Here is a 135,085-nt window from a genome sequence, read left to right as displayed (position 1 = left end):
AAGTATAAAATATTATAATTATTATTGTTATATATTAATATTTTATTAATATAATATTTTTAGGAACTAAATTTTGGGTTCCCTATTTCCTTTGTTGAAACTTTTGCAGATTTTTGTAATATAAAGGGCCATTTTTTGTAATTATAATATTCTATCATGAGCATTTTGATTTTAAAAGAAAAAAAATTTATAAATCAAAACAATTTTCCGATGCATGCTAAAAGTGCTTCTCCGAATAAGCTTCATTTTGGAGCTTCTTCCAAGAAGTTGTTTAGCTTTCTAGCAAAGCTAAAACAACTTTCCGATTTTTTTACCAAACATCTCTATTCCATCCAAAAGTACTTTTGGAGAGTCGGAAAGTGCTTTCTGACCCACCAAAAGCTCCATCAAATGGAGCCTAAAGGATTAGAATTACCACATAGTATATCACAAGGATATAACCATAACTGATGGCCATCAGACAAATCAATGTGAAATTCCTCCTATTTTGAACTTGATCTAATATAAAAAGGGAAAGGAGCTATATAAGGATTAATCTAATTATTCTGAGATTATGCACATGCACTTTCGGAAGATCATGTAATTATCTCGTGGCACCTGCATATAATACTATTTGAAAGTTGTACTAAGAGAACCAAACAATTTTGTCAAATAAAAAGATTAAGCAACATAGGTAGCACATAAAAAGGAGAACAAAAGTGGTTGTGTCACTATCATGAAGTACAGAAAATAAGGATGTCAATGACTGACAAAAGAACAGAGTATCACAAATTCAATGAGAGCAAAAATAAAAATGTAAAAACAAATTAAATTAATTAGTCTATGACAAATGGGAGAAAAGTTGTCTAATGGTGAGGCAGCTAACTTAGTAACAAGAGACCTAAAAGAATTGCAGGAAAAAATAGCATAATAAGATCCACAAATAAACTGCTAGTTCATGTAAAAGATACCAACAATTTATTATGGTCAGGATTTTGTTGTGTCACTTTAGTTATGAATATGATAAGAATATACTTTTGAACACAACTGCAATTAATGTAAGCTATGACATTTACCCTTTAAGGTCAGTAGCATCACGTTAAGATTGAACTTAGGTGAAAAGAAGAACAATCATATTAGTGGAGATCAACTGATTCATGTTTATTGAACATTGAATTAAAACTGCCCATGACCATAGCCAAAAAAATTTGTTGGTTTAAAAATTAACTATTTATTAAAGCCAGATACAATGACAAGCACTGCAATCATTCAGCAGACTATTTTATCCACAGTTTAGACCAACAGGTAACAGTGACCTAGAAACAGCATCTACCATGAATTGCTTGATCATATCATTCAAAGTTGATAGCAAGAACTAACAAAAGCACGGCAATTGCTATAGTCTATACATGAAAACACTAAAGTTAAATGGCTCTCTTAGTCACAGTGAAAAAAACCAATCTACAGAACCATATCAGAAATCAATACCAACTTTCAATAGATGTTGGAGCATTCCACAAAAGTGGGGTGTGCCACAACAAATTAAAGCATGTGAATAGCCAATCGCATCACCGATGCTAACAAACCCAAAAGAGTTTGATCAAAATGTGATGACTACCGTTCGCATGTCATCAAATGGAGCAGGCAACCAACAGCAACAGCAGCCAGCACAAATTTATGTACAACAACCTAGCATGCTTAGAAATATAGAAGCAATAAAAATTAAAATAATCCAAACTCTTTATATGAAGAACCAGATAACTAGTCTTAGAATCCAACGAAATAAGCCTCTGAAGAAATCTTATATAGCATCCTTTTAAGTTCAATGCTTTAGGATTTTACATGGAATAAGCATGTCAGAAATCGATTCACACGCCAGAATATTAACAATTGAAGAGAGAGAAACAAAGGGGGGGAGAGAGCACATCGAAACGACATAGAACATAACCTCCAGCACCAAATTAGACGAATTTTCAACAACAGCCAAGAATAAGAAATCCAAATTAAACAAACAGTCATCAAACTATTATCTCTCCATCATTCAAGTCCAGCGAGAACTTAAAACAAAGCCGACAAAAGGAAATATCCGCACCAAGTTCAAAACTTTTGAAGATATACTGAAGAAAAGAGAAAGAAAGAGAGAGACTTTTACCAAGATCTCCCCACCTCCCACACTTCCCACCTAAATCTACCATAAAAACTCCCCAAAATTTAGAGCCTCCGGCCTCCGTAGCCGCCGGGACGGCCGGAGTAGACAGGCATGGCGGGGGCTTCGGCCTGCTTCTCGACGCCGGGGAGGTCGGCCATGCCGAGGGAGGCGAGCATCTCTATGGTCTCCTTGTCGACCTCGATATGGTCGACCTTGATGGCAGACTCGTCGGGGACGAAGTCCATACGGCGCTCGCGCTCCTCCTCCTGGAGCTTGAGGGAGATACCGCGCACGGGGCCGCGCTGGATCCGGCGCATCAGGTGGGTCGAGAACCCAGCGATCTTGTTCCGAAGCCGCTTCGAGGGAATGATCGCCACCTCCTCAAGGATCTTCTTGTTGGTGTGGAAGTCCAGGGTCATCCGAGAGTAATACCTCTCGATCACCTGGCGAGAGGATTTCTTCACAGTCTTGGTCCTAACGCGACCCATCTCCGATCTCTCCGACAACAGCGGCGGTAGCGGCTTCCCTCTTCCTCGGTGGCTAGGGTTAGGGTTTGGGCTCACAGGCTCGCTCGCTCGCCCTCCCACACCAGCGCTAGGGCTTGGATGGGGCGGAGAGAAAAGCTTATAAAGGGGAGAGCGTGAAGGGCTCACCCCGTACCAAAAAAAAAAAAAACAAAAGGTCTCACTGAGGACGTTAGGCTTTCGAACGGCTTCAAACTGCGCTGGGAGTATCTAACGGCCGGTGGGGGGTTTGGTGATGGGTGCAACCCAAGTGCCCAACGCGGACACAAAGACGGGTATTTTCTACGAGCCAGTTCCGTCTTGAACTAAATTCACATTAGAAAAAGTCGGATGGAGTTGGGTTGAACAAAATGCTGAACATGGCATGGCAAATTTTATATATATATATATATATATATATATATATGAAATTACTATTTGCTAGTGGTGGTAATTTATTATTGGAGCTATCAACCCAACTGTGCACCCTACGCTTTAAGTAGGTTTCAGCTTGAAATAAATAGATTCAAGTCACAAATGACCAATCTACCTAGACTCAATCTTTGACCTATTTCATAATTAGATTGGATCATGACTTAACTCATTTAACCTAATTAACCTAAATTGTTTGGCTTGTTTAACTCGTTTAAACTCATTTGATCCATTAAACACCCACTTAATGCATTTAATTTATTTAACCTAATTTGACTTGTTTAATAAAAAGGTGGAGTTTCAATTTAGATTTTGATATGTTCAATAAATAGGTTAGGTTCAGATCGATAATTTATTGACCTAATGGTATCCGACTTGATTCGTATCCATCCCAACCTGACATTGCCACCCCTACTATATGCACATATATTTCAGAAACAATCCTATTCTTATAAATAAGCCTCTTTGTTATTATTTTGTTAGATATGCGTTACACAGGTTTGTTCGTTGTTATTATTTTGTTAAACATGCATTACACATGCCTGTTCATAGTACAACTATGTATCAATTTGAGTATATATAGATGAGGTTTATTAGACTCGCTTAATATTGATTTTAAAGGGGTAAACCCAATTTAAATTGACTCAATTACATTTGAATCTCTTTTGAGCTTATTTCAAATTGACATCAAGCTCGACTTACTCTTTTTTTATTATGTAACACAACAATTACATCCCTATGGATGGCATTCTACTGGCTGAGCCATCCCATCTCTATACAAAGTACAACAAAAGGAAAGTTTGCCGTTGATCCTGATTTATATCCTATGTTGCACAATATTTCATTTCTTTATAGTTTTGTTGTAATAAATAAATTCCTATAGCACGAATAGCGACTTGCCTATCGTTTACACATAGTTACTTAGGTCAATTAGCGACCTTGACAATAACTTAGGGTGTCGGAAGTAAATATATTCTCCCAAATTGTTGGACCGCATGATAAATTATTGTCACCATAGCAATATCACAAAGAAAAACTTATATTGAGCTTTCGATTATGAGTATAGTTCCTTAATATATTTTTCTTTTCCGTTTTTAATCAATTTGAGTTTTTGTTCCTCTTGGCTCATTGGAAAAAGATTTTTTCCCTTTAAGAGAGAGGTATAATTGATGCATTTTATTTCTATTTTAGGATTGGGACATAATGTAGATGGAATTTGTATTGAGCGAAATAAAAATTCCATCATTTTATAGGAAAAATGATACATTTGACGACTTTACCACAAGACAATGATTTTAAGCCGTGATTACTTACTAGAAAATTATCTGCTCGGTTGTATTTTCAACTAGCCAAGATCTTCTATATACTTGTTGTGCAAACTCTATTGAGTTTTCTATTAATTAGTGTACTTAATCTCAAGCATTCTTGCACAGCCAATTTGCAACTCTGCATGATACGCTAACAATAGTCACAAGTTTGGTGTTTGGGGATGAATTTGTCTAGGGGAAGAAATCAACAAGTCATAAAATAACTTGTAAAGTTAATTCAAAATGACTTATCTCTTCACGCATATTTCATTCCCATTTGATTCGAGAGGAAGAGAGAGGAGAAGCCCTCGCCATCTTCTTGGAGCTCCACTCCATCCTTGCCGTCCAGAGTTACATCTCCAACTTCGCGAGTTAATATAGATTTTTAGGATAATAATATGATAAAGCATAAAAGAAGTTTGCTTGGGGTTTCGAGTTATGTGGATAATTTTCTTTTACAAATTAATTTATTTTCTTCAAAATTCTTAGTGTAAAAATACATTTGCCCCTGCACGATAGTGGTGGTATTTGCATATGAACCTCTAGAAAAGTACACAATAGGTACATAGTTACATGCTCTAAAAGACAATTCTTGGTTCACTGGCACCAAATATATGGATTCTTTGTTGCTTATTGACTCACGACAATGTTTATATATTTTTTAGTTTCCAATCTTTGGTCAACTTCCCTTGCAATCTGATCTGATGTAGTGAGAAAGGTTGAGGGGAGGGTTTTGATAGTTGGAATTATACTTCGAAGATTAACACGGAAATAAAAGCAAATTGGATTGAAGAACTCTTTGTCTCGTAAAAAATATTTTATTAATATATCAAAATATTGCTTGTATAATATATTAGATACATATATGTAAGATATTAAATTCGATCGAGAATCATACTCGAAATAGAACTTAACCGTAATAAAATATGCTAGAATTAGTCCAATACAAAGTTAGAAACATGGCTAAACTTCAATATTGTCCATAAAAGAAAATTTATAGAAAACTTGGTGAAAAGCTCTGAATAAATCAAACCTGCAAGTCCGCTAGCTCTTCTCAAGCTTGGCATAGTCCAACTAGTCAAAGTACTTGCTAGCTGCACCTTATGCTTTATCACAATCTACTTGATTATACCATACTATAACCATTTAGTTCTATGTTTGATGGGTGTAAAATCTGGCTGTTTTTTATAGCATGATGCAATATTATTGTCCATGATGTAATGACATGTAAACTATAGTTATATGAGTGGTTAAATAAATGAGATTCAGCTTCACCTACAGGGTACAACAGTTTTTTTGATGGTTCTGCATATAATAATTAACTGGTTATATTTCCAACCTCTTTCTCAACATAGTTCTAGCAGTTCTGTCAACAGTTACAAGCCCTACATAAAAATAAGTCACCATTTTTAATCCTGTAATTGCAGGCTTTCTCTGGCTGGCGTGAGAAGAATGAAATTATATGGCTAGAAGTTATCCTTGAGTTTCATATGCTTGTCTAATTAATTTTCTTCTTCAGAATCACGTTCATGCACTCAGGCACTGTTACTACAAGAAGGCCTATATAGTTAGCGCCAACATTCTGAAAAAATTGGAGCAGGAGTTTGGTGTCTTCCTTGTTGTATCCAAAGAGCTTCAGTACTGCCAATGAACACTGGTTCCCTGATTTTTTTAAAGCTTTTCTACCCTGTAGCTGCAGATAGCAAATCCTGTTCTGACTTATTTTTGCAAATTGTAGACGAATGCTATTATTGAAATTTCAAACTGGCTATAGATATGTTATGAAGGCTTTGGGAAGGGGAACTTTGCCTTCCCTTTCGGCATCTATATCCCATTCCCTAAAGATGGCCGAAAAGTATTCACAGGCGAATGTACTGGATGGGACCAAATTAGTTCCTAAGCAAATGGATGCTCAAGAGATTGTTTTAACTTTATGCATGATGCAGCTACTTTTATCAACTGCTTTACCCTTATCCGCCACATCTATATAATATATATGAGGATCCATGTGGGCGTGTATTTAGTCTTATATACATTATTCGCCGAAAGATTTTGGGTACTTATAGAAGACTAAAGCATGTAAGTCATTTTGGACGAGATTCTGGATTGTTGCAAATAATATGAGAGCAAATCCGACCCATAGTTATGTAAACTAGAGGACACTGTAGCACGGGCTCATAAGGCCGGCCATAAATCGATCATGGTACTTATGATTAGATTTGAAAGGATTTGAACATGAACATAATGAGGACGTCAGGGCTTCAATGAGAGGAGTATGTAAGGATCCATGTGGGTGTGTGTTATCCCACATCAGTTATACGTTAGAAATATCTTGGGTATTTATACAAAATTAAAAATGTTAAAAAATATCTTCCAACTGCTAGCCATTTTGGGTGAGGTCCTGAGTTATTATAATACACAAGTAGGTGGAAAACACAACATGAAGAAGTGCATGAGAAATAAATCATTGCCGACATATGCTGGTTAAATGGAACTGAAGGCAAGAAGTATTTGATCCTGGTTGAACTTTGGCTGCCAAGGTACAACTAGTCCAACCTTGGAGAGAGTACTTGTTTCAAAAATCTTAGAAAAGTGAACATCATGAGCATGAGACCTTGATGGCTCTTATTAAAAATAATGTTATATTGCATTTAGTATATTTATGTACTTGGGAGAAGCAATAAATCTGAGTACCCAAGAATTTTGAGTCTCCAAGTTCATTTAGTATTAGAAGCAATAGATAACCATAATGTGCAAGTATTAGATACATGCATGATGGTACGAAATTAATTCATTATGTCCATCGAATGTTCAATAGACTCTCATTTGATAGAAAAACGATGAGAACACAGGATGTCAAAGTCCAATAATTAAATTCATGCCCTATGTTATCTTCTATAAAAAAAATAAAAAATTCCTCAAGCAAGATTTCCATGGGGAGAAATGGGATTACAACCCTCACGACTCTTCCCATTTAGCAAGTTGCATCATATACTAAAAGGTAGAACCACGAATTGCACAAGGAATCTATCACATTGCAGACTTCGGTATGAGAGTCCTTGCCTTGATTTGCTCTACGTGGATCATGTTCTTCGGTATTTTTTCAGATTCCATGCACAAATCTTGGGAAAAATAATTCATATGCTGCAAACTTGAAATCTTTGCTAAAGACTTGAGGAGGATGCTGACTATTTTGTTGCGGAATTCCATTACATTGGTGTTGATAAGAAGTGCTGACTCCCACGAGATACGCCTACTTATATATATATCCCTTGCTTGGTTTGATGCTGAGCCTTCTTCTCGATGTGCTGTGCCGTTGAATCGGCGGAAGAAGTCCCGGGAGAAGCGCCGACTTCTTAGACTTGAAGTCTTGGGCTTGCCGACATGGACCTCATGGGCTGGAAATCTTGGGCTCTTCTTCTGCTGCGTCTCTTTGTTTTTCGTTGTTTCTTCTTTTTATTGCTTCTTTCTTCTTCTCTTTTATTTCTTTTTCATGTATGATGTTTTCATCTCTTCTTTATCTTTATTTCATGACCTCAATGAAATATTGGTGCACTTGCAACATTTTTCTCAAAAAATATATGAGATATCAAGGTAGGGTGGTCCCATTTATGGCTTTTTATTATTTTCTCTGTGGTCCCATTTATGACCTCAATGAAATCTGTGGTTCTTGTCCAAGGAACAAAGTTGTGAGGCTTAATGACTATTATATTTGTGGTCATCTCGTCATTGAGTAATTAGAGGCTCGAGAAAAAGAACTCATATGGTGACATGCTATATAATTAGTTGAAAGAAAGTTGTGAGGTTTGATGACTATCATATTTGTCGCCATCTCAACATTGAGTAATTAATGGGATCTTGAGGAGTCTTTTTTTTTTTCTTTCTTTTATTTGGAGGAAAAAAAAGAGAAACAAAGGCCAAGGGTTTCAACTCTCAACTAGAATAGGAATACAATGGTTCAGCAAAATTTAAAATGTATAACTTTGTTAAAAAAAAATAAAATATATGATTTTGTTTCTACATAAATTCCATAATTAGATAATGGATAAAAGTTTTATTAATGGATTGATCATGATTTTATTAAGAGCGCTGCCGTTCTGTCACACATGCATAAGGCTACATGTGCACAATATGGCACCATATGGCTAGAGGTGCGTTTGGCACGTATTGGCCATTCATCGAGTGCCCAGAAATCATGCGATGACCTAGCTTTATATGCACATATTAGCATAGACTTGTTCATCTATAAATAATGCTCGAAAAGGACCATCAATTACGTGCCATCATACTGATTTGCTCTATGCAAAATCCTTGCACGTTTCCAGCTGATCAATCTTTAAGCTAAAGCATAATGTGCCTTGAAGTTTTAGGGATGTCCCCAAAGCCAAAGTGAAGCCTAAGTTGCTGCTGCTGTTATTATTGTTGTTGTTGTTTTTTTTATTTGTCTGTATGTACAAGAGTCAAGTTGTTTTGAAAACGGATGTGCACTCAAAAATCCAAACTGCTGTCTTCCAAGCCACCAAACAACCATGTGTTGAAGCACAGGTCACGATCTGAGTTATAAAAAAAAAAAGGACTAAACTGGCTTTGATCAACCTTAGGAAGCATAAAACATGAAATTAACCCTAAGAGAACCCATCAGGGACCAATTCACTTGAAAATATAAAACAAATAATTTGGTTATAGACTTGATCTCCTCATATTAGAATACAAAGCTTTAGAAATTCTTTAAATTACTTAGGAGATTATTCAGTGTATTGAATAGTTTAACAAATCTACTTACATACTACTATCTTTTGCAAAAGATTTTTATGGCTCTTTTGTGTTTCTCTTTCTTGCAATTTTTTGTGAATAATTTCTGTAAACTTGCATTTTCTAATAAAGGCCGAGTCGCTTTGTCTCTCTCTTCATTAAAAAATAATAATTATAGACTCGATCTCCAATCTCCCCTTTTTTACAAATGGATGTCTATTTTTTTATTGATGGAATTGATTAACTTAATGAATTATAAATCATACCTTGATTCGCTAAATCCATCTTTAATTGCGCTCTGGGCTTTGAAATGCGTGCGCAGTCTCGATCATCGGTGATCTGAACAAAGGTTAGCGAGTAATCTTCTGGAGAGAGAGCACTTAATGCGTGTTTTGAGAAGGGGTCTAACAGGCTATTTATAGCCCTCTCCAGGGACCAAACGCTGCAGGTGGTTACACCCGTGAAGAGTCACCCCCCATCAAGGTAACTCTTCACTGCTGTGAAAATACCGTAATGCCCTTGTGATTATCAAGATTTACGAAATTCAAGGGACACTTGTCAAGATGTGGGTTCTAATTAAACGGGATCAGGGTTTAATTAAACGGGATCCAACATTCTCCCACTTGGACCATATTGACGCCATTTGTCAATGTGGGCCACAACTTGACGGGATCCCAACATTCTCCCATTCGGACCATATTGACAAGTGAAATATCCTTAGTACTTGAATTTTATAATCTGTATACGCGTGTTCTTTCTATCCTGATATCAATTTGGGCAAGCTTTATGTTTGATTACTTTGAGAATAATAATACGAACAATGGCGGAAATAACACCTATTTGATCGGCGTATAACCTTCCATGATCACTATATTACTAAACCATCATAACCAAACCCTTATGAATGAACTTCTCATAAAATTCATTCTTTGGTCACAATTTCTGCTACCATAGTATGCATAAACCATATGAATTCATTAAAGCAGAAAATATAATATATGTGATTTACAACCATCTAAAATGTGCACAATAATACATCAATTAATTTATACAGAAAAGGCCCATTTGACCAACATGCTCCTTGTGCAATCCCGGAGCTATTGCTTTGGTCAAAGGATCTGCTAACATAAGCACAGTATTGATGTATTGAACTGAAACTTTATGGTCTTCACATTTTTCCTTTATAACAAGATATTTCACCTCCATGTGCTTATTTCCATTAGATATCTTGTTATTCTTTATTGAGGAAACTGCTGCTAAATTATCACAATATAACTTTATGGGCCGTGAAATAGTGTCCACGATCTGTAGGCCTGCGATAAAGTTCCTCAACCAAATAGCCTGTGTAACTGCATCATAGCATGCTAATAACTCAGCCTCCATTGTTGAAGCAGCTGTCATCTTTTGTTTCGAACTCTTCCACGAGACTGCACCACCAGCTAGTAGAAAGATATAACCTGATGTTGATTTTCTACTATCTGGACATCCCGCAAAGTCTGAGTCTGAGTATCCAACTATCTCCAAAAGATCGGATTTGTTGTATGTGAGCATATGATCTTGAGTTCCTTGAAGATATCTCAATACTTTCTTTGCAGCTCTCCAATGTTCCATTCCTGGATTAGCTTGAAATCTCCCCAGTAATCCCACAACATATGCTATATCAGGTCTGGTACAGACTTGAGCATACATTAAAGTCCCAATTAGTGAAGCATATGGAAAAGCTTTCATATGCTCCCTTTCAATTTCATTCCTCGGAGATTGTGATTGGCTCAACTTTTCACCTTTAGTAATAGGCACTGGGCTTGGTTTGGAATTTTCCATACCAAATCTTTCCAACATTTTCTTAATGTAGGCTTTTTGAGATAGACAAACTTTTCCCTTAGATCTATCTCTATGAACCTCAATGCCGATGACATATGAGGCTTCACCCATATCCTTCATATCAAAATTGCTGAAGAGAAATTGCTTAGTCTCTCTAAGCAATGCCAAATCACTGCTAGCAAGCAAAATGTCATCTACATATAGGACTAAAAAAATAAATCGACTCCCACTGATCTTAAGATAAATACATCTATCAACAACATTTTCTACAAAGCCAAATGTAGAAATGACGTTATTGAACTTAAGATACCACTGTCGGGATGATTGCTTGAGTCCATATATAGACTTATTTAGCTTGCAAACTTTTTGACTCTGACCTTCTGAAACAAAACCTTCAGGTTGTTTCATGTAAACTTCTTCCTCTAAATCTCCATTAAGAAATGCAGTTCTCACATCCATTTGGTGCAGCTCTAAGTCAAAATGAGCCACCAAAGCCATAATTATCCTTAAAGAATCCTTCTTTGAAACTGGAGAGAAGGTTTCATGATAATCAATACCCTCCTTTTGAGTAAATCCTTTGGCAACAAGTCTGGCCTTATGTCGCTCTACCTTACCCTTGGAGTCTCTTTTGGTTTTAAAAACCCATTTGCAGCGTACTGCAGTAGCCCCAGGAGGTAGTTCAACAAGATTCCAAACATTGTTTTTAGCCATAGAATCTATCTCATCTTTCATAGCATCTAGCCATTTGGAGGAATTTACTGAATTTATGGCTTGTGAGAAATTTATTGGATCATCTATATTGCCAATGTCATAATCATTTTCTTGAAGGTATACTATATAATCTGGTGGAATTGGAGATCTCCTTACCCTTGATGACCTTCTTAAAGTTGCTTCTTGATCCACTGGTTCTATAGGTGGAGGAGCAACATTCTCAGTGATAACTGGCACAGATTCAAGTGGAACATTAATAGTAGACTCATCCTCCTCCAAATCATTATCAATGATAGGTAGAGGAATCATTGGCTGCTTATTTGAATCTTGCACACCATACGGAGTTTGCTTTTCCTCAAAATTAATTTCTTGAGGTGTTATACTCCCACTGATTTGGTCATTTTCAAGGAATCTAGCATTTCTTGTCTCCACAATCCTCAAAGTATGATTAGGACAATAAAATCTGTATCCCTTGGACTTTTCTGGATAACCAATAAAATAACAACTAATGGTTCTAAAGTCCAACTTTTTCTCTTGTGGGTTGTACACCCTTGCCTCAGCTTGACACCCCCAAATATGTAGATGTCTTAAACTAGGTTTCCTACCTGTCCAAACTTCATAGGGTGTTTTTGAGACAGCTTTAGTAGGAACCCTGTTTAGAATATACGCAGCGGTTTTTAAGGCATCACCCCACAGAGAAATTGGGAGAGTTGAGTGACTAATCATACTTCTTACCATCTCCATTAATGTTCGGTTTCTTCTTTCCGCAACTCCATTTTGATCAGGAGTACCAGGCATAGTATATTGTGCAACTATACCTTGCTCTTGAAGAAATCGAGCAAATGGACCTAAATGTTGTCCAGTTTCAGTATACCTACCGTAGTATTCACCACCTCTATCTGATCTCACAACTTTAATCTTTTTATCAAGTTGTAACTCTACCTCTGTTTTGAAAAGCTTAAAGGCATTTAATGCCTCAGCCTTGTCATACAACAAGTAGAGATACCCATAGCGTGAGTAATCATCAATAAAGGTGATAAAATACTTATGACCAGTAAAACATGGGGTCGAAAAGGGCCCACATATATCTGTATGTATGAGATCCAATAAATTTGTACTTCTAATGGCACCTTTCTTAAACTTGTTAGTCTGCTTTCCCTTGATGCAGTCTAAACAAGTTTCAAAATCACCATAGTCAAGAGTTGGTAAAATTCCATCATTTACTAATCTCTTGATTCCTTTTATGGAGATATGGCCTAATCTTCGGTGCCATAACATAGAGGAATTTTCATTTATTAGGCTACGTTTTAATCCATAATGATCTTTATTTTGCAGGGATAAAAGGGATAGCTCAAAGGATGTATCAAGGTCTAATTTGAATAAACCATCCTCTAACAAGCAATTACCAACAACAATATTATTCAAAGAAAGGTTTACAAAAGACCGTCCAAATGAAACGGTATATCCAAAGGAAGTAAGTTTAGAAACAGATATCAAGTTTCTTGAAAATCCAGGTACATAGAAGGTATTTTCTAGATACAAAATATGGCCAGTCTTTAAGGTCAATTTGAACGTTCCAACAGCTTCCACATGTGAACGCATCTTATTTCCCATTATGATGCTTCGCTCACTTTCCGTTGGAATTCTTTTGTTCAACAATCCCTGCAAAGTTTTACATATATGGATAGTAGCACCAGAGTCAATCCACCATGTGTTATGAGGTACATCAATAAAATTTGATTCATAACACACTAAGGAAAGAAAAGTACCTTTCTTTTCGAGCCATTTCTTGTACTTGATGCAGTCCTTTTTCAAATGTCCTTGTTTTTTACAGAAGAAGCACTTTATTTGCCTTTTGTCAGTCACTTTGGCTGACATTTTCATTTTCTTCTTCTTAACAGGAATATGATGACTGGTACTGCCGACCTCTTTATGTCCTTTTCCCTTATGAGAGGTGAGATAAACACTCTCTTGCCTCTCTTGTTTTATTCTCTGCTCCTCATCAACACACATGGCTAGAAGTTGATTCATAGTCCATTTTTCTGTATGTGTGTTGTATGAGATCTTAAATGGTGCATACTCCATAGGCAGAGAATTAAGGACAAAGTGTACAAGAAAAGTTTCTGACATGTCTACTTCCAATGATTTAATTGGGCAGCGATGTCACGTAATTCCATAATATGCTCGCGTATGCCACCATTATCATTATACTTTAAGGAAGCAAACCTTGATATTAAGGTGCTGGCTAGGGCTTTCTTTGAACTCACAAATTGCTCTTCTACTGCTGTTAAGAATTCTCTTGCAGTTTTGCAATCTGGAATTGAGCCCCTTATCTTTCTGGAGATATGATTTTGTATGAGTAAAAGACTTAAGCGGTTTGACCGCTCCCACCTCTCATACAACTTTTTCTCCTCTGGCGTAGTTTCCTCCGTGGGGACAGGTGGCATGTCCTCACGAAGTGCCAGATCAATATCCATGCACCCTAAAGTAAATGTCAGCCTTTCTTTCCATTCCGAGAAATTTGAACCATTAAGTATTGGGATGCATGATGTAGATTGTGAAAAAACTGTCGGAAACAAAGCTGCAAAACATATGCTTACTATCAATATGCATGCTATAATTACGCTAAAACCTTATCTAAATCACTAACCCATATTAGCAATTTAGTGAGTAAATCAGAATTAACTTTACATGATTTACCCCTTTACGATAAAACTAATGTATTAAGTATGATATTTAATGAACTTTATATATCTAGTTGAAAAATCCAAAGAATAACAGCCAGATCAGCTCCAGATCGGTGGTGGAGCACTAGGCTCACTTAAGTACCAGCCTTTCTTAGGCACGTATGCCTTTTTGACAAGCTTTTCTTAGACACCGTTATTCAATGGATAAAATTTTACTAGATATTGTTCAATAAAAATGAAGAATTCAAGGCCTTTGGGCAACAAGATTTCATCATAAATATCATACTAATAACATTATTTCATCCCACCATTAACTTTGTATAATGATTTCCCTTTGGGGCCGATTCATTATATATGATGCAACTATTCAATTTCATGAAATGATGATAAAAAGACTCTTTATTGATTAAATTAAACTAAAGCATTCTAAAATTTATGGGATGCTTTGGCTCGTCACCACAAATATGCAAAAATTTAATCATTTATATGTCTTTCCTACATAAGATGCTTTGGCTCGTCTCATGCATATATCATCCTTTTATCATGAAAAATATGAATAATTTAAACAATCATGTATCATCATAAGAAAGCATATAAATTGTTGATTTATGCAATAAATTTATTACATGGAGTAATACATAATTGTCTAAGTACTGTTCTGTAATGAAACTTTAGCAAAGGGACCACATAAAAATATTTTAGGACCCTTTTGATAATTCAATTTTCGGCTGGGGACCATATATAAATTTCAAAAGCCCCTTTTTCAGAATAACATATTGGCAGGGGTTTAACTGTAAAAGGCCCAATTTAAGCCAAAAGGATTCGGGTTTCGGGTTGCGGGGCGAAGCCCAATAACCCGAAACCTGTTAATCCCTTCACCTTTTTTTTTTAAATTAACCGGATTCGGGTTGCGGGTTTAGAAAACCCGAAACCCGTTAATCCAACACTATTCATTTTCTTCCCCAAACGAAAAGAGGAGAAGGGGGCCAACCCCCTTCTCTCCTAAACGACGGCGGCGCAACCGCCACCGCCGGCCGTAGGCGCGGCGGCAGGCCGCGGGGCGGCCACAAGGCGGGGCCGGAGGCCGGGGTCGGCCGCGGAGGCCGCGGGGTTCGGCCGCAGGGTGCGGCCGCAGCCCGCGGTCGCGAGCCGCAGGGGCGTCGGCCGGAGGCCGTGCTGCGGGCGCCGTGGTGGCGCGGCTGGCGCCGCTGGCAGTGGCCGGGGCCGCTTAGCGGCGGGCCGCAGGCCATGGCGGCCAAATTTTTTTTTTTTTTTCTTTCTTTGCCCGCGGTGGCCATGGCGGCCACGGCGGGTTGCAGCCGATGCCGGCTCGCCGAGGGGCGGGTCGCAGCGGCAGCCGGGGACGGCGGTTGCTGAACGGTGGCCCTGTTGGCCACCGGTTGGGACGGGGAGGGCCGCGACCGAGACCCGCCGCAGCGGCGGCCATGGCAGCGGCTCTCCCTTCCTTGTTTTCTTGTTCCAAAATGGAAGAAGGGGAAAGATGGGAAGAGTTTAGTCCCACATCGCCCAGAAAAAATTCTTTCATATGGGTAAATAACATCAGTGTCCAAAGCACTACTGTCTACCGAACCAAACGGGCATAATTTATTTTGGAATTCAATCCACCTGCTCTGATACCATTGATGGAATTGATTAACTTAATGAATTATAAATCATACCTTGATTCGCTAAATCCATCTTTAATTGCGCTCTGGGCTTTGAAATGCGTGCGCAGTCTCGATCATCGGTGATCTGAACAAAGGTTAGCGAGTAATCTTCTGGAGAGAGAGCACTTAATGCGTGTTTTGAGAAGGGGTCTAACAGGCTATTTATAGCCCTCTCCAGGGACCAAACGCTGCAGGTGGTTACACCCGTGAAGAGTCACCCCCCATCAAGGTAACTCTTCACTGCTGTGAAAATACCGTAATGCCCTTGTGATTATCAAGATTTACGAAATTCAAGGGACACTTGTCAAGATGTGGGTTCTAATTAAACGGGATCAGGGTTTAATTAAACGGGATCCAACATTTATGCCTCAAGATAAGAATGCAAATGTGAAGGTCATCATCTATAATGCGTCACCTATTTTGGGGAGGTAGGTAAACAGAGGCAGCCAATCTCAAGCACCGGCCGAAGACTTTCTCCCCCTCCCTTTAACAATGATTGATGATTGATTCACATGAACATTAAGATGCAAAGCCACTATTCATGTCCCATCTTGGAGCCTCCACCTAACATGCGTGGGCTCCACCTGAGATTGTGCGCGTGTCAATAGCTGATTCCCCAATTTGTCCCAAGGACTTCCACCTGCCCATCTTGAACTCTTTAACAAAGCTTTCTGGCGAGTGACCTCATCATGTCTTGTTTATTTCAAGCTCCATCCATAGGTTCAGCAGAGGTCATCGACTTCGTCATAATAAAAAAAAAGGAGCGTGTAGTTTAAATTTGGTAGGAAAAGAAGGAAATGGTTCGTAAGATTTTAGATAGAAAGCGTGGAAAAAAAAACTTCAATGGAAAATAAGGTAAAAGCATCACGCTGGCTTCCACCAGTAATATGTTAATTTATAGTCTACGGAGAACTGGAGTAGAAGTTCCGAAGTATGCCGCGTACGTCATTCATTGGATGAAGAAATAAGCCTGAAACTTAAAAAGCTTATGCGGTCCTTTTGGAGTCTTGGAGTGGTTGCCGTATTTGATATGGAATCTGCCGTCACCACCACTTCTAGAAGTTGATGGGCCAACAGCTCAAATGCCCGATCGAAGGTGGAAACCAAAGGGGGCCTGACATTAATTTTCTTAGTAAGTTAAGTTCTAGTTTATCTTAGTCAGCAACTGATTGCCAAATCCAAGTGATCTGTATAAAATTCTTTGGTTTTTTTTTGCTGAGAAATTTAATGAGACTTCCACCTTCTTGGTTTTGAATTCAGAACTAGTCACAAGTCGAAAACAACATTTGCAAGCTTACAAAGAAAAAAAAAGAAATTTCCCCCCCTCCATTGATATGCTTATCTTAGAAAACATTCTAAGATCATAAGCCGGCCAAGGTGTACTGAAATTTCATTTACAACCTGGAGAACTATTAAAAATTCCTTAGCAGTGTTGTAAGCCAAATGGATCGAAGTAAATATAGGCAGTCTATTGGGACAAATGTCTGTCCCTTTCTATTACATTTAAAAGTCCTGCGTCCCAAGTCGGCATTTTTTACCCTTCCCCTCAAGTACTTTTATAATTTCTTTCCACTAATGATGAAAAACACCTATTTTATTTAAGAACTTGTTCTTACTGTGAGGACATGTCCGGATGTATATTTACATCAATTATTCGCTGGGTAGATCTTGGATACTTATACAGGATCAATGAACCCAAATAATACCTTACAGCTAGCCACTTTGGGTGAGGTCCGGGGTTGTTACACTTACTATCGAGAAACAAAAGTGGTGTAGAGCTCAAATCATCAATTAGCTTAATCATTTAAAAAAAAGGTTTAGGCCTTGTTTGGGGAGCTTTTGGAGGGCCAGAAAGCACTTTCTGACCCTCCAAAAGTACTTTTAGATGAAAACTGTGTTTGGTAAATTTTTCAAAAAGCTGTTTCAGCTTTGCGGGAAGCTGAAAACAGCTTTTGGGAGGAAGCTCCAATTTGGAGCTTTTGGGAGGAAGCTGTTTCAGCTTTTTTGGAAAGCTGTATTTTTGACAAAAATGCCCATATTAAAATAACATAATTACATAGTTTGTCCCTTTATAAACCTAAAAATCTGCTGGAGCCAAGAACCCTAGCCGTCAGACTCCCTTCCATAAGAAAAGGTATTTTTCTTTTCAATTTTTGTATGCATCTCTTTGAACCATATTTTAGAAGAAAAATTTTTTAATCCTTTTCCATACCTTCCAAAATCAATCTATTGTTTTTTTTTTTTTTATCATCAACCTTGCGGCCCACGCTGAGGTCCTCCTCGAGCGTGGACCACGAAGAAGAGCCCCTGAACCGCGGAAAATTATTTTATGAAAAATTATGGAAAATTATTTTATACTAATAATTATAATATTTTATACCTTTATTTTTGTGTTATACTATAAATATAATATCATATTATATTATATCATCATACATTAATATGTTATGTTAAATAATTTAATATTATGTTATATTATGGAAAATTAATTTATACTAATAATTATAATATTTTATACCTTATTTTTATATATACTATAAATATAATATCATATTATATTATATCATAATACATTAATATGTTATGTTAAATAATTTAATATTATGTTATATTATGAAAATTAATTTATACTAATAATTATAATATTTTATAACTTTATTATTGTATTATACTATGAATATTATATTATATTATATTACATTATAATACATTAATATGTTATTTTAAATAATTTAATATTATGTTATATTATGGAAAATTAATTTATAATAATAATTATAATATTTTATACCTCTATTATTGTATTATACTATAAATATTGTATTATATTACATTACATTATAATACATTAATATGTTATTTTAAATAATTTAATATTATGTTATATTATGAGAAATTAATTTATACTAATAATTATAATATTTTATACTTTTATTATGTATTATACTATAAATATAATATATATTATATTATATCATAATACATTAATATGTTATGTTAAATAATTTAATATATGTTATATTACCAAATATTAATTTACTCTAATAATTATATTACTATTATGCTATATTAACATAATATTATTTTATATTACAATAATATTATACTATATTGTATATTTATGTATTAATTTATGTTATGTTTTATTATGTTCTGTTGTATAATACTATGCAATGTCCTTTATGGTAATTTGTCATACAAAAGTACTTTCTCAGTTTGTTTACCAAACACAAAACAAAATACAACAGCACTTTACGAATGTAGTTACCAAACAGCAAACAGCTTTTATAACAGCTCTACTTCAGACAGCTCTACTTCCAACAGCTCTACTTCTAACAGCTCTACTGCCAACAGCTCCCCCAAACAGGGCCTTAATTACGTGGATAATTACCTTCAAGCTTTTTTTAGTAATTTGGCACTTGCCGAGCACTACTTAGAAATAAACCTGGTGATTGTCCATGAAATCATTGTGCGCTCTATGTTTTTTGAAATGGGAACATGATGAGTGAAGATGTTGCCTTCCAGGCCAAGTATGCAGATAGAAATGTCAATAAAGTTGCAAATTCAGTGGCCTCATTTGAGGCCGACCATTCTGAGAGGCCTTATGAGTTATGGGTAAGGAAGAGGGAGTTACCTAGAGCACTCTAAGACTTGTTGTTTTTTAATATTTTAGATGTATTTAAATTAAACGTGTATGAGCCATCCGTCGTAGAAAAAAAGTTGTGACAGTAATTCTACAGTACGTTCCCTCTAAAATTAAATTATAGAAGAAAGCTTAGTTGCTGTTGTGCTAGGTTTTCTTTTGTTTTTTCTTGGTATAGGATAAGTGATTTTGTAATTATAACTATTTGTGACTGGAGGGAAAAGTTTCATGATGGCTGGAAGACTGGTTTACATGGACAACTACAATTAAATAGAATGCTCATCTTGACGGTTGTACTTTTCATAGGGGAGCTTGCTGAAAATTTTATCCGGAGTTTGTGAAAAATACTATATAATGCTAATTATCATAAAGCAAAATTTAGGCATGACAAAAGCAGTGATATTATTTAATTATTTATTTGTGAGATACATCCAATAATACGTATATTTTTGTATATTATGAGTGATTATATATTTCAAAAAATTTTTTTTGAGAAAAAGCTAGAAGCCTAAAATTAATAAAAAATATTAATTTGAACTTTGCTTTGCATTTGACGTCAATCTAAAATACCATATCCATCGCAACTTGTGTTTTCTACCGTCGATGTAAACTTTAGAAGAAAATAAAAATTTGCTAGAGCAATTATAGTTGTATTGCGGCAAATCAACTTATCAATACAGATATCATAATATTATAATAAACTTGTTCAAAATTCTTACCTACAGATCCTTTTATTCCAATTTTTTTCTCTCTCTCTCTCTCAATTTTATGTATCGGGCAAGCCACCAATTCTTTCTTCTTTTTTTTCCAATAATGATAAGGTAAAAAAAATTCCTTACTGTCCTACCATTACCCATTAAAGGTTGTGCAATTGATGCCTCTCTACCCTTTATTCTTACAAAAATACACCATTTTAGCTCTTATTCAAGAGAGAGAGAGAGAGAGAGAGCGCCAAGAAAATGCATCAACTACAAATTAAGATTATATATATCAAACCAAACTTAGAATAATTATTTCTCACGTAATCATTTGTTTTCTCTTGTGTTATCCTAGTTGTCCAGAACTAAAACAGCAAACCAAAATATAAGCATGTATGTACCTCCTTCCACCCCTTCCTTATTCCCACTTTCCACGAATCCCACCCACTACCATCCAATTTAGTCACTGCAGCTGAAATCTACACCAAAAGTTCACCTTCCTCCCCTACCGCCGACATCACCACCGATTAATAAATAACCCCTTGTTTTGTGTATTTGTCTTATAGAAGCAGGTCCATTTCAGATGATCAACTCTAGTTTCCTATTTTCCTATTTATTTATGGCTCCTATTTTCCAATTCCCTTATCCAAAATTTGTAAATAAATATCAGAAGAAAAGACACCGCTCCCTCCGTCTCTCCTTCCCTCCCCACGCCTCCGTCATTTCTATTACTATCACTACCATCACCATCATCATCAAGTCTTTTTCTCCATTCAACTGTTCTAATTACCAAGAGATCCAAGAACGGGGTTTCTCCCTTTTGGCTTCTTTACGCTGGCGGATTTTTCTTTTGTTTTCTTTATTTTTTTTTGGATTCTACGGCTCTGCGCTTCGTCTTCGAGGTAAAAATCCCTCTTTTTGGTGTGAAGTTTTGATTTTTGTATCCATCTGTGGCGATTTCGGGGCTCAAAGCGGCGATCTTTGGCGTGTTTCTTCTCTGTTTTCTGGTTATCTTTCCCAGGTGTCTCGCAGTTGGAAGAGAAGAAAGAAGGAGAAGAAGAAGCACGGTACAAAGTTTGATTAGAAGAAGAAGAAGAGCTCCGGAGGAGGGTTTGGGGTGGGGAGGAGTGAGAGTGTAGAGAGTAAGTGGGAGGGATCGATGCCTGGTGATGAGCGCGGTAGAGTGGAGGAAAAGGGGGGAGAGGAGGGATCGGAGTCTAATTATGAATCGGGGCTGGATCCAGGGGGCAAGAGAGGAGGGGCGGGTGCTGGTTCGCAGGAGAGGCGTGGGGATGCGGCCGTGCCGTCTCCCATCATCAGCATCGTGATCTCGCAGCCAGAGGAGGTTCCGAATCACTCCAAGGTGAGCGTCTCGAAGAGTGCAGCTCCTGAGGGCGATGACAAGATTGCAGCCACGAAGAAGGGCTGCTTGCCAAGGAGTGAAAGTTACCAGGAGCAGTGCAGGTAATGCATGATTTTTATAGCTTGAATTAATTTGGATATTGATTTATGATGTTTTTCGAATTGGTTGATGTGAACTATCAAGTCAGTGAATTTGCAGGCGGTAGGCTGGCAATTGTCTATCTCTAGATAAGCCCTCCTGGAGAATGATATTACTCAAGGAAGAAACCGATTAAAGATCTTTTTCTTTCCCCCATTTAAAACAGTTTTTATTGAAGCTAAAATGCCATATGGAAATCAAGATAACCTATTAGCATAGAAATACATACGAATCGATAAATGATGGCCCAGTGTATGAGGCTCCTGCCATTGCAGAGTCCGGTGAGGGTTAGACTTACATAGCTTTACACCTGTCTGTAGAGAAGCTGTTCCCATGTTTCGAACCCATCATAACGGAGCAACCTTAGAAAAATATACACAAATTGATGAATTATGCTAAAGGTGAATCATGAGAAAAGATGTTTGTTGGGGCCTAAAACAAAGCATGTTATCATTTATTGTTTTCAGTAGTCTCCTATAAGCTAGTTTCTTGTTTCCAAGAAACGTGCTGTAAAAGTTTCAACTTTGTAATAAAACTAATCGCTTTTAAAAAAACTTCCAGTATTTATAGCCATGAGTGTCTATTTTGTCCAGCTATTGTGGGCCTGCTTATATGCATCTTATTGCCAACCATTTAGGGGTTAATGCTGACATCATTACCAAATGAAGAAACCGCTGGTATGTAAATCAAATGAAGTTAGTTGCTATATGTTGTCTTTTGATAGATCGCTTTCATGAGGATACTGATGTCTAACCGTCCATCATACTATATATCTATCTATCTCTAAAGCATCATCTCAGTAAGTAATAAACTAAAGAGCCTGCAAAGTATATTTGTGGAGGGGCTGGAAGGATGCCCTTTCATTAAGGACAACACCTCTTGTTTTTCGAGATAAATTTAATGGTTTAAGGATATTAGGAATTATACTGTTGAACTGCTGGATGTAGAGATCAGGAAGCAAGGATCAGGATATTTTGACGGAGGTGAAAAATGGAAGAGGCTACAGAGAAAGAAGTGAGTTCTATTAAGGATATCAAGGGGAAGGGAGTGGGAGAGCTATGCAAACATTGTTGAGGTTGGCTAAAGATGTCATTAATAGGCCTAAAAGCTTTAATCTTGGAATAAGGTGTAGACTAGAAAGCAGTTGTAAGTTACTCTGATTTGAGATGTAGGAAGAGCTTTTTGTTATTAGTGTTTCCTGAGTTCCTCAAAGTTTTAATTGCTGAAGTCACAATAATGGATTACTAATGTGGGAGCAGAGAGAAGATGGTCTTGGAGTTATTTGTCATACAAGGAATTCATGGAAGCTATCTTCTATCTACAATTCCTATGTTCAATTTAGTAGGGATTCTTGATGATATCCAACATTGTTGAAGGTGGTGACCAAAGATGTTTTTTGGCAAATGTTAGTTTTCCCACATGAAAGGGGCATTCTTTGTTGGGAGAAGAAGTTCCCAAATTCCTTAAGATAAGGTAATCCAAATATTCTTACATGGGAAAACCTTTCAAATAAGGTAATCCAAATTGATGAGAAATGCAAGCTGCTTGAAGGAAGAAAAAACTTGAGAAATTACTGTTCTATCGTGACTTTGCCTAGTATTTATGGAGTTAGATTGTGATATGGATACATTATATTAGCACTTGTTTGAGCATAATGTTGACTACCAAGATTTGTGTCGTCTAATGGGGTTGGGTCTATAAATCAAATATTGTTCTACGAATGGTGTATCTGTTGTTTCCAACAGGTAGGGTTACAAGTAGTTACTGCAAATAGTGTTTTGTTGATATTACGTTTGTTGCAGGTGCAACTTTGCACTCAAGTCCATCTTTGATAAGTAGCTTGAATTCTATTATCCAACCTATGCCCACAATGATTATATAATCAACTTAGAACAATCTAAGGCAATTGCAGTCATTTACTAAATATTATGCCTGAGTCGAAGTGGAGTGGAAGGTGTGATAGACTGAGCTGGAAACGAATATGAAATGCCTTATTTTCTTCATATTGTGGTTGGAAAATATGACTCTTTGAAGGGGTGTCAAAAGTCAGCAAGAGTTGTTTCGAGGAATTGGGCTTACATGTCCTTGATTGGGAAATTGTTGGCAATGGAACTTTATGCCTTGAGATTATTATGAAAGTGTAATACCTTAGTGTTTATTAACTTAGGTTCCGTGCTACAATTTCTTTGCCTTTTGTCCTTAGACGGGTAGAAGGTGATGGTTGGGTGATTTTGAGTTTTTCTTCTTTTTTTTTGCCTTATATATTTTGTTTTGATTACTAAAAAAAGCTTCCTCAACCCATTTGAATGTTGTTAGGCAATCATTTTTCAAGCTTTTTTTGCTCACTGAATCTTGAATTATTTGGACTCTCGTATTTTTGGGAATTCATTTGTTAATACTAGGCATTTGCTTTTGTTGATAAATATGACAATAAGTGCACCATATTTTAATATTCAAATAGCAAAGTACTAGCATCAAGGTCCGCTGAATCGGTACCAAGACTCGTACCGGTTGGCGGCCGGTATGGGTAAGACGTGCCGGTTTTGTACTGACACACCTTTTTTTTAGTCTTCAAGATTATTTAATTGGTAATCACTCTTTTTAAATTTTTTTCAATGATTTTAAGTCTAATTGACATTTTTTTTTTTTTATGTTTCTATGATCCTGGTTTAACCTAAATGATGTATTTTATTATTTTAAGATGATACAAATCATAAAATGATTAGTGAGATATTGCCTGCTACAAGAAACTATATAAAATATTCTCAAATCAAATAGTCGTAAAAATTATAAAATAATACAATCAATTATATACATTTAAAGTACAATATACATACCGATATCTAAAATCGGGTCGAGTGACGATGACTCTCATAAATATCCGAATCATCGGCATAGTCAGGAGGTTCATCAATCCACCCCTCTTACCAAGCGGCGTTGTAGTCTTGTACGTTCATTTCATAAGGAACGCACGCCGGACTATAAGTACTATCTAATCTCTTGCTGAAGCTCTGGCTCTGAGAGGTATTCTCTGGATGATAATACAGTTGTAGAGAGGTCCATCCGAATATGCCAGCAGCAAAATCCGACTCGTGAGATGTTTCGAGCTATACGCTTAGCCATCTCATTCTGCTGTCATTAATCATCCAGGCTCGCCTGCATAGCAGCCTGGATCTGTGCGTCCTCATCATCTGGAGAGGACGCCTTCTCTGACTCCTTGGAGTGATAGAAAGGTGGCTTCGCCACTCGGCGGTCCGCTTTTGCCTTCTTGAAAACTCTCTCTACTCCGAAATCAGCGAAGTGCTTCATCAATTGCTGAACCCTCTGTGGGCATTTCCGGTACATAGATACGTCAAGGTAACCATCAGCTAAGTGTTGCTTCAACTTAGTTATCTCCCTCTCCTAAACTTTGTGTTACACCAGCTGTACTTCCAATGGTGCCGGCCCGAGAGCATTGGCCCATGATCCCAGTCAATGTTACGTTCTGGATTTTTTTTTTTCTTGATGGCTCTATTCCTACAGATTTACCAAGTACATCAGTTTATCAATTATTTAAAAATAGCAAAATTTTGTTATGACGAAGATTATTTTTTTTACCACAGAAAATACATCTGATTTATCTAATACATAACTCTTATTTTTTATATTATTTATTTATTTATATATTTTTAATAATTTTTAAATTTAAAAATATGTTTAAATATCATAAATTCAGAAAAATATGATTTCTACCTCATAAATTACTTCTAAATTATGTAATACGTACTACTAACTTTTCATAATTTTTGGTATTATTTATATATTTTTAATTATTTTTTGAATTTAAAAATAATTTTAAATATTGATATTTCAAAAAATTAATTTCAGCTCAGGTTTATATTGAATCTATTAATGAATACTACATATATATTTTTTAGGCTCTCGGACATGCATCAAAAGCTACTTTTTTTTTTCAAATTTAGGTCTAGGCCACTGTGCGCACGATTGCATCAAAACTTGAATGAATGAATACTAAATTTTTATGAAAAGTATCTTGCATGCCCCTAAATACGTTTATGATCTTATAGTTTTTTTTAAAAATATTTATTTTATTTATTTTATTTTTAATCCAAAAATATATTTTTAATTTTTTTAAAAATATATATAATCTAAAAATCAAAATTTTTATGTCAGCATGTAGATTGTCTATAGATCTACAACATATCAAAAAATCAAAAATTTTGGCACGATGTTCCTTTACTTTGCAATTTTTGAGCGATTTTTTCGCGCCTTGCCCGCAAAAAAGAAGAAAATGAGATAGAAAAGAGAAAATACATCTTATTTAGCTTTAGATTTTTTTTTTCTGATAGTCTGAATCGGTGTTGGTTTTGGAGTATTTGGAAAGAAAAGACGGCGGAGAAAGCCACCACTTTCAAATGCCATTGGGATGGCTTTCTCAAACCTTTCTAATAGCCACCTAATGCTTTAAAAGCATCAAGTGGCTCTACAGTAACAACCCAATTTGGAACCGAGTTGATTCGGTGGAACCGGCTGGTTCACACCGAGTCCGCACCAAACCGACCGGTTCTGGCCAGTAAAGGTCTGGTTCCAGCCAATAAGGGACCGGTTTCGGCCGGCTCGGTAGGGATTCCGGCCGGTATGGGGCCGGAACCGATATTATTAAGCGAACTGACTCAGTTTCGCATTGGGTCGGCTCGGCACTTTTCGAATCGGGTTGTTCGGCCTAGTTCGGAAGACATTGATTAGTATGAAGTGGCATAAAAAAATGCACAAATTATATAATTCATACCAAGGTTCGACATCTCGGTACCGGATTCCATACCGGTACCATTCTATTACTATGTCGGTACGCAGTTTGGCATGAGATGGTGAGGTGTACCAAGTGTCGTTACGGTATAAGACTGCGTACCAGTACGGTACAGTACGTTCGGTATGGTATGCTTAGAACTGACCGGTATGACAAATTTTAATTCATACTAATATACACAGTTATTATTAGGAAAATGTAAATCTTTTATAATCAAATTATAATTTTCAAATTTAGAAATATCATTTTTTTAACATCAAGGCTCTGTTTGGTTGTTAAGAAAATGAAATAAAAGAAAGATAAAATGGTGGAAGGAAAAAAGGAAAGGAAAGCAAAGGAAATTGAGGATCTTCTCATGTTTCATTGAAGTAAGAAAATTGCAGAGAAATTTTTTTCAAAAGTGCTTAAGATATGATTATGTTATCTTGAGCCACTTGGCTAATTGTCAATTTTCTCTCAAAGTAGCCACCTTTTGGAGAAGAAAAAATTGAGGATTGTTTGAGGACATTTTGGCCTTATATCTCTTTCATTTCTCTCCCTGGGTTTCTTTTTTAGTACCAAACAGCAGTAAAGAAAGAAGATTCCTTCCTTACAAATTTTATTCTCTCTCACTTTTTCAGCAAGCATATAGAGCCTGAAGGATGTTGGATTCATTATACACACTTTGTATCCTAAGTAATCTTAGATGTGCATTTTGGTCTAGATATCCTGAGACACATTCCGAACTTCAGCTCTGGAAATACAGATTATGACCGGTGGTGAAAGCTCTGTTCAATATGGGTTCATTCTTCTTTGGAATACCAGAATGTTCTTGTAAATATGATCTCTCCTGTGCTCTAGTGTCTTGCTCTTTGCACATTAAACTTAAATGCCCTGATTTTTCTTCTCCTTTTTTTCAGATTTCCAAGAGGACTATTTACTCCAGCCTTGCTTTCATATTTCACTTCTGGTCTCAAGTAAAGAGACTTTAAAATGCAAAAAAAAAAAAGGCAACATAGCATCTCACCTTGTTTTTGTAAAGCAAGAAATATTAAAAGCTCGGCATAGAACTAATTGTTTCTTTCTATGTGAAACTTATCTAGTAGAGTTTTTATTCATTGGTTTATCAGTATTTTAGTTGCAGAAGTTCTTAAGCTTTTCTTACTGTTGATTTGTTATACTTCCACTCATTTTCGCTGATTCTAGCTGGTCCAATTCTCCTATGCTTGCTCTACATTACCAAAAGTTCTGGAAGATTGGGGGTCATTGCAATAAGATTTAAGTCTGTATTGATTTGGTGCTTTTCTTTTGTCAAAGACATATGATCTGTTTATTATATGTAGTGGTTATGTACTTCATTTTCTTCATTTAATTACTGCTTTCCTTGGCAAAGGCCAACTAATTCTTGTTCCTATGATGTGTTAAAAACTTGACCAGAGTTTGTCAGCAGCAAACAGAAGAACCTCTGATGGATCTTGGGTGCAGATGCAGAGGTGAGCTTGCACAAGCACACCTCTCATGCATAGGGATTTGGTTTCGTACTAGAGGTTCAAATAAATGTGAGATATGCCAGTAAGTCATTCACTTTTCAGAATCTTTTCTCACATCCCCAATATTGTAAATATCACTCATCTATTAAGATCAAACCTCTTGGTACAGGCAGGTGGCTGTAAATGTCCCATTTCCAGAGTCCCAACCAAGTGTAAGTATATCTAAGTAGGAAAAGTATATAATAATTATTTTAAATAACTTGGAAAGTGTTGATGTTTGACAGCACTTAACAGAGTCACAGTATATCTTTTATATGAGTCATGCCATGTCAATATCCTAAATCTCGGTACTAGGCCCTGCACCAGTGCCCAGCCCTGTATTGGTACCTTACCTGTATGGCGCAGTATATGCCCCTGTACCAACACATGGGCACACCATTGGAGCCGTCATGGCACCTGTATCATGTTGTTGGTTGTGGGCATATTGAGCCTCCTTGTATGGCGTGCCCATATGGTATTGTTTGGTACTCAATGTGTGTGTGCATTGTCTGCATTGATCTTATGCATAATCTTTGTAATGAAACTTTTGTTATATGAGAAGTTTGAACTGTTTGAATTTGTGCATATGAATTTGTTATAATCTGTAAGTTGCTTGTAGTATATTGGAAAATAGCCTTTTGACCTATCTAGCTATTAAGATTTTCTGTATATGTCTCCCTCTTTTTATGGACCAGACGAATTATTGGGTTTGGAGGGTTGACCCATCCTATGGAGGGGTACGAGGAGAACATGGAAGGGTATTTATGTTACTATGGCTGAGATTGCTGCAATAATTAATTCTTATCTAGTTTCTTTGTTCTATTTCTTATTACTTTTTGTTAACCTTGTCTTAACAGGGATGCTTTAGCCCTTTGTGGGTTGCCTTCGCCATTTTAATTGGAGGACTCCTGTTAGATGTGCTAATATCTGTTTCTCTTGGTGTTTCTGCACTTCCTGTGAATATCATAATTGGTATCATCCTTTTTCTTATAAATGCTGTACATATTTTATAAAATATATCTTCTGGGTTCTGCATAGCATGTGAATTTATGCCACGAAATCCAGGGTCTACCATGATTTTTCGCAACTTAGATGCAGCATCAGATTTGATCAACAACAAAAAAAAAGCCTTCCATATAAACACATGTTTTTCCAGAAAGATGCTAACGACTATGATATATATATTTTTTCTAAATTAGGAACTATCAAGTGTTTCAGGTTGCTACTTTTAATTTCTTGTTCTGTATATACTGAGAGATCGTGGCCAAATACAAGGCCTGACATTTTTTATATATGCCAATGCATTTGACTATAATCTCTTGGCAGACTCATTGCTTATGGATTTTAGTTAGAAGATTTAACTAGATTTTCTTTCTCTAATTCACAATAGTTGTGCTATTTTGTCTCCATTAGTTCGATTAATGAAACTTCTTGACCTACTTATAGGGCTGTCATATGACAAGCTGTTTGCTAGCAGCTTATGTTCTGCTTGCACTTCAGCTTGATGTTGCCTAGCTCAAATGGTAAACATGACAAACTTGAGCTAGGTTTTTGAGCTTGAACAATAAATGAGAAACATGAGCTATGCCTAGGTCACTCATTTTTGGCTCAATTAAGGTCAACATAAAAAAGTGTAAGTAAATATATATGTAAGGATTATTTTGTTTGTAAATTGTACCTTTTATAGTGGTTTAGTACCTATAATCATAACTATTAGATTGCAATCTAAAAGTGATATATGTATTGATGTTACCAACCTTTAGATTGGGATATAACGATTCATTTTATAACTTATAAGCTACTGATCTTCATTGATCCAGGAGGTTCATTCGTGGACCAGTCTTGCCATTTTGGATAGGTTTAGATGAGCTTCTGGAGCAAAATCCGTCACATCCAAGACTCAATCGAGTACCAAAAACTTCGGGAAGCCGTAAAGGCTAGTGCAGGAAGAATTTGGTGATATGACTAAAGGCAAAATTAATATAAGAATCAAGATCTAGAGATTATATATATATATATATATATATATATATATATATTATTTTTAGTAATTTATATTCTCTTTTAATTAGGAGAGAAATTCAATCCAATTTGGACTAAATTTCACTAGCATAAAAAGAAGAAAGTTTTCATCCTCTCAAATAAAGAGAGCAGATCTCTATAGAATAGTAGAGAAGTTGCAACTTCTCCTCTTTTAGCTTGAAGAGGAATTCGACTCAGATAAAGAGGAGCTTATAGTACATATAGAGGGCATATGCTAAAGTTTTGGAGAGGGGAATAAAGGGGGTGAAAGCAGTGAAAGCAAAGAGCATAGACTCTAGTTTCAACTGGCTAGAACCTTACTAAAAAGAGTTAAAGCAAAGACCACTAGACTCTTTTTTCTGCCGTGATATTTACGACAATTTATGGATCATGAAAAATTAATGAAAATAAAGTGCTTAGAGCCTTGCTTTCTAAAATTTTTATGGTTTAGTATTTTATTCGACAGATTCGAGTTGAGCGGGTTGAAGGAATTTCGTCTCTCCCTGATTGGATCATTTATTGCTTTCTGGCTTTTACTCTCTGTTTTCCCCCTGTCTATGAGTCACTATCTCCTCCACTAATGCCCTGAGACTTGAGAGATTCTACTGTTGCTGACAGATCCATCAACAAACCTTTCTGATCTCCACTCTTGTCTTTCCTTCCCTTGCTTGCTTGTTCCTCCTTCTAGATGTTGCAAAATCTTCCCCTATTCCTTGCCTTTAATTGGCAAAATTCCAAGGACTTGTCCTTTCAGACTTTGCTGCTGTCAACTGCCACTTTTGGTCGAGCTTCCCCCTTCCTGGACAACCTCCATTTGCTTCTACCTCCTCACTTGTTCTCGACTGCTTGGTACTACATATAAAAACATTTAAATTCTTGGCCATGGCAATGGCAGCACCTTCTACATTATCTGAGGCTCTACTTAGTGCCACATTTGACAACTTTTAAATCCTTGGCCATGGCAATCGTGTCCTTATCTTTATTGTCCTTGGTTGTCACACTACCACAATGTACGTCCTCAAGATCTTCCATCTTGATGCCTTTCTTTGCTGCCCTACTTTTATGAAGTTGACATCCTCTACCAGACTCAAACCTTGTGTTTCGTCATTTTAACCCTAACTGTAATATCCCTTCCCCCATGCCTGTTGATGATTTAAATCTCAATTGCGTCGAGCTTGAGCTAGCTAAAATTTGAATTGCTTGGGCTTGAGCTGGTCCCTACCAGCTCATGACAAGTTTGAGCTGTGCTTGAGCCAATTGAGTCAATCTGATTAGTGGCCAAGTGAAGCTCAAGTCGGGCATAGCTTGCTTATCCTCAGCCCTTTATACCTACCCTGCTTGTCTATGCTTTTGCCATTCTTTTCATTGGTACTTTTAGTGGATCACCTATTTGGAAGTAAGCTGATTAAAGTGATATTGTTGAGGAACCAGATTGATGCATGTATAGGGACCCATTAATGTCGCTGGACTAAATTAACTTCTGACTTGGTTGTTGTATAAAAAGAAAAGTGCACGAAACTGCAGGATCATAAATTTGCGCGCTACCTAATTTTGTGCACTTGTATGTGTCTGTGTGAGAGAAAATTGTTGGTTTCTCATAAATGACATTGAATAGGAATTGATTTTTAATTACCACCTAAGATATGGAAGTTTAATTGAGAGATTTTATTGATAGGATGAAAGCAAAGAAGTTGCTAGATTTTTTTTTCCCATCACTTGGTAGGTTAAAGTAGGAGGTAACCGTATCCGGAGAGGGCTTGGATATACCAGGTTTGATTAGATCAATGCACCTAATACTGATGATGATTGCATTATATGTGCAAAGTGGACATTTTGATTACTAATATATTGGTTTTAGAATCAAAAGAAGACTTTCAGGTCCCATACATAAGTTCATTTTTTCGGTCGTAGAAGAGGGGTGAACTAACTATGAATTTAAGTGCAACCTGCAGCACTGGCATTCGCCGAGTACAGGGGTGGTGCTGGAAAATAAGTAAAAACAATGGGAATTAGAAGAGATGTTGCAAAATGCCAACCAGCTGGTTGGTTGCCTCACGAAACAAATTGAAGCCACAATGGTTGGGATTGATCGAAGCAGGTCGCGCACGTCGTCCATGAAGGGGTGGTGGGTAGCATTGCTTCTGCAAATCCAAGAAAGAACACTTGCTGAATCCCCTCCAATGACAAACTTTGAACTTCCATTGAGTCTAGGTGTTGATGGACCCCCTTCCCTAGCAGTAATGAGCTTGGTTATGTTTTCTGAAGAAATAGGTAATGGACAAATACCTGCTAGAATCACCCCCTTTGGATGTTTGCATAGATGCATCGAAGTTCAGCTCGACCGATCCTGGTTGGGGTTCATTGAGTTACAAATAGGTGGGAATCACTCACCTGTTGAGGTGAGGCTGATGGGAGAACCCAGATGCCAGACTATGAGCTCCTATGCTTCAACCGTTCGAAAAACCTGAGAATCATAAGTGGTTGGACAACAGACCCTTGAAAGATTTCCTTGTTATGATCTTCCCACAGGTGCCATAGGAGGTAGGCAAGCTTGGTTCGGGCTAGTGACATCTGTGGGTCCTTGCAGGAGCAAATAAAAAAGTCATGGCAGATTCAAGATTATAAAGAGGACTTTGTTCAATGTCAAATGAGAACTGGAGAGGACTTTTAGACCAAACAACTATTGCATTAATGCATGGAGAGGACTTTTTGATGTATTTAACTTATTGATTTTGGATTCAACAAATGATTTTAAGATCCCATGCGTAATTTCATGAATGGATTTTGAGGACCATGTTCAATGTTAATTGCATTAGAGAATTTGGAGTGGGCTTTTGGATTTCAAAAAGACTACTACGTTGGAGGATTTGTAAAGGATTTTCAGATTCACGAACAATCTGATTTCGGCATTTGGAGAGGAGTTCTAGATCTCCGGCTAATTTTGATGAGCTGACTTTCACGGATGAACCTAAATTAATAGTTTCAGAGGATCTGAAGATTACTTTGGGATCCACTCTCTACTAATGAGTTGGAAGTTTGGGATCCTAACTTAGTATGGTCAATGCATTTATGGGAGTAACATCATTTCTACATTAGAAAATCTGACAGGACTAAGAAATTTATTAGTGACTTGATTTTGGGATCGAGAATGGACTTTCAGATTCCATGCTAGTTTTTATTAATTGATCAGATATGGCTTAAATAAGGAAATGATGTTTGATCAGTGTTACCTGTACACCTGGTTCATGTGCCAAGTGTTCTAGTGTCTATAGAGTGTTTAATGTGTCAGTTTCAAAATACCTTAGATTAGGACTGTATCCACAAATTCAATTAGTATTCCTTTTCGAAATGTGCGCCATATGCAATATATATAGTCAGTGTGAAAATAGATGCAAAAAATCTTCATAAACCAAAACATATCTATTACTACTTTAATGGGGGCACCGATGCTTCTCATTTGGACTCTTCTAAGCTAGAATTGTATTATAGAGAAGGATCATTAATCCTAGAGTCCAAACACCAAGGAATTTGATACCAAATTCTGCATATATGCATATATACGTAAATAAATTTTCCAATTGCTGAATCACTACATTTCCCAAACCACATTTAGGTAACATGCAGCTGGTAAAAAAGAAACACACTAGGAATGTAGTTGTGAGGGATGCTTTTTTTTGGCATAACTAGGCTTGATGTTTGATGTATTTGTATGCAAAATTTCTCTTGATTGTTATTATTCTTTTAAGAGAATGTAGAAAGATTCATCTGCCTATTACATTTAACACGAAATATATATGCATACGTACATATCCGAAATAAATTTTTTTTTTATTTTTCTTTCTTTTTGGTTCAGAATCCTCTGTTTTAAAGCATTTGTTTCACGCCATGCTTACTATCTGCTTTTAAGCAACATCATCTGAAATATGTAATTAATGTATAGTTTGTAAGAGATGGATTAACTTCTTTTGCCAAATGAATTCTTATGTTAAAGAAGTTACTAATTTGGCATATTGCATGCTATATACTTCATGATGTGCACAAGCTGATCATGTTGGCCACTAATATATTCAATTATTATTGTCTGAATGGTAACTATATGATCTATATATTAAATATTTAGTACAAGGTTTCTAAATATACACACCTTTAGTGTGGTGTTTTAATTTTTAAAGAGGGTTCTTTGCAACTGTATACATTACGCTTTTTCCCTAAAAAATTCATGCACTCAGATACCTGCTTCTCAAGTTTTATGATATCAGTCTTACAGTGCTGTCTGAGTTTCATGATTGTGATATTTCTATTGCCTGTTGATTTTTCATGTGCTTCCCCTTGTCGTTGTATTTATTGTTATATCAGCCTAACTAAAGCTTCAAAGGAACTTTTCTTCCATTTGTTGTCTGAAGCTAAAAAGTTTGTTGAAGTAACTGCTGCTTAAACTTGGGACTTTGCTTTGATTGTTCAAGAGGGTTTGGAATGTTGGATGGTACATATGTGGCCTAAGTCTCTTCCTGTTCCTTGTAATTTACAGATCATTGAACAATGACTGGAATGGCAAAATTCAGCCACTCTGTCACCAAGCCATCTTCCGAAATGAAATTATAAAAAGATAAATTGTCCTTGACCTATCCTTTTTCTTGCATGTTTATTTGGATTTTGGACATTTGAGATATCTCCCACATCACCATAAGCAGTTTACTAGTTTCAACTTTGCTTAATTCAATCTGTTTCAAGTTCACTATGTTCTCTTGGTGCATGCCACTTTCTACTGCACATTTTTTCCATCCATGCTCTCCTTATCCAGGATTGGTCTCCCATTGTCTTTTCATCTGTTAATTTGCTTCTCGGCTGACTTTTGTTTTCCCCCTCCTTATTTTAACATCCTTTTACTCCCCATTTGCTAAGTTTCTTCTGGCATATTTAGTTACATTGCTTTGCTTGACCTTTACTCGTTCATTTGATCCTTCAGGACTTGCGCATCATCACCTCTTCCTCTATTTTCTTTGCACAATTAATTGTCTTGTTTTTGCTTAATTGCTTAAAAGAACAAGATTGTCTTGTTTTTGTAATTGAATTTAAATGCATGATTACTTTGCATAATATAATTATTTAAGTCTTACTTCTCAAGTCTCAAAATAGTTATGCATTTAAATTTAATGTGTTCCTAGAGAAATTTAGTTTTGTAACATGAACAATTAAATCAGATTATTAAAAGCTGAAGCATCTTGGTATGTTGTGCCTCATACAACTATCCAATAGCATCAAGCTTCTGGAATTCACGAAAATTACTAGTATCCAGGTAGTATTGTGTGCACATATTGGAAGGGATAGAGTTAGAGAGGAATGTGACGGTGGAGGAAGGCAGGAGGCGTTTCAAACTCTAGGTGTGAGATATTGAGGTGTGCTCAATTGTGGAATTTTTGATAATTTTGTTTTGGAGTCTAGACTAGGAAGCATAAGAGTCTAGAGTTGAAAATTTGGCATGAGGCTGTACCTTATGTTGTATATAATCTATCTCCTGTCACCCATAGAATCATCAAAATTAATTAATTTTGCATTGTAAACTGAACAAATGTGTTAGGAAAGGCTCCTTCACTAGATGAAAACTTTTCTATCTTTGTGTGAGTAGAATGAGAATACCACAATAATTAATCAATGTAAGAACCACCAAAAATCAAACCACAAGAAAGAGACAAGAATTTTTAGGTGGAAAACCCTCCAATATGAGGGAAAAAAACCACCGGACCTAAGTCCACCACAAACCTCCACTATCAACAATAATGGGCTTACAAAGTATCTTCTCTAGGCTAAGCTAGAGGATCACATACATCAAGGATCTCTTCCTTGGATCACAAACAAAGAGTTTATATGAAAAAGAGTTTAGGCTCCAATAATAAAATGAGAGCAATCTCACCGAGTGTAGGTTTGCACAAGGTTCTTCTTCCTCTTGAAATGCCTTGAATAAGATCTTCACCTCCTCCTTGAGATGGATTCCACAAGCACTTCTCCCGAGACGGCTACTCTTTTTTTTTTCTTCTCATCCACCCTCTAATAGAATAATAAACCCTAACCCCTCTTTTCCCTCTTTTTGTTTCCCCTTTTTTTTTCTTTTTTTTTCTTTATTTAAATTGCTGGGTCCCACCTCACATAAGGTGGGACTCGGCCAACAATTCTCCCCCTCCCATCTTGTGTGAGAGGCTCCACCAAGCTTGCCTTAAGCATACAAATATCATGCTTCTTCTTAAGCCAAATTTTAGTCATCGTATCCGACCCATTCTCATCGGTATGGATTTTCTCTAGATGCAAAAGCTTTTCTTCCAACACATCCCGAATCCAATGATACCTCACATCAATGAGCTTCGACCTTGAATGAAAGCTGGGATTCTTGCTAAGATGAATGGCACTCTGATTATCACAAAAGAGAGTATACTTGTCTTGTTTCAAGCCCAATTCTTGGAGGAATCTTTTCATCCACAACATTTCCTTACATGCCTCTGTCACCGCAATATATTCGGCCTCTGTAGTGGACAAAGCAACACATTTCTGCAATTTGGATTGCCATGAAACAGCTCCCCCTGCAAAAGTCATCATGTATCCCGATGTAGACTTTCGAGTATCAATATCACCAGCCATATCTGCATCTGTGAATCCTTCTAGCATAGTTTTTCCATTTCCAAAGCATAAGCAAGCTTTGGAAGTACCTCTAAGGTATCTAAGTATCCATTTGACTGCAGCCCAATGTTCTTTGCCAGGTTTCGAGAGAAATCTGCTCACAACACCAACTGCATATGCTATGTCTGGTCTTGTACACACCATGGCATACATCAAACTTCCTACTGTTGAAGCATAGGGTACCTTTTGCATCTCCTCTTTCTCCCTTTCATTTGTAGGACATTGCTTGTTTGTGAGTTTGAAATGATTTGCAAGTGGAGAGGAAATCGGTTTAGCCTTTTTCATATTAAACCGCTCGAGCATCCTTTCAATATACTTTTCTTGTGATAGCCAAAGCTTCTTGATCTTTCTATCACGAGAAATTCTCATGCCAAGCATTTGCTTTACGGGCCCCATATCTTTCATGGCAAACGACTTGCTTAAGTCTTTCTTCAACCTATCAATTTTGTTAGTATCACGGCCAATAATCAACATATCATCTACATAAAGCAATAGAATGATAAAATCACCATCACTAAACCTTTGCACATAGACGCAATGATCGGATTTTGTCCTCTTGTAGTCGTGGCCCATCATGAAAGAATCGAACTTTTTATACCTTTGCCTTGGTGCTTGTTTAAGCCCATATAAGCTTTTCTTCAACTTGCAAACAAGATGTTCTTTGCCCTTAGTTTTAAACCCCTCAGGTTGCTCCATATAAATTTCTTCCTCTAGGTCTCCATGCAAGAAGGCTGTCTTCACATCAAGTTGTTCAATCTCAAGGTCCATACTAGCTGCCAAACCCAATATAATTCGAAGAGATGACATTTTCACAACCGGAGCAAAAATTTCATCAAAATCTATACCTTTCTTCTGACCAAAGCCCTTCACAACTAATCTTGCTTGTACTTAGGTTTTAAGCCGCTCTCATCCTCCTTTAATCTGTATACCCATTTGTTCTTGAGTGGTCTCTTACCCTTAGGAAGCTTTACCAAATCAAAAGTATGATTTTTATATAAGGATTTTATTTCTTCTTGCATAGCTTGAAACCATTTATCCTTGTCCTTATGATTCTGCACTTCTTGGATGCATTCTGGCTCCCCCTCATCTGTAAGAAAAACATACTCTGAAGCAGGATATCTAGATGATGCTCTGTGCTGTCTAGTAGACCTTCTGACCTCTGGTTCTGTCATTTCAGACTGACTTGATAGCTCACCATGTTCTGAAGCTTCACTGTGACCATTATCACCTGTAGAACCCTCACTAGCACCTGTATCACTATGCTCACTGTCATCCTGCACATCTCCCCTATCATCATCATGGACCATAGGTGGAGGAACTGGATCAAGATTAATTGGAGAACTGTTCAAATACTTCGGCTTCTCTTGCTTTCCAAAGTCTTCAATAAACTGATCTTCAAAGAAGACAACATCTCTACTCCTGATCACCTTTTTGTCTTTTGGATCCCACAACCTGTATCCAAATTCTTCATGGCCATAACCTAAGAAAATACATTCTTTAGACTTTCCATCAAGCTTAGACCTTTCATCTTTTGGAATGTGAACAAATGTCTTGCATCCAAACACCTTCAAATGACTGTAGGATACATCTTTTCCTGTCCAAACTCTTTCCGGCACATCACCATCCAAAGGAGCCGATGGAGAAAGGTTGATCAAATCCACTGCAGTCCTCATAGCTTCACCCCAAAATGGTTTTGGCAACTTTGCATGAGAGAGCATACATCTGATTCTCTCTACAATTGTTCTATTCATTCTCTCTGCAACTCCATTTTCTTGCGGTGTTTTAGGAACTGTCTTTTGGAGCTTAATGCCATAGTCTTTGCAATATTTTTCAAATGGCCCTCTGTACTCACCTCCATTATCTGCCCTGATGCACTTTAGCTTCTTGCCTGTCTCTCTTTCAACCATGACATGAAAGTGTTTAAATATATCCAAGACTTGATCCTTGGATTTCAAAGCAAAAGCCCATACCTTTCTAGAATGATCATCAATAAAGGTAACAAAATAAAGTGCACCACCAAGAGTTCTACTATCCATCATGCATACATCACTATGTATCAAATCTAGAATATTAATTTTTCTAGATATAGGTGTTCTATGAAATGCAACTCTATGTTGTTTTCCGGCTAAACAATCAACACAAGTTTTCAAAGACACACCTTTGGTATTTGGTAGCAACTCCTTCTTGGCTAGAATTTGAAGTCCTTTCTCACTCATGTGCTCAAGCCTTTTGTGCCAAAGCTTTGTAGAGAAATCATCATCAATTGTATTCACCTCTCCTTTCTTTAGCTTTGCTTGCATCATGTAGAGAGTATTATTTTTCTTTCCTCTTGCTATCAACAAAGAGCCTTTTGTGAGCTTCCATTTTTCTTCACCAAAATGATTGCTATAACCTTCATCATCAAGCTTGCCGGTGGAGATTAAATTGAGGCGGATATCCGGAACATGTCTAACATCTTTGAGTAGCAACTTGCACCCTGTATTGGTCTCTAAACATACACTCCCCATGCCAACAATTTTGGATAAACCATCATTTCCCATCCTAACACAACCAAAATCACCAGAAGTATAGGATGTGAAGAAACCACCATGTGGAGTGATATGAAAAGAAGCACCAGAATCAATCACCCAGTTACTATCTTCATATGCAAGGTTGACACAACCATCACTAACAACAATGACATCTGCATCAGCTGCAACTGCTGTAACATCCTTTTCCTCTGTCTTTGCTTCACCTTTTTCTGTGTTCTGCTCTCTTTTCAATGCTCTGCACTCTCTTTTCATGTGTCCTAGTTTGCCACAATGATAGCATTTTATGCCTTTCCTTGACTTTGACCTGCCCCTGGATTTATCTCTATTGTAAGGATACTTGCTTTTGCTTCTACCTCTTCTTTCTGTCACAAGAGCCTCAGCTTCAGGAGATATTCCCTGTTCCTTTCTTCTAACCTCTTCATTTAGCATGCTATCCTTTACCATATCCAAAGTGACCTTGCCGTCAGGTGCAGAATTGCTTAGAGACACCACAAGAGTCTCCCAACTGTCTGGCAAAGAACTAAGAAGTAACAAAGCCTGCAACTCCTCATCTAGGACAAGCTTCATAGTAGTCAACTGATTCACCAAGTCTTGGAAGTCATTCAAGTATTCTGTCACACTTTTCCCATCTTTATACTTCAAGTTGACAAGCCTCCTAATCAAAGAGGCTTTATTCTGTGCAGTCTTTCTCTCATACATGGCCTCTAATTTCTTCCACAAAGAGAAGGCATTGGTTTCTTGAGCAACATGATGAAAAACAGTCTGATCAACCCATTGTCTAATTTGTGCAACTGTCTTTCTATTCATTATCTCCCATTCCTTGTCAGTCTTCTCTTTTGGCCTAGCCTCATCTCTATGGATAGGTTCATACAAATCCTTACAATAAAGGATATCCTCCATTCTAGGTTTCCAAATGGCATAGTTGTAAGATGTCAATTTAATCATGCCTCCCATAGAATCCTCCATTCGAGTCACACAAGAATTTTATCAAACACCTTGTAGGCACAAAACCTTGCTCTGATACCACTTGTTAGGAAAGGCCCCTTCACTAGATGAAAACTTTCCTATCTTTGTGTGAGTAGAATGAGAATACCACAATAATTAATCAATGTAAGAACCACCAAAAATCAAACCACAAGAAAGAGACAAGAATTTTTAGGTGGAAAACCCTCCAATATGAGGGAAAAAAACCACCGGACCTAAGTCCACCACAAACCTCCACTATCAACAATAATGGGCTTACAAAGTATCTTCTCTAGGCTAAGCTAGAGGATCACATACATCAAGGATCTCTTCCTTGGATCACAAACAAAGAGTTTATATGAAAAAGAGTTTAGGCTCCAATAATAAAATGAGAACAATCTCACCGAGTGTAGGTTTGCACAAGGTTCTTCTTCCTCTTGAAATGCCTTGAATAAGATCTTCATCTCCTCCTTGAGATGGATTCCACAAGCACTTCTCCCGAGACGGCTACTCTTTTTTTTTCTTCTCATCCACCCTCTAATAGAATAATAAACCCTAACCCCTCTTTTCCCTCTTTTTGTTTCCCTTTTTTTTTTCTTTTTTTTTCTTTATTTAAATTGCTGGGTCCCACCTCACATAAGGTGGGACTCGGCCAACAAAATGTTGGTCTGATTATAAATATGTATTAACAGACACATAATAGAAGAGTACTGGAATCATGTGTGTATGCTATATTCTAGAGTGGGTGCATCATCTTTGGTAGAAGATTTCAGCTACGAAGACTTTATTGTGTGGAGTAACATCCCTCCATATTTAAATGCGTATATGGGATACAGGATAATAGCCAGATATTTCATCATTGGCCAGAATCATTTTCTTCCTCCGGAATGTTGGTTGATGTAGGTTTGGTTTTGACTTTTGACTGTTGCAAGCTTGTGCATTACTGTGTGATCACTTGGTCCGATGCTGATTCCTCTTCATTTAGTTATGGAGAAAGTACAGGACCTCTGTGTCTCTTGGGTGTTACTGTAGAGAAAGGAAAATAAATAAAAACAGAGTAATTATAAAATTCACTTTTCAGAACACTACTGAAAGCCAGTAGTTTTTTCATAATCTTTCCCCTGATCTTTATTCTTTTCCACTTCATTTATATGTCAGGTTTCACATAATATTCACTTGATATCAAATGGTGCAGGTGTTCTTATCGTGCTGGGATTAGGCACTGCTCTTCGGCTTACACTAGAATGTTGTCATGAGTGGGGTTCAAGGAGAAATATTCAGAGGGCAGAGATGACCTCTATAGATCCTGGGTACCATCCTGCTGTGTAATTAGCTCTGTACATAATATAGAGAAATAGTGTTTGCCATTTTTCATTTATTGCTCTATTTTGCAAAGTTATATCTTTGCAAATAATTAGGTGAAATGCCAGGTATAATGTTGGTTTATATCTACTTTTCATTTCAAAGCTCTCTTGCTTCCTTTCCCTTTTAAACATGCCTCCAGTTTGGGCTTATTTTTTTGTTGTATCCTGACTTCCTATATGTGTCAAAGGACATAATATCAGCTGGCTGCATAAAGTGCACGATAGTTTTGGTTCCTTTGTTGCTACCATTTTCTCTCTGTTATTTTATTCAGACCATATCTTGCATTGGTCTTCTGTGGTAGCTTGCTGGAAACATTTGACTTACAAAGGGCTTTTATTGATGCGTGGATATTGTTTTATCGGGTACGATATTTGTCCTGCTGCATCAGCATGAGGCTATAAAGAACAAGTTGCCTGAGAAAACTACAAAAATCTTTGAGTGGAATTAGATCCTGATGACTGCACATCATTTGGCTAAATTTTGAAAGTTGAGCTGTTAACTTTCATTCTTCCAGGGTGATGTTGCAAACTCATTCAGGAACCCAAAATAATAATTTCGGGGCGCAATTATTATGACAATTGTTAAGTATTACGGAATTTTAGGGGATTCAATTTGGCTGGTGGCCAAATAAAATGGTGAGTATGGTCGCACCACTTCTCAAGTATTTTATTTTGGAGCCCAAGTGGTATTTTGTTTAGCCATTGTATAGGCTTTGATGGGTTGGGATACACTCTGCCTGCAGGGTGATGTTATGAGTTCAGGACTTTTTATTGTTATTTTTTAGTTTTTATGTTTTATTTTTACTTTTTATTACTTTTTTTTTTTTTTTTGCTTTGACTGATGTTCTTGTGCCTTTAATGGAGAGATGCTATGGTTTTTGTTGTTGTGTGCTGCACACTGGATCCTTGTCTATATTTGTAAGAAAACTTGGTTACTCTTGTGTTGCCTTTTGGTCTTGAAAAAACTAATAATATGAGAATAATCCATGAACCAAAGGGTATGGTATAACTAAGGAACAAATCAGGTCAAATATACCACTTAAGTCAGTCGTGGCCAACGGCTGGCCTAAAGTTCTTTGGTCTTGAAACCTGATGTCAGGATCGTCCCAAAGAGTGGGCTTAGAAGCGGAAACTTCAAAATTAAAAGATGGTCAATCCTTACTAAGAAATGCGTATTCACCATAAGCTAGGAAAAGAAAGATTTTATTTTAAGATTTTTTTTGTATGTTTACCTTTCAAAAATATATAAAATTATATGAATATCATTGTAAAATTGCTATTTACATGTATATCTTTTTCTTTCTTTCTTTTTTTATATATGTATTCATACTATCTAATATCGTTAGAAAAATAAATAATTTAAATTTGAAATGACTGAAATATTTTTGACGCACAAAAAGACAACTCTATAAAGATACACATGCAAATAGCAACTTTATAAGGGTATTCATGTAATTACGCATATTTAGGATAGAAAAAATTCAATAAAAATAATTAAAATTCAGTAAAAATAATTCAGTCGTTCTTAATAAAAAAAAGCTGGCAAAAAAAATTAATATTATCATGCCACATGATCTTATGTTAATATCAACTTTTATAAAATGAATTATGTTGCTTTTACGAAATTCTTGCTTCAAAAATAAATAACTCAACATTTATAAATCACTAAAAAATATTTTACTAATCTAAGCATCTATAATTAATTTAAATTTGACATGCTTTAATCTTTTAAAAATAATGAAGTATATATTGATGTTATAGATCTAATAATGATAATTATATTAAAATCAAATGGAGAATAATATTACCAAAATGATCACCTAATATTCCAACTTGACCGAGTCCAGATCTTAAAAAAAAAATTGACAATGTGGCTCAATATATTTTTGACTTGTCAATCCAACTGAATCGTAAAAGACCTAGCAAGTTCTAATTTTTTTAATTAATTTTTTAAATATATATCCTTCTAAATATGAGAAATTGTATAAATACCCTTCTAATGTTGTTATTTGCGTATATACCCTTATAACCTTTTTTTGTATATCTATCCATAAAAGTATTTCAGTCATTTTAGTTTTAAGCAGTTTATTTTTTAATGACGTTAGATGGTACGGGTATATATGAAAAAAAAAGAAGGATGTACATGCAAATAGTAATTTTATTGAGGGTATTTATGCAATTTCATATATTTAGAAGGGTATACATGCAAAAAAAATTCTTTATTTTTTCCTCATGTACTTTATCCATATAATGGCTTTAAATGCAAGATGACAATTTTGACAAAACTTTTCCATTTCTTTTGGTCTTTTAGGTTGTATGTGATAAGTGACATCAAAGCTAGGTCTAATATACATCACAAGGTCACTCACGATATCAGTGTCAAGTAGGACTTGGTCGGTTTGCGTAGGACCTAGGGCATGGGTGGTCTCTTTCTCTCTCTAATCTATGATGAGAGTGTCACGAGGTTAGGTGGAGAACATTGTTACAATCCCATATAGACTAATAATAGAGGTGCCATATGAGTTTATAAGTTTAACGGCCTTCCATCCAATAGCTTAGCTTTTTGGATCGTGACTACGTGGTAGGGACAATTGAGATAAGGTCTAATATTGCTTCTTATGCCCATGCACATGGGGGAGCGTCGTAGCCATCAAAAATTTCAAAACACTTATCACCTTGGAAATTGCTTGTAGATGAAACAAGACAACACGTGTGCTCTAAATTCTCAAAGCTGCAATGGATGGAGATGGTAACATGAAGGGGGATAGGATTCATTTGTATGGAAAGGGAATGATCGATGACACCGATACCATCAACCGATTATAGGAGGATGAAGGCGGCCGAATTTTAGAATTCATGCTAACGTTAGCATAAATGAGAAGTAGAAGATGAGCTAATATGTGCGTGCCATTCGCAAGCAGGTTGCCGTCTATTAAAAAGTTGGATCAAGTAGGGAATTTCAATTAGTAAATCAGCTGGCTTAAGCTTAATTTGCTTAAGGCTTCAGCAGGTAAGCTGGCTTAAGCTTGTTAAAACTCTATCAGACTGAAGATTATAAAAACAAACCCATCTCCCAGGAATGACATGAGTCCGAAAATCTGCAACGGTTGAAACTTCCTTGCATATATACATTGCAAGCGCCATAGGCCGATAAAAATATAATTCAAGAGAAGTGAATTGATCCTTCATCAAGCTAGCTGAGAAAGATTTCATTGAGAGACTTTATTTTTTGCTCATCAATCTTTAGTTCAAAGCTGTTTTTATTTGTTTTATTTATGCCTAGTTGTGGTATGTTTTGTCTCAATATGAGAAGGAAATATAAAGCTGTTGGTGTATATGAGCCGTCAATTGACACGGTCAATTGATTATTTACCATTCTCATATGGTCACCGTTAATTACAATCTTTCTCTCTACTGAATTTTCTCTCTCTACCGGACTTTCTCTATCTAGATACTTTTTCTCTCCATAGAACTTTCTCTCTCTATGAATCTTTCTCTCTAATGGACTTTCTTTCTCTACGAGTCTCTCTCTCTACCTGTCAGTTTTTCTCTTCATTCGGATAATATGAGTACAATGTAATTACTCAGATCGATGTGTTTCATGAGCGAACGAAATATATTGAAATAGATTGTCACTTTATTCGGCATCATATTAGGTAAAGTACTATTTAGTTGATACATGTTACATATGCGGATCAACATGCGGATATTTTTACGAAGGTTGATTCATCGGGGCGTCATCGTAAGTTGGTTAGCAAACTCAAGTTGGCATCTTCGCTACTATCTTGAGTTTGAGGAATAATGTTGGTGTATATGACTATATGAGCCATCAATTGACACCGTCAATTGATTATTTATCATCCTTGTATGGCCACTGTCCAATGACAAGGATTGGTGGGTGGAAAAAAATTGCGCTGTATAAATAGGGGGACTCTTTTGTACTCGTTGGAATACACAGAAATATTTCCAAAATTCTTTTCTCCTCCCCCCCTCTTCGGATATTTTTACAGAAGCTAGGCCTTTTAGAAACTCTTCCAAGTGGAAATTCTGCTCACAACCCCTCAATTTCTAAGACTGATTGATTATTTGCAGGCTGCCATGGTCTCATGACAGGGATTCCAACATCTATATAATTTTGTATTAATTAATTTCAAAAGCACAGCCGACAGGCTACATCTGGAGCGAAAAATCTAAATCCAGCAAAAAGATCTAAAGCAGCATGCACTGCCTCTTTGCCGGCCCCAACAGTTGCTTTTCCTTTTGCTGGTGGAGCTCATCGCATCTTCCCTAGAAATATGATGTCTGGGATGAAAAAAGAGGAGTATTTCTCGGTGCAATGGCTTCTAAGACTTTACTAATCAATTCATGTTAGCTAAATAAAAAAGAAAAATCATGAATGAGTGAGAGAGGACCATGACCATGCATCTCATGTGCTGATGAGATCACCCATATATTCATTTAGCACTTCCTCTTAGATTGGTCATATTAAGTCAACACATGTTGAAAATAAGTATCCTTAGCCATTCAGTTTTCTTCAACATCTTTGATGGCCTTGTGGCTTTGTTGGTCAATCCAAATTAGTGAAAAAGGAGAAAAAAAGAGAATGAATTAGATAAGAACATGATCTTGCGTCTCACGCCTTCATATTTAATAATCATCTAGGTTGCATATGCTGAATGGAAGTGGCCTTAGCCATCGAGTGTATCTGTTGATGCTTTTGATGGCCTTGGAGCTCTAGGAACACGATGCTAAGGGCAAAGGGCACATATACTTGGGTAGGTTCCTCCATTTTCCATAAAGTCCGGATACTTTTTTATGCAAAGGGGGAATAAGGACCAAACATATGGGACAAGCATTAATTCCTTGGCATCAGGTGCTTTCCACCAACAAATTCAGCTCATCCTTTCAAGGAAGGAGTATTGTGCAATATCTGATAGAATACTCCCCCTTTGGAGTATTGTGCTGATAGAATAAGAATTAAATATAGTTACACCTGGCAGTAGGAATTTTTAATATTCCTTATGAAGGGGACCTTGGTGGCGGCTGGTGGTTGTCGCCTATCGGAGACCTCGACTTCCAGTGCTGAGCTAAGGGCTGCAAAGGAGAGCCTTAGATATGCGCAATGAGTGTTGCAGGCTAGCTCCATTATTATGGAGGATGACTCGGCTACCATTATAGGATGGATTCAGAAGGATCTGCAGGTGGTGGGGTAGGACCATCCTCTATTTCGTGATTTTGGGCGATGGGTAGTGACAAGGAGGCCTTCCTGGCTAAGCATATTTATAGAAAGGCTAATGGAACCGCTGATTGGGTGGCTTCTTATGTGGTTAGTCACTCAAGCGATACTCTGTGGATGTAGGAGAAAGAGCTGCCTAGGGCTCTCCGAAATATTTTGTTTTTTGATTTTATTGTATGCATCCGTACTCGTATACTGTGAGGCTTTTTTAAAGCTAAAAAAAATAAAAAATTAAAAAAATAAAAAAGGGGACCTTGATCATAAGCAACCCCGGTTCCTACTGGCCAAGTGTCATGATAAGCTCTCCAGTTGCGGAAAGCTTTGAAGTGTACCGGTACATGCCCTAATGCGATGTCCCACAAATCCCACCTGGGTTCCCCATCCATGTAGCATGAGGGGATATATTGGTGCAATTGCGGGGTGATATATATGGGCTCTTTTTGGAGTAGATATTCTACTTGGCCCCGGCCACTTTGATGGGAATTAAATGAAGGCCAAGCGACTTTTGGAGAGATTCTATCTCATGTCAAGCCATTGGATACAGTAAAGGATATCATAGCACATGAAGCCAAAAATAGTACACATATATTTGGAATAGAAACAGTGGTGATCTTTCCCTTTCTTATCTTTGAGTGCACGGTTGGAATGCAAACTCTAGCCCAGGGACAGTCACAAAAGACCAAAACACGAAAAAGAGATTTTCCACAAGATTTCCACAGGATCGAATCTGCATCAATGTTCCACTATGTGAGGACCGGCGAGCATGTGTTTAGTCCCACATCAGTTATTTACTGAGAAAATCTTGAATAATTATATAGGACTAAGAAATTTAAAAAATACATTCATACTAGTTTTTTTGGATGAGGTCCTACATCATGACAAATATATAGTGTAAGAGTGAATTTGGCTAATAGCCTGTGTGGACTAAAAAACACTGCAATATGGGTTCATGAAGGCTGACCACGAGCTTACTTTGTATGAGTTCCAAAATATAAGGTCTAAAAGTATTAGAGAGAGAGTTGCCAAACCTTACATCGCTAGCTTGCATCAGCGACTATTTCCCATCCCAGCAACACCAAAATCACCATTTTTATAGGAAACAAAGAAGCCCTAATGGGGCATAACATGATATAAGGGATCTGTATCAATGATCCAACTAATGCCTTCACCTATGAAACTCGAATAAACATCATCACAAGTGGAGAGTAAATCACATCATATCCTACCATGGTTGTCACTATTCCTCTTCTCCTTTTTTTTTTTTCTGCATTCCTTCGTTACGTCTCCTGACTTCTCGCGATAATAGAAAATTATTTCCTTCTTGGATTTTGATCCTCCCCTTGACTTCTCATAATATGTAGCTTGCGGCTCTTATTTCTCCCATCTCTTTTTGTGACAAATGCCTCTATTTGCAAATAAAATCAACATTTGTTTGGGATTTCATTTTTTTTTTTATGTTAGAAACTTTGAGGTTGGAAAAATTACTTATATTCAACAACTTATAACAATACCTCTAAGATAAAATCTATTGTAATTTTATTATCAAAATATTACATTTGTTTTGAAATAAGGATATATAACTAAGGGAACATATTTATCCTTTACAACAGCACCCATGCCCCCCCAATCCCCAATGCATTCTCATATTATAGCTTGTAACTGTTTAGAGAACTGTAACAATTCCACATTAGATAGGAAAATGACTTTAGTGATGCTTACATACTCATGAGGTCACTTCCGTGCTAGTTTATTTATTTAATTCATTCAGCCCTTGGTCTATTTATTCATGATATACATGCCGGATAACGCACATGCACCCACTATCATCTTGCTCCGGTCTAGTCTCCATTTGCATGTGAATTAAGGGTTAATGTCAAACGGGATATATTATCCATCCTTTCCTTATCAACGTAAGAATTTGAGTTATATCTCATCAAAACCCACGACCCCCCTTGCGTGGTGATTCTCCAACATTACCTCTAATCCCCATGTTACACTTCCTTGAAATCCGTCCCTTCTCATGCCTTATTCGTGAGAAGAGGCATTCAGACAGTGGTCATAATCCTATTAGATTGGGAAAGGATGGAGAGATTGGTAACTAGCCCATTGGATTGAGAAAGGACGTTGGTGGTATTTACATAGCCATGGGCCACTCCACCTACTACTACGTAAGTTTCTGAGATCATCATCCCCATTCTTACTAATCTCCAAACACTTTTACTCAAATCCGTGTGCCACCTCTCTTGGATCTTGTCCCTCCCTAGGTCCTACATATTGTTATGCAAAGAATAGATGGTAAGAAAACTTATCAGTTGAGGCATATTGTTGCTGTCCTTAAGAATAGATTGTGCCCCTCGAAGAATGAATCTCGGTGTAGCAGGTAATGGCGACATATCCTCTAGGATACAACAACCGGATCACTCCAAGTATACACTCGTAGATGCAGGGACTAGTGAACAACCCAGAATCGCTAAAAAAAATAAAAAGGAGTATGAAGAGGAAGAGAAAGATATGGATGTAATTTTTTTTATTATGTTAATCCTCTGATCTGATAGGGTTTAAAAAAAGAAGCAAGAGGCGTTTTTTAAGCATCGAGCGCTATGCGCCCGATTAACCCATTTTCGGATCAGATCTGCTAATATTGCCTTGGGCCACCATTAAGCTCGTGCGTGCGTGAGCTACTTACTTTCTCTGCTTCACCAAGTTAAAAATATTGAAGACTATATAAAGACTATTTGAATTTCATCTCTTTTCAATTTAGAACTAAAAAAAGTATATAAAAAAAAAATGTAAGCTTGAAATTTTAAAATACTCCCAACACATAGGAGGACGTAGAGAGGTCTTGAGCGAGGTAATAATCCTAAATTGGATAAGGAAAGCATCTGTAGTATGCTTACATGGTTGTGAACCAATTCACCTGTTGGCTCAAATTTGTCAATTGATTACTTCACGGTAGCGATTACTCAGCTGGCCTGACCTTCAATATAAGTCAATTTAAATGTTTCACAACCTATCGTTCGTTTGGTAAGATATGGCAAGCAACTTAAAGGCCTCTCCCCTGGCCCCACATGTAACATCAGAGGATTCCACTTTCGTCTGCATTCACATCGCATCCTAGGGCTTTCTCTAACCCATCGACATCACATCTATCAATTTGTCCAAGCTCTCTTATCCATTATTACAGCACATGGTTTCCCGTGCGTTGTCAGCAGATAAAGAGTATTTAGACTACAATCTTGAGATGCTTACACTTTATTCCATTAAACTTCGTCATAGTGAAAGTAATAGCTTTTATTTTGGATTTTAATTTGCTGTTTCTGCGATCAAGATAAAGACGTTAAACATTAAAATCTCTGTATCGGTCCGAGAAACATTAACAGCTATAACACTCATCATTTTATTCCAATACAAATCCGAATAAGTGGTCTAACTTCAGCAAATAATAACTCCTCTTCTCAACGCTATCATAAGTGACAACTCGAGCTTAGCCCGTTGTGAAGCTGGGATAAGAGTGAAGTCGCTGGCGATGGCATGCCTCGACCATAAACATCCTTTTCATGACAAGGCCTCAGCAAAAAAAAGTACTGGTATTATCACGTGGCGACCTGGTGCTCTGCATGCATGCAGTACCAATCCACTAAAGCCTTGTCACTACTTTTATCAAGAAAACAAACGCAAAAAAAAAGGCCTTGTCAGTAAAAATTAATGCTGCAGATGAGGCAGAAGGCATTCCACGACACCCTTTTCCTATCCCTCCTTTATCATCCTTTCTAAGCCCTACAAGGTCGGGCTTGGGCCGACCGCTTTGCGGAATAGGCTGTCCCACCCTTGTCCTCGCTATCCCGGATGCCGTATCCGACTCCCTCGCCACTTGTCGCTCCGTCGATAACGCGCATCTCGCGATACGACGGGCTGGCATCCGCGGATAACCAGACGGGCAGTCTCCCGCCCCGCCAACCGTTTTGCCCGCTCCCATCCACCCTTCCCGGACACGCGTTGCGTTTCAATCCGTAGAACTGATACTTTTTCAAAATACCCCCTTAAAATAATCGTGGGTCATCCGGCCGTCCATGTGGAGGGACCACTGATCCTAAATCCCGCCGCACCTCCCTCCCCATCACCCACTCCGTCCGACCGTCCGTTGATAGATCCAGTGTCGGCGATGCGCGTCCTCGTGTTCCGATGTTTAAGGCGCCAAGGAATTATCTAATCCCTATTCTTTTTTCCACCGTCAAATTGGTGGACCCCGCGCTCTCACATTCCTGTTTAGTTTGATGCGATCTGATACACTTCCGGGTACCCCTGTGGTCCATGGTGGAAATCAAATCAAACGTGAGCCCGCTTGGTCCGTCGTACTGTTCATCTGACGCAGTCCAAGATAAGAATGGCCAGCCAGATCAGACGGATGAGATCGCCAGGACAAAAGTAACCAGGCGCGCTACTCGTTTGATCACTGCCAAACTGACTTCCGTGCGACCGTTTGACGTGCTGGATATATCAGAAGGCGTCGCCATCATCCTGCTACAAATCCTAACCATCTGATTCCCATCAAACGGCCATGATCTGATAAATAAAAACGGAATCATTCGGATGATTAGGGTGTTCACATTTGCGATCCGGGGTGAGTGCGAGGACCAGGACGGCGCACGGCAAACCGGAACGGGCGGGCGGCTCGAGAGGGTGGGACCCGCTATTTGCGGTGGATTTACACGCGCAAAACCGGCGCAACTATTGGCGAGCCGGGTTCCCGTCACCGCCCTCTATAAAAGGCGCCGGAGCCCTTCGCAGTTCCAATAACGATAAGCACGCCAAAACGGAACGCTCACCTTCTCCGCAACGAACTTCCAATCCGACCACCGGGACTCTTGTTTCTTTCCTCCTTTCGTTCTCTCGGCATCTCTCCTTCGCTTCTCTCTCTCGTGATCATCGTAATGGTAATTTTGATCCCCCTTTTTTTTTCAAGGATTTGTGAAAATTTTGATGGAATCGATCGTCCGGAACTCTAGGGTTGTTGTTTCTTGGATTATGATGGGTTTTTGGTTTGGAGCGCAGAGGAAGGGCGGCAATGGCGGCGCGGGGCAGGGGGGCGAGCGGGGCAAGCAGCGGCAGGGGAAGAAGAAAGGCCGGATCTCGAAGAGGGGTCTGGGGTACGGCGCGGTGATGGCCCCGGAGCGCTGCATCTCCTGCACGACCTTCAACATTCTCGCACCCATCTACAAGCGGCTCGATAAGGAGGTGAGGAAGCGTCCGGTTTTGGGTGGGTTTGTTGATGATTTCGATGATTTCTTGGTCATTTGTTAATCGATTCTTGTTTGAATGTAAAAAGGTGGTTCCTTTGATATGCTCTTTGTTGATTTTTGTGGGTCTTCTTTGGGAATATAGGATCAGAGTTGCAGGGAGAGCCAGTATAAAGGATACTGGCTGAGCCGGAACCAGAACATCATAGACCGGCTGTTAGGAGAGATGTCCGCCATCATTTGTCTCCAGGTGGGGTCGATTCTTGGGTTTTGCTTCTATTCTGGTGTGCGGAGTTTGTGTGAATCTAATGGGATGTTGCTGTTTTCTTGTTTTGGATTCGTGTAGGAGGTCTGGCTTGGGAATGATGAACTCGTCGATATGTACGAGAGGCGGCTGGGCGATGCAGGTTATATTAGTCTGAAGCTCGCACGCACAAACAATCGTGGCGATGGTATGGTTTCTTTTTCTTTTTCTTTTCTTGTTGCATCATCTTTGTTTTGTTGAGTTGTTTTTGTGATGACATAGCTAGGTAGATTGTTTCAGCAAGGTTGTTTATTTTTGTGAACTAATAATTTCTGATAAAAAGATTATATGTTGTAGAGTATCGAACTTATTGCGTTCCTAAATTTCGATGATGATCCATATGTGCTCTGTTGAGATCCAACAAAAGAGTTTGTGTTATCTGCTAAGAGTAGTATCGTTTGATTCTGATCTGTACCCGGTTTGTGTTAGGGAGGATGGTGATGTTCTTTTTAGAATTAATACTCTATTTTTAAAAACCTGGTAGGCTTTGTGTGGCGAGTAAGATTTGGATTTGGACTCAGCATCTATTAAATGAAGGCCACATTTATTATTCCATTTTCTTATTCCAGAAGTTTTGGTGGAGGATTTAAGATTTGCTAACAATGAGTATCATTTGCTAAAGGACGGTTCATAATTTTCGTTTTTTTTTTGTGAGGAAAAGAATTCATGTGGCAAGGAGCCTTTAATATCCTTAACTTTAGATGCAATTTCTTAGCCATTCTGATTTTTTCATTCTTGCGAAGCAGTAATGTGCATTTAATTATTGTTTTATGATTTGTAAAGAGCATATCATGCTCCTAGTCCTGCTTATTCATCGTAATAGTAGCTTAAGCCATAAATATGAATATATATTCCGCCTTTGTAATTTTGAGTCATTATATCCTCATCATCATTTGGAAAAAAAGGCAAGTTATTAACCTACCATCCCCTGCACCACATGTTTATGGAGCATTTTGGAAATTAACAGTTTCTTGCAATATTAGATGACTAATTACTAACTGCTTATTAGTTCTAGATCTTTATACAACATGTTTATAAAATACTTTTAATACTTGCTATTAATTTACTGCTTACAACAAATTCATCTACTTGTCTGCAGGTCTGCTTACTGCTGTGCACAGGGACTACTTTAGAGTTCTAAACTATCGAGATTTGCTGTTTAATGACTTTGGGGATCGTGTGGCTCAGCTATTACATGTTGAATCAGTTGTTCCTTCCTGTCAAAGTCGAAACAGCGGCATCCAACAACAGATTCTCATTGTAAATACCCACTTGTTATTTCCTCATGATTCCAGCTTGTGTATAGTTCGCTTGCAGCAGGTAAATTGGTATGCCTTCATAATAGTATATTGATATTTCCCTGATTTTCCTCGCATACTTTTGGGAGCTATATCTTAAGGGCATCATTTCATTTTTACTGATAGGTATACAAGATCCTCCAGTGTATTGAATCTTACCAGAAAGAACATAATCTTAGTCCTATGCCTATCATACTCTGCGGGTCAGTTTCTTTATAGCATACTCTTTTCTCCTCTTTTAATTTGAACAAAATTAAAATTTCTCGGTCTTTCATATTCTTTGCAGGGATTGGAATGGAAGTAAACGCGGACATGTTTACAAGTTTCTTAGGTCCCAGGGGTTTGTCTCATCATATGATACTGCTCATCACTATACCGACAGTGATGCAGATGCCCACAAGGTGCTAATTTGCCATTCGTTTTCATTTGTTGCTTAATATTGTCGCCAGTATTTTTTGGAAGCTTACTCTTGTTACCCATGCAGTGGGTTAGCCACCGCAATCACCGTGGAAATATCTGTGGAGTTGATTTCATATGGCTTCTTAATCCCAATAAGTACAGAAAGCCCCTGAGGGCAAGCTGGAATGAAGCAGTATTTGGAATTATTAAGGTGAGCATTTTTCTTGTTGCTTGCATCCATCAGGCAACAGTCTTTTGATTTTAACTATGAATTAATGTATATATGTTAGATATAATTGGGAATTTGAAAAAAAAAAACTTGAAGAAATTTTGGTAGACATGAAGTGTTTTCTCTCTCATGCATATTTGTTTGCCTATGATTAATATATATGTGATGTAATATGTGTGAAGCAATGTATATGCCATTTATTCTATTTTCTGTCAGTTGTAAATATCACGATACCTCTATCCAGTTTTAACAGTCCTGTTCTTGGGGATGGATTTAAAGGTTGAATATTTCTTGTTTCAGTATCTTCTTGTAGCGGCTTCTCTGTCAAAGGATAATGCTTTTGCATTCCTTAAAGCGGACAGCCCTGGTGATTATATTACCTTCTCAGGTTTCTGTCAGGCTCTCTGTCAGGTATTTGTTCCCTCTCATAAGAGTTTGGAACCTCTGAAACCATCACGAGAATTTGGTCGCTAATACTTAAAAATTAATACAGTTAGGCTTAACCGGACATCCTCACGGCTTAAGTCCCCAAGACATACAGGATTTGTGGATTCAAGCTGACATCGATGGAAATGGTGCTGTGGACTATGAAGAATTTCTGGTATGCTACCAGTCTGAGGTGTCCATTTCATAACTTTGTTCACCTTCCCATCATTGCCTTTTTGATTAAAACAAGAAGGCAATGGAAAAAGACTTATGTTTGTTATATGCAGCTTCAGAAAAAAAAAAAAAACATATTTTCCTTCTTGTTTTTCTACCTTCAAACAATTAATTGCCTCATGATGTTTTGCAGCAAGGTGTCTGGAATCCTAAATGGTCGGAGCAAGCAGAGGAGAACTCTGAACGGGGGGCTGAGGTGGGATCGAAAGCAGGCGCTGAGAGGCAGCAGGCTTATGGTTTCGATGTGAAGAACGCGGTTCTCTTCCCACCAGAAGTGGAGAAAGGAATGTGGCCGGAGGACTATTCTCTATCCGATCATGCACCACTGACCGTTGTGTTTTCTCCCGTTAGGATGCCTTGTTCCGAGACAGTATGCTAAATTGCTAACCCTCGCACATACTGCCGTTTGATGTATAAGTTTGTAAAGGGAAGAGGTAGTAGAAGATTGATATTTACATACTGATAGCTGGAGTAGGAGATGTACAGGAAGCAGTACAACATGAAAGGTTGATATGTAAACCGTACGATGTCTTGGCTCATCTTCTGGACTCTTTTCGTCCCATGTAAGCGAGCAAGCTTTTTCCAATGCAGAAATAGAAATATGCATTAAATGGTGTCTTCTGATGTGAATATTATATGATACTATGATTGAAAAGGTACATTGTATTTGAAGATAGATCAAATCATTGAGGTAGCTCGTCTGGTTGTTGTCTGACTTATATTTCATATTTCTTTTTTGTTCCTGATCTGGCTTGCGAATATAGGAACATTTTTTCCTTCTTTTGTTTTTTGATTTGACTTCGCAAGGGATGTTATTCTAGTTGGACGTGATGCCATGATCCTTGTGCAGAGTCGTTTAACTCCCGTAGAAAGGACTCGAAACAAAGCGGCAAGCTCCTCTTCCAAAAGGATATCGTTGGTTACTTGTAACACTATATAGGCTTAAATAATTCATCGCGAGTGGTTTCTGACCTATGTAAGAGCGTTCGCGGTCGGTCATGTGAGGTGAGTTTGGTCCACTTGGATATGGCCGTTGAATCTGGCCATTGGGGAGTAATTATTTTATCTGGAGCACATGCCTTCGCTTTTTTTCTTTTCTTCCTTCCCTCTTTCTCTCTCTCTCTCTCTCTCTCTCTCGGCAGTCACCTCGCCCATGTACGTGGGGTAAAGATGATGCCAAATGATGTCATGCCCACCGACGACTACTGTGAGAAGCATTTAGATTGTGTTTAGAGTTAAACTATATTCATTTTTAATTTAAATACTTCAATTAAGGGAAATGGTGCAACCTGCTACAAAGAAAATTTCCCAACCGCAGATGAATGAGTTAATTTTCTAGCATTTACGTTTAAAACACCAGCTTCAATTCTAGCCTGAGCTCTGAGGTAAAAAAGAAGAAGAAGAAGAACATTAGCAGCAGAAAGTTGGAGTTAAATCCAGTTGATTCTTAAATGAGATGCAGAAGTTTTAGTTACACATACAAGGAAAAAAAAGGAAATTCCTATAGCAGATTCTATTCCGTTTTAAAAGAATCTAAATTTTGATTTGAAATGAGATTATCTCTAGACTCTATCCGAGAACCAAGATCTTGCTTTCTTTTGCTATAAATAGACTCTATCCAATAAATGGATCCTAGGCGTAAACTAAGAACAGAAGCTAGTGACAAGTTTTATTAGAACTGATATACAAAAAACTCGAAATAAATGAGTTTTACAAAAATGGTTGGTTGGTTGTTTTTATAATATATGTTTTACCGAAATTTTCAAGACAGAAAAACTTGAGAAATAAGTTTTACAAAAAAAAAAAAAATAATCCCCCCTCTGTTTTTTCACAAAATATGTTTTGCATTAAATCATATTTTACAAAAGTATGTTCTAATAAAATTTATAGGCAATCAAATAACTGCAAAGTTATATGGCTTTTTACGGTTTGACCTACCAACTTGCTATTTAATTTATATACCATTTGAGACTCTTTGTAAAATTTTCCTAGTTAAAAATTCAACAGCTATTTATTGTGGAGTAATGCATGTCAGTTTCATATAAATATAAAATATTTTTACTTGGATGAACCATATCTTAGTCTTAAATTTAACTCCTTAGGCTGTGCTTAGATGCTGCATAGATGTGGATAATAATTAAAGATTAGCCATCTCACCAACCAAAAACCATTTGAAAAGATCTAAATAATTTTATCTAGTCAACAAGCCAAAAAGGTAGATAATCAGGTTTAAATTATTTTAAGGAGATGGCGAAATAACTTTAACTTCTCCTTCAGCTCCTATTTTTCTTATTGTTTTATCCTTGTATGGGATTCATGCCTTCGACTTTCATGATTTGTACTGACAAGTGAATCACAAAAAATGCCATTCATTAAATGAATGACAACTTTGCATAAAATCTTGGTGAAAAGCTGGAGGAATAAGATGTAAATTCATATTGGCTTTATAAATGATAGATAAGATTTTGTCTAAATATACCGTCTACTTCAACACTAACGGAAGCAATGAGAATGCAACATACCAGAAGGAGAGGAGTGATTTTTTGAGTTGAATGCGAGTCTCTTAATTGCTTTTAGTTTGGCATTGGAAGAATGCAGCGAAGATTCTTAAATTGTCTCTCTGTGGGCTAGCTGTATCCTAACTCAAAGAATGTCATGAAGATTCTTAAATTTATTTGGTATAGCCTCTCTGTGGGCTGCGTCCAAGCTAAAAAGAATGATAATACCAACCCCAAAAGTTTCCTTAAATTCAGACTTTCCTTTTTAATGACAAGGACTTGGAGCCTAAGCTTTACTATTCCTTTGTCCCTCATCCAATGACTAATGAGCAACTACCAATCTAACGGTTGAATTCTACGTTATCTAACCCAAGAACCTTTTCTTCTCCCTGACTTTAACATCAGAGATTCAGATCTACTCAATTTAGCCAAGGAGCATTTGCTTGTTTGGATGAAAAGCTATCTCCAATCCTGAATTGATGCTTTTATCTTGGTGGTCACATCCCTTCGCACGCAATTCAGCAAGTTAGTTGGCCTTGACAATCACACGCTATTGGGAGGGGAGCACGCATGGATGACTTGTTGGCAAGTTAGATGAGCTCTGATCAAATCCAGTTGAATTTCTTGAATCAATTTCAGAACCCGCAAATGAGATTAGATCTATAACCAAATTCATTATTGAAAAGTCCAGTTCTGCAATCCTTGTTTGAATCTTATAGAAACATATGATTACCGTACGTTATGATGCACTCGATGTTCACATTCTTCATTTTTTTTTAATTTTTTGAGAGAATTCATATAAATAAAGTTGCAAAAGGTATTCAAAGATCCTTTAAAAGATTAGAAAAAAATTAATATACACAAAAATTGCAAATTGTTTCGAAAAATCTTTAAATGATTATTTACATAGGCTTAGTTCGATTGTGGATGAGGTGTGGCCAGGAATTGTGGGGTGGAATTGTTGATTCCCATCAAATTGGTCAGACCGGGGATTACTAAGGATCGGTGGTTCCCTAGGGTCTTAGAATTCCACTTATCATTGCATTTGATTAGTGAAAATATCCAAAGAATTCTTCATTAGAAAGATTAATTAAAAAAATGAGATTTACTTGTACTTTTATTTTAAAGTTGGTCCGTATACTTCTATGACGCTGCGATGACTAGATGGGGGATTAAAAAACTAAATCTAAATTTCAGTTTCAAGCTATACCCATTAGGAAATAACTTTCCTGAGTTGCTTATCCTATCTCTAAGCTAGCCTTAATTTGCTAGGCATGGTCATAGTTTAATCACCTTATGGATCTCTTAATCCACAAGATGCTTCAAAAGTTGTCCATCACTTGTGCTCCATTTTCATTTTGTTGAAGTTCAAAATATTTTGGTGATCAATGATCCATAAATTTTACATAGATTTTGCTCATCTTAAGAAAAGAGAATATATCTCTCGAGTCCAAAAATAAAAATAGACCAATTAAATCATATATTCATATCATTGATCATAATTTATATTATTATTAATATATATATATATATATATATATATATATATATATATATATATATATATATATATATATATTGATGTCTCTAATCTGAGTATCTCATTGATGATATGATACCATATTTTATAATCATCCATACCTTAAAGACTTTTAATCTATAAAGTTCCAACATGTACATGATCTATGGGATGAATTTAAAATTTAAATATTTTATTATGCATTCTAGTACAGCAGTATAATGGCATTCGTTCCTTTTGAATTCATATGATATTTGGATCAGAAATTATTAGAATATATAATTTTTGTTTTTAAATATTTTTGATAGTATAGATCAGAATTTAATAATATAAAATTTTCATTTACAAACTTTATTATTTTAAGGCACCTTCTGCTGCTGACGCGAGCATGATTCATCCCCAGTCGAATTGAAAGCTATAGGAAATTTTTTCCTGGGGCTCTGGTTTTTTTTTTTTTTTGGCTAGAGGGGGGTCTAGTTTTTAAAACTTTTAGTCTGGCTTTCGGTGCTTGAATCTTCACCTGGGGTCCGTCATATCTTGGCTTTTGTTTTCTTCAGACAACATGATGACAGAGACGCTTCTTTTTCGATGGACCCAGCATTAAACATAGATGGGGCCCAGTCATCAGGTACGATAGATTATACATTTATACTCTGTACTATTTGTATATTTTAAGCAGCATCCACCTACAGTTCCGGACAAACTGTCAGTAAAACCACCCATTGCCGCCTAGAGTTCTGTAAATTGTAAATGGTAAACTTGCAACTTACCATATGTAAACTGTAAGCAGCATTGACATTTCTCATGAGCCACTGCCACACTTTTTTTTTTTTTTTGCTTAAAAAAAAAAAAAAAAAAAAAAAAAGGGAAGGAAGGGGGAAGAGAATTAACTCCACCCGCATAGCAGCCTTCATGACAAACCAGACGGAAGGCATCCGATTTTCGCATTTAATCGATGCCCGCGCATTTCGAATCTGGATCACTCCATTGAAAACAAAGCTCCGTTCCAACTATGCTGCCACCTCAATGATAGCCACGACCATAGTGCAATTGAATTGCCCTCCCCATCATAACATGAGCAACATTTTTTTTCAGGATTCGACTGTTAAATGGAGGCTCATCTCCTATGGAGGAGTCTTCTCCTCTTGTGGCTATAGACTAGGGATGGCAATTGAGGCAAAAGAACCCACCAATTTGATTGGCTTGAAATTTGAGGTTTTGACCTTAGAAATAAATGTCACCGTAGCATTACAGTAATTATCATAAACTAAGACGGAAATTGCTATTATAAAGGTCGCTATTTGACCGAAAAAAGGATTCTCTTTCCTTTTTTGCGAATCCATAGCCGGATCGCACAGTGGTCGCTTCCAGATCTATGCAGATAGATGAATAAAAATGTTGGAGTGCTTTGAAATTTGTGTGAAGCATGATCCAATGGTTGGCATCTCAAAAGAAGATCGATCATTCTTGTGTCTGAAAGCTACAACTTGAACCTTACCTTTGTAGACATACATGATAGTGTATAGCTCTTTCTAGATATTTTAAAACTTCTCCAACTCTACGGGAGGAGGATTCAATCCTATATATTTGGATCAGACGTTAAAAAAATTTATTGACAAACTAGTTGCCATCTTTAAAAAGAAAAATAATATGATTATATCAAAATTTATATCCCGGCTGGGTCCAGTACTTTTTTCATTTTTTAAAATATAAAAATAAAAAACAAAAGCAATACCAAATAAACTCTAAGTGATTAAATTAATATATATTTTTTAACCCTTATATAGACTATTATTGACCTGATTTGACCAACAAAATAATAAATTAACAAAATCGATCTTAAGCCTTATCCAATTCAACCCCCATATAAATGGTAATGCTTGGATTCATGTTTCTAAACTCATGTAAATTAGATTTGGGTTGTGCCAAACCCCAATCCAATCCGACCAGCTTGCAGCCCTCGTTGCAGAGTTGCCTGTCCAAATTTAGAAAAATTAATTGGTCTCAATTTCACCAACTGCTAGTTTTCTCAAAAACATGGAATCTTAGAGCCTTGGGACAACGCATGATTCCACTCTTACAGCAACCAGCAAAGATCCTCGCTACTTTTTTTACCGAGGCCCCCACCTCCCTTGAATCTATTTACCGAGCCCCTCTCCAACCACGACAACCCACGTGGCACCACCGCCACATATCATGAGGTTCGAACTGCTGGTTTTTTAAGCATACGTACCGCTTAGACCCTTGCCATCAAGGATGCGTATATGCCACCAAGATGTTAGATTTTTATTTTGGGTGAATACGGCATTCATATAGCTCTCGTATGGCTACAAAAGTCAGAAACAATAAAATGATATAAAGGAGAGGGAATCTTAGAGGCACTATTCTGAAGAAACTTTTCAGTGTGCCAAGCAATGTAAAAGGCGATTCAGTCTGTGCCTCTATTCATCTCTCGATGCACGTATGCAGCCTAAAAGAAAGCCAACCTCCTGACCAGTCTGCGAATATTGGATTCACACAGACAGATTAGTCTTGCAGTAGACAGAGGAAATGGAGAAAGAAGCGACTGCAAGGAAAAGAAAGGAAATGCCCGGAGATGCTCCTCTGTGAATCTTAGCTCCTCGGTGAGCCTGCCCGGCGATGTTCTCAATTCATCAGATGTTCGCCACTTCATTACTGATGCATTTTATTAGAATATGTTCATGTTGCTGATGAAATCAGGGTGGGTTCTTCTCTTTCTCTCTCACCACCATGATGTTGTTGTAACTTCATTGAACTTTTGGTCAGTAGATGTTTGTTTCTTATCTTGCATAGTACCTGCGCCATTCTTATATAAATGTGACTGCTGGAGCAGTAATGTTATGATTGCATGAGGTTGATATTGTTTTAATTATTTTGTAGTTCGGTTCTCACAATGTCGACTTGTATTACTTTTTAAGTCCTTATTTTCCATTTCTTGACCCTCTGATACCAACTCATCACCATCTCCGCTACCAACTTCTCACCTAATGTGATTACTTTTAGAGTTTCTGTTCTACTAGATCTTTTATCTTTGTTTTACCACTATCTTCTTCTGATTCAAAACCACAAAAAAAAAAAGAGAACAAGGTCTCCATTAGCCTTTCATCTTTATCCATGCTAAAATCATATACTAGAATTTTATTTTTTACCTAGCAAGTTGAAGCACCTAGATTTACCCATTTCATTTATCTTGCCCTAATATTACTAAGAAAGATAAAACAAAGCCTTGCGATGCCAAAAAAAGCTTACGTCTATTAAATTATATCGAAAACAAAAGAATTGTAACTCACCAAGAGAAAAAACATTTTCTCCTATCAAGATGGCCTCACAATACATAAATCACCAAATTTAGCCAAAATCATTTCATGGTACCTTAAATAATATGAGAAGATCTATTCTGTACGTGAAATTATCTTGATTGGAGAACCGAGAACCTCGAGATGCACCATCCAGGACTTAAGCACGGAACCTCTGCTTGTTATGTGGAGGGGTGTGAATGCTAGGGCAATGCCCAATTCATATGGTTCCTTCAAAATAGCCAAATCAAATGCATTGAAGGAAAGCAGAGACTCCTAAAATGGTTCGAGCACATGACATTATATCACTTGAAGCTGAAGGTTAAGTGTCAAGGTGTCATGCACAGCCAGTGGTAGACCCAATTTTGTGGACTCTATGCCACTTGCAAACTGCATGCTAATCCTGGCTTCATGAAAGACTATAATTTGCCCTCACCATTCTCAAGTGGATTATATCAAAGTTGACATCTCAGAAATCTAACCTCCCATGGCTGTCATGGAAGCAATTCAGGGAGGAAGGCCTCAGCCAATGGCTAAGAGAATGTCCTCTCTCCCCCCAAAAAAGGAAATGTTACAGAACGGGATGCCAATGGAAATGCCCTCCTGATTAGCTGAGAACTTCTTGTCTTCACTACTCATTGCATAAGCTGATAGGAGAGGAAGTAAGAAAGGAATTTTCAGAGAAGCCACAGCATTAAGATCCCTGCAGTGATACAGTAATTTTACAATCATATGGGCAAACTTCATAAATAATTAGATCAATAACATCCCGCTATATCTCCTGATTGCTGTGTACTGATTAAATGTATCAAACTCCTTTGCAGATTTTCATTCTCAGGAGGCTTGCTTTAGATTTTAAATGTGTGTACATATCGTCTCATGAAATTTGATCATGCCCATGAACCAGCACAAGGTAGACTTGCACTTGGATTGATATCGACCAAATAACTGCACCACTTTAAAACATCAAAAAGGAATCCCGCATGGTACAAATAAACAATTAGAACAATGGATTTCCAACAAGCTTGAGATTGAGATTAGCATTAAATATATAATCCTCCCTGCTAACCACTACAAACAATTTAAACAAACTGTTAAGCAGTCCCAACCATAGCTGTCCTCCTAACTCTTCCATCAGTCAAAGCCCCATCCCTTAAAAACTAAGTCACCAGCCTTTATATTCCCTGAACTCACCCAACATGACTATGAACCTTGCCCCTGAATACTTGTAGTGACCAAAACACCTGACCGCTGTTGAGGAAGCACTCTTTATCCAATAAAAGACCCAGGGGCGCATATGTCATCTCCAAGGAGTCGGTTGGACCTTCCCCATCTCGTTCCCTAAGGCCACAAGTAACAACACCATTACAACCAACAAAAAGAAGCTCAGAGCAGGTATAACAACTAATAGTGCAGCTGTAGAGAATAGATGAAGCAAAAAGAGCAGAAGATGCATTTAGATTTGATGGACGGGCTGGCTATGCTACCAGAGTCCACCATTGATCATGAATGGGATATGGAGAACATCACGAAAGCATTCTTCAAATGCACCAGATGGCAGCTTGAAGGAACCACAGACTTCATCCATTGCCCATACCACTACTTCTGCGACAGCGCTTACCCTGGAGACTACCCATCCATTGTGGACTCGTTGGTGCTCCTCTTCACAGTTTCTTCCTTCCTGTCAACCACGGCCTTCACCCTAATGGAGTTCAGAAGAAGCACAAGCATCAGCATTAGCAATTTGAAGAGAAGATATCTATTACCTTCGGGTCCTATGGCGCTCCCATTGGTGCTCTTGATTTTAGCAAAGGGGCACCGGATCAACACCACTTTCCCTCTCTCACACATGGGCCCAGTACTTCTCCAGATTGTCTATATTTCAGCTCTTGCATTTAAAAACCAATCTGAAAGAGATTTGCACTATGCTGTACTTGAAGCTTCAACTGTTTCAGGAATTTTACATGCAAGTTTGTACCTGGATAATATCATCCTGCCTTACTACACAGGGTTCGAAGCTCTGACAGAGTCTACCTTCTCTGGTGAGTGTGCAACCTGTGTGTGCCGGAAAAATGCTTTGGTAGTTGGAGGAGGGAGTCTGATCTCATATAGAGGATGGTCGAAGACTACAATGTCACTCATCAGTGTTTTGTTTTCAAGAATTTTGTGCAGGATAAATGGGGAACAAAAGTTGAGTTTATTGATCAAGTCGATGCTGGAGGTCATTTGTTGGCTATTGATTGCAAACGACTCCATTACCCTGATGTTCAATGCTCCACAAGGTGGTGTTCTGAATATGGTAGTTTATGGAGGGCTTTGTGTTTTGATATCCCTCATTGTCTTCAAAAAATTGTGTACTCTCTTGGCTTGGCTAGCAGCAAGGTGTCAAATTCAAAAGAAAATAGATTTACGCAACAACAATGCTGGAATTGTTTAATGACAAAATGTATATAAAAATCAATTACTGCGAATGGATTTTTATTAAATTTGGAAACAATAGAAGAAAACATGAGTTCAAAACTTTGTACAAAGTTCCATTTTCTGAAAATTAAAGTTTCTCAAGCAGCTATTATCTTGTCGTAGGTCACCACTCATCAGTAGACTGGGTGTGCACGCGCTGCAGGAAAGCCTTCATTGAAACTATGCTTGTCATGTAGGGTGGCCAAAGTTTTAGGGATCAGCAGCAGCCCATATTTCATCTCCAGCTAACATGCACAGGAGATGCAATGTTAATTGGAAGGCAACAACTGAAATCAGCTTTCCAACACTAACAAGGTTTCCATCAAAAAATTACCATGCGAACCCCTTCATATTCTCCACACTCTGAATCAAAAATTCCCAGGTGTACGCTAAAATGGCGAACACCCTCCTGCATTTCATAAAACAATCAGGAAAATTATGATCTCCACCCATCCAAATGCAAACAAACGATATCAACTTGCTGTTTGATTTGGTGTTAGTCAAACATAGTCTGAAAATGAAGTATTGAATCTTACCATAATTTTAATGTGCATTGACACTTATAATTGATTTTAGTTAGATACAAAGATGTATCATTTCAAGAACATAGAAAATTATAGTATTTATTTCTTGATTTAACAGAATAAACTAAAAAGAAAATAAAAAAATGTTGTCTAAATTTATGACGTATATGTTAAATATTCAGAACGATAAAGAAAATATTTTACCAAATCATCTTTTTTGATGAAATTATGATAAAAATAACATAAATAGAAAAATTATATTCCTTTTGCCTTAATATGCATTGACAATGATGTGCTTGCTTCTGTCCAATTTAAGCATTATAAATTTAACCATAAGCGCAATCATCAAGCTTTACAGCATCTACTTCAGGCCAACAATATGAGTCCTCTAATTCTCCTACAACTGTGCAGACAGTGATAACATTAAGATCTTGTTTGGATGCTCTGACATCTTATCCGGCGATAATTTATATTTCAATCTAGATTTGGCCAAAAAAATGAGGAGTTTGAGGAGTAATGCAATTGGAACATAGTATTTGACCATAATGGGAATTCTTTACCCATATCAATTCATGTAAGTAAAACATCTTTTCAAAAGGAATGCACCATCTTTTTTTTTTTTTGCGGAAATTACCCAATGAAATGGTTCTTTGGTCGATTAAGACTCTTCTCCTCTAGGGTTGCCCCTTTTCTCATCTTCTGCTAAGATTCTTATTCGATGGATGAGATACCGAAGCATCCAAGCATGGTCTTTCATCACTTAATACTGGCCACTTTATAGCTAGCAATTATTGTTTATTATCTTCACATCTACTAATTTTATCTTTAATTTCTCTATTTACTGATATTAAAACTCCATTTCTATATTATCCTTCCTCACATACATAATTTTCTTCCATCACTAAAATTCATATATTTGTTCTCTATCTATTTGTTCTAGGTACAAATATTAAAATTGATATGTTCTAAAGTAGATAAGAATTTATGCAACTGAGGTAGTAATAAAAGGAAATATATTGAAATCTTAAAAGTCTATCAGTGTTGCATATGCGAAAGTTACTACGCATAAAACTATTAATGCTGATATATTCTAAACTAGATCCATTACGTAGTCATGGTTCTGAAAATTCAAGGTCCTGGGAGGGAGGACTGGAGACAGACCTGACCTTCGGAATTTTTAAACAAAGTGACTGCTCTAGGATTTCTGAAGTACACGAGGGATTTTTTTCTTAATAAAATTGATGTAGTAATAAAAGGGAATATGTTGAAATTTTAAAGGTTATACTAGTATTGAGCATGTACCAAAGTTGAACATGGAATTAGTTGACTTAGTATGCAAAACACTTTTGTACATTTCTACTTGTCTTATTCTGAGAGAATTATCAAATTCATGGATCACATGGCTGGAAAAAAAAATATAGCTCAGATAATTTGCATGTAGGAGCAAAGGAACATCACAGTTTTGCGAGGTTTATGACCAAGAATATTTAAAAACAAGCTTAGCATACAAGACTTTGCATCATGAGAGGAAGAAATATTACAAGTGAAGGCTTACAGCAGTGGGAAATGAAATCCTCTGTTTATACTTGACCTAGGACCATTATAGACAGACCAATCTATGATATATTAACTCACCTCAGAATTCTAAAGGAGGGAGATACCAGTCAACTGATGTTTATACAACACTGCTATATTATGTCTCTTACATTGATTCTGAAGAAAACAAGTTCCAGCACATTCTCAATTGTCAAAATTAACTCCAACACTTTCCCTTATTTTTGAAGTCTGTTTAAAAGAAAATGGTGTAAATTCCACCTTCATTCCATAAGGATGAAATGAGAAACACAGGCAAGAGCCTGAGAAAAGGTAGGTATAAGCAACCTACTTCCAAAACAGAAAACTCAGAGGACTATACAATCAAAAAACATCCTGGGCTCCCATCCTGGTATCCCTATCTCGCCAAATCCACCTCCATAAATGTTACATATCAACATCCACACAGAAGAAACAAAGAACAGAAAAACTCAACCCTGCACAATATTGGTCAGCTGTACCCTGATTTCACAAGATTTCTTGCACTTCTAAATGAAGAAGTCTTTATGGCCATTCCCATGGGAACAGGTTGTACGATGTCTTCTTTTGCTTGCAATATATTGAGTTGAATGTTTCTGGCACTGGGACTTGTCCTAGTGGTTAAACCCCTCTGCCTAGAAACCAGAGGTTTTAGATTCAAATGTGTGACGTGCATCTCCCAGTACTGGACCCAGGTAGTTATAGCATGGTTGGGCTGCCCTCCCTTTCTTGCCAAAAAAAGAAAAAAAAAGTGTTTTCAAATATTTCTCGTTGCACACGTACATATCCCATCGATCTTCATGCTTCTTGAAATTTGCTTTGTTTGTTCTTTTGGATCAATGACTGTTTTCATATTTGGCATAACTTCTATAACTCAAAAAGTTCTCCAATTCAGATGAAAATTCAAATATTCAAATTTCTTTTTTTTTGAAGCAAATTTCCATAGATTTTTGAAAAACATGACTTTATAAAATCTGTGTTTTCTTCAATTCTATATCAACTTTTGCCTTATTATTTTTTCATCAAATCATTCATTTTTTGACTTTTCCTCTTTGTTTTCTTCTTTTGAATTCCCAATTTATTCTGAATTCTCAAAGTTTTCTTCTTCTACTTCACCAGTTGCTTCCTGAAAGTCATTTTCCTTTTTCTCCTTCAGCCCCTTTCACCAAATTTGATAGTCTTAACCTTTTCTTCCTCACATTCATCTTTATCAAAATTTTCTTTGAATAACTTGTCTTCATCCAGATTTATTTATCTTGCCATAGGACTTCTTACATATCACTAATTTTTCTGGTTTTAAACCTTGCAAAAAAATCTAAGCAGTTAAATAGAGCTCGATTCAATAAAAAGTTGTGCTCTTTGCGATAACAAATTATCTTTATGTTTCCTCTTTGTTCTCTTCTTCTTTTTGCATTCCCAATTTATTCTAGCTTCTCAAATTTTTCTTCATCTACTTTGCTGGTTTCTTCCTGAAAATCATTTTCCTTTTTATCCTTCAGCTCCTTTCACCAAATTTGACATTCTTAACCTTTTCTTCCTCAAATTCATTTTTTCTTGCTTGGGAGCTCCTTATATATTATTAAATCTTCTGGTTTTGAACCTTGCCCAAAACTCTAGGTGGTCAAAAATAGAACTCGAGTTAATAAATTGTTGCACTCTTTGTGATAGCTAGGTCAGATTATCTTTCCTGTTTCTCTTTTGTTTAATCCCCTTTTATACTTCATATAAACTTATTGCTATACTCTCTTTCAATTTAATAAATGTGGGTCTCCCTCCCTACTTATCAAAAGAAAAGAAAAAATGTTAGCTCGTTTTTCTTCATGTTGATGTAGAATGCCCTATGAGGCTCTGATGCCACTAGTAGGAAAAATGAGAGCATGATGAATGGGTCCAATATGGATCTAATATTCCAAAGCTTGGACTCGAACCAACTCACTTAAAGTCCTAGAGCGAAGTACTTGAACATAATTAACCGTTATGGAAGAAAAGCAAAGACAGAGATTTTCCAAGTCTTGGCCTCATTCCGACCATTCAACCAAACATCAATCCAGCTACTCCAAAAATCATTGCCTCGTTCATCCAATAGTAGCTCACAGGGTTTGAAATTTAGTAAAATCACAGTTGAATCTGTGAAAATGTAATAATTGATTATATTCCAGTAATTTCTATTCCCAAATGGGGATGATTGGAGCATCAAGTAGAAAACCAGAAGATGATCCATATGAAATTGCAAGAGGAGTATTTGAGCTTATTGTGATTTTTCCTTTGCTGTTAAAAACTGCTGATATTTTTAATAAGACAATAAGGAAAAAAGAAACTCCTGCTACACATGGAATGCTAAGCAATTACCACTTCAGAAGAACATTTATTTATCTTTCAAATTAAGACTATAAATATTATCAGAGTTGAACTGAAAATCTAATCAGGAGAAAACTTCTGATAGTCTAATACCCGAACAAAACCTCATATATCTCTTTCAGACTTAAAATGCCATTCAACGTATTCGTAAGTTCAGTCCCTGTACCATCACTAAGAACATAAAAATTTGCAAAAAAAAAAAAAAAGAATAAACGAAGCAAAAAGGGAGGAGAAAGAAAAAGAAATAAGGAAAGCGTGCATTCCTTCTATCAGGTCTGCATACGGTCCCATACTACGGTCGAGTAACAAGAACAGGAGAGAAAAAAGAGCTCACGAGTTTGCCGAGTTCGAGGGGCCTCCTTTCTCGACAGGGGCGGCTACAGGTGGTTGAGCTCTCACGTGGATGACTGGGCTATGGCATTCCCATGTGCTTGCACTTTTTTTTTTCCTGCAGCAGATGACTCTACATACATAAAAAAAAAGAGTAAAAAAATAGCAAATTTCAATGCTCTAAGCAACTCTCTCCCCAACCTATAGGCCCCTTTCGAGTGATCGGTCACATAAGAGGCCACCCAATCTGCGGCTCCATTAGCCTTTCTATAAACATACTCGATCTGAAAGGCAACGTCGCCACTAACCATGGCCTGAATGTACCCTTCTTTCCTTCACTGATTTTATTTTGTTTCCAAGTTTCCTGCAACCTATATGTTTTTGTTTACCACAATTATTCGTGCTAAATTACACTGGACCGTCGTACTTGCAAGTAAATTCTTATGTCTAATGATGATGGGTCAGTTTATTCTAGGGCCAATTGGATGGCAATCTTTGTGATCAATCATGATGGACTTATGCTATGAAAGACTGCAGCATCGTTACCCTAAAGATTAAAAGACACCATTATATCTGATGCCAGTCGGTGTGTTTATTTATTCTAGCAGCTGCTCTCAATTAAAAAAAAAAGAGTAATTCTCATGTCACTCAAAAGATCCAATTAAAGTTCCTAAATCTAGTACACTAGGATAAAAATGATGCTTTTAACCTCTCTATGTGCCATACTGAAAACTAGGTTGACACTTTTTTTAAAACGTTTTATGACAACCATAACACAACTTTTTTTTTTTAATAATTCTCCTTAATGTATGTTTGAAAAATCCGGTGAGACTAATATTTAGTAACATAGAAAGGCCCGAGGTGTTTTCGTTTATCGCATAGTGATCGCTACGCCTTGCCCTCTCCATCTCCCACTCCCTCCCTCGCTGGTCTACCATGGTGAATTTTCTCAAAAAGACCCCTCATATTTTCTCCTTTTTTTTATTTTTATGATCAAAGTTATTTCCACCCTTCCATAGATAGAATTGTCTCCAAATTCAGGCTACCCAACTTGATATCCAAAACCTCCCATATCCCCTATGAAACTAAGCCTTGTTTAATTTGTGAATAACTGGGAATAAATTTGAATAATATCTACTTATCTAGCTTAATTGGGCCAAACGACTTTGCCAAAAAATAGGAATAAATATTAAAATTTAAAAGATTAAAATGTACTTTTCCATTCTACTATATATAACTTGATTAAGTTTTCCTAAAATAAAAAAAACAAGGAACTTATCTTACTGATTTATGCAAATACCCTGGATTAAAAAAAAGGTGGGGGTTTCTCACCGGCGACGCTGGAACCACCGCCGGAGCTATGGACGATCTCTGCTCCCCGCGCGCTCTCTCTTTCTCTCGAGGATCGTGGTTGTATCCTTCGCGCGAAAGAGGGATACGCCTTCCTCCGCGCGCGTCGACCGTTGGACCGTCCACTGCTCGCTTTGAGAGCCGTGCGGGCGGATGAATGACGGAGTTCGGAGCGCCTGTGTTCTGTGCAGTGGACGATCCAACGATCGCCGGGCGCGAAGGGTACGACCACGTTCCTTCTCTCGATCCCTCGAGGATTTGAGACCGCGAGGTGTCCTGTCGGCGGCGTGGAATGATCTCGGAAAGTATCTCTGGCTCGTCCGCAAGGTTACAATAGGACCGCGGGGAACCAGAACGGAGATGACGGGCCGGGGCCGCCCGTTTAGACGGCGTCAAGCCACTTCTCTTGCTAACGGATCAATACCTACCAGCCGAGAAAGAAAACATGATAAAATTATGGATAGGCCATTCACTCGACTTTTCTTTAATTTCTTTTAAATATTTATTTCGTAACTTTTTTGATCATCCGCATCAAATCTCGACCAGTTTAATGGTCCACTATTGCACCATTATCTTCTGATCTTATTTAACTAATTTGTCTAATTTATGATGACCACTCAAATCTCATTTTCGATTGGATTGATATCAAATAATTTGAATTATCTAATAATAAATAATCCTTGCTTAATTTTGTTTTTTTTTTTTAACTAGGTTTGACTATTTGAGTAGGTTGATGAGTCTGAACTCAAGAGTAGCCGGGCCAATGATAATAGAGCTAACAGGAAAAACTCATCCCTTTCTAGTCTAGATTGATTTGAGTTTCTCTCCTACTGTAGGTTGAGATTGGGATGAATATTTTCAATGAGATCTACTGTTGATACAAAAGCTTCGCTATGATACGTTCAAAAAATCAATAGTATATCATTTAGACTACTCATCCAAATGTAGATGATTAGAATGGTTTACTGGTCAACTGATGGTATAGATGAAAAACTTAGATTTTTGTTAATTAACTAAAATGTTATATCTTATTGCACCATTTTTTCTTTGCTTACTTTTTTTTTATTGTAAACATGCTACCCCCTACATCTCATGGTAATGAAAATATATTGTTATGAGGTACATTAAGATTAAGTCTTCAGTTCATATTTTGTCGCCTAATCTTACTCAATTCACATCTTTGTTGATTTTTCTTTGTAATTCCTTAAATAAAGATTTAGAAAATACCGTATCCCTACCTACACAAGCAAATTATTAATAAAACTTCAAAATAGCTTTTTTTTTAAAACCCAATATCATCTTCTATAGATGACCTCTTTGTAGACCTTGGATGCCGAGTCAAAAATTAAGGTCGCCGAAGTAACTCTGTACCCATAGATCAAGCCATCAATAAGGTGGAGCTCAAGAAAGTTGTGGAATAAGGTGGAGCTCGAGAAAGTTGTGGAGGAAGATGAGGAGCGGTGAGAGGCCAGTTAGGAGACAACATGACTTCCGACGTCTTGGAGTTTTGAATCCTTATATTGGTTAGAGTCACAGGAAGCAAGAAGACTAAAGATGGCAACCAATTCCCAACTAGCTGTCCATAAATTTTCCATAATATCTCTTCTCAACTAATGGCAAAGATCAATCCTTCGCATAATTAAAATACAATATATATACCATACCAAAATCCTTGACACAAGTTTTTTGATTTAGCGTTCTAACTTGTTCTGAATCTTAAAACAATCTTAAGGCTCATTCAAAAATGAAAATGCCAACTACGGACTACATATATTTGAACAAAATTCAATTACACATGCCCAACATTTATTTATTTATTTATTTTGTATATGTGAATGCTTTGGCGTCACAAGAATCTTACAACTCGCGTCTATAATTTTTAAAAGGATTGACCAGCTAACCCCCGGTCAGCTACCCTAATCTTCATTACAAATTTCGTGTGTAGTCTTTTGCAATCACTTGTGATGAAAAGCCTAGCATGTTTTTTTTTTTTTTTGTGAACAAGAGCCTAGCATGTTGAAAGAATAAAATAAAAGAAAAAACTTACATCTAACAGTGTCATGACTATCCACGAAATCAATCACATAAGATGAATGATAAGAAACTAAGGGACGACTATAATATTCATTCTAATAAGCTTTGGTATAATTCTATTCAATATTAATTAATTAATCATATATGCCAATGCATCAAATATACACAAGGGGAAAGCGAGGACCTTCCCCCTGAATCACAACTTGGATTCATGGAAGCCTGCAGAGGGTGGACGTGGAGATTACAATTAGATCTGCTTGTGAGCTGGGTTTTAGTCCCACATCGGAAGAGGTATGAGCGAAGGAAGAGAGGAAGCCTATAAAAGAAGGCGAAAGGTACTGTCTCAAGCATACCTTTCTCGGCCTTTTGGCTAAGATCAAGTGTAGTATCTGTTCTTATCAGTTTAATATCTGATACGTGGGCCATCGGCCCACCATGATATTAAATTAATTTCTCGTTGGGGGAGGGTTTACTGCAGTGGCTTGCCGCTGAAGCCCTCATGCGTCGCCCACGCGTTGCACTACTGCGCGGGCCTGGCGCACCCCTACTAAATCTAATGTTCCAAGTATTTTCTTCGGCGCCTGGTACCTACGGTTGATAGGCCAACCACCGCTTAATCCTTGATTTCTTAGGAGGATGTTTATTAATATTGATCATTGCAATTATGCCATATCGTAATTAGGATGACTGTATCAAGGAAATATTCGAATTTTGAATTAGACGTGGGCTTATTTTAGGTGAAGCCAGTCATGGGAAGTTGGATGGCCGAACAATTAATTCCAAGTCCTCCACCCAATCGAATTTACAGGATGGTGGTGGTGTGGGAACGTAGTTGAGAGTTTAGATATTGGAGAATCCCCGGAAACGGTGAGTAGATAACATGGAGAAGAATCGAAGTATTTAGAGTTTGTAAATTGGAGAACGCCTCCAATAATCTCATCAGACATGCCGTGGTGTAGTCGGGAGAAGAATAATGTACGGTGGAGGAACCTAAACGTCGAGTGATGAAGTGATCCTTTGCTTCCACCATGATAGCAGGAATTAGTTCCGTCCCTTTGCCTCCCATGCAAGTAACATTCTTCTTATAAGCACCGTTCCATTCTCAAGCACTTCCAAGGCAGAAAACAAGCCATTCTCTCTCCCTCTCCCGCAACCAAAGTACCATGGTTACGAATGCGAACGCCGATGAGCAGAGCCAGCGGCATATGGAGCATGAGATCCGTGGCATGATCTCAAAGCTCACTCACCAGCTCACAGCCCTCGGCAGGTCCACGGCCAGGAATGATCAGGAGAACGAGGAGGCCGATCACGGGGTGAGGATCATCACACTAGCGGGGGAAAACAAGGGAGCCACGATGAAGGCGGACTTGGAGGAGATGATGGACACCCACGGTGCTCTGCACGATGATGAGAGCGCGATGAGTGCGTACACCAACAGCAACTATCAGGCTGTCAACAACTCGATCCTTCTCGGTGGGACCTGCAAGGCGGAGGACCCGGGTGTTCATATAGTCATCTCGGACTATGCGGACGAGCATGGAGATAGTGACCAGGAAAGCCATGAGAAGAAGGAGAAGAAGGAGAAGAAGAAGGAGAAGAAGGAGAAGGAGAAGAAGGAGAAGAAGGAGAAAAAGGAGAAGGAGAAGGAGAAGAAGGAGAAGAAGGAGAAGAAGAAAGAAGGATCCCAAGGAGAGAGGCATTCAGAGGTGGAAGGTGACGAGAAGAGTGGGGATAGCGAGTAGCATGGCCTAACGGGACACATGAACATGTAATTTGCGTGTACTGAAAAGCGGACGGATGGTAAAATTCATCATAAATAATACTTGATGCATTTTAAATTTTTTATCTAGGGGTCATCAAGTTTACTATGAGAGGCGAACATTAGATCCCATAACAACGAGGGATACAGAAACTTGAGAAGGTCAACTTCCAGTGCAGACGTACGTACTCGGAATCATTGACCTCTTTGGGTTGTATTACTTGAGGGATGACAACACCAAGTTCCATTAAACGAAAAGAAAGCACATCCTATTCTTATGGCATCCATTCCCTGACCAATATGATTTGAGACCTGTCGTAGAAGCCTGATGATCAATAGTGGACTTGTTAATTGGTTCCGGAAAATTCTCTTGGTGCTTAAGGCGTGAACAGTTGCTCGTGTGGGGATGCTAAACGAAAATCTGGTTCTTTAATTTGTATTGGTGAGCAAGCGAACTTAGGCCAAGATCATATAACCTTTATGTTCGTACGGGGATGCACATTTGAAATTGAGGTCCATCCCCTAAATTGATCTCTAGCTCTTATTAGCCTATATTTATCAAACATCTTATTACCGTCCTTTATTACTGTCACGCCCCGGATCCGGATCCGTGACACGGCCGTGCTATTGCCGACTACTACCCGCAATAGCACGCAGCCTCATACCTGGGTAATAGGGTAGTCAAACCAACTGAATCTTTTCATATGAAAGCATTCTTAGTACAACATGCGGGTTAGTACCCAAATACAGAGCTTCTACATAGTTTATGTACACAAAAGTATACTTGCTTTACCCCAGAAGAAAGAAGCCCTGATACCAAACTAACGTGTCTCTGGCAGCTATCAGTGGTAAGGATCTGAAAGAAAAAGTAAACGAACGGATATGAGCTACACGGCTCAGTAAGTAATCATACATAATCTTACCGGATCGAACATAACGGTAACCATGTTTATGCAGGGTTTGAGAAGCTGACATGCATATTTATCTAATCATCATCATGGCATAATATGTATGCAATTTAAAGGAGATATCGGTTATAGCAAAATACAACATTTTATAACGATATATTCAAAACCCGTTGTAAAACAATGTATGCTTTGGTCAGGCACGTTCATAAATGTCACGGCCCACCTGCGCAGGGCACGTGACTATCGGGCCCACATGAGGAGGAAACACGGGGCTCCCCTGCCAGATGTTGGCCGGTTCCGGGGCTTCACGCAAGCGTCCTTCACCCCTCACCGATTTTGCTTCTCCCCAAAAACACATCTGCAGGATTTGGAAGCACCCGCCTCATATACCTAATCTCTGAAACGAGCCTCATGATCATGCTTCAAATATCATTTTCATAAAGTATGCAATTTAAACAAAGCAGTATTGTAAATCACAAAATTTTCATAAAACATGCACATGAAACCGTGCCCCCGGCATACTGTGGTCATGCTCTTAAATGCTACTGCGAAGTCATTCTTGGCCACTGGCGGGACCGGCTCAGTTATTAGGCGGCCACTGGCGGGGCTGGCTCAGTCATTCTCGGCCACTGGCAAGGCCGGCTCAGTTACATTGGGTCAGTAGCTCTTAAGAGTTCATAAATAATGCTCAGTATAGGTAGTACCTCATAGATGCTACGGCGAATTCATTAATGGTCACTGGCGGGGCCTGCTCAGTTATTAGTCGGCCACTGGCGGGGCTGGCTCAGTCATTATCGGCCACTGGCAAGGCCGGCTCAGTTGCATTCGGCCCGTAGCATTAGTAGTTCTTAGGTACCCCCTTACAAGCAATATGCAGCTAGGGCAAATCATTATCATTCTTTACACTCATGCTAAGAAAAATCATAACATGGAACTCCATTCATTTTGCATGTATCACAAGAGCTATGAAAACATAATATGTGCACAACTATGAATTATGTGACTGACATGTACCACTCATGTTCATATTTCATAACTCATATCTTAGCATGTAACGTAATCCCAGTATTTTGTAGGCATAACGGAATATAAAGCATATATCATCATATCTTGTGTAACTAGAGCATGTCAGATACACATATCATTCTTAGCCTACAGTACATGCATAACATGTTAAATTTCATGTATGATCCATAAAGATTAGGGCAGGTTACTTACATTCTTCACTAATCATGCATACAATTCAAATTGTATAAAAAACACTGGTTCATCTTATAAAATGTAATACAGGATCTACGATAAGATTAAGGCAGATTACTTACCTCAATTCGCTTTCCAAATTGCTCAAGTCCAGGTGACTAATCCTCAATCACCTAAAACAACATCATAGGGATTACATTATTCCCCATTTATTTATTATAAAATTTCTTAGTTCATCACACTATGAATTTACTTGCTTGGATCCCATCCAAGGATTTAGCCCAAGTCCAATTTGAAGCCTTTGGAGTTCGACTTAACACCAGATTGGGCCCACATGGGTTGATTGGGTTTTTAATTGGAGGATTGGGCCTCGTTTATAATTGGGTCCAACCTTTTCTAACCAATTGGGTCCTCTGTCAATTTACTGGGCCTAATTTATTATTAATTGGGCCTGCTGGGATTAACTCCACTCAACTGGGTTCGGACCCAAATCAATTTGGGCCTAATTTGGTTCGGATTTGACCCAATTTGCAGTTTGGGCTCGGGTTCAGGTTCAATTGGCTAAACCAATTTCTTATTATTGGGCTTAACGTGTTTCGGATCCGAACCCGATTCCGGTCCGTTAACCCACTCTTTTCTTTTCTCTTCTCATTTTCTTTCTTTTCTTTTCTTTTTCTTTTCTTTTCTTTTTTGTTTCTCTTTTTCTTTCTTTTTCTTTTTTCTTTTTTTTTTCCTTTTTCTTTCCTTTTCTTCTCTTCTCCTTTTTCTTTTCTTCTCCTTCCCGAAGCTTCCTCTCCTCCCTTCTTCTTTCATCCCGATCTCCCCTTCCTCTTTTCTCCGGCGATGGGAGCACGACGAGCGGAAAGGGAGGTCGATGGTCTCCTCCTCACGGGGAGGGGGTCGGACCGCGATCGGCGACGCCCGCAGCCGAGCTCTCGGCTTCTTCGGTCGAGCCCGCGGCCGAGCTCTCGGCTTCCCCGGCCGAGCCCGCGGCCGAGCTCTCGGCTTCCCCGGCCGAGCCCCCACCGGCGACGCTCACGGCCGTACACGGGCAAGTCCCCTCCTCCTCTCCTTTTTCTCTCTCTCCTTGGTTCCGATCGGAAACCCTAGCCATTTCGGCCGATCCTCCGGTCTTCTTCTTCTCCTCCGGCCGGATCTACGGCCTCTTCCTCCTCTCTCTCTTTCTTTCTTTCTTTCTTTTCTTTGGTCCTTCCCTCCGGCACCACCCCATATTCTCTCTCTCACTCCCAAACCCTCCCTCTTCCTCTCTCCATTCTTCCCCTGTGAAGGAAGAAGGGGGGTTTGGGAGGGCCGAGCCACAGTCGGCGGTGCCATGGCCGAGCTCGCGGCGTCCACAGCCGCGCCTGCGGCTGAGCCCACGGCCGCGCCTGCGGCGGCCCTCTCTTCTCCCACGGGGAAGAGATGCCGGGAGAAGCCGGCGGCACTGCGGGATGCCCGCGGCCGCTCCCCTTGGTCTGCCATCAATCCCCTTCCTCCCTTCTTTCTTTGTTTCTTTGTTGTCTTGCACAAAACAGGGGGAGAGAAGGAAGGGGGCTTACCTGGCTTTTTGCCCTTCCTCTTGGAGCTTCAGGGTTCCTTCGCCTTCGGCTCCAGGGCTTCGGCTCTCTCTCCCGTTCAGTGTTCTTGGGGGTCTGTGACTTAGGGTTGCCGGCAGAGGCTTAAATCATTGTTTAGAGGATGAGACCCCCCTCTGAGAGGTCCCATCCGCTCCATTCCTCCCCTCTCCGGGACTGGCCGCCGCCGCTCCCCTGTCTCCGGTGCGCCGGCATCGGCTGCCAGCAGGGGTGAGGGTCACCCTTCCCTGTCGGTCTTATCCCTTCGTTTTTTTTTTCCTGATAATTATTATAATTATACTGGCTACAGTGAAATTTGGGCCCAAACCCTTAACTGGGCCCATTTCTTATTGGGCCTAGTAGGTTGTGGGCCCGGACATTACAATTACTGTCTTCAGACATTGGGGATCCCATTTCCGTATACCACTTCAAGTTGTTTAAAAAAATATACTTCTGAGGAATTTTTTTTCATATATGTAAAGAAGAGTTTGAAAGTGATTAGGAGGTGGACTCGTCTCATTTGGGGAAGAAATACCTCTGAAAATTTATTGTAGTTTTAACTTATAATGTTAGTAATTTGAGATTTTAAATAGCGAAAACTGTTTGCTTAAAAATTAAGAGTAAGCAAATTAAGCAGAGCATGAAGGGAGGGTGTTGTGGGCAGCCAATTCACATAGGATCCTCAACTTTCTTGGACTCTTGCTTAAAGTGGTAGATGGGCTGCTCTATCAGGAATCCAAGGATTTTGCTGGTTGAAACAGTTTGTAGTTTCTATATAGGTTCTCAGGTAGTCGTGGTTACTAGTAGTGCTTGGTGATTTGGAGACTAAAGGAACCAAAAGACTGTGCTGTGTGAGATAGAGGAGCTGATTATGTCTCATCTTTTACTTCACCATGGTTTCAATTGAAGACTATGATGTCAACTTTGACATCATTGAAGGATGTGCTAATTGCTCAAAAACAGCCTACTCTTAGTAGAAAGGTAAAAAATAGAGGACTGTTTCCTTATGTTATTGTTGGGCCTAAAATTATTGAATCTGCAGAATTTGACAAAAACTTGACTAATTTGGATGGATGTCATGCGATTGTGATCTCCATCCAGATGCATTTTTGCAATATGTGTTCATTTTGCTTTGTTCATCTGAATGTTGACTAGCATATATAGTAACATATCATCAAAGTTTTGCTGTTAAACCAGAATTATTGAGAAATTGTTCTACGCCCAAATTCCAAGGTCTATTACAATCTTTTATGCTCGCATTTTTTTTATTAAGATGATTTCACATGCTTCCTTCGTCCCCCGCCCCCCCACAAAGAATAGATTCATGCTAATTGTTGGTGGGTACTTTGAAACCTTTGTAGTTCCCTTATTATGATTTTGTTGATCGAGCATCAATGCACAAAATAGGTTCACTATTTCTGGAGCGTATTAAAATTGTCTTCTATATTTGTAAATCAGGTTACAGAAGGGGTTGAGTTGGTTTCAGGTTGAGCCAGCTTGCTTTTGTGTAGCATTTGACAACTGTTGCGATGGACGAATTTGGGGCCATGAGCCGTCTTTCGCGCAGAAGAAGGATTCGCTTTCTTTAACTTGCAGTGTTGCTTCAAGATCTGTGCAGACAGTAAATGATGGAGTTTATAATACTTTGAGAGCTGTGCAAGATATGATCTAATGGTTAATTTTGCCAGAAAAGAACAATCATTCTTTCATTCTTTCATGGGGAAGATAGAACCAAACCTATGACCAATAGTACGTGTTGCTTTGGTTCTTCTTTTCGAGAAGAATTAGGCAATATAATATACATATGGACCTGTTGTGATGGACTTGTTGTGTCTTCAAATATAACCTCGACATTTTTGGAAAGAGAAATTTCAAAAGGGAACTTGCTTGTAGTGGAGTAATGCTGGATCCCCTTCCTTTTCATCAAGAAAATTATGAATGTGGGGGAAGCATCTATTGGCATTTTCGCCCTTGTTATCGGTTATTGTGCTATTGCTAGGTCCAAACAATTAATATTTGTCATGTATATACTTACAGGCATCCATCGTAAACATCATTTGATTATCGCATGAATTCCTTCCATGCAACCAGAAATGCACTTGAGAAGATCTGAGATACGAACTACTATAATAGTCCTTGTATTTCTTTTCAAAGAAAACCACGCATTCATTGAACCAAGTCCCCGTTTCCTTGTTGCATGCGCCCAGAAAATATTAGGATTTACAGACGGATATAGTAGATATAATAATAACCTGCAACCTATATATCTTCCTACAACAGCTTGATACGTTGTTGTCAGATGCAACAAAGGCGGGCTCTCAAGTCTTGAGTAACCATTCCCTTGCGATCAATCTCGTGACTCGGTTCTCGATGCATCTAACAAGTCCTGAGTAACCATTCTCTCAAGTCATGTACGTGACTGCTACATTCGAATTAACCTTGGATCCAGTATATCTTGCAGCGATCTCGCTTCCTTCTCTACTTTTGTAAAAACCACCCTGGCTCTGTCGCCGTCTCTATCTCCTGTCTCTCCCTGAGAAGAATGGTATCCAGGAAAGAGTCTCCTCGTGTGAGGATGGCCCTTTGTTCATCTAAAGTTTCCCTCCTCGTGGAACGTCTCATCTTCGTTAGTCTTGGCGCTGCACTCGCCTTCCTCCTCCTCTTTTCCTTCTACTCGTCCTCCCTTACTCCCACCCTCGCTCCCAGTCCCACTCCCTCCACCGATGACTCCATCCCGACCTTCTATGACGACCCATCCCTCTCCTACACCCTCGACGGCGGTCACCTCTCCAACTGGGACTCCAAACGCCGTCACTGGCTCCGCCTCCATCCCACCTTATCATCATCATCATTCATCCAGGAAAAAGAGGAGCGGGTCCTCATGGTCTCCGGCTCCCAGCCCAGCCCCTGCCGGAACCCGGCCGGCGACCACCTCCTCCTCCGCTTCTACAAGAACAAATCCGACTACTGCCGCATCCACGGCCACGACCTCTTCTACAACACGGCCCATCTCCACCCCAACATGACCGGGTGTTGGGCCAAGATCCCGCTCATCCGGGCGGCCATGCTCGCCCACCCGGAGGCCGAGTGGATATGGTGGGTCGATGAGGACGCTGCCTTCACCGACATGGAGTTTCGGCCGCCCTTGTCCCGCTACCGGGCCCACGACCTGGTGGTCCCTGGATGGCCCTCCATGGTCTACGAGGAGAAGAACTGGGTGGGCCTCAACGCCGGGGTCTTCCTCATTCGCAACTCCCAGTGGAGCCTCGACTTCCTCGACGCATGGGCCCGCATGGGCCCGCAGACCACCGAGTTCGAGGCCTGGGGCCGGATCCTCGCCTCCAAGATCAAGGGCAAGGCCGCCCCCGAGTCCGACGACCAGTCCGCCCTCCTCCACCTCCTCGTCTACGAAAAGGACCGCTGGGGCGACAGAGTCTATCTAGAGAACGACTATGACCTCCACGGGTACTGGGCCGCCGTCCTGGGCCGCCTCGAGAAGTCCACGGAGGACTACCTCGCCATGGAGCGTAGAGAACCGCCGCTGAGGCGCCGGCACGCGGAGAAGTCCACCGGGGCGCACGGGGAGATGCGAGGGCGGTACCTGGACCGCGAGGCGGCGGCCGACGAGTGGGAGCAACGGAGGCGGCGGCTGCCGTTCGTGACGCACTTCACCGGGTGCCAGCCCTGCGGCGGTGGGCACAATCCGGCGTACTCCAGGGAGAGCTGCCTCGCGGCCATGCAGCGCGCCCTCGACCTCGCGGACGATCAGGTGCTCCGCGCATACGGATTCCGGCGCGTTGATGGATGCGGCGGCCACGTACGGCCCCTGCCGTACGATTTCCCCTCGTCGTTCGGATTTCAGACTCCGAACGAGCCGGTAGCATGATTCGATGGGCCACTGGTGCGATTTTAGAACAACTTTGTATTGGCCTGATTTGATACAGAGTCAGGTGGTGTTGACTGTTGATTGAATTTTTTAAGGAAATCTTTTAAAATGAAAACTGATTTTAATAAGCAAATCACCGAGCAAATCACAACATTTAATAATTGAGCTCTAACATTCTATTTTTGCAGCTGAGAGTAATAGATACATGCAATCCTACCATGCTTGAAGGATCTCGGAGATTTGAAACGTCTGCTGCCTTTGAATTATATCCACCGTCCACCATGGACATTAAGTCAATCTAACATCGCCAGTTTAAGGATGGAGCTTGGATAATGATTTGGAGGGATCAAATTAATACCTGCTCTTCTCCTGCGTGGAAACACTAATACTATCCTGTTTATATTGCGTATTAGGTATCAGCCTGATGTGGTAGACAATAAGTGTGATGATGTGGTAAGACCAGATTAGTCCAGCTCATAGTTGATGCGGCAATTAAGGTTAACTCTGCATCCTCTTAATGTTATCGGGCCAGACCAATTTTGACCGATCTAAAAGCTAGGCTGAGTAAAATAAAAGCAATGGACCTCCAAGGTCATACATCATCCAACATGTCAAATAAAGTTTTACAGCTTAGACGGACAGTCGTTCAGCTCATTAACCATCCCAAGCCGACCTAAGCCCTCTTATTTCAGACGGCGGTTTTAATACTTCATTCGAAAATACGCTCTTTCCACTACGTCAAAAGTTAAAATCTATTATAGTGATCCTAGAAGACCTTAGTTACATCAAATCCTAAGATAGTTATCCTGGATAGTAACAGCACGTCCCTCAATAGTTATTGCATGCCGCTAGTCTATTACACCATGACTTTAGGCGGTTAGAACACGACCATCAGAAGATTTCGGATCCTATGGCTATATATAGACCTAGAACCCTAGTATAAGTGTAAGACAAGAAAGAAGACCTATAACCTCTGTATAAAGGCAACTCTTGAATATATATATATATATATATAATGATTTGGAGGGATCAAATTAATACTTGCTTTTCTCAAATTAATACTTGCTTTTCTCCTGCGTGGAAACACTAATACTATCCTATTTATATTGCGTATTAGCCATCAGCCTGATGCAGTAGACAATAAGTGTAATGATGTGGTAAGACCAGGTTAGTCCAGCTCATAGTTGATGCGGCAATTAAGGTAAACTCTGCATCCTCTTGATGTTATCGGGCCAGACCAATTTTGACCGGTCTAAAAGCTAGGCTGAGTAAAATAAAAACAATAGACCTCCATGGTCATACATCATCCAACATGTCAAATAAAGTTTTACAGCTTAAACAGACAATCGTTCAGCTCATTAACTATCCCAAGCCGACCTAAGCCCTCTTATTTCAGATGGTGGCTCTAATACTTCATTCGAAAATACGCTCTTTCCACTACATCAAAAGTTAAAATCTATTATAGTGATCCTAGAAGACCTTAGTTACATCAAATCCTAAGATAGTTATCCTGGATAGTAACAGCACGTCCCTCAATAGTTATTGCATGCTGCTAGTCTATTACACCATGACTTTAGGCGGTTAGAACACGACCATCAGAAGATTTCGGATCCTATGGCTATATATCGACCTAGAACCTCAGTATAAAGGTAAGACAAGAAAGAAGACCTAGAACCTCTGTATAAAGGCAACTCTTGAATATATATATATATATATATATATATATATATATATATATATATATATATATATATATATATATATATATATATATATATATATATATATATATAGGGATACAGATGACACACCGCCCTATTTTGAGGATGACAATATCCTATCATCTAGATTGTGTTTTCATTGTGTTTTTTGATTTCAGTATTTTCCATTCTTCCATGACGTTACAGTCTGCCTTTTTCTCTTCTCATATCCGATAGAAAACTCTAACAAGATTATAAATCACGAGAAAAATAAATCATATAATCGCTTAGTAAGTCAATCGCATAATTACATCATACATCAGCATACATTCACACACGCAACATAAAAATATCTCAACTATAACGTTCAGATTCGATAATTAATGAATGCATTTTTCTTCCAGCTTTGGATTCAATGATCATTGCTTTTTTGACTATAGTAAATTAGTAATAACAGATATGTCTTCTGCAAATAGCAAATATTAAATTATAATACATCAGCATTCAAAAACAAAAGAATACCGGAGACAATTAAGACCCCAAAGCGAAACAGTCTTACCGGTTGCTCCATCTTTGATTATATCATTAAAATTGTCAAAAACGAGCCAAGATAATCCCTTATTTTATAGAAACTGCAATGCTTACAGCAAATGATACATCAGGGACAACCTTTTGACTCAGTCATAAACAAGCTTCTCTTATTAAAGACTTATATCCGTTCAAAAATATGATTGCATTTCAGCATGAGGAACCACAAATGCATGACAAATATTGACAACTCAAGCAGTACCAACCATGCAAACAACAAAATTTCAGCATTTTGAGTTGACTGGAATATTTTTCCAACTATTTTTCCTGTAGTGAATGAATTAGCAGCATGAAATGATGAGCCATTTCATCTAGAGTTCTTGAGCTTGTGGCTGATTTGATCCGAAGATGAGTTGGGTGGTAAGTAGGAAATACATGTACTGGCAAACGCCGCAAGATTTCAGGGATTTCAAAAAATTAAAGATTTAGTTTTGGAATGTCTGCAACACTGAAGGCATTCCTTCCACCTCGCGTGCGCTACCACTATGTCTGCTTGGTTTTCACATAACGGTTCGTCATATTGACTTTCTCTTGGCATTGCTATAGATTTGCCAACTCCTTTTCTAGCACTGAACGATAATACTCAACCACTTTTCTGATACTCAAGTGAGATCTCACATGATAATAAACATTAGAAGGATATAATCAATGGTCAATAAACTTTTACTTAAAGGTTTTATCATGAATTTTGTACTAACATGCATTTATCTAATGTTTGCCCATTTGACTATCTATTGGTTCTAATGTTAAATGAACTCAGAGACTCAAAATTCTTAGTTATCCAGAATTATTGCTTCGCCTAAGTACACAATTACACTATATGCAAAATGACAATATAAAAGCCATCGATGTTTCATGCTCATGGTGTTTCTTTTCTAAAATATTTGTAACACATATCCTCTCTAACTTCATGTTGGACTTATCAATCCTTAGCAACGGACATTTTGACTAGCCTCAAATCAAATCATTCCTTGCTTTCAGGTGCATCTTGCATGATGCAGGTCGACACTGATTTATTTATCATGCACATATTCATGTTACGTTTCCCACCTGTTTATGTATTTATATAGAAGCGGCAGAAAAGGATCCAGCAGACTACACAAGTAGCTACATCATGCACAGAGTTAAAACAACCTCTTAAGCATCCATTTACTTTATCAAGAACATTTGCTTGTGAATGCCTTCTAATACAGATACCAAAAGGGGATGCAAATTTCCCTTTCTAAATCCTTCATAATGGATCTATAGGCAGTTTGAAAATTCAACATATCAGCACTGAGCTACAATTTTGCAAAATAAGTTACAACAGGATTTGCTCGCTATCTGAAGCTACAAGGTGGAAAAGCTTTAAAAGAAAGGCAATGACAGCAAAAATCAGTGAACCGGTGTTCATTGGCAGTATTGAAGCTCTTTGGACAGAACATGGAAAACCCGGACCTCTTGCTCCAATATTTATAGAATGTTGATGCTAACTATATATCTCTGTTGTTGTAACAACCTCTAAATCTGCCCCAGTGCATGAATCTGATTCTGAAGAAGCAAATTGGTTAGACAAGCATATGATACTCAAGCATTACCTCTAGGTATATAATTCCATTCTTCTCACACCAGCCAGAGAAAGCATGCAAGATACAAGATAAAAATGATGGTTTATTTTTATGCAATACTTATAACTGTAAACAGGAGCTACAGTTAAGATGAAAAAGAGGCCGGAAATATAAGCAGTTCTTCGTCATAAGTAGAATCAACAGAAAAGCTCATGAACTCTATACATGAAGTTGAATTCCATTAGTCATTTCGGTAACCACAGTTTACATTTCATTCTATCATTGGCCATAATGTTGCATCAAGCTATAAATATAGCCAGCTAGTACGCCTCATCCAACAGAAAACTAAATGGCTGTATTATCGCATAATCAAGTTGATTGAGGGGGGAAGATGACCAAAGATTGGAAATTCAAAAAACAATTAAACAGAAATATTGTCTCGAGTCAATAAGCAATGAAAAATCAATACATATGATACTGGTTAGTTCATCTCCAACTAAATGACTGCAAGATGCTCCGGCTTGCATGGCCTCAAATGTCTGCACATCCAGTGAGCTACACACTAGACAAATGCTTCCCAAAAGATTTGATGATTTGAAAATTAACAATGGACCACCAAAATCAAAGATCCCTGCCTCAAAAAATACCAGAAAAAATTCTAGCTGGAGCATCCCCTCTGTGAGAGAGAGAGAGAGAGAGAGAGAGAGAGAGCGCAAAATAAATAACATCTTACTCAAAAGGTGGTGTTAACATGACCTACAATATCTAAAATACCGAAACACTGAAAATAGAAGTTTTTAGACTTCCAAATTGTACATTAAATCAAAATAGAAATAAGGGCCTGAATTTATTGAATTTGGTTTCCGTTTTAAGATCTATATATCAGGATCATTGGTTTCGATTTGCATTTTATAGCTTATAACATATTTTCATGCACTAGCTTTATTAGCACGATTGATATTGTTTCAACTTCGTGCATAATAAAAATAAATAAATTTTATTTTTAGGTATAGTAGATATTGCATATTGCAACTAAGAACGATTCCTCTATTTAAAAGCCCATAATTGATTTAGTAATGGTGGAACTGAGTCTAGAATCCTATAGAAACTGTAACAGCTCATTTCTCTTTAAATACATAGATACACACATGTATAAGTACGTATCTACATGTATATATGTGTGTGATCATAAAGCAATTCTTAAGGAAGATTGCAAGACAGAGTAATAAGTATAAAGAGAAGGTGTTAGGGCGTGTTTAGTCTTGCTTAAAGAAACTATTTTTTTAACTTCTAAAGCAAAGAAAAGAAAAAACTAAAAAACGTGCTTGGCAACATTATCTTTGAAGTGCTTCTACGAGGAAAATTGTAAAACAGACACTTTTTGGAGAAGCTAGAAAACTTAGATTCTGGCTTGTTTCTTTAAGAAGCATAACTTTCTAAAAAGCAAAAGCAACACCAAACATGCCCATTATGTCTTCCCCTCTCATACAATATGTATTTATGCATGTCTACAGATAAGCCCTGACAACATCAGTAGTGCATCTTTAACATCCTCACAATATTAACCTAAATGTCTCCCTATAATTAATGCTTTCTCTGTTCTGGAAAAGCTTATTACAGTAGAATTTAAAATTCTAAGTGAATCATTCACAATTCCCTTCCCCCCCAAAAAAACTCACACTTAGAAAGTCAAAAAGGTATTTAGGCAGCTTGTGAATGAATACAAAATTAATAAGGATTCGAGCATCATGTATCGTGCCCATGTCAAGTGTGGATTGGCATCAATTATCATATATTCATACAGATGCACTACTATATGCTGGAAAACCCATATTTTCTGTTTTATGTCTCTTCAGATTAGGTTTACCAGAATCTTATTGATTCTAGTCAACATCGCTTCAATGAGTAACTTAAGCACCTTAATAGCACAATTAACTATGTTCCCCTATAGTAGCAATCTTCTTTACATTTCAGCACCTATTCTAATACAGATTGGATGTTGCATTTTCAAGAGTTTTCACTTTAGAACAGTTGTTGTACTGCCCTGGTCCTCGCCTACCATAGGTGCTGATAGAGCAGCAGGCTATTGACAGTTCAATCATGCTTAAATCTCAGAAATTGTTTGCATCAGAATCAGCAAGTTTTTCATGACATCAAGTCACTCTGCTGTATTGCAACAGAGTTCACATTTGTTTTTTGCAGTATATTCCAGCCATGCTAGTAGAGAAACTGCTTATATACAATTAGAGCATACCCATTTCATCCCTCGTTTTGAACTTTTGCATAAGCATTGCAAGAACACAGGGTACTTATAGATGAACTTGCGGGGAACAATCAGAGCGCATTTAGGATATCCACTGGTCCAGTTTCCATAAAGAGAAAACAAACATGAATACCATTTTTAATGAGAAATAAGGTTTTAGACAAGAAATTTATTCTTGAACATTTGCCTTCTAGTGATCTAGGAGTCATTAGCAATATATGCTATAAAAATCAATAACTTGCATGGCTTTATTTGATAAAACAAGGGGCACATTAATGTTTGACTTATCCAATACCATTCATATTAAGGTCTGGGGGTTATTTTAGATACTTTGCACCTCACCCTACCTTACTTTTATCATCCTTGACTTTCTAGATAGTTTAAAGCATGTAACTTAACCAGTCCAATCTTCAGCTGATGTTGATGGGTGAAAATAGTCACAAATATCCAATGAGGCATAGGAACCCTAAGTATTGAATTATAAGATAAAGCATATATTTTCTACTTCCAGGTTTGAAAATTTGCTGAAAAGAGCATATTCACCTTAAGCTTTCCAGTTTTTATTCCTCATCAGAGGAACTCTCCAGAGAAACATTGTCTTGATCAACAGCTCCAGCAAAATCCTAGATAAGTGGCAGGAGAAATCCAAGAAGCATTTGAAAGAATGTTTAAAACATCATATACTTGTATCTCTCAAACAAAATGCAAATAGAAGAAAATTAAATATTCTTATCAATTCTTACTGGCATTTTGTCCCAGTCCTTCAACTTCGAACTAAGCATGTAAGTGTCACATCATGGAGTCCACCCAGGCTCGTTGCTATGTTTGTTATTTGTAGAATTTGAGCCTGCACAAAGCATGTTATTTACAATAGATGCCAAGGTTAACCAGAATGATCCAAAGGAATAGAACCTACTTGCTCAAGATATGACCATATTTAAATTATACACAACCCACATGCAATTATTTTTAATGGAAATGGACTAGTGTAAAATATTATGAAGCTGTAGACAAATAAAAGGTTAGAAATACAACTTCCATTTTATGTAGATTTAGAAGTCTAAAAAGTTAGCCTTAACCATGTGTCTTAGAGTCACTTCACATATAAGAAGCCAACAAAAAACGAAATTAAAATTGAAAATCTTAATATTGCTTTCAGATTCCCCGAAAATAAATAGAAGCCAAAACACTAAAGCAGTTAAAGATGTCAAATGGTCATACCACTCCAAAACATTGTTGTAGCCTGGGTGCCTGGGCAGTTGTCATGCCTCACGTTGCCTAGGCGACCCTCACTTAGATGATCATACATACATATGCATGCCCACATATAATATACAGATAGACACTTGTAATATATACAATATGTGGAAACAAACATTTATGTGTGGATATACATATCTCTGCATGCGTGTCTAGAGATTGATATGAATTTAAACTTTTAAAATATTTCATTGTAATTTCTTGAATGTTGACAGATGAATGCCAACATGGAAGACAAATACATCAAATTGGATCCAAGGAAACATCAAATAGTATTGATAAAAAAAATATTATGAAACAAGTGACCAGAAATGTTCTTTCCTTCAAAGCCCTAAGCCCAAGCTCCAGTTCTCTATCCTCTAGCCAGACACATTTAGGCAAGCCTAGAAATATCTAGCAGTTGATCTAAGACAACAATAATACAAACATATATGCATATATACATACATACATACATCAAATTTTATTTCTTGTCATGTTGACAGATGAATGCTAAGATGGAAGACGGATGCATCAAATTGGATCCAAGGAAACATCAAATAGTAGTGATAAAAATAAATAGTATGAAACAAGCAAGGTATGCTAAGTGCCACCTTGTCACTATTTTGGTACACCCAGTATAGGGGCTGATTCAGCGTACCGAGTATCGGTATGCTCCCCATACTATATACTGGTATAGTACAGCATGCTCATACTGTCCGATTCAGTACGATATGACATATCATGGAAACAAGTGACCGGAATATTCTTTCCTTCAAAGCTATAGGCCTAAGCTCCAATTCTTTCGTCTCTAGCAATACACACAAGACACATTTGGGCAAGCCTAGAAATCTCTACTAGTTGATCTAAGACAACGATAATTAATATATACATACGTACATACATACATTCTGTATAGATTTACAAACTATGTTATATCTTTAAGGTGTCTTTTGATTGTTTATATTCATGTGTGTGCCTTAAGGCATGTTAAAATGTGAAAAAGAGGTGAACTGAAATGACCTTTCCTTCAAAATTCTACATCCAAGCTCCAGTTTCCAGTCTCTAGGAAGAAAAACAATTGGCAAAACCTGGCAATTTCTATCATTTGAGCTAGGACAACAATGATACAGATGTAACACATTGTTGTTTCAATACAGATCTTACAAACTACAGCATATTGTCTTTTAAATGTTTATGTTCATTGTTTATGCCTTAAGGATGATAGATAATATGTCAATTATTGATATGCTATGAAAAATATGATGATATAAATAACAAAATTGGATCAAGAATGTTTTGACTTTGTGCTCAGTCAGTTGCCTGGGCAAGATAACCTGGACTAGGTCCATTGCCTTGGCATCCTGCTCGCCCACAAATCTAGTCAATGTCATAATATACTTGGCCAAGCAAAAAACAATATCATATATCAAGCCAATGCTCAATGTAGCTAAAATACACCACAAATATATACCTCAGCTGAAAATGAGTTTCTAAATAAAGCATTCCTCCAAACTCACCTATATATAACCTTTCACATTTTGGTTTCCACAGCCTATGATAAATCTCTCGTGAACTAAAGCCAACAAGATTTATATGAAGAACAAGTTCCGTTTCATTGCTTTCTCGTTGATCCACAAGTTCCCAAGTAGTTCTTGTGAATCAGCCTCATGGATCAAGATGAAAATTCTGCTCTTAAAAACCAAAGAAAAAACGAGCCATACAACTTCCATATGCCATTTCAAAAGGCACACAAAATGAGAGAATAAATGACAGCCAACAAGACGTATTTAAAGAATTTGTGCAGTTTAAGAGAATATTGTTGCAAGAATTTCAGGAATATCAAATCATAGCTACCTTGGTAAAAGCAGGCTCCTGAGGATAAACTACCCCAGATAAACATAGAACACAGGAAGATTGAAGGATTTACAGCAAAATCAACAGCAAGGTTATACAGATCTGAGTATCAATGCTTTCTCACCACTGCAAGGCACAAAGAGAAGGATTTCTATATAAAAATGTAAAGAATGTAGTCTATGAAGGTTGAAAAGAGAATGGCATGCACAAGAAGCATATAAATGAGGATACCCTTGAAGAGTTGAATGATGAAGGGCTGTTAAGAGCTTGTGTTGTTGGCTTTTGTAGTTCTGACAAGAAAGTTTGTTTCTTTGTTTTGCCAGCACTGTCACCATTGCAAATATACTGGTTAGTCAAGAGCTTGTGTTGTTGGCTTTTGCAGTTCTGACAAGAAAGTTTGTTTTCTTTGTTTTGCCAACACTGTCACCATTGCAAATATACTGGTTAGAATAAATTAAAAGAATATAATTACATGACATACTGGAGACACCGTGATATTAGAAACATCTGGCAATGTTAATAGTGACATAAGAAATACAGTTTAAAAAAAGTCTCTGCAACTTCTATTTGATAAAAATAAGTAACAGCAAAACGTCACTCTGGATACTCTTTAACCTAGTCTTGTCAGCCTTTAAACACCGTAACACATACTGGAAAATTGAACACGACAACCTTCAATCAGAAAAAGTATAATACCATCAAAAGAAGATATTTGTTCCCCCAAATAGCTTGCCAACAACCTTGCCCCTATAGAAAACCTAAGGAACCTGTATTCTCTAATTTTATCCAGCCTTAAAGGCATTTTTGCAGAACAACCTTACTTTAACTTATCCCAGCATTATTGTCAACATGATGCTTACTTCCTAGCTATATTAGATCACACCTCCTTAGTGAATGACTGGTAAGAGGTACCTATGATATGACAAATATTTAACGCTATATGATGCAAACTTAAGAATGAAGATATCTTTAGAACATAATCACAAAACATGACACTCATTTGATAAAGCCGTGAATCAGATGCCTAACCAAAAAGGATGAAAAGAATACAACCATCCCAAGTATTGACTAAGAACTCGAATTAAAATACCTAAAATGATTGGAAAATATTACCTTAAAGATTCTAGAGTTCTACGTCAAGGAGTTAAGCTGCCATCTATCATGTATAGGAAGAATTGAATAAGAGGGGTTTGGATGAATCTGACCATTTTTAGGCATTTGGATGTTGTATCAAAGCCCACTTCCCAAACCCTTGTGCTTCAAGATGACAATACATTCTCACAGAGAGCCTATGCTGACACATCTCGCAAGCCTATACCTTTTTGAGTAATCCTCATTATTTTTTGTACCGTTCAAATGATCCCCTCTCACTAATTTCACTATTGCAGCAACCCCCACAATCATGGTCAATTGAACTGGGCCAAACCACCTGGTTCATCCCATACCAAACCGAACCAGCGTGAAACCTGCATGATTCAGCATTGTTTTTAGGAAAATAGCATAAATCGCTCCGAACCAAATGGTTCCCCCCCCCCCTCTCTTCTTACAATATCCCAAAAGGTTTGAATCATAGTTTGTTAAACATGGGCGAACTGCCCGGTTCACCACATATCGAATTGGTACTGTACTGAATCAGTGGCCGACCGATATGGGTCCCAGTATCGGTTTGGCTAACCTTGCCCACAATTCTAATATTTTAAACTGTTTCAAACAAAAGGAACATCTTCTAAGGAGGTAAAGAAAATAATTTATAAAATTAGTTTTCTGTGTTTTTGTTGTCCAAAATAGGCTACTAGAATGTGTCTAGAGAATCCGTCTAGTCATATATTGTCCTGAAACTAATGAAAGCAAGCATGAGTAAGCAGCTATAATGCCTACATAATCTCACTTTCATTTTATTATATCCAACAGCAGAAAGCATGCTCATCATGACCCAGAGAAGGGTTTGAATTTGTAATTCTACTGTTCTAAGTTCTGCATACCAATTGGCCCTCTCTAATGACATGATGCAAGAAAAGGCATAATAATAGGAGTAAAACCATCCTAGATAAGATAAGTGATAGATTTCTTGAGAGAGATCTTGTAAGGATGAAATTAAATAAGTTCATAATTTTCCCAGCTTGATAGTAGCACTCCTAACTCCAGGCAGATGAAAGGCAATATAGTTACAACTGTCGTACCTTTTGCATCTTTTGACTTTGAAGGATTCAAGCCTTTCTGAGAATTCTGTGCCTTACTTACCTGTGGATAACATCCTAAAGTTATGATTTACAATAGTAAAACATAAGCCCTAGGTTAAAATCATGCCAGATATAATGGAACAAAAACCAACGAAGAGACACCAAGTAACTGAGTGAAGTCTTACCGCATTAAATAACTTGATCACTGAACAACCACCATCAAATATGCAAGACAGAGAGAGTATGTTACCAGTGATTGAAATTAAGAATGAAAGTAGCCACTCAAGCACCACTGCTATGGTCAAAAAAAGGTCAAAAATCAATCCTCTTATAATTTAAGTATACCTCCTTTTGTGGCAATACTGATAAGAGATTTCTCCTTTGAACCTAAGAAATTAGCTGGCTTTACATGCCCTTTTTCTGCTGCCTGTCGTAAATGTAAATAAAAAATAACATGAAAATATGCATTCAGTCATTTAAACTACAAATTCTAGTCACCGAAGTTAAAGAGTACTCACCAAATGCTTCTCTTTCTTGGCTTCACCCTTCACCTTATGCTCAACTTCCTCTTCCGTGAGCTTCTCAGCAATAAGCTTCCTGTGTGTCAACAATATGGGTCCCTGATAAATAAAAATTCAGAATAAGGTATAAAAAGAAGAAAAAAACCCGTTTTTTCCCCGTCAAGAATCATATAAATGCCTCGAAGAACACTTACCAGTGGATCGTTTGGAAGATTCTTCTTCATAATCTTCAAGAAAACCACCCTAAACGCTCTTGCACCTTCGGCAAACTTCGTGATCCCCTGGTGAGCTCCACCCCCCCTCGTCCTCGTCATCGCCTTCAGAACCTCCACTGAGATCGTCTCCAGCATCCAAACCCCTCCTCCTCGCTGGAGTCTCCGCTCGAGGCGGCATCCTCTCAAAGTACTCCAAATTTTAAAGGGATCATTGTACAATCTAACAATGAACTCGAAGAAAGATGGATCTTTCTTTCGTGCAAAAGATGCAATCCTGTTGTTCTATTATCAATCCCTATTTCTCCCATCTAGCTCTGCAAAACCTGCAACAAGCATCCATTCTTCTGGCCAGCGGAGCTAAATCGGGTCCCATGCGGGCATGGAACCGAGTCCAATGCGTTTGAAGACAACCTGGTTAGACCTGACCCAAACTTGTCAACCAAATGACTTAGCTCCCACTCCCAGGCCCCAGCGGATCCAGTCCCGCCCAACACCACCGATCACAAGCCAACGGTTAAGATCTGACGAACTTTCGTATATAAGCAGAGACCACGACGTACTAGGGCTTCTGCCCTCCCCCTTTCCCCTCATCAGTTGGAGCACGCAGGGTCGGCGGAGGCGGCGGAAGGAAGGGGAGAGAGAGAGAGAGAGAGAGAGATGAAGACGATACTGTCGACGGATACGATGGAGATCCCGGAGGGGGTGACGGTCCGGGTGAAGGCGAAGGTGATCGAGGTGGAGGGCCCCCGGGGGAAGCTGGCCCGCAACTTCAAGCACCTCAACCTCGACTTCCAGCTCATCGAGGGGGGGCGCCAGCTAAAGGTCGACGCCTGGTTCGGCTCCCGCAAGACCACGGCCTCGATCCGCACCGCCATCAGCCACGTCCAGAACCTCATCACCGGCGTGACAAAGGGCTTCCGTTACAAAATGCGCTTTGTCTACGCCCACTTCCCCATCAACGCCTCTATCACCAACAACAGCTCCTCCATCGAGATCCGCAACTTCCTCGGCGAGAAAAAGGTCTCATCTCCCTCCATCCTTTCGCTATTCGCTTCTTATTCTTCAGTCCTAAAAAAAATCGCTCATTTTCTCTTTTTTTAAGGTATTTAGAAGTCCTTTTTATTCTTATAGATGTGAAATCCCTATCTTTTTAGTTGTGAAAAGGGTTTTATGCATTATACGTTATTCCTATTTAAGTAATTTGTTCAACTAAAATTGTCACGATAACTGTAAATTTGTTTACAAGTCTTCTTGTCATGAGTTCATATGCAGCAAGGTCAATATTAACCAACTGATATTCCGTTGCTTTTGCCCGATATGTGATTACACTTATTGGGCACAACTTAAGTTAAGGTAGTGAACAAGATGTAAATGAGTCATTATGTCATTAAATTTTTGCAGCCAATAAATTTACTAATCCTAAGTACCTCCATGGTTTAATCTCTCTTCTATTTTTATTTTGTAAGCATGAGACATTTTTTGCCCTTTGTATATTGGACTAGTTACGTATCTCATAACTTTGTCCACCATATGCATGTCCTACAACTCCCAAGATTTTTTATGGCTGGTGATCTATAAGATTCTTGGTGATGATTTGCCTTATTGTCCATACATGTATTGTAGAGTTACAATCTGTGAACGACCTGTAGATAATTTAACACTTGTTGGCATGGTCGGGGTCTCAGATTGCAAGCTATATACAACTGCAGCTTTCTGTGATCAATTTTTTTTTCTGTATTTTAATATCTTAAGTAGTTTTTTCCTTTTATTCTTAGATACACTCATTAAATACGTCCTAAATACTGATGATTCCGACTTCTCTATTCAAAGAGTTTGCATATACTACCAAGCTCAATGGCAAACTTTTATTCTTTGTGATGTATTAATTTTTGGATATGTAAAGTAATTCAAACTTTACCAAGCATTTGATGTTTAATTGATCATTCGTGTGAGTTCAAAACAAACTATCGTTTGAAAATTTTCCACTTGCACAATTTTTTGTTTCTAAAATAATTTTTATTGAATTAGTTGTTAAATATATTATTGTTGGCTAGAGTTGGCTGCATTGGCTAACCAGATGATAGTTGCTTAGTCTCCAACAGTTCAACCTAAGAACTCCAGTGGCCTTACTGAATGTTATCTCGATGTTATTTTGCTACCTGTGGGTTCTGCTATGTTGCCTGAAGCAAGGTTTTAGTTGTGGTTGACCTTAATACTTTGTAGTTTTTCAGTTATCAACTATATAAACAGGTTCAACAAGTTGGATTAAATCTGAACTACTACATTTTCCTGGTTGATTTTGATATTTGATGACACTCATTCTGACAATCATTACTGATTTGTATTTTTATGTGGTGTCTGTTGAGATTTCATAATTTGTTAGGGGATGTATCATGTTTATTTTCTTTTTGTCAGTTTTTCTTGTGACTAATAAGCTCATTACTTGGCAAGCTCCTCTTCTCCTCCCTGCACCACAACACACACACACACACACACACACACACACACACACACACACACACACACAGAGAGAGAGAGAGAGAGAGAGAGAGAGAGAGAGAGAGACCATCAGAAACAAAAAAAACCCAGCTCTCTTAAAGCCATTTATCTTTGATAAGTAATTTCTTGATTGATTTAGTGACATGACATTGTATGTCGGCATCTTGTACCACATGGGAGCCTTGGTTTGGGTGTCACTTCGATAAACTTGCCAATAAATTATATGAACTAATTCCATTCATAAAACCATGCATCTGCCGGAACTAAGTTTTGGGGTGCTTCCTGATTTTAGTGCTTTAAATTTTACATTCTTACTGTACATTGGATATTGATTGATATGTTTCATTTAGTAATTCTTGTAGCATTTTTCTTTGTTTTAAGTATTTTTATCTTTTATCTGTATAGGTGCGGAAGGTGGATATGCTTGAGGGGGTGTCAATAGTGCGGTCTGAGAAGGTCAAGGATGAGCTCGTCCTTGATGGGAATGATGTTGAACTTGTTTCTCGCTCTGCTGCCCTGATCAACCAGGTCAGGCATTTGAATATACCAAATTAGGAATTTGCCGCATGCTTTTGATATTGTCATGTATTTGTTTCTTCAGACTAAGATTTTCTGTTTTTGCGCTAACAGAAATGCCATGTGAAGAACAAAGACATCAGGAAGTTCTTGGATGGTATCTATGTTAGTGAGAAGGGAACAGTTGAGGAATAGCAAATGATTACGAAGATGGTTAGAGTCTCCCTGAAGATTTCTTGTGGAGGAGTCTCTGGCTAGACGATTTTCTCTTATCTTCAACTTAATGTCTGCAGAGGGTAGGAAATGGAGGCGGAGGTTTAAGATATCTATTTTATCTTGTGATTGATATCAATTACTGTTTCTATCTTATGATGTTGGAAGTTAGCAACTCTGGTTAGTCTTCAAGTTCAAGATAATTAGCTGTGGAGACCTTTTTTTCTCTTTTCTTTTCTTTTTACTTGATCATGATGAAAGTAGATAATCTTGGCATGTGTTTGAACTATGAAAGCTAGTTTATTTTGCTTGTTTTCAACTGTGTGTCCTTGATGCCCTTGTGCTGTTCCAATTTTCGGATGTGGTCTTAGATAAATTGTGGGGGTGCTTTTTAGGTTCGCATCACTATTATAGTGGGTCCTATTATTGGATGGTGCATTTCCAAAATTCTTGATCTGGTTTATTGAAGTGCGGTTGGATTATTCTAGCTATCTCTGAAAGTTCTTAATTTTGGTTCTAAGATGGGTTTTCTTGCCAATCTCCTTGTTTTATTATTCGGCCATATGATTTCCTCTCAGGTGACCGTTAGAATCGGCTCTGGTACATCCATGATATGTAAACCCATGTATCCTGTAAGCAGCCTATTTCATGGCGTACACTGCTGATGGATTTGCCAGCTTGTATCACCAAATCCATGCATGCTGGCTATTGCTATCTCCTAAAACTTTGCTAATTTTTTACTACTCTTGTTATGAGTATTTAGTCCTTTATTGTTTTTTTCGTAGATGGTCGGTAAAGATTTGCAAGATGGATATCAAGGTGGATCAACGTTATTTGCAAATGTGATGTGGTTTATTAGCTATCTCGACTCTGATTTCTCGATGTTAGTACATTATTAGTTTGGGCCCTGTAATGTTTTCCTTAACATCTAAACCTTTATCTTCTTTCTAGGAGTTGCAATTACCTTCACAAAATTTCTAGACACCTAAATTAGCTTTCAAAAATTTGTCTTTCTTGTGAATTTTTCCTTGCAGCCGGGTACACTAGCATGACCAACGCCCACAGGGATTTCTCGAGTAATCGGTATGTGCCGTTTGGGTTATACCGCAACTATTAAAGAACATTTTTCATTCCCCTTAGGACCTCAGTGTATGCCGCAAACACTGATGATGTCCAAAATGATGTAAAAGGTTCAGTTTCATCTATACTGGACTATTTTTAGCTAAATGTCTGACAAAAGATTTGGAATTGGAAGTTCAGACTTAAGATTTGAATTACCATTCTTGTTTGTGTTGAAGTGTTGTAACTATTCTTTAGATTGAAGATAATTAGATAGGGATTTTTTTTTTTTGTAAAAATTTATGGATAATAGTTTCTACAACATCTTATGTGATCAAACAATTGGTTGGTGCCTCTCCTTGTACTGTTTCCAAACTCTGATGTTTGATAACTGCATAGAAAAGAAAAAAAACGGGTGCCGACTTCGGTCAAGGGAGGGTAGCTTTAATTAGAGATTTTTTGATCTTTAGAATCGGTGACCTTTAACTCCAAATCACAGTGGAGCAACTTACCGTGGTGCCAAGGCTCGACATCTTTTGTGATAGATAATTGCATGTCTCCACATTTTTCCCAAACCAAATAATCGGTCCGATCCTTTTAAATAGACATTACATTCAATTGCACATAGCAAACTATGCGTGCAATGGCATTCTGGTGAAAAAGCCAGGGGGTAGGAGGGTGCACGTGAGGTCAGTTGTGGACGGAGCTCTTCGATATGTTGCAAAAATCACCATGGCTACCACTGTGATTTCATCTGGGATGGCTAGAGACATCTGGAATACCCGCTTTGCTGCAGCAGCGTCCAGGTTTGTCCTTTTCACTTGGGTGCCCCTACCCCCAGCTATCTCAAGGTAGATTTCGACAGTAGTGCGTCTGCCGATGTTGTCAGCGGTGGAGTCAGCTTTGTGATTAATGATTATGACTCCAGATTGATTGCAGCGGAGGGACGACTCTCTCCTGGCATGACTATCATTGGGTCTGAGCTTCGGGCAGCTTGGGAGGGCATCACTTTCGCGAGGCATGTGCTTGGTGCAAGCAGCATATATCTTGAGGGAGACTCGACCACAGTGATTAACTGGATACGGGGAGAGGACCGGTATGGGAGTGGGCACCTGTTGCTGTATGACATCTGCCGACTGGTGAGAGACTTGGACTCTTTCCAAGTAGTTCATGTATTCCAAGTGGCGAATAGGGTGGCAGACCGAGTCGCCTCGTTTGTTGTTCGACATTCTAGAGTAGTTCTGTGGATTAGTGATGTAACTACTCCTTCATGTTTACGACATTTTCTCTTTTTTGATTCTAGTGGTTGTACTCATACGCAAGCTGTCGTTGTACTACTCCTTCATGTTTACGACATTTTCTCTTTTTTGAGCTGCCGTTGTAAAAATAAAAAAAAAAAAAGAAAAAAAAAAAAAGAAAGAAGAAGAAGAAGAAGAAGAAGAAGTAGAAAGAACAAAAGCCCGGGCCTGCACTCATGACCACTTAAGACCAAAAGACAATAATGCAATTTTTAGATGTTCTTTGGCTAGTTTTGGTGAAATTTTGCAACGCATCAGAATTATAGCGACATTTTCTGAAGTTTGTGATTGGTGGGACAAGTGGTATCACCTGGTGACGCAGAAACTAAACATAGACCAACCAATTTTTCCTTCTTCGGTGATAGAAGTTGGGAATAAACCTGACAATCTTTCATTGTGCAGATGTAATTGGTGGCAGATCTTAAATCCCTACTTTGAGGGATTTTTCCTCACTTTGAAGTTTGAACTTTTGGAGACAGGAAGGAGTTAGTGAACTAAATTGTTCTTTAGTTTCCAGTTTAATCTGCCTACTGATGCCATAAGTCGAACATTATAGCCAAAGGCTACTCCACGCAAAAATTACTCATACTATGACGGCATTTTTATTTGAATAGGCATACAAAGGTGATGGTATTTTTGCTTGTAGGCTGTAGTGCAGGTCCTTCCAACCTTTGAGTTGCAGGTCCTCTATTTGCTCAGGAAAACAAAGATCAAAGAACCAAAATCAAGTTGGCAGTTAGGGGTAAAAGTACATCAGATAATATCCATTTGAATCTAGTTTTACATGTAAAACTATCCAGATATGAATAGAAATTTAAGCATCCGACTAATATTCGTATTTGCATCTATATCCGTAAAAAAAAATAGATATGGATATAGATATGGATAGACAACTATTTGATTCGTATCTGAATATCCGATTTTATTTGTAACCCTATTTAATTTTATCTAGTACTTATGAACTTTTAAGAAAAATAAATGACTATATTAACATGCTATTAATTTAATTTATCATCCACTTGGTAATGTCTTTGATTCCGTAATCTTAAACTTTAATTATCCGATTTATATTCGTATTTATATTTATACTTTCGGTATCTGATTTGTATCCGTATCTGATTAAAATAAATATGCATATAAATTTTTGCATTGGACTAGCATCCATATCCATATCTGTAATCGTCAATCAAAATAAATATGGATATGAACATACTAGCATCCGATCCATATTCAATCCAATTTCAGTCTAATTGGCAGGTTAGAATACTCCAAGATATATCATTCAGGTGACTTCAATGCTAAGTTCCATTTCGTGGCTGCTATATATATATATATATATATATATATATATATATATATATATATATATATATATATATATATATATATATATATATGCCTAGATGGCTTTAGCTCCCAAGAAAGAACCAGCCTAGAAGGATTACAGGGAATCGAATTAAGATTGGTGGAGAGAATTAGTCTGTAACTGTAAGTGCGTCTTTATCAATGGAGAATCGAGTTGGCCATTTAGGTTTCCTTCATTTAAGGTCTGTATCAGAAGTCCTATCAGTACACTGTTATGACATCCGATACCAGACCCACCTTACATTCTGGCCTCATAATCTAAAGAAACTGATACCATTCCAACATTCTACTAGCACTATTCCGACAGCAGGAGCCAAAAAAAAAAATGGCCTTATTGCTTCAGTGAATCTGAACTCCACCAAGTGAATATCATACTCCACCAAGTGAATCAGAGCACTACTGAACCTGTGGTTGGTGCTAATCTTTCCATAGCTATAAATACATCAGCACTAAAAAAATGGCGAGAAGTCGGAAACCATTGCATATCTTAAAAATGAGACCTGTGAAGATCTGTGCTCCCTATGTTGCCATGGTTGTAATCCAATTGGCTTATGGTGGATCAAATATCTTAAGCAAGCTTGCATTGGAGCAGGGACTAAGTTACTTCGTCTTCATCGTGTACAGGCATCTCATGGCTATTGCCATACTGGGCCCTCTTGCACATGTGCTAGAAAGGTACATAGATCAGCCAGCATTAGTGAAAGCTATCTCTCACTAATTCTAATGAAATGGATGCATGATTTTTACAGAATCAGCGACCTTCAATCTCATTCCCTATCCTCACCAGAATCTTCATTCTTGCATTATTTGGGACTACGATACACCAGAGTGTATACTATGCAGGCCTTAGTTATACTTCTCCAACTGTGGCCAGCGCCTTGAGCAATGTCATTCCAGCTCTCACCTTTATCTTGGCAATTCTGTTGAGGTTAGTACGGAAAATAATTTGAAGTTTGTTTAAGAACTGTTGCATTCCTGATAATACTTACAGAATTTGTGAACCTATCTGAAATTGTAACATGGATGATGCCAACTTTGCAGTGTGGAGACTTGTTTCATTTATTGGACTAAGTGTTATATATGACTGTGATGGATTTAGGCCAAAAGCAAGAAATACTGATTGAAATTGGCCAAATTTCACATTCATTTTCTTCTTCTTCTTCTCCTTCTTCTCCTTCTTCTTCTTCTTCTTCTGATGATGATGAAAGGCCAAAATAGACAATCAGACAGATAAGTATGCAAGTTTGGCAAGCTCCAAATTTTAAAATCTTGGTCTGCCATTTTGCTGCTTTAGATGAATGTGGCATGTAAATTTAGTTAAGCTGATCACTAGAATGACCTGATGCTTCTTTTTTCAGGATGGAGAAGGCCGGGATTAGGAGTGCAAAAGGGAGGGCCAAGTTCTGGGGTGCCATGATTTGCATCAGTGGGGCTCTCATGTTTACCTTTTGGAAAGGTCAAGCATTCAAGGGCTTTGTTAAGAAGCCTTTGATTATGGTACATGGCAAAGGTCCTGGCGATGAGACAGTGCATGGGAAACAGGATTGGATCAAAGGCTCTGTGCTCATTCTAACCAGCTATGTTGCTTTTAGTGCATGGCTTGTTCTTCAGGTCCTCCAAGCCTCTTATTATCTATTGCACTCGGCGATTGAAGTGAGTTAGTATACTATAACTTGATGAACATGGTGGCATGGGAAAGCTTTGATGAAAACTACAAGATAGAGTCAAACAATGCAAATAAAAATCAAGAAAGCGTAAAAAAAGGTCTTTTTTCCCCATCAGCACACAATAATTAGGTCATGCTTATTTGTTGATTGTCCACGATATGCAGCATGTTGGAAAACGAGTGCATATTATGGCTTTCATGGGTTTTTCCTAAGTTCTTTGGAACATAAATAAATTCTATGAGAAAATAGGAACTGCCAGTGAAAATCCTACTATGTCACTTACTGGTGGACGTTCAAGCTTTAAAGGTTTAAGATCTCACATGACAGATACCAAATAAAGATTAAGAAGTACTATAATTTGGTCATCAATTGGTATGATCAATAAAAACTCTACACAAATATAAGCATATGACATTACTTAAATGGAAACCATATTTGTGCAGATTGAAGGGCATTTTTGTAACACAAAATTCAAATTCTTAGATCCAATGAAACTTTATTAATAAACTTTTGTTTACCCAAAAATTAGATCATTATAATTACCTTCTTGTAAACCCATTAAAAATTTTACTTCTGCAGCCAACCACTTGTTAATAAGAAAGCAAGAAGGCATGATAGGAAACTTAATCGTATATTTACTCAAGAAAATCATGATCAATGGACATTATGTTTTCTAGAAAAATAAGTTAACTCTGCTACTGAGTTCTGAAGTCAGTGAGAAATGCAGGCAATGGTTTGCGAGGTCTACCCAGCCCGATTGTCGATGAACACCTTGATTTGTTTCTTTGCATCATTGCAATCTTTTGCACTTGCCTTGATCTTCGAGAGGAACGCATCATCGTGGCAACTGCACTGGAACATGCAGCTTCTTACGATCATCTACTGCGTACGTCTTTCCCCCATCCATTTCTGTGGGACATATTTTAATGAACTTGCTTCCAAAGCAAATAGGAAGGTTCCTAATTTTCATAGTTCTTCAACTTAAGAAATGCAGTTTCAATGTTCATCATTTTAGGGGACTGTGATATCTTGCCTTGCATATTACCTACAAACTTTTAGTATTAGTGAGAAGGGGCCTGTCTTCGCTGCCATGTTCACCCCACTGCTACTTGTGTTCGTTGGCATCTTCTCAGCCTTCTTTTTCGCTGAACAACTTCATATAGGCAGGTGAGCAGCAGAAAAATGTAACTATTCATGTTAAGCTTTGCCTCTTACTTTTGTAAGTCCACTTAAACATCAATTAAAATGATATGTCCTGATATATCTTGTGGATCCTGATTCAAGCATGCAGGACAGAGTTATTCTTTTTTTCTTTCTTCTTTTTTTTTTCTGTAGCTTCTAATATGTTGCACTTGTAATTAAACCAGTTATCGCTATATATGTTCTTGCATTTACAGTACCAGTTGGAACTTGATTCCATAAGTCATGAATCCTGTTTACTCTTGTGTGATGCTAAAAGGGTTTGTTTATCTAACAATCCACGCTAGAGGATAACGGTAAGTAGATTGTTTGACCTCCTTCGATAGATCTGAAGACCAAGATTACTGAAATATGAAACACCTTCTAACCTAAGGGCCATTACTACATTGAGATAATAACTTAAAGCCATGGTAGTATGCAAGTTATGTTTGGGACCTGGAAAAATATTAGTGCTGCAAAACGTTGCTATATCTGCTTCATTATTAGGTTCCATAATTTGCACAGCTTAGTAATACCACAGCTTAGTAATAGATGGTATCTTAAAATTCATATAGATGCTATGGTTCCTTTCAAATTTTCGTAATACACTAAAACATGAACATGTCCCAATATACCATATTCCAGTGCATGTGGGAAAAAAGTTTGCATCTGACATGCTTTGCATTTCATTCTGGGAATCTGAGAAATAAAGTCTACAGCAATGCATAACTCTGTCCAATGAAAAAATAGCAACATGCTCAGCTTTATCCGAGAAAAGTAAACAAAGGTCGTTGAACTAAATGCTGTGTCACTATAGTGTCCTGCTAGTCTGATCTAGCAATAATAAATAACTTCTCTTTATTATCTATAGTCGATACATAGAGCTTGAGGTAATCAGAAAACATTTCATTTAGATGCACACTCAGTTTGGTATCATGGTAGATAAAATGTGCATAATATAATCAGTATCACCTTTTCTTATGTTTTTAACCTATTGATTTATAATTGATTTAAGCATCCTTTTTTCTTTTTTTTGTTTTCCATGCAGCTTGGTCGGTGCCTTCATCATAATTGTAGGCCTCTATTGTGTATTATGGGGGGGAAGTAGAAATTCCAATGAAAATGGTGATAAAGAGCATGAAACTGAAAAGACTTTGCCAAAGTCAATTTTAGGTGTGCCAAGCAATGAGAACAATGATTGTCGCCCTACTTAGAAATGAGAACAATGACAAACAATGTAATGATTTCAATAGCTGGCAAAAGGTGGTCACAGTTTCATGAATTTTTAGCTGTTATTATTAGGGATTGTCTTCTTAGCAATAAGCTATTGCATAGCCTCAAGATTTGGCATTCAGCTGTAAGCAGCAACTGACAGAGGGCCTTCCGGTAAAGAGATAACTTCTTTCTGGTGTGTGGTAAGAAAATGGAGAACAGCGAAAATGCAAATTCTTTAGTTGTGCAAGGGGTGTGATTCTTGAGAAAAGCAGCTTAAGATATTCATAATAAATAACAAATTGCGCAAGTAGTACCAAAAGAACATATGGCCAAAAAAACCCACTTCAACTGACATTCAGGTGCCCTAGTATATTTTAAATTTTAAATTCTTCACTGTATTTCAGCTCAACTGACACTTCAAGCTACTAAAAACTTGGCAACCATAATATTTCAATAGTAAAATGGATAAATTTGTAAAGCTACATTTTTTTTTTTTTCAATCTAACATAAAGTGTCCACAAAATAAGAAAGTCCCAATGAAACTATATTTCAAAGGAAATAAATAAAAAAGGGGTTCCAAGAGTTCAGAGAAAGATATGCAACTTTTCTTCCCATCTTTTCTTATTACAACTTTAAAATTTATTTGAGAATCTCCCTCCTCCATGCTTCTACTCATTGATTCTCTCATAATATAATCGATGATGTATCATAGCTATCAATGCTTCTTACTTTTGTCATATGCATTGCATGTGCTAATAAATAATGATCTCTATTCTCTCTCTTCCAACCCAATCTTTTTTTGCCTTCCTTTTTCTAAGAACTAGGGTTTAGGGTAGAACTCCCTAAACCCTAGACTGAAGAATATTTATGACCCTTGTATTAAGGTTAAACCTCATGATAAATAATGAGGTAATACCAAAAAGTCCTCATATTTGGCCAGATTTTTGCATCAAACCTATGTAAGGAACTACAACTCAAAGTTAGGCATACATGCAAGTACTTAGTACACACTGAGGTGTAAAACATTGCCACACATACTTTATTTTTGATTTGCCTTAGGTCCTCATATTTGTAGATTTCCTTCCTCCGAAATCCACATGGGTCAAGTCCATATCCTATCACCCCAATCTGCAGCTCATTAGGTCAGATTTAGCTTTAGAGTATCTTGAATCCTGACTTGACTCCACCTAATCTATGGGTTCCCACCAAGCCTCACACATCTACAAGGAGGCAAATGGGATTGCTGACTGGGTGACTTCCTATGCGACCCACCACTTTGGTGGTTTTGTCTGAGTGGATAGTGGGTCTGTGCCAGGGCTTTTATATAGCCTTCTATTTTCTGATTTTGTTGGTCGTATTCACATCCGTAGTGTGTAAGCCATCGTTGTACCTAAAAAAAAAAAAAAACCATGCAGTTTGCAAAAGAAGAAAGAAATAAAAAGAATCTAGTCTATGGCGAGCTAGTTGGATTCAATTGGTTTCTTTCAATTCAAGCCAGGGTTGAAAATGAGTGGGATAAAATCTGGTCGCATCCGTTTTTGTATCTAAATTGGAAATTTTGATATTCGACCGAACCTGGCTCTTATATCTAGATTTGGATATTTGGTAAAAAATTAACTAAAATAAACTGACTAACCCAAAATTCTAGTTTGAATGACAAGCTCTCAATCACCGTAATTTGTGTTTCTACTATGTGGTAGTTAGTTTTTTTATTTAATTACATGTGTTAAGGTTATTAAATAATCGAGGTATATAATGATATTTTACATTTTAATTATTATTTTTTGTGAAAATAAATCTTTTTTATTTAATAGAATAAAAATGATTTATTCTGTTTTTTTAGGAATTTTAGATATTTATTGTTACAAAAATATAACATATTAATTTCTTATAAGCTCTTAGATAATTCTTAGTTATTCTATTTATGCTATAATTAAAATGTAACAATAGTATTTTCACAAAAAAATAATATTTTTATCTCAATTTTGATTTTAAATAAGTTTTCATTTTTGTTTTTTTAATACAAATTTGGTTGGACCAATGATATAGACCCTTTATTAGGTCAGTTTCCATGCGCGTCTAATAACCATGTCTTTAGATTCCTAGTTATAGGTGTGCTATACATGTATGCCTTAGTTACATGTGATATTTCTTGTTACAAAAATCTAAAATATTAATAACTTCTTTATACTTCTATATTTATATATAGTTTTTCTTATAAGCTCTTAGATAATTCGTTGTTATTCTTTTTATGCTATAATTAAAATGTAACAATAGTATTTTTCACAAAAAAAAATAATATTTTTAAATTATTTTTTGATTTTAAATATTTTTTTATTTTGGTTATTTTAATATAAATTTGGTTGGAGCAGTGATATATATCCTTTATTAGGTTAGTTTCCATGCAGGTATAATAACCATGTCTTAGATTGCTAGTTACATGTGTATTGTGCATGTGGATCTACATAATGAATTTTATTTCTATCTTTGATGGTTATATAATATTGTTGGTTTTCATCATTAAAATTCGCTAAAATTTGATGTATATCTAAATATCTAATTTATATTTGTGTTTGAACAGGAAAAAATATAGGTACAAATAATATTTAATTGATATCTATATTTTTTCAAAATAAGAATTAAATATATTTAATTATCAATTTATAATAAATATGAATATATCAGTATTTGTTTCGTTTTTGGGCAAATTCAACCGGCTCGTTTGAGTTGTTGTCGTCCGACCCTACGTTGCCTCTTCCGTTTTAGTTGATCCCTCTCCGTTTCTTTCTCTTCCTCCTCCTCCTCTCTCTCTTTCTCTCTCTCTCTCTCTCTCTCTCGAAGCGCGAATAGAGATGAAGCTCTCCTTCTCCCTCTCTTCCAAATCCTCAAAACCCCCCCAGGAGATCCTTAACGGCGGCGGCAAGGCGGAGGACGGCGAGGCCAAGCCCCAATTCGTCACCGTGTTCGACCCCGCCCAAACCCTAGATGCCCCCGCCAAGCTCGTCATCCCCCCCATCCCCAACGTCGACCTCCGTCCCACCAAGAAGATGAAGAGCCTCCTCCCCACCGCCGAGGACGACCCCTCCGCTGCCGCCGCCTCAGAAACCCGCTTTGTCCTTGACACCTCCACTGGCGACGCCCCCGCCTCCAACATCCCCTACGGCCTCACCCTCCGCTCCAACGGCGCCGCCGCCTCCGCCGATTCTAGATCCCAGGAGGAGGACGGAGACCGCCACCGCGCTGCCTCGGTGGAGGACTCGATGCTCAGGAGATTCAAGGAAGACATGGAGAACCTCCCGGAAGATCGCGGCTTTGACGAATTTAACGACATCCCAGTCGAGGGTTTTGGTGCTGCGCTCCTTGCTGGGTATGGGTGGTCGGAGGGCAAGGGGATCGGCCGGAATAAGAAGGGCGATACCAAGGTCGTCCAATATGAGCGGAGGGCGGGGACCGAAGGGTTGGGATATGTCCCTTCCTCGCGTGATCCCAAGAAGAGGAAGGGCCAATGGGTTTCCCAGGAGGAGAAGGAGAAGCAAGAGAAGGATAAGGACAAAGATAAGATTGTTAGGGTTATATCAGGACGGCATACTGGCATGAAAGGCAAGGTTTTGAAGGGTTCAGTGGCCTCCAAGATCCTTTTGAAGCTGCTTGAGACTGGAGAGGAGGTCAAGCTTGAAGGTGATATGGTTGTTGAGTTGGGCTCCGAGAAGGAAGAGACATTCTTGAGGAGATTGAATGAATTAAAGGTTGCGGAGAAGGATGACAAGAGGGAGGATAAGAGGAATAGGGACAAGAGGAGGGAAGAGAAAAGGGGTAGGGATGAGGAAGTGAAGAAAGGTGAGGACTTGCACCAGAGGTTGAGCAGTGGCTGTGGGGAAAGGAGCAGAGCAGCTCGATGGCTCAAGAATCACATTAGAGTTAGGATAATCAGTGAGGATTTCATGGGAGGTAAGCTGTTTCTGCAGAAGGGGGAGGTGGTGGATGTGGTTGGCCCCACCACATGCGATATTGCAATGGATGGGAGCAGGAAGTTGTTGCAGGGAGTGGACCAGGAGATCCTTGAGACTGCACTGCCCAGAAGAGGGGGACCGGTCCTTGTGCTCTGTGGGAAGCATGAGGGTGTCTTTGGAAGCCTGGTGGAGAGGAACAAGGAAGATGAGACAGCTGTGGTCAGGGATGCAGACACTCATGCTTTGATCACTGTGAGGCTGGAGCAGATTGCGGAGTATACTGCGGATCCAAGCTATATAGGATATTGATCCTTGAAATGCTGACAACATTGCAGCAGCTGTTTTTGGGCAGAGGTAATTTTTGCTATCAATTTATTTTCTGGTAAATATGTTTTTATTTCCCCTTTGTCCTGTCATTTGAATCCTTTAACAGAGCATCACTTAATTAGAAATAGGAATTATCTAGAAAAATGATGCTATCATTTTGTTATTTCCATCATAATTCAGTTATCTTTCACAGATATGAACCATAAAATTAGAATCCAAGGCTTTTCTTGTGAACTGGTGCAAAATTGATAGACAAAACATTTGAAAAAATTTTCCATCAAGGATACTTGATTGTTCTTTCAACAATTAGACTGTGAACTACATATCATACTCTTATTATATTCCTTTTTAGGCTGTTGTTATGTATCTGAAAATTTAATAGCAAATGTTTTAACCATCATAACACAAAGGTTCAAAGATGAAAGGATGTGCCACATGATGACCTTGTGGGCCAAAATGTTATCCACAGACCTTTTATGATTTCTTTGCATATTTAGGGTATCTTCAAGCAAAATGATAAAGTTAAAGATGGATGGTTTGAAACTTTTGGTCGGGTGAAAAGCTCTGGTGTAGATTGCCAAAAGTGCAACATGTGGGATTTGATGGGAAGAAAGAACCAGAGGTATTTGAGGAAGATAAATTGTAATGAAGCCAAACTTAAAGACTTCTGGCCTGAAGTAAATTGATTACCAAACTTTTGGGAACCATTTCAATAATTCTATTAACAGCAAAGCAGTACCCCCCCCCCCTCCCAAAAAAAAAAAAAAAAAAAAAAACACTTTCTTGAAATAAGTTAGATGAGGTATATATTTGTATATCAAAGGGTTAGTTTCTAAATTCGCTTCATGGGAGAAAATGTAATAATGTATTCAACGACTATATTATAAATGTCATAATTAAAGGAGACTGGTCTACATCATCAATGACTTTTGGTGTTGCTTCTAAGAATATAAAAAAATTGCTTAAGTTTTTGAAGCCTTAAGCTGAAGTACTGGAGCATTATGTGGAAGGAGATGATAAAATGATGGTTATATAACCCAACAACTTTAACTGGTTTTACTTATACTTTTGAGGAAAACAATTCTTCTTATTAAAAAGACCAAAGGGAACATTCAATTTAAATTTCTGGCGGACTTTGGAGGCATAATATTTAGAAAATTGAAAACATGAACTATTTCAAGCACAAATATAAGTAGCCATGAACTTAAGTTTTAACAGGTCAAAAAGCCAACAACATTTGTGTGTTCAAGTCAATTGTTTTATCTTTCGTTACCACCAAAGGCCATACTATGTGCTACAATAATTGTCTTCAATTGACATACATTCCATCTCATTTCATTGACATATGCATCATCAAGAAGTGCAAATAATGTTGCATTAAGGTTTATTAATTTGGTTGTTAGACTAGGTAGGATGACCAAATTGGACAATTATTCAAGTAGATTTCTTTTGGATCTCTGCTGTAATTTCTGAGTGTCTGAGATCACTTGCGGGATGATAAGGGGTGTGGGATGATAGAGGGGAGAGTTTTAGCTTAACAAATAAGGGGTTTATTGCTTTCCAAAAAAATTGTATTTGAGGTCAGAAGTTAACAATTGTGATAGGGAGGGATAGGTAGAGTCTTTAGAGATCTGAGTATCTGAGATAATAAAATCAGTATTAGGCCTTAGGTGTTGGCAATGGGTTGCTTAGTTTGATCTTAGGGGACTGGATGTGGCTATGAGTTTTAGGCTTTGTTCTTAGTACTTGTGCAGCTAGACAGAATAGGTCTGCTGCATATGTTTGTTGTAGTAAGTCAGCAGTGAGAAAAATAGAAGGGAAGAAGACGGAATGATGAAGTATGATGGAGTAAGTTAATAGAGGAAAGAAGAGAGAAAAATTGAGAAGGGAGAGGGGGAACAATGTCCGAGTCAAGGTTGGAGGAACCGGTACCAAGCACCGTATCGGTTCTCCGGCGGCACGAGCTGGTACGGCTCATGCTGAGCCTGTACCGATGAGCAAGGGCACGATACCGTGGGAGAGAGAAAAAGAGAGAGAGAGAAGGGGGGAGAGGGAGCGCCGGCGGAGGCTGCGACCGGTTTCTCTATTCGAACGAAACAAGGGTCCGACCGTCACTTAAAAAATTTTGCGATTTTTAAGTGAAGTCGGCAAATCGTTTGTTGATTTCAGTTAAAAATCGTAAAATTAAAAAAATTCAGAATTTTTAAGTGAAGTTGGCAAGCGATTTGCCGACTATCGCTTGCTGACTTCACTTCATTTAAAAATTCCGAATTTTTTTAAGCTGTGGGCAGACCTCCATTTCGTTCGAAATAGGAGAATCAGCCGTGGCCTCACCTGCCTCGGCCTTCGCCGGCGCTCCCGATCTCTCCCTCTCTCTCCCCCTCCCCCGCCCGTTCTCTCTTTTCTTTTCTTTCTCCGGCTTTGATTCTTTTATGCTCTTATGCTTAGGAGAAGAAAGAAATACAGGGAAACCTTCAAATCTCAACAACCATATTCATAGAACTGTCAGTGCTGGTCCAAGAGCAGATGAAAAGGATAGCGAGCTGATAGGTAGGTTGATAGCCAGCCATAAAAAAGCATGTTAGAATATATAAATAGATCCAAATCTTCATATCCTGATAATACGTGGAAAAAGAAACATATAATGATATTAAGCTAGTCGTCAGATCCTCATATGTGCTCTGACAAAAACTTATTTTAGGGATTAAAATACCCTGCTGCATACCAGATTAACATTCTTTGATTATCCCTTCATATGGGTCCTCTTGAGGCCCAAATCAGGTTTATTTGAAGTCTTGACCTTTTAATATATCCCCTGTTAGTTGGTTATTTCTATCAGCATAAGCTGAAGAAACATTATAGATTAGTATGAAACTATGAATGCATAAATTATATGAAGCAATTGACAGGAAGATATGAACAAAGTATGAAGTATTTACAGGATTATGTCTTTTCAATACATCTTTGAAGTGTTTAATCCATTTATTACCATGGTTAACATCGTTACAGTTGTATATCATGTTCTTCCTGTTTCATTACTTTTAATACATGCATCCTTCTGGCTGAGCCCCATTTGCAAAAGGTGGTCTTAGCATCTATGTAGATCAATTCAGCCAAAATAGGCAACTAATGCCATGATTATTCTGTTCTTATCTACAAACAAAATGGAATCATTTCCTTGTAATCAACACCCTGTATTCATGAAGTCTTTAGTAGCTAGCTTGGTCTTGTGCTTCTAGACATCTCCATTTATGTCTTTTTAAGGTTTCATTGGTGCCGATTTGGAACCTATTGGCTTGCAGTTTTGAAGTTGCTTCACCAACATTCTTTTTCTTCATGCAACCAATATTTGCAACTATATCATCAATCCAAAACTCTTATTTTTCGCTCATAACAATTTCAAATGACCAATATTATAATCTTCATCCTCAACAATCTACATGAAAGTTTCTCTACTTTATGTGATTTGGTGGAATAATTGAATCTCTTCAAGATGAGGTCTGATGGGATAGTTTACTGTCTGAGACTTTCAAATTTTTTCTTTGTCAATTTGGAATTATGGTGTTTTGTGATGCTGCCATGAGGGTGGGGGGCATCTATTGACAAAGCCCCTTGTTAATTGAATAAGCGATTCCACTTAACCAGAAAAGTCTTGAATTGGATCAACTGTCTGAGAACATCAAAACTTTATAGAGTATTATTTTTTTTTAGGACTAGGGTCTTTTAACTCCACAATTTGAAAGATCAACCTTAGTACCTTTCCCAACATAAAATCATGCAGGTTAATGCAAGCAAGAAATGCAACTATTTATTTCCATCAGAGTTATCATTGCCCCTTGTTTTATATTCCTGGAATATTAGTTTGAGTAACACTGGTAAGGTATATGTAGGTGTTTTTAAGACTTAGACTAGTTATGTTAAATAATGTAAAAGAATACATGAAAAAAAGAAGATATCTATAACCCATACACATCTGTATCAAATGGTGGAGTAGCCAGTTGAACTGCTTTGAAGCTGGTTGGACACACCATAAGTTCAGGCTCTCTCTCTCTCTTTCATATGAGAACATAGTAAAGCATTCAAACTGAATCATTGTTTTGACTTGCATAGCTGCATTATAATCTCTCAGCATGCCTTGGACTATAATTGAATTGCTTTTTGCCCTTAGAGTGAAGTGAGTGGACTACAGAACAAACCTATAGAAGAGGAACGTGATGAATAAGGGAAGAAAAGCCAAAAAATGACCCTGTGATCTTTGTCTTGTCCCCATTGCATTTGATAGCTGTACTTCGAACAAATTTTGGAAGCTCCATCGTCTCCATAAAAGTGGTAGCATTATTTGATAACGAGCAAGCAGGGATCAGTTCTCTTATTCATTTTCTTTTTTCATCCTCTGTGATGAATGAAATGATTGGAATGGTATGTTGTAGTGTCTATAGCTTTTGACTTGGATTTTCATTGTTAAATATCCATATTCAAGATACTCTGACCTGACCTTCTCAGTGTTCTGCCTTCTTTCCCCAAAGAGGAAACTGTATATTCAGCGCCATATGTGTAATATGAAATGATGTTATAGCTGATAATTCAATACAGTAACTGTGGAACTAGTGGATAAGATTGAGTTGTTATAGAATTATTTAAAGCTTGAGCTCTGCCGTGGGCAAAGAAAACATATAAGTATGTTTATAATTGGATTATGAACATTGGAATTACCTTGTTAAAAACTTGCAATATTTTTGAGCACAAAACTTGCCATGTATCCAATCTTACCAGGGTTAGGGTTTGGGCAAGGTAGTTGGGTTGGGGAATGGGTAGATGTTAGGTAAAGGTTTTAGGTTTATGTTGGAGTTAAGGCAGCTTGGATTGGGGTTAGTAGGGTGGGGCAGTGGATGGCTGGCCTGCTAAGGATGGTGCTGAGCTGCGCACATGTGCACAGCTGCATGTATACGCACGTCCATGCATGCGCAGCTGCATGCATATGCATGTGCACGCGCAACATGGAGAGAGAGAGAGAGAGAGAGAGAGTAGCTACTATGGCTGTCACCAGTTGATGGCTGTGGATGATGGCAGATCGGGACAGAAGAGGAGGAGACAGGAAGAATGTTTGGCAGAGGAAGGGAATTGGAAGAATATAAATCATATTTATTTATATAATAATGTAATCTGGGCAATATTGTCAAAAGCAAAAGGCGCCTTAAGGCAACGGCAACCCTGTATTGCCTGAGACACTAGGCGCCAAAAAGGCGCTTGCTTGAAGAAAGCAAGTCACTAATGTAAAAAGATTCAATAAATATTTATTTCTATCCCACGCATCCGATAACAATATAGGCATTATAAGATATTCAAGTTTCAACATCAAAATCATAATTGTCTTGTACGTCAGATATTGTGTTTTGCATCTTTCAAAACATCACATCAAAATACCACTTCCTATATTACCATGTTTTTGAACAAAGTTAGCAAAAATTAACTATTGGACATCCTTGAATAGCTTCAAAATTCAAACATGATAGCAAAATCCCACTTCCTAAAACATATTTGATGTTTTTAAACAAAAAATAGCACAAAAAAAGAAAATCATTGAACATCCTGGAGTAGCCCTTTATTTATAACAACTCGATTAAACCAAGGTAATTGTCAAAGTAAAGCTATTGAACCTCTAAAAGAATAGGCAAAAAAAGAATAAGAAGATTATTGCTGAATATTGGAACGGCGCTTGACTGAATGCCGCTTGATTTGTCCCAGGCACTTTCTAGGCATTACCTTAGTAAATTCCCTCACCTAGGGACTGTTGTGGCACTCTGGGGTGTCCTTGCATTTCTTGAGCACCCAGGTGGGCACCCGGAGCATCTTTGACAGCACTAAATCCGGTTGGATCAACCCAGAGTCGAGCTGCCAACTGATTACTAAGTTTGGTAACCAGGGCTGGCTATTATCAGGCTTCCATGTCATAGATGCAACCTAAACCCAACCTAATTGGGTTGGATTTGGTCATATCTGCTCTTTGGCAGGTCTAATAGCTATATATTTATGCAGTGCTCTTTTCTTTGGTATGGATTAGAAATCTAAGACTCTTTACCTTTATATGCTTTATTTGCAGATAACCTTCATTTAAACTCAATCTTGGGGTCCTTGGGTCCATCTGTCTTCTGTTATTCTCATGGGTATTTCACCATGCTCATCAAGTAAAAAGAGAACTATTTAAGTGGATTTTGTCTACTGATCCAACCGTGTTCTAAAGTACAAGCATATTTAGGTCTCCTTGGTGGAAAGTGTGGATGCCAGAAACCAAGAAAAAAGGCCACTAAATATGTACCATCCTTAACTTCTATATGGCCTTTTGGGTTTTTAACCAGGAATTGAGAATACAGGTGACCGAAAAAAAACTGTAATTTGTCTGATTATTGGAGCCACTTGCCAATGTTGCCTGGCAACACATAATAAGTGTTTTCTGAAAGCCCATGTTGGAAGTACCAAGAGCCTAAAGATGATACCATCATACTGTTTCTTACTTTCAGATAAATTGTTGTCTCAAAATCTAGTGGTTGAAGCGTTTGAAGCTCTCATTTTCATTTTTCCATCAAGTGCCAGCTACAATTCAGAAATTATTCTTACTAGGCTCATAGAACTTGCATGTGTGATGCACATGACTGGTATGAGAGGTTGGCTGTGAGGAAAATAGGAGAGAGATGGTCTATTACTTTTTTCCGGCATTGTTCACTATTTTAATTCTATATCTTGAGGACTTTGATGTGACTGTGAAATGGATATGTGCAGATTCCATTGTGCTATGCTATACCAGATGCCACTTCAACTTGCATATTCTGTATGTTGCAGAACCTTAAAACAGAGTCCTCTGAGTAGTATCATGGTTTTTCTTGATGCGGTATCACAAAATACGGCACCTCTTGTTCTTAAACTCAGATTATGAGGCAGCATTAAAATTTACTTGTTCCACATTCAGGTTTTGTGTTGACTTTTGTTGGAATGAAGGTTCTCAGAGGTTGTAACTTCAAACGTTTGTAGTTGGAAACATGATAAAGAACCGTACATTGACTGTGGGCATGGTCTTCAGGGAGGGAGCAGCAACATGTAGGCCAATGCAATGCTTGTATGTTTTTTCTGCTAATAAGGCTAAAATTAGATTGAAATCTGGCAAGATCATGACAGTTCAAGGTGTACATGAGATCCTATGTTGCATCTTATTTTGGGTTCATTATGTTATAACTTAAATTATTTCAAGTATCATATGCTGCTTGCATTCATGGTTTAAGTTTATTCGTATAAATATTTGGATGGAAAACTTTAGTTTGTATATATTTGGTTGGTAAAGGAGCAGGTTGATAGGAAATTTGTCTACATCACCTTATACAGTGGCCCTTTATCTTTGCAACTTAGCCTTCCTTTTCTTTTTCAATTTTGTGTCCATATAACTGATTTGACATATAAAAGACTTTCATATGTTTCCATCATTTGGTGACTAATTGCTTGTTCCAGTTTTAGATCCTGAGAGGTGAGCCCTGGCAAATTATCCATCAATATATGGTGCATAGTTCTAGCATCTCTTTCAGACAATCAGGATATATATTGAGATCAAATATGCAGATCAGGCACATTTGATGTGGTGCCTTAGTGGCATTTTTCTCTGCTCTCCATCATCCCAATCAAAAATCATCACCTTTTTCTAATTATGAATGTGCAGCATAGGAGGAGAGATGATGATGAGGTGTTAAGAAATAAAATTCCGTTATCAATGTTACAATGTCTCTGTTTTTCAAGATTGGATTACTAAAAACTGGAGACAGAAAGAGGTGCTTTTTGGTGGGACAAATTTTCAGCGTGGATCTTTTGTATTGATTGATAATGGTATTTTGATTTTCATTAGGTACTCTTGCACTCATTGATGTATCTAACGCAATATCAGATTGTTGAATTAGCAGGTTCCCTATCAGATTTGCTTAGTTGGGAATCTTGAACCAAAAGAATACGATGTTTATGAGAGCTAGTTCCAGAAGCCTTTGCAAAGACTTAGAATCATCACAAAGCTTACTACTATCTTTTGACATGCTTTAGATGCTTGAAGTCAACTGGCAATTAGATGCTCCTATGGACCTGTAAGAGTACAAACAGCTATCACATGATTACATGTAGCAATATCATGAGATGAATGCTACAGTGGGGATAATTGGACTGCTGTATTAGCTTAGTCGTGTTTTAGTGTTGAAAACACATTCCTTTGCGAAGTTGCCAATCCTTTAGTTGCAACATTTGCTTCATACTGTTTAGCTAATTACAAGCATACCTTCTATCTTTCCAGCCTTTTTATCAGAGAATTCACAGACCATGAGGAGAGCGGACCAGTCTCAAGGCATTTTCCACCAAAGTTCAAATCAACGTATAGCCATAAGCAGTAGACCTTGTCCCATAGGGATCCTCATATGCCGAGTACTCCAATTTGTATTATATTTGTTATTGTTTGTTTATTTATTTATGTATTTATTTTTACATCATTTTCACAACTTTCATTCATGTTTTTTAGGTTTTCTTATTTTCTGCTTCCTTAAACAAAGGTCAAAGTACTCAGATTCCCTGATATCTTAGATGTACAGGCTCATATGGCTTATTCAATTCTCACTCACTTATATCAACTTTGTAGAAATCTGTAGCTCCTTGGACATAACATTTTTAACGAAATTTGATTATACATTCACTTTGACATTCTTGTCTCTGTTAAATCTTACTTATTCTTGTTTTTTCGTCCAACATTCAGGATGCTTTATTGATTTGGCTATTTATTTATTTATTTTGGCTAGGAAAGGTCAAGGCCGAGGCTACATTAATGCTTATAGGAAAATAAAGAGCACTGAAACTGTTGGAAACTGAATTAAGCAGTGTCGGAAAATTATGATCCCAATGGATGGACCGCCATGTTCTAATTTGTTTCCCGGAGACTATCAGATTTATTATTTTCCTGCACACAAGCAATGCTTTCAGAGGAAAATGACCATGGCAGGATTATAGCGCGAAAATTGGGTTTTCTCCAGGGTCTGTGGTATCTGACTGTACTTGGCCGTATTGATTATATTGTACCATTCTATATTGTATCATGTCATGCCAGAAAAGGACTAGTATGGTATTGAGTTTCAATTTGATATACGAACTGAAGTACCAATTGGTATGGTTTTAACCATTTTTAGTTTTAGTTATTTTCAATATCAATTATTTTCTTGAGTAATCACTAATCAGTAAATAAAAGATAAAGATATTTGCTAATGAAACGTGTGATGCTTGTGTAAGATATCGCACGTTGTTACGAGGGTAGACCAGATGAATTATCGTGAGTGCGATCCTAAACAAGTAAATATTGATTTTTTTTTGTTTTCTTTCTTTCGAAAATTCAAGTAAATATTTTTTTGATACATTTTGGGCATGCCAGACATTGAATACCAGGTTAACAGAAAACACGGTAAAGAAAAATCAAGAAAAAAATGCTGTTCTTCAGCATCGTATGGTGTTAATGGGTGAGTACTAGTGACAAAATCCTAATGGCAAAAAGTGCAGTCTGCTTCCATGTCTCATCAGGTGCCGGAGCTTTAATTGATTTAATTGCAGATCACATTTTAGAGGAGCAATATTTTGTTCTCACAAATTTACCCGATGCAATCTGCGGATGTGGCTCTGGCACAGCCAGTCGAGGATTTCTTGTATGTTTTGCCCTTTTTTTTTTGTTTGTTTTTTTTTTCCACTGTCATCCAGGATAGCCAGAAGAACCTCAAACCATAGAATGTTAAATTTAAAATCCAACAAAATATGAATTCTGTCCAAAAGCTTTTTTACAACAAAAACCGGAGGATGTAAAGAACAAATCAAATAACACATAATCCATAAAGAAAAAGGGCATAAAAACATAACCATTTATATAAAAGTGAAAAACTGGCAGCAAATGTGCAAAATTTAAACATATTTACCCACTAGCAGTTACAAAAATATCATTATTAAGTGTCCATATTTCTGAAAACACATAAACAGCAACTTATATAAGCCTGGAGAAGCACCATGCAGTAGCTTATTTATTTTGCATCACTTGAGAGAGTTTTGCATATCAATCACGTAGTCTGGAGAAGCTCCATGCGGTACCTTATTTATTTTGCATCACTTGAGAGAGTTTTGAACATCAATCACGAAACGATACTTCACATCTCTTTTTACAAGCCTCTCAAGTGCCTCATTTATGTACTGAATGTTAATGAGTTCAATTTCTGGGTATACTTTGTTTTCTGCACAGAATTCCAGCATTGCTTGTGTCTGTTTGGTACCACCGGTCAAACTCCCAGCAATAGTTCTTGAAGCTACCAAAAGTAATTTGTCATCAAATATGGCAAGAACTTGGAGCCAATATCAAAATTTCTTTCCTTGAAATAGAAAAAAAGACCACTAGAATGAAAAAATTCCTTTCAAGAATAAGAAGATACCATAGCTAAGACTTCCAGGATGCAGGCGGACTTCACTAGGAAAGCCCACTAGGACCAGTACTCCACCAACCTTCAGCAGTGACATGTAAGGATCAAAGAGGTGATCACCAGAAGCAGTGTCAATGATGAAGTCCAGGGATTTTGTCATGGACTGCAACAAAGACTACATTAGAAGCCAGCAGTGAGCAAAGCCATTTCCCAAAATTATCAGTAGTGTAGTAGTAGTGATCTCTACAGTATTTGATTACCTTCCTCATGACAAAAGTGTCTATGATTCTCGAGAAAAAAAAATGAATGATTTAAGATAATTCTGTATATTTCTTTTCAAAATAAACAGAGGGTTTTCTCTCGCTCAAAAAAAAAAAAAAAAGAGGCTAATGATTTAAACAGAAGAATCCTAGTGTGAAACATAATTCCAAATTGAGACCACAAGCTCATCTTGGTGAATTGGTGGGGTTATGCTACAGTACTAACTAAAAAACTATAAAGGAAAAAACAGGAAACTGTGATAATTTTGATAGCTTTAATTATCCAATAAAGTTTTGGGGACCATACAACAGAAATTTAAGTTACTTCACCACATATTCATAGAGAATGACGCACTTTATATTCAACCCTCCCAAAAACTCAAATAAGCAGCTTGAGCCACAAGAAGGTGTGTTAAAGATGTACGGCGATTTGTTTTTACCTCCATCTGCTCCTTGTCTGATGAGATCACAAATTTGTCTGCTCCAAGAAGTTTTAGTGCTGCTTCTTTCTTGGATTCACTTGTACTGAACACTGTTACTTTCAAACCAAAAGCTTTTCCAAACTTCACTGCCATGTGACCAAGGCCACCTAGCCCAATAACTCCAAGAGATTTGCCTGGTTGGTTCATCTTATGGCGCATCATGGGAGTGTACACTGTGATTCCAGCACACAGCAAAGGTGCTGCCATAGCTAATGGGAAGCCGTCAGGTATCCTGTAGCAGTACCTATCCACTCCCAACCAATAAAACAACATCAGCACATATGGCTAATGTGCAACTAAATATTTGCCATGCATTTGTTTAGCTTGGACCTTTGAATTACAAAGACACATCACTACCTAGTCAAGTGAATATACTAATGACATTTAACAGAAAGAAAACACACGTCAGTATGACAGTAAGGATTTTGTCCCCATGCATTACTGTAAGTAGCGCACTTTTAGACTCTCGGTGGCAGAATTTCAAGCTGATAAAATTGTCATTAGTTAACACGGCACCACTTATACCGCACACTTAGTAAGTTCACTTATTAAATTTAACTGACTATCCATTTCAGGCCAACTTCAAAAGCCCAAAGATTTTCTAACACAAAAAAAAAGGGTAAAAAAAATGTCTTTATAAGATTTATGGAATCATAATCTCAGATGGAGATAAAAACAGAGAGAGACTGGTTAGTCTGAAAAACTAATTACAACCAATGAAAACCTTTAAATTTTACTCTAACTGCTTGGCATTTTCTTCGAGTACCCCTATAAGCACCTTTGCTAGTAAAAAAAATCTCTTTAGCAAGATTTGTGGAATCATAATCTCAGATGGAGAGAAAGAGAGACAGAGAAAGACTGATTATCTGAAAGATTAATTACAACTATAACCGAAACCTTTAAATTTTATTCTAATTGCTTGGGTTTTGCTTCAACTTCAAGCACCCCTATATGCTCCTTTTGCAAAATTATCATTCATATTAGCAATATTTCCCTTATCTTACACAACCCTTTGACACAGATTCAAGCACCACTCCATGTCACAACCTCCTCAGAGATAAATTGCACATGCATATAACATTTTTATTTGTTGTCCATCACTTTGTCCACATTTGTCATAATGTTCATGCAGTGTCCAATACACTAGTTCCTCTCTTTATCCTTATTTTTGCATCCTGATGAACTCATCGCTTTTACATGAGCACTTGCATCCAGCTCAAAGAATTTATATCAACACAGGTCTTTCCCTCAACTTTCTAAACCTTTTTAGCAAAGATTCAAGCACCACTCAATTATCATAATCCCCTCAAATATTTATTGCATATGCCTATAACATCTTATAAGTTATCCATCATTTTGTCCTCATTTGGTGCAGTATCCAAACCTCTCCAAGATACTACTTCCTCAAGTCATCCATTTGGCATGGACAATTGGTCCAGCACAAAGAATGTGTTGAATTTGCTATGCATCAAGTTATCAAAATTTTCAGTTTTAGCTTTTAAAAAGTGGAGAAAAGTTGGACTCTTCCAAAAATAAGTCTGACCCACCATAATACCATTAGAAATGGGCTCATATTCTTGAATTAATTTGGAAGTTTGGATAAAAGTACATGTATATTGGAAGTATTTAACGAATAATATCTAGTTAAAATTACTTCCATTTCTATGGTTCCCCATATATCGTTTTTTCCACTTCTTGAGTCAAACCCTTGGATATGTGTTTGATCTAATTCCTGCATCCGTGGCCAAGCAAAACCAGCATTAGTTACAAACATTCCATCACTTACGAATATCAAATTAGGTTTCATTTCATAACTTGAGCTTCTTACTCCCAACTTCTTCTATTGGGCTTAGGACCAGCATTGGTGGTGTTCTAGTCAATATCCAGGATATTTTATGTAAATTAACGCATGTAAATTTCCATCTATCTACCATAATGATGTCCTACAAAATCAATAGTTTGATACGTTCCATGCCTTACGGTTCTTGATGGTCAATATCTGAAAGCTAACCCCTAAGTGCCAGTTTAAAGACTTCCACAGTTGTTCACAATATTTCCTCTTACGTCTATGCTTGTCTCACTATCACGTGGAATGCTAGACTAGGATTTGACTGATCTCTTAAAGCAAATAAAGCAGCAGCAGATGTCTATAATCTATAAACTCATCCACAATTGATACAATGCCTAGAATTCCTTAGATGCACTCCTTTCTGATTATATTCCTACTCCTTTGTCACATATTCAAATTAATGCTTTCATGTATGCAATGCTCATCCTATACAGGAGGACCACCAATGCTCTATCAACCAGTGATTTAGTATCTGACATTTATCAGTTGTTGTTTTAGTTACAGTCCTATGAATTTTCTCTAATCTCTCATTGACATTCGAAGACCGCACAACATTCAAGAAAACCAGTTGGACTGATCTACCATGCCAAACTTCATTAATAAATCTTTGATACTACTCTGTTTTCTTGTATGACATATCCAAGATGACAGGACTGATATTCACAGAAAGTTCCATGTCAACATACTCATCCACCACAACTTATACTGCAATCTACATTCAGTTATACTGAATTAGTATCAGTGCTCTGCTAATTTCTTTTACATACTGCCCATTAAATAGATCATCTTGAAAACACAAGGACCATGAAACTTTTAAATAAGATCTAACATTTTTAAAACTCGTCAATAAAGTTGAAGAAGATGTATTCCAAGAGAAATAGATAATAACATTAGATTGTCAAGAAAGAAGACTTTAACTTATGGTCATTATTTGCCATGCTTTTGTATTATAATATAGTTAAAATCTATAACAGAAATGAAGAAATTTCAGCTGAGGATAAGTAACTTGCCTCTCCTTAACTATGATGTAGCTGGAATATCCCCCTTTCGTGATAGTGCCATCTGAATCAACGGCGTTGAAAGTGAAAGTTGATCCTTTTGAACAATGAACTTCTAGAAAATCATTACAGTACTCGCACTCTCCACATGAATCAACATACGTGCCAACACCAGCATGATCACCAACTTTGAAACCTTTAACACTGGAACCAACCTCTGTGACAATTCCAACAATCTCATGCCTGAAACATAGATAGCCAATATTAACACACAAATACATAATTTTGGAAAATATCTTATAATCTCGTACAAAAATAAAACAAGTAACACATGTTGTTAAGTTTTTGAAATTGTTTCCTAATATTTATTCATTCTTTTTTGGAAACAAAGAAATCATTTTCTAATATATATCGCAGTTTTCATCTTTTCTCTTATATGAAGACTATGTGAATCAGCAATACAGTTGCTCTACTTAAGTTAGTAGTGCATTGTATAAAATTAAATAGGAAAATCTGTTCTGCAATTCGTATACTACCATTATTTCAGACATCATATATACCTCCACTGATCTCTCTTCTTCCATTGAGTGAATCAAGATTGGCCTATTAAAGCTCAAGTGATGGAAGGCACATGGACAAGATGACATTTTCCTTGAGTATAAGTATGTATAACGGCTTCCTAAAAGAAAAAACACCATCCTTTTTATATTAAGTGCAATATGTTGTATATTGTGCTAGCTTTTTGCAGTGAGTACTTGCAGCTTATATTATATGGAATAAAAACTTCTTTTGATTTATAGTGCCCATAAAAAACATTTTTGTGTTTGTAATCTCAAACCTAGAACCTTAACCAACATTAAAGTATGCTTCTAAACTTTCCAATTTTTTAATAATTTTCTAATCAGAAATTAAGTGCCCACTTTTTTCCTTGGGAGGAGGTCAGGACTCATGACTAGATGGTAACCAAGAGGTATCGTGATCTCTGAAGTATGCTAGCCTCACCTTGAACGTAGTTGTCCATGTCAATCCTATCAATCTAGGAATTAATCTCAATGGTTCACTGATTTTTCTGTCATGTCTTTCAAACTTCAATTTAGGATATATCACTGGATAATGGTTGACCTAAGCAAACTGATTATGCACTGACCTTTCATATCATACAACTTGTATCAAGACTCTCTACCAAATTGCTGAGATATATTAAATTTCTATCTAACATTCTGAGAAAGTTTATTTCTTGCATGCACATTTATTTTTAAAGTCTAAAAATTTAATCATGTCTCCTTATTCCAATATGATGAGAATCAGTCTGTACAGAAATAGTTGTTTCCCACAAACTTAACATAAGCAGTTCTTGCATTTACGGAAATTCCCATTGTCACAACAGCGGCAACAAAACTAAGCACATTCTCAACATTTCATTTTTGTGAAATGACAAAAGTTTGTATAACTTTCTAAAATTCTAAGCTATAGTTTTAAACCAAAGATGCAGGATCCATCACGAAAAACATGTAGTGCATTAGTAGCGCAAATTTCTTTTCTTTTAAATTCAGTATTGACTCTACAACCCCTTAATATTTCCTATTGGGATTATTGAGGAACAGCTATAAACTAGTATTCATGAGAATAGTGCAAGTCACTACTGAACAAAGAGCATCACTTGTCTTTTATTTGAAATTTAGAGGCAAGCAAGCCGATTAAAAAATTACCACGATCAACAAACTCTATAACTCAATATTAAGCATATTTTCCATGAACAAGGCCTTAGAAATAGGTGGAAGATTGTTCATAGTCCTCAAGATTACCGTATGGAATTCCAAAATATTGATTCTTCATTTCGTTACCTCTTAGAAAATGACCCTATTCAATCCACCGAGTACTCTTTTTTTCCCGCGTGTGTATGCTTAAGAATCTACTTCACACTTAAGCATTCATGAACTATTCATTTGGGATGTTATCTATACCAAGATTGGTCGAACCGTGCTAAACTGGCAAGTTCGGGACATACCAAATTAGACCGATCGGTTATCAGCATAGTTCAAGCCTCCCCTTTGATTCAAAATAGAAAATTGCTTGACTCATCCCTCTTCATCTCATTTTCCCCTCCACCGTTTCGAAACCCTAACCCCAAAATCCCTCCACCCCTGGCTGGTTTGACGACGACGACAACAATGACGATGAGGTCCTTGGCTAGGTAAGTTGCTCTCTCCCTCTCTCTCTCTCTCTCACACACACACACACTAGATCCAAGCCTCTCTTTCTCTCCTCCTCCCTCCCCCTCACTCTCCCTCCCTTCCTCCCTCACCTCCCTCCCTCTCTCTCACCGGATTCGAGCCCATCTCTCTCTCTCTTCCTCTCTCTCCTCCCTCTTCGGCTCTCTATTTTGGTACACCCAAGAATGGCATGGTACAGACCCATAACATGCTAAATAATCGCCAACTAATAAGACCTTCAGTACTGGTTCGGTGAACCTTGATCTATACAAATCATCTAGTTTATTTCTAAGCATTTTCAATAGCTAAATTACAATGCCAAACCGCTCCTGAACTATACCCCCCATCCTCATCTAGCTGGCCTATTCAAACTGTATGCAACATAAAATCATTCCCCTGGTAATTTCTAATTCCTATTCGAGGACACTTCAATTACATGTAATACAGGCCAACATAAGTGTATATGTTGTGATATTGCCAAACTACTTTAATGTTCCATTTATCTCATTCGTTTGCATTTATACTCGCTTTTCAAAATTCATTTTACAAAAACAAGAGAAATTTTTTATCAAACTTTACCTACCAACTTTGAAGCTCTAGACGTGACATCTATTCATAATTCTTTTATCAGAATTGTTGGACTGACTGCATCACCTAGGAGTGTTAGTAGGCCTGAACTGTGTTAGGGCTCGTAGGTCAGGCCTCATTCAAGTAGGGTCAGGGATGCAAAGAATCAGGCTCTAAAGTGGATCAAGCCAGACCTTGTTAGCCTCATATCAATTCAGACCTGATACGGACCAGCAAGGCCAGACCAAAATTAGCTTTTAACTTGCAACTCTACTTGGGAGATTCATATCTTCCTTACAAAGTTTTTTTTTGTTTTCTTTCCTTATCATTATACTTTTTCTTAGTTTAGAGGAAGGCTTGCTCTATAATTTCTCTAAACTTCATACGCACAATCTCGTTATGCATATTTGGTGTTTTCGATATCATAGGTTCTTGTCTAATGCTAGGAAGAAACTCAATCAAAATATATTCTCAGAATATTTGTAAATGTATTGATGCATTATGCAAATGCCATATAGATGAGATACTGCTTCCTGGTTGGTCGTTGGAACTATAATTATATATATATATATATATATATTTGTGTGTATACCAAAAGTATGCCTCTCTCTCTCTCTCTCTCTCTCTCTCTCTCTCAGATACGCACACAGACAAAGAGATGTTGAATTTTGGATGAAAGATTTAATGATTTAAAAATCAATTGTAGGTCACCCAAATTGGAGATCATTATATCCAATTTCACATTGATATGTCATTCTATATCAGTATAGTTAACTTTCACAATATTAACATTGTGAGGTGATTTAAGGATTAAATTAACATTAAATAATTGAATGTAACATATTTCTTTAGCATTTTTATTGGTTTTATCAATTTTTATGATTTTTTATATTTTTAGTTTTCAGCCTGAAAACATCAAAACCATAACTCTGAATATTACAAACAATATAATATGCTATAAAATTATATAAAATATGATTTCTTGGTCTTTTTTCCCCTTATTTACCTAATATTTTTTCTATTATTTTTCTAAGTTTCTTGCTGATATTTGAAGCTCCAGCTAAAATTGTTGACTTGAAACTTGGTAGGCCCAACCAAACCAGAATAAAGTATCTAAGCATACATTTTCGTCATTGCAAGTATTTGAATTTACCTTGACAGAAAGTAAACAGGAAATGTCAAACATGCTTCTTCTGATGACTACTTCATAGGAAGATACATACATCTTGGCAATATTTTTTCTTTGATAAAATAGATAGGTTCATGTTCATACAAATACCCTGTGGCCACCTTTGGTCCTATTAATTAGAGATAAGAACACTAGTCCACTATTCCATGAATTTGTCTCACATATTTTAGGCAATTTTTAATCAACTTTTAGACCACTTCTTAGGCAACAAATTTTTTCCTCCAAAATTTTCTTTTAAGTCAAAATTGGATCATCAAGCGGTATTAGCATATCAATTGTCAAAATCTTGTTCATGATAGAATTGAACAGGTATCTTTAATAGCATTAGAAAAATATGTATTCTTAAAACGTCCGTCAAGATATCTTTCTAGTTCTATTAGCATACTTTTTTGCTAGGACCAGCAAATTTCACATGTGGCATTATGATAGTAAAATTTGAAGCAGATAATTCACTCATTACTAATACAGTTTTTGGCAAATGAAAACTATGCAATATAGTTGAGTAAACGAAAACATACCCAGGCACCAATGGGTACTTTGAGTCACCAGCCATATTTCGAGTCCAAATGACATCAGCGTAACAAACTCCACAATGTGTTATTTTTATACGAACATCATCTCTTCTAACAACTCTGCATGACTTGGAGAGGAGATTAATAATGGTTCATGATAGTTTTGAGACAAGTATTTTACAATGATTGTGATACCTTAGAAAAGACTACCGATTGACATAACAAATCAAGAATCATCTAATTGATATAAATTAAGAACAGTTCTTATGCACATACAGAAGACTGAATAAGAAACATGATGAAATTAAGATAATTTTAAGCACCTTTACAATTATTATCCATGCATCCCGGATGCTTGATTCAAGAGTTAACATCCATTGGCCACAAAAATAGTATTTACAGATTTCAAAATCAAATAAAGAATACCAATTTACCTTGAAGCATAGACTTGGACAATCTTGGTTCTCATATTATTGGTTGGAAGATTGATAAAGCAACAAAGTATAACACACATATGCTATGATTCTGCATGACATAAATATTAATACAATTTTTCAGCAGAATCCAAATTAAGCTTGTAGTGTTATCTGGAACTTAGTTACCTGAGGTGGGTGCTGATGCAGGAGCAGATTTGGGTGCGGATGCGGGGAAGTGGATCTCTTAAAACTATTTTGAATAAGGAATCATTTCAAAAGAGGGTACCAGGGATGAATTTCCAGAGAGATTCCGAAGCGAGTCCACCACCCGAAGTGAAGTTTCGTGCTGCTAAGATTTGGAAGAGTACATGGTAAATATATGACACCAAGGGAAAAGAATCATACGACTACAATTCGGCATGTAAAAACCAGGACCTGTCTGATTAATAACTATATTATATGGTTGAACAATTGCATACATCATATTGCATAATCTTACATGTCCATTATTTAAGATGCCCATCCGAAATCAACAAGACAACTTCAGTCAAAAATAATGTGCAAATACAAGAATCTTGGATCTATCTTTTCTATTGTTAAGGGGGAAAAAAGAAAGAAGTCATGCGCTATAACAAGTGCACCTGCGGTTGAATCTGTAGGGTGAAAGAGTTCCAGAAGCATCTCTTGCAGCCCAAGCTAGACAATCTCCACTACCAATTTCAGTGCCCATTGCTAAGATATCTGCAACTATAAAAAAGGACAATGTAACATGCAGTGGATACCAGTATATGCACCAAGAATATTATTATTAAATTTTACTCAAGTAACAAATATTAAGATGTACACAATAAAAATTGTGTAACAGGCACACCAAGTCATGAGCTTTTTCCTTCCATTGAGACAAAGATCATGCTTTATCTTAACCATTACCCAACAACTAAAGCAAAAAAGGCCTAAACAACTCCTGCGGTACAATTAATTTAGTTCCTTTTAATTGTAATTGAAAGTTCTCTCTTATATGAATTGAATATTCTTGTCAGGAAAAATGCTACATCCCATTGATTAGAGATGAACCAGGTTCATCTCTCTCTCTCTCTCTCTCATATGCGCGCGCAAACGCTCAAACACAAAAGTAAAAAAAAAAAATTGCTTGGGCATATAGTTGGAATGTTTAAGCGCCAAAATATAGAATGCAAGGTTAGATAGACATGGTAACACCATTTTTTTAAATTAAATGGGAGCCACGATCCCACCTCAATTTGCTCTAAAAAAATCACTGTCAATCATGTAAAGAAAGCAATTCTTAGATTGATCTTTCAGATTGGGATATAACAACTGCTCTGGAAATCTTGATACTGATGTAACAAACTATCTATCAGCGCACAACTAATACTTAGGGAAAGAATGCTCTGTTTAAACATATACCATATATCCGTGCCCCATAAGGTCAAGCATCTCATACTATCCGATAGAAGAACTCCAAACTTCCTACCCATTTTATTACTTCTAGGGTTTTTATCTTTTTAAATCTTGTGGGTATCCTGGACAACTTGTGGGGTTAAATACAAAGAATTGGCCCCCAAGTCCCCTCCTGGGAAGCATAAGATGAGAAATTGTAGATGATGATGAAAGAATGAGTCCAGCATAGATACTAATCGACCAGAACATGGCTCCGAAGAAATAAGAATTTCACCACCAAACAAAAATCAGGAACATAGATTGCAAACCATTAAAGAACATCGGATACAGTTAAAAACAAAATTCAGACTAGTAAAGAAGACAGAAATCGATGGTTAGATGCGGTTATCTTGGTGGAGGATTACGGTGGGGCGACTTGGCTCCGGTGCTGTGCTCCGGGTGACTGGTTTTTGTTCTCCTCCCTATCCTTCTGTGATCTCGATAGGATACTGACGGCAGCGGAATCTTTTTGCCCTTTTATTGGGAGGGTCGAAGGATCCTTCTAGTTCTATCGAGCTGTCGAGAACCGGATGGGGAGACGGTAAGGCTAAGCAAACTTCGAGCCAGAGGTAAGGATAAGGAAACTATGACCACAGCGAAGCATGGATGCAATTAGAACCGGGTAACCAGAAGAAAACGGGTTTTGTACAACAAAAAAAAAAAAACAAAAAAAAAAAGCGAAAAGGATTGAGTCGAGCCATTAAGTACTCAACTTGATAGAGATTGATTTTTTAGAATTTCTAATCTCGTACACAAGCTTAACATGACAAGCTATCGATTACAATTTCATTTGGAGAGTTACACGGCGGCTGTATAATTGTGCCTGCATAAGAATTTTGTATTGCTTCAGCAATTTTTATGAAGAGATTGGGCAGTCCAATTTGTTTTTCTACAGTGGTGTCATCAGTTCGAACTTGATTGTATTGCTTGTGATAGACTTCCTCCTCAAGTAACAGGAGTCCTTGAGTAAAATAATTTAATTTGATCTATTTCAAATTATTTTTGGATTGAATATTTTGGTCAATTGAGGTCCAGAGATGTCTGACCAATTAATAATAAAATTGTTTCGAATCATATTTTGTTAAGGGATTGGATTTGATTTGAGTTTGGTCTTATTATTCTATGTTGTGGAGTAGGGGTGAAAATGGATCAAATAATATTGATCTATATCCATTTTTGTATTTGAAATTATATTCGAAACTATTCAAATATAAATAAAAATTTGAGCATCCGACTAATATCCATATTCTTATCCATATCCATCAAAGAAAAATGGATATGGATATGGATGGACAACTATCTGATACACATCCGAATATCTGATTTTATTTGTAACCCTATTTAATTTTATATAGCACTTATGAACATTAATTTAAGAAAAATAAATGACCACATTAATATAATATTAACTTGATATATTATCTACCTAGTAGTATTTTTGATTATGTGATCATAAAGTTTAATTATCTGATTTATATTCGTATATATACCCATATTTCCAGTATCTGATTTGGATTTGGATCTATTTAAAATAAATATGGATATAATTTTTTAAATTCGACTAACATCCGTAACTCTATTAGTATTGGTCGAACAAAATAAATATGGATATAATTATACTAGTATCCGATCCATATCTGATCTATTTCTGCCCTATTGTAGAGAAAGATGAGAACTCAAATCATAAGGGAGCAAAGCAAGTCAAGTATAAGGATCAGAATATAATCTTTTCTGAATCCTTTGAGATACACTACATCCATGATGTCATGCCCTAAAACAATTGACTCTGCGAAGATAAGTTTAAGATTAGCTTCATTGATGATATTTTCTTTTTTTGGCCGTTCTTAAAATATCATATAGTATTATAATAAATAAAAAAATTTAATAGTCAAATTTTTATAGTATATTAAGCAACGAACTTTAATGATTGACGAGTAGAAACTTCCATCATTAATATCAGCATTCAAATAGCAAATAGCGAACTTTGCATAAGCTAAATCTTCAATTAAAAACCCTTGTCATTGATATCGTTGTCATTAATACTGGCCTTTTTTTTTCTTTTTGCCAACTCCTTTTGAAATGCAATATGATAATATAACATATTATAATTAATAAAAGGTTTCGATAGCCAAATTTTGTTTCATATTAAGCAATGAACATTAATGATGGCCGAGCACATTAATTCAACATTATTAATGCTGGTATTTATGTGGGGCATGGAGAACTATACATAAGCTAATATATATTAGTATAAAACCCACAAAATACACAAGGTGTAGTTTTTTCTCTTTTTTAAACTATTTTTGAAATACAATATAAAAGATATAATATAATAAATAACAAAAATAGAATAGAATATAGAGCCTAATTATTTTGTAAAATAGATTTTTGGTATTAATATTTTGATATGCTATCCATATACAAAATTCTAATAGTATATATACACCTAATGATATAGAAAATAATATTTTATCATAAAATAATAAAATCATAATTCAGTTTACATAAAATAAAAAATAGAAAAGTATTGCATCTAGAGAAGATATTTATGATATATTGGGGTCATTAGTTGCTTATACTTTTACCTTTAACTAAGATCATAATCATAAAAATATAATAAAAAAATATTAGCATAATCTAATGACTCTCGCAAGGTGCAGCTTTTTCTTCTTTTTTTAACTATTGTTGAAATATAATATAAAATAGATATAATAGAATAAATAACAAAAATAGACTAGAAATAAATAGATATAAGAGCCTAATTATTTTTTAAAATAAAGTTTGATATTAATATTATAATATTTTATCACTATATGAAATTTTAATAATATATATATCGATATAGTAAAATAATATATTATTATAAAATCATAAGATCATGATCAAATCTATGTATAATAAGAAATGAAAAATTAGCACATCTATTTAAATACAACATAGAAAGGTTATTAGTTATTGTACTTTCACTTTTAAGTAAGATCATAATTATAAAAATATAATAAAAATTAATAAAATATTAGTGCAATCTAACAATCGCACAAGATATGAGCAGGTTATGTACTAATGAATTTAATATCAACATATATTAAGTAAATATGATTATTAATAATATCACTAATTTCTATATTAATTTAGTAGTACTTATAAAATTTTTTATTTAATATGATTTAATAAGTTACTGAGCTTCTTATTAATGATTTATATTGTTATATTTTGATAAAAAAACTTTATTAAATAAGAGCACTATTTACTATCCAAAATAACAATCTCTATATTAATAGCATGATTTGATATGGGTGTCTACATAGCAACTGAAGAACATTGTTCAATCAAAGCTTCTACTTTAGGACACACACAACTAAGCTTCTTATTAATGATTTATATTGTTATATTTCGATAAAAAAACTTTATTAAATAAGAGCACTATTTACTATCCAAAATAACGATCTCTATATTAATAGCATGATTTGATATGGGTGTCTACATAGCAACTGAAGAACATTGTTCAATCAAAGCTTCTACTTTAGGAGACACACACACATACACACATACAACTAAGCTTCTTATTAATGATTTATATTGTTATATTTTGATAAAAAAACTTTATTAAATAAGAGATTTACTATCCAAAATAACGATCTCTATATTAATAGCATGATTTGATATGGGTGTCTACATAGCAACTGAAGAACATTGTTTAATCAAAGCTTCTACTTTAGGACACACACACACAACTAAGCTTCTTATTAATGATTTATATTGTTATATTTTGATAAAAAAAACTTTATTAAATAAGAGCACTAAAGATTAGGCTTGGCGAGAAAGAGGCATTCGTTACTTCCGAATCGGAGTCTGAATTTTCCTATTTACTATCCAAAATAACGATCTCTATATTAATAGCATGATTTGATATGGGTGTCTACATAGCAACTGAAGAACATTGTTCAATCAAAGCCTCTACTTTAAGAGACACACACACACACACAATGTGTGGGATACAACTTTTGTTATTTTTTTTCAGTTGCTTTAAAATGTAATATAGAATAGATATAATAGATAGATTATAGAAATAGAATACAAAATAATAGGCAGAAGAATCTAATTATCTTCTAAACTAGAAATCATATTAATAATATTATTAATATGGGTATCTACATGGCGAATGAAGAGCCCAGCACACGTTGAGCCTCCATTTTAATTATATATAGTAGATAATAGATATAATAGATAATAAAATATATAATCAAATAGAATAGATATAAGAGCTTTATTTATTATCCAAAATAAAGACTATATTAATGATATTTATTATCCAATGTAACTAATGCAAAGATGGGACTAGGAAGATGATTCTTCTTTATTGGCTTTATTATATCTAAGTTCCCCTTAATTTTTTTGCAAAATATCTGTTTGTCTATTTAGGTGTTCTCAGTATGCAATATGCTAGATAATAATGCTATAGGTTCCAATGACTTTAGATAGTGAAGAGAGCCATGATGAGAAGGAAAAGTGCAAGGATAGATGCCATTTTGTTTGCGGGGTAGTAGCTCTCCAACTAAGACTAGGTTTACTGTATTTATTTTTCTTAAACTTACTGAGTGATGGCTGGAACTTAAGTCACAAGAATTGTAATTTAAGTGCCGAACTTCGTTTAAGTTTTGAATGATTGTAATCCTTAAACCAATAAGTTGGAAAATTGAGAGACCGTCAGTGGCAGCTCTACATGGCCTCTATCTATGGGTTAATTTTTCCAGTCCTGTGTTTGCAAATGCACTTGAAGGCTAGCTAGAACATGGTTCCCTGTCACCTTCCATCATGGAACCGATCAGCCTGTTCTTTGTTCTTTAAAATTCCTAATCCCTAATCAGCCTTTTATCCTGTAGATCTTATTATTACTAATAACTACATATGTACCTA

General features: G+C 37.3%; 12 protein-coding genes, 1 long non-coding RNA gene and 1 other non-coding gene across 34 annotated transcripts; 9 read left to right on the top strand and 5 right to left on the bottom strand.

Annotated features, from left to right (window-relative positions):
- Nucleotides 1-1,918: 1,918 nt before the first annotated feature.
- LOC103696785 (40S ribosomal protein S17-like) lies at nucleotides 1,919-2,764 on the bottom strand. Its single transcript, XM_008778502.4, has one exon. The coding sequence runs from the start codon at nucleotides 2,614-2,616 to the stop codon at nucleotides 2,191-2,193; it is 426 nt and encodes a 141-aa protein (XP_008776724.1). The 5' UTR covers nucleotides 2,617-2,764; the 3' UTR covers nucleotides 1,919-2,190.
- An 18,235-nt stretch (nucleotides 2,765-20,999) lies between these two features.
- Nucleotides 21,000-41,949, top strand: LOC103703518. 2 transcript variants are annotated; one of them, XM_008786393.4, is made up of 7 exons: nucleotides 21,002-21,251; nucleotides 21,371-21,813; nucleotides 28,074-28,208; nucleotides 28,296-28,338; nucleotides 28,861-28,923; nucleotides 29,023-29,137; nucleotides 41,546-41,949. In XM_008786393.4, the coding sequence occupies exons 2-7, from the start codon at nucleotides 21,509-21,511 to the stop codon at nucleotides 41,677-41,679; spliced, it is 795 nt and encodes a 264-aa protein (XP_008784615.1). In that variant the 5' UTR covers nucleotides 21,002-21,251; nucleotides 21,371-21,508; the 3' UTR covers nucleotides 41,680-41,949. The 2 variants fall into 2 exon arrangements, with proteins under 2 accessions (XP_008784616.1, XP_008784615.1); XM_008786394.4 differs by lacking the exon at nucleotides 28,861-28,923 and having other exon boundaries at nucleotides 21,000-21,251.
- A 9,787-nt stretch (nucleotides 41,950-51,736) lies between these two features.
- LOC103703519 (uncharacterized calcium-binding protein At1g02270) lies at nucleotides 51,737-55,771 on the top strand. The gene is made up of 11 exons (XM_008786395.4): nucleotides 51,737-51,884; nucleotides 52,003-52,185; nucleotides 52,333-52,437; nucleotides 52,534-52,639; nucleotides 53,591-53,811; nucleotides 53,916-53,992; nucleotides 54,076-54,190; nucleotides 54,274-54,399; nucleotides 54,718-54,828; nucleotides 54,911-55,018; nucleotides 55,211-55,771. The coding sequence occupies exons 1-11, from the start codon at nucleotides 51,882-51,884 to the stop codon at nucleotides 55,454-55,456; spliced, it is 1,401 nt and encodes a 466-aa protein (XP_008784617.1). The 5' UTR covers nucleotides 51,737-51,881; the 3' UTR covers nucleotides 55,457-55,771.
- A 7,614-nt stretch (nucleotides 55,772-63,385) lies between these two features.
- On the bottom strand, nucleotides 63,386-64,265 carry LOC113462496. 2 transcript variants are annotated; one of them, XR_005510638.1, is made up of 3 exons: nucleotides 64,178-64,265; nucleotides 64,033-64,106; nucleotides 63,386-63,752 (listed from the first exon to the last, which is right to left on the bottom strand). It is a non-coding gene; the product is annotated as an uncharacterized LOC113462496 (long non-coding RNA). The 2 variants fall into 2 exon arrangements; XR_003384944.1 differs by lacking the exons at nucleotides 64,033-64,106; nucleotides 64,178-64,265 and adding an exon at nucleotides 63,899-64,028.
- LOC103703521 lies at nucleotides 63,726-64,660 on the top strand. The gene is made up of 2 exons (XM_017841896.3): nucleotides 63,726-64,453; nucleotides 64,572-64,660. Exons 1-2 carry the CDS (start codon nucleotides 63,841-63,843, stop codon nucleotides 64,586-64,588), a joined length of 630 nt encoding a protein of 209 aa, XP_017697385.1. The 5' UTR covers nucleotides 63,726-63,840; the 3' UTR covers nucleotides 64,589-64,660.
- Nucleotides 64,661-64,840: 180 nt separating this feature from the next.
- Nucleotides 64,841-73,465, bottom strand: LOC103703595. Its single transcript, XM_039123934.1, has 4 exons — nucleotides 73,224-73,465; nucleotides 70,988-71,414; nucleotides 65,206-65,280; nucleotides 64,841-65,116 (listed from the first exon to the last, which is right to left on the bottom strand). The coding sequence occupies exons 1-4, from the start codon at nucleotides 73,463-73,465 to the stop codon at nucleotides 65,006-65,008; spliced, it is 855 nt and encodes a 284-aa protein (XP_038979862.1). The 3' UTR covers nucleotides 64,841-65,005.
- On the top strand, nucleotides 73,389-73,586 carry LOC113462502. The gene has a single exon (XR_003384951.1). It is a non-coding gene; the product is annotated as a U2 spliceosomal RNA (small nuclear RNA).
- Nucleotides 73,587-74,139: 553 nt separating this feature from the next.
- On the top strand, nucleotides 74,140-74,888 carry LOC103703522 (101 kDa malaria antigen). Its single transcript, XM_008786397.4, has one exon. The coding sequence runs from the start codon at nucleotides 74,203-74,205 to the stop codon at nucleotides 74,779-74,781; it is 579 nt and encodes a 192-aa protein (XP_008784619.1). The 5' UTR covers nucleotides 74,140-74,202; the 3' UTR covers nucleotides 74,782-74,888.
- Nucleotides 74,889-81,055: 6,167 nt separating this feature from the next.
- On the top strand, nucleotides 81,056-82,430 carry LOC103703596 (putative glycosyltransferase 7). Its single transcript, XM_008786505.2, has one exon. It carries the CDS (start codon nucleotides 81,056-81,058, stop codon nucleotides 82,364-82,366), a length of 1,311 nt encoding a protein of 436 aa, XP_008784727.1. The 3' UTR covers nucleotides 82,367-82,430.
- A 3,348-nt stretch (nucleotides 82,431-85,778) lies between these two features.
- Nucleotides 85,779-94,899, bottom strand: LOC120109889. Of its 4 annotated transcripts, none has more exons than XM_039123498.1 (10): nucleotides 94,456-94,889; nucleotides 94,259-94,360; nucleotides 94,086-94,167; nucleotides 93,926-93,945; nucleotides 93,741-93,801; nucleotides 91,792-91,885; nucleotides 91,224-91,686; nucleotides 89,208-89,311; nucleotides 89,008-89,087; nucleotides 85,779-86,184 (listed from the first exon to the last, which is right to left on the bottom strand). In XM_039123498.1, exons 1-7 carry the CDS (start codon nucleotides 94,609-94,611, stop codon nucleotides 91,653-91,655), a joined length of 549 nt encoding a protein of 182 aa, XP_038979426.1. In that variant the 5' UTR covers nucleotides 94,612-94,889; the 3' UTR covers nucleotides 85,779-86,184; nucleotides 89,008-89,087; nucleotides 89,208-89,311; nucleotides 91,224-91,652. The 4 variants fall into 4 exon arrangements, with proteins under 4 accessions (XP_038979426.1, XP_038979425.1, XP_038979424.1 ...); XM_039123497.1 differs by having other exon boundaries at nucleotides 91,561-91,686; nucleotides 94,456-94,888; XM_039123496.1 differs by having other exon boundaries at nucleotides 89,208-91,686.
- Nucleotides 94,900-95,036: 137 nt separating this feature from the next.
- Nucleotides 95,037-98,023, top strand: LOC103703525 (60S ribosomal protein L9-like). The gene is made up of 3 exons (XM_008786399.4): nucleotides 95,037-95,496; nucleotides 97,381-97,503; nucleotides 97,606-98,023. The coding sequence occupies exons 1-3, from the start codon at nucleotides 95,134-95,136 to the stop codon at nucleotides 97,684-97,686; spliced, it is 567 nt and encodes a 188-aa protein (XP_008784621.1). The 5' UTR covers nucleotides 95,037-95,133; the 3' UTR covers nucleotides 97,687-98,023.
- A 4,119-nt stretch (nucleotides 98,024-102,142) lies between these two features.
- LOC103703597 (WAT1-related protein At5g64700-like) lies at nucleotides 102,143-105,691 on the top strand. The gene is made up of 5 exons (XM_026803160.2): nucleotides 102,143-102,354; nucleotides 102,785-103,037; nucleotides 103,821-103,979; nucleotides 104,109-104,260; nucleotides 105,321-105,691. Exons 2-5 carry the CDS (start codon nucleotides 102,786-102,788, stop codon nucleotides 105,484-105,486), a joined length of 729 nt encoding a protein of 242 aa, XP_026658961.2. The 5' UTR covers nucleotides 102,143-102,354; nucleotide 102,785; the 3' UTR covers nucleotides 105,487-105,691.
- A 2,527-nt stretch (nucleotides 105,692-108,218) lies between these two features.
- On the top strand, nucleotides 108,219-118,977 carry LOC103703598 (protein MOS2). Of its 10 annotated transcripts, none has more exons than XR_003384941.2 (3): nucleotides 108,219-109,791; nucleotides 116,729-116,940; nucleotides 118,578-118,977. XR_003384941.2 is itself a non-coding variant. In XM_026803136.2 (2 exons), exon 1 carries the CDS (start codon nucleotides 108,340-108,342, stop codon nucleotides 109,744-109,746), a length of 1,407 nt encoding a protein of 468 aa, XP_026658937.2. In that variant the 5' UTR covers nucleotides 108,219-108,339; the 3' UTR covers nucleotides 109,747-109,791; nucleotides 118,082-118,546. The 10 variants fall into 10 exon arrangements, 8 of the variants coding, with proteins under 8 accessions (XP_026658937.2, XP_026658936.2, XP_026658935.2 ...); XR_003384940.2 differs by having other exon boundaries at nucleotides 116,542-116,940; XM_026803136.2 differs by lacking the exons at nucleotides 116,729-116,940; nucleotides 118,578-118,977 and adding an exon at nucleotides 118,082-118,546.
- Nucleotides 118,978-119,649: 672 nt separating this feature from the next.
- LOC103703526 (putative cinnamyl alcohol dehydrogenase 4) lies at nucleotides 119,650-130,687 on the bottom strand. 7 transcript variants are annotated; one of them, XM_026803140.1, is made up of 8 exons: nucleotides 129,352-129,451; nucleotides 128,897-129,059; nucleotides 128,729-128,819; nucleotides 128,301-128,414; nucleotides 123,826-124,056; nucleotides 120,925-121,210; nucleotides 120,237-120,399; nucleotides 119,650-120,113 (listed from the first exon to the last, which is right to left on the bottom strand). In XM_026803140.1, exons 3-8 carry the CDS (start codon nucleotides 128,806-128,808, stop codon nucleotides 119,917-119,919), a joined length of 1,071 nt encoding a protein of 356 aa, XP_026658941.1. In that variant the 5' UTR covers nucleotides 128,809-128,819; nucleotides 128,897-129,059; nucleotides 129,352-129,451; the 3' UTR covers nucleotides 119,650-119,916. The 7 variants fall into 7 exon arrangements, with proteins under 7 accessions (XP_026658941.1, XP_017697381.1, XP_008784622.1 ...); XM_017841892.2 differs by having other exon boundaries at nucleotides 128,897-129,056; XM_008786400.4 differs by lacking the exons at nucleotides 128,729-128,819; nucleotides 128,897-129,059 and adding an exon at nucleotides 130,534-130,687.
- Between the last annotated feature and the right edge of the window lie 4,398 nt (nucleotides 130,688-135,085).

This window comes from Phoenix dactylifera, chromosome 2 (assembly GCF_009389715.1).
Source record: "Phoenix dactylifera cultivar Barhee BC4 chromosome 2, palm_55x_up_171113_PBpolish2nd_filt_p, whole genome shotgun sequence".
NCBI lineage: Eukaryota > Viridiplantae > Streptophyta > Magnoliopsida > Arecales > Arecaceae > Phoenix > Phoenix dactylifera.
The sequence above is the reverse complement of the archived record's forward strand: the minus strand, read 5'-3'. Positions and strand labels throughout refer to the sequence as shown.

What these genes read in the sequence shown, in the direction of transcription:
- LOC103703525 (XM_008786399.4), top strand. Translation starts at nt 95,134, where the DNA reads ATGAAGACGATACTGTCGACGGATACGATGGAGATCCCGGAGGGGGTG. An exon ending in ACTTCCTCGGCGAGAAAAAG is followed by an intron (nt 95,497 to 97,380) that starts GTCTCATCTCCC and finishes TTATCTGTATAG; the next exon opens with GTGCGGAAGGTGGATATGCT. An exon ending in CTGCTGCCCTGATCAACCAG is followed by an intron (nt 97,504 to 97,605) that starts GTCAGGCATTTG and finishes TTGCGCTAACAG; the next exon opens with AAATGCCATGTGAAGAACAA.
- LOC103703596 (XM_008786505.2), top strand. Translation starts at nt 81,056, where the DNA reads ATGGCCCTTTGTTCATCTAAAGTTTCCCTCCTCGTGGAACGTCTCATC.
- LOC103703595 (XM_039123934.1), bottom strand. Translation starts at nt 73,465, where the DNA reads ATGGCCCACGTATCAGATATTAAACTGATAAGAACAGATACTACACTT. An exon ending in AGTTGTGATTCAGGGGGAAG is followed by an intron (nt 71,415 to 73,223) that starts GTCCTCGCTTTC and finishes TTGATCCGTTAG; the next exon opens with CAAGAGAAGTGGCTTGACGC. An exon ending in CGGTGGTTCCAGCGTCGCCG is followed by an intron (nt 65,281 to 70,987) that starts GTGAGAAACCCC and finishes TATGAAATGCAG; the next exon opens with GAGGGTGTTCGCCATTTTAG.
- LOC103703518 (XM_008786393.4), top strand. Translation starts at nt 21,509, where the DNA reads ATGCCTGGTGATGAGCGCGGTAGAGTGGAGGAAAAGGGGGGAGAGGAG. An exon ending in TACGAGGAGAACATGGAAGG is followed by an intron (nt 28,924 to 29,022) that starts GTATTTATGTTA and finishes TTGTCTTAACAG; the next exon opens with GGATGCTTTAGCCCTTTGTG. An exon ending in TCCTGTGAATATCATAATTG is followed by an intron (nt 29,138 to 41,545) that starts GTATCATCCTTT and finishes CAAATGGTGCAG; the next exon opens with GTGTTCTTATCGTGCTGGGA.
- LOC103703522 (XM_008786397.4), top strand. Translation starts at nt 74,203, where the DNA reads ATGGTTACGAATGCGAACGCCGATGAGCAGAGCCAGCGGCATATGGAG.
- LOC103703521 (XM_017841896.3), top strand. Translation starts at nt 63,841, where the DNA reads ATGAAGCAAAAAGAGCAGAAGATGCATTTAGATTTGATGGACGGGCTG.
- LOC103703526 (XM_008786400.4), bottom strand. Translation starts at nt 129,440, where the DNA reads ATGGGCACTGAAATTGGTAGTGGAGATTGTCTAGCTTGGGCTGCAAGA. An exon ending in AAGTACCCATTGGTGCCTGG is followed by an intron (nt 124,057 to 128,300) that starts GTATGTTTTCGT and finishes TCTATGTTTCAG; the next exon opens with GCATGAGATTGTTGGAATTG. An exon ending in TCCTGGAAGTCTTAGCTATG is followed by an intron (nt 120,114 to 120,236) that starts GTATCTTCTTAT and finishes TACTTTTGGTAG; the next exon opens with CTTCAAGAACTATTGCTGGG.
- LOC103703519 (XM_008786395.4), top strand. An exon ending in CCGCCATCATTTGTCTCCAG is followed by an intron (nt 52,438 to 52,533) that starts GTGGGGTCGATT and finishes GGATTCGTGTAG; the next exon opens with GAGGTCTGGCTTGGGAATGA. An exon ending in TCTGTCAGGCTCTCTGTCAG is followed by an intron (nt 54,829 to 54,910) that starts GTATTTGTTCCC and finishes AAATTAATACAG; the next exon opens with TTAGGCTTAACCGGACATCC.
- LOC103703598 (XM_026803131.2), top strand. Translation starts at nt 108,340, where the DNA reads ATGAAGCTCTCCTTCTCCCTCTCTTCCAAATCCTCAAAACCCCCCCAG.
- LOC103696785 (XM_008778502.4), bottom strand. Translation starts at nt 2,616, where the DNA reads ATGGGTCGCGTTAGGACCAAGACTGTGAAGAAATCCTCTCGCCAGGTG.
- LOC103703597 (XM_026803160.2), top strand. Translation starts at nt 102,786, where the DNA reads ATGGAGAAGGCCGGGATTAGGAGTGCAAAAGGGAGGGCCAAGTTCTGG. An exon ending in TTCTTACGATCATCTACTGC is followed by an intron (nt 103,980 to 104,108) that starts GTACGTCTTTCC and finishes TCATCATTTTAG; the next exon opens with GGGACTGTGATATCTTGCCT. An exon ending in GAACAACTTCATATAGGCAG is followed by an intron (nt 104,261 to 105,320) that starts GTGAGCAGCAGA and finishes TTTTCCATGCAG; the next exon opens with CTTGGTCGGTGCCTTCATCA.
- LOC120109889 (XM_039123496.1), bottom strand. Translation starts at nt 94,611, where the DNA reads ATGCTGGAGACGATCTCAGTGGAGGTTCTGAAGGCGATGACGAGGACG. An exon ending in ATCTTCCAAACGATCCACTG is followed by an intron (nt 94,361 to 94,455) that starts GTAAGTGTTCTT and finishes TTTATTTATCAG; the next exon opens with GGACCCATATTGTTGACACA. An exon ending in AAAGTCAAAAGATGCAAAAG is followed by an intron (nt 91,886 to 93,740) that starts GTACGACAGTTG and finishes CAATGGTGACAG; the next exon opens with TGCTGGCAAAACAAAGAAAC.